The 144,179-nt window shown below is 38.4% G+C and overlaps 1 non-coding gene across 1 annotated transcript; it reads left to right on the plus strand.

Annotated features, from left to right (window-relative positions):
• The first annotated feature begins 79,608 nt into the window (after window positions 1-79,608).
• Window positions 79,609-79,834, plus strand: LOC149152639 (small nucleolar RNA U3). The gene has a single exon (XR_016263882.1). It is a non-coding gene; the product is annotated as a small nucleolar RNA U3 (small nucleolar RNA).
• Window positions 79,835-144,179: the final 64,345 nt, after the last annotated feature.

Genomic DNA, 144,179 nt, shown 5'->3' on the forward strand with positions numbered 1-144,179 from the left:
TGGTGTCCTTGGATTCCTATAGGAAGAACCTCTGAGCCTTCTTGATGCTTATTACAGGGTGTTTTGGACTCCCTTACGTGGGTGGAACCACTGTGTGTTGTTTGAGGGTGGAGAGGTCACTCTTTGGATTCCCTTGTTGGTTTAAGGGTGGAGATGTTGCTTTTTGAATCCCCTTGTCTTCTTAGGGTGGAGGCAGTTGGCTTCTGGATTCCTTGTGTTTTATTATATGTTGTCTGGTTGGTGGGTGGAGGAGAGAGGTCCTCTGGAGTCCATGTTTCACCTGGCAGTTGGACGTATCTCTAAAGCAAGCCCCTTAGTCTATGGAATCTAGCTCGGGGATGACAATTGCAAGTTGTTTTGGCTGTAGTTTTCTATGGTTGGGTGGAGAATCCTTGAACCAGACCCAGTTGCCCAAGATATTCCAAGATAAGTGTTTTTGTATTATTGTGTTAATGAATGTGTGCCTATACGTCTAGTTTGTAGTGGTGTTGCTACTCAGATGAAAACATACTACAAATACTGGAACGAAATTGTGTTTAGCAATAGGAACAACAAATTTGTAATACATTATGTTCATGGTAAATTTTAGGGGTGAATTTTATCCCAAGAGCGAAATTTAAGGGGTTTTTCATTTTAGAGGGGTGAAATTTTTATAAAACACCCATTTCATATATTTAGCCCAACTTTTATTTAATTTTTTTTTTTTTTCATGTTAGCCCAAAAAAAAGGGGTGGATAAACTATGAAAAACTCATTTGACCTGATTCGCCAAGTTTGGGAGGATATATTCCATTACAATTGCTTGATTTTCTGCTTTGCAATGGTAAATGCGTTTGCAATCACTCATTTTCTGGTTTGGGAGGTTGTATTTGGTCCCAATAAATAAAAATATAAATAAAGTGGAGCTATGGTAAATAAATAAAACCTCTTTTTATAGATACTCCAAAGGTATGGTAAATAAATAAAAATATAAATAAACTAGAGGTATGGTAAATAAATAAAACCTCTTTTTATATTTAGTCCATAACCCTCTTTCTATTTAAGAAGGCTAAAAAAAGAGGTTTTATTTAAGTGAATCCTATGGGCCAAATACCATGGGCCAAATTATTATTAATACCATGCAAAAAAAATTATAAACCCTAATAATAGTATTAATAAAAATAAAGACGGCACATGGTATTGATCCATGGTATTCACCTAGAATGTAGCCTATTTAAGGGGGGGAATTAAACCAGCATAGATCCATGTTTAGATCAGAGGGATCAGATATCGTGATATGCAAAATAGCATAAGGCAAAAAAATATTTGATCCCTCTCAAGGCTTGGTAGATCAAGAGTAAAAATGGATCTTGTAATTTAATGTCACTTAAACATTTTAACTTGGCTAAAATAAAAAATAAAATAAAAATCAATTATTAATTTTTATAATTTACTAATAGTAGTTTTTAAGCTCCAAGTTTATGATAACCCATGGTATTGACCCGTGGTAATACCATGGTATTCATGTGAGCATAGACTATTTAAAGGGGAAATTCTATTAGCTTAGATCCATCTTAATTCCGAGCCTACCAAGTGTTGAGAGGGATAAATAGATTTCATCCCTCTAAGAGTGGTAGATGTGGAGTTAAGATGGATATAGGTTGGTTTTTATGATAATGAAGATATTAAATAGACTTCGGAAATTATATTGTAAAAAACATCTTAAGGTGAATGATTAAAGCTACATTTAGTCACTTTACAAAATTTAGTAAAAAATACCAATATCTCCATTAATATTGGGTTTTCTAATTTAACAAAAAAAAAAATCAAAACAATGAAATCTTATATCTCTTTGCGCATCACCCTTGCAAAAGAGAGATAGTCACTGCCTAGATTTCCCACCATTTTTCAAACGTTCTTAGTTACATTTAGTCACTTCACAGAATTTAGTAAAAAATACCAATATCTCCATTAATATTGGTTTTTCTGATTTAGAAAAAAAAATCAAAATAGTGAAATCTTATCTCTCTTTCCGCATCACTCCCACCATTTTTCAAACGTTCTTAGCTACATTTAGTCACTTCACAAAATTTAGTAAAAAATACCAATATCTCCATTAGTATTGGTTTTTCTGATTTAGAAAAAAAAATCAAAACAGTGAAATCTTATCTCTCTTTCCGCATCACCCTCGCAGAAGAGAGATAACCCTCGCATAAGAGAGATAGTCACTGCCTAGATTTCCCACCATTTTTCAAATGTTCTCAATATGATATCTTCATGAAAAAGTTAAGGTACTGATGTTGGATTAACTGTTTGAAAAATGTGCTGGTTTGTACAACCTTTCATCTTCTTTGTTATTCTTAGTTTGTCGTAATGATATCTAGGGGTTGGGCCACTACACCATATTGTCCTAAAAGGTGGAGATTGTGCACCAAAAAGGAAATTAATCCACATGTTACAATGTTGTTAAAAAATGAAAGACTTATGAAGGTAGTGAATTATGCTAATTAGAAATTTAGATTGGGAGAGACGTAATTAAATTTTATTCTTTAATTGAAGATTTCCAATTAAAATAATAATAAATCTACATTTATATATTTATATATTGATTGGAAGGCTTCTGGTCACTTCTTTCCATTAGATTCCCTTTAGACCTTTGGGATACCTACTACTTTCTTATATTATATAGTTGGGGCTCGCTACTTGTTGGCCTGTTGGGGTAAACAAACTTGATGTTTTTTTTGTTTTTCTTTGTTTTTGTTTTATCTCGTAGTTGGAGTCTATAGAATAAGAAAGAAATTTGATATCTTGACAAAAGTGATAGCTTGAAAAAAGTGGTAGATAAAAGATTAATCTCTCGTACCTTGACAGAACTGATGGTCAAGATCAACACCTACATGAACTTTGTTGTGGAATATTATCAAAACTAATAGAAGGATATGAAAGAGTGTACTATAAGAACCTTGACAAACATGACCACTAAAACTTGCAACATTGTTTGTAGGAAGAGAAAATTATGTTTCTTTTTTCCAAACATGTATGTTAGTATATTACAGTTTAATGAATATGTTTTCCTATTATCATATATGGTTTCATACTTTAACAAAACATTCGCCAAGACTTCACAATGTTTTATTATTCAGTGAAAGATTTGCTAAGATCTTACAAGATTTTATAATTCAATGAAAGATTCACCATGACTTTACAAGATAATATAATCAGGTGAGAGATTCGCCAAAAAGAATATATACATATTATATTATTGATAAAATCACCTCCCATTTTTCCTATGTATCATGGGGATTTGCCCATTTATTATACATATAAATTTAGGGTGGTTCTTAAAATTTTCCCTGATTATGGTATGTAGTAATTGTTATGAAATATTTCTTATGCTGACAACACCCATATTAAGTAACAAACTCCAATATTAAATCTCATAAATGGCTTAGGAGTTAGCGTCGACCATTATTATCTAAGCCAAATAAATATTTTATTAATAGAATGAAAATTATAATAGATACAACCCATTGATGGAGTCTGTATATGAACATCTCATTGGATGATTGCTTGTGTAAGAGATACAAGTGGTGATCCATCTTGGGAAAGTCGACGATGACGTTGAGGATGATATCCTCTTTTAATTGTTGTAGCCCAAACTTTCCTTGAGAGATGTAAGAAACCTTGCATTTTGAGCAGTCCTGGAAGCCTTCGACAAGTCCCAGAGGCCCACTGGGAGCAATCTCAGTACTATTGGCTATGGCACTGCAAGCTTAAAGATATGCCTTAGCCTGCAGATCAGTGAGGGTTGTCGATCTTCTCAAATTCTTTTTGGCATTTAAAAACTCGAGTGGGTTAGGGAGGAGTTTCTCTCACCTAAACTCAATAGGGTAGTGCTTGTAAAGGCTTGCAATTCATAAGGGCCATGCAGAGCTATTGGCCTGGATTATAATGGCGGGAAAATATCTACAACCAAGTATGAAAGGAGCCCATACTCATTGGTGATACCAAGGAGTTACTTGCAGGCTTAATTTATCATCAAACCCTAACAGTCGATGCCACTGATTAGAAGGAACGACCTAGGTGTGGCATGCCCTTATTGGCTCCTAAGATTCTTCCTTACCACAATTTGGCACAAGAGTTTTTTTGATATTGACGACATCTTGGACTATCCCTCATGGACCAATCAAAGATAGCATGGGTGAAGGGAGGCCCACCCATTCTCGACTATGATGCCCCTTCCCTGTGATGTCAATGGAAAGGTGGTGGGGTGGCATAATATATCTTAGACCATTAGATCAAGCGGTGGAGATGTGGTCTATTGGATACAAGGTTGGAACTTGGAGTTGTAGCCTTGATTATGCATGCCCTGACAAGGGATGACAGGCGTGCAAGTCATGGTGGCACAAACTGTAGATATGGATTCTGAGGGGAGAGATCCATCTAATCGATGGATGTGCAATCCCCATAGATTGTGACGTGGGGGTAGGTACCACAAAAGTTTAATGGTAGGGTATGTAGACATGGGATGATAAATCATGGATGAAATGATGTTAAGTATACATAAATAAATGATTATCTATGCACCTACGATATAAGAGTAACAATTATCTCTCTCTCTCTATATACACACACACACACACACACACACACACACACACACACACACACACACACACACACACACATATATATATATATATATATATATATATATATATATATATATATATATATATATATATATATATATATATATATATATATATATAAAACAAAAAAACAGAAAAGATATAATTGACTATATTGAAATCAATACCACACTCATCTAACAGAAGTAGAGGGGTTGGATCTTCAATGACACCCATTCCCACTCAGAGGGAGTAGTGGGAATGAGTTGTTACAAAGTGGTATCAGAGCATCAAAGTTCAACAATTGGGCTAGATGGGATCTATCATGGGTAATTGATGATTTTTAGAAACTTCCTAAGTGAAATGTTTAGGCTTTTTAAGTCGGTCTATTGTTTAGCTGGTGGGTGGAGGAGAGAGGTCATATGGAGTCCATTTTTTAGCTGGAAGCTCGCAGTATCTCTAAAGAAAGACCCTTAGTCTCTAGAATATGGCTCGAGGGTGACAAATGCAAGTGGTTTTGGCTGTAGTTTTCTATGATTGGGTGGAGAGTCCTTGACCCAGACTAGGTGCCCAGGATATTCCAAGATAATTGTTTTTCTATTGTTGTTCGAAATGTTTGCCTATACTTCTAATATGTAATGGTGTTGTTACCGGGATGAAAACATACTATAAATAATTGAAATAAATTGTGTTTAACAATAGGAAAAACAAAGTTATATACATTCTAAAATGTGGTAATTGTTATGAAATATTGCTTGTGTGAGCAACACAAGTATTAAGTAACAAAGTCTAATATTAAATCTCAAAAATGGCACAGGAGTCAGAGTCGACCATTATTATCTAAACCAGATAAATATTTTATTAATAGAATCACAATTACAATAGATACAACCCATTGATCGAGTCTGTATATGCATGTATCATTGGATGAATGCTTACATAAGAGATACAAGTTGTGACCCAACTTGGGAAAGTTGGTGATGATGTTGAGGATGATATCCTCTTTTAATCATTGTAGCCCAAACTTTCCTTGAGAGATGTAAGAACCCTTGCATTTTGAGCAGTCCTGGAAGCCTTCGACAAGTCCCGGAGGCCCATTGGTAGTAGTCTCAGTACTACTAGCTATGACACTACAAGCTTGAGGATACGCCTTGGCCTATAGATCAACGAGGGGTGCCAATCTTCTTAGATTACTTTTGGTATTTAACAACTCCAGTGGGTTAAAGAGGAGTTTCTCTCACCTAATGTCAATAGGGTAGTGTTTGTAAAGGCTTTCAATTCATAAGGGTCACATAGATTCATTGGCCTGGATTCTAATGGTGGCAAAACCTCTACAACCAAGACTGTATGGAAGGAGCCCATACTCGTCGGCGATACCAAGGAGTTATTTGTAGGCATCATCAAACCCTACACAATCGATGCCACTGATTAGAAGGAATGAACTAGGCATGGCATTTTGGGTTGTGTTATATTCTTTCCATGACTGGCCGATGTAGTTAACCGAGGGTTAGAAGGGGGGCAGAGCCCCCCATTTGTTGTGCCGATTGCGTAGCAGGGGGAAGTCACAGGGGGTTTGAGGGGTGCAAGCAACCTCACTCGCACATGGTTTTGGACGTGATGGTTTTTGATCCATGTTATTGGATGCTTCGGCATATATAAATATGTATTGTAACATTGAAAGGAACATAATGAAAAATCAAGCTAGTAGTCCTTGTTTTGGGATCCAGGGGAAAATCTCTGTGTATATATGTTTTATGTGTTATGCTCTTGAATTGTTTATTCTTTATGTTTTAGAATTCATATGCAGGTAATTTTTGTACGGGGTTAAAACCTACATTTGGTATTAGAGTTGTTTTGGATTCAAGGGAACGCCTTTGTTGCTGAGGGGTTTCACTCGGGCCTATGGTAGACCCTGTTCAGTGGGAGATCTGTGAGATCAATTCTAGTGGTGAAAGAAGGTGGTGAGCAGTGGAAAGATAGAGATCAAGTAATTTAGTTGCCAAAGTTTTGAGTTGTGGAAACTCAAGATGGAGGATCTGTTGGTGGATAAAGATAAGTGGATTGCGGTAGATCTGGGTACTAAACCAACGAGAGTGTCTGATGAAGAATGGAAGAAGTTGGATCGAAAGGTAAAGAGCACAATACGATTGTGTGTCTCAGATTCAGTATTTTTGAATGTATCAGGGGAAGCTACGGCGAAGGATTTGTGGGACAAGTTAGGGAATTTTTACCAATCTAAGTCTCTAGCGAATAAACTGTTCCTACGAAAAAAGTTGTATAGCTTGAGGATGAAAGATGGAGACTCGGTGGCAAAGCATCTGAACGCATTTAATACTATGGTAAGTCAGTTATTATCTGTTGATATTAAAATTTCATACTAAGATAAGTGCATCATTTTTTGTGTTCTCTATTAGATTCGTGGGATAGTCTGGTTATTGTAATAGGTAGAAATGCAACTGTCTTGTAGTTTGACGAAATAGTTTCATCCTTGCTGACGGAGGAGATGAGACGGAAAAATATGGAGAGCCAAAATTATGATGCCTTGTCTATATGAGGATGGTCCCAGAACAAAAACAAAAGTAAGTCATCGAGTGGGAGATCTAAATCTAGAGGGAGATCTAAATCTCCAGGAAAACCTATAAAGGTGGTGTGATAGAAATGCTGAAAGAAAGGGCACTACAAAAAGGACTGTAAATCTAAAGCTGGTAATAAAGGAAAGGGATTTGATGATGCTCCTTCTACAGAGGCGAAAACCACCTCAGATGGAGGTGGGGACATGTACTTGGCTTCTTCAAGTACACATGTAGATCATGAGGTATGGTTCATTAACTCAAGTGCATCCTTTCACTTCACTCCCCATACAGAGCAGTTCTGCGAGTATGAGAAATATTATGGTGGTGATGTCTTCTTTGGGGATGATAGGAAGGCTAGAATTGTTGGTCGTGGAAAAGTAAAGTTGAAGTTGCAAGGTGGAAAGGTTAGAACACTTTTGGGTGTTCTGCATATTCCTACATTGGCCAGAAATCTGATTTCCGTAAGCAAGCTGGATGATGCAAGTGTAAAAATAGTGTTCGAGAAGGATACCTACAAGATGGCTCGGGGGGCACTGGTATTGATCTGGGGAGTTCAAATTGGAACTCTGTACAAGCTGCAAGGTAGCACTTTGCTGATGGGTGCAACAGTTCTGTGGTTCCTGAAAGTGGAGCAGAAAATCTAGTGGTCTTTGGAGAAGACCATGCTATGGCATCAAATGCTTGGACATATTGGAGAGAAGGGCCTTCGAATACTTCATGGTAAAGGTATGGTAGAAGGTATGAGTAATAGCTCTCTGGATTTTGATTTCTGTGAAAATTGTTTGTATGGGAAGCAAAATCGGGTGAGTTTCCCCTCTAGTGGTAAAAGGGCGAAACAAATATTAGAACTTGTGCACAATGATGTGTTTGGACCTGTGAAGGTTCCATCATTGGGTAAGTCTGTGTACTATGTATCATTTATAGATGACTTCTCAAGGAATATATGGATATATTTCCTTAAGAAGAAATATGAAGTCTTTGACAGGTTTAAAGAATTTAAGGCTCTGGTGGAAAACCAGATAGAGAAGAAGATAAAGGTGTTGAGGACAGATAATGGTGGAGAGTTTTGCAGTAAGGAATTTGAAGAATTCTATAAGAAGTGTGGTATAACATGGTAGAAGACTACTCCATACACACCTGAGAAAAATGGAGTTGCAGAAAGAATGAACAAGATGTTGATGGAAAGGGCAAGAAGCATGCTCAGTGGTGCTGGGTTAGGATAGGAATTTTGGGTAGAGGTGGTGGAGACAGCATGTTACCTGGTCAACAGATCACCTTCATCAGTGTTGGAGGATAAGACTCCATAAGAAGTATGGACTGGTAAGAAACCCTCTCTTTCGCATCTGAAGGTATTTGGATGTGATGCATATGTACATGTTCCAAAGGATAAAAGAACCAAGTTGGAGAGTGAATCTGAAAAGTGCATCTTTATTGGGTATAAGGATGGTTTAAAGGGTTATAGGCTTTGGAACCTAATAAGAAGGAAGGTTGTGTACAACCGAGATGTGGTGTTCAGAGAGGTGAAATATGTTATTAAACATGAAGTCCAACCAAAGGAACTTGAGAAGATATAGTTTGAGCTTAAGGAGGAGGAATCAGACTCTACAACAGAGGATGAATCAGAAGATGAAGAGCCACAAACTCCGGCTGTGAGAAGATCAGTTCGAGAAAGAAGGCAGTCGGAAAGGTATAGTCCATCTTCTTTCTGTTCAAATTTTTATTTATCTGTTACTGATGATGATCCAAAAACTGTGAAGGAAGTAGTAGATTTAGAGGATGACAAACTTTGGAAAGAGGCCATGGTTGATGAAATGGCATCTTTGCACAAAAATGAGGCATGTGATTTGGTGGAGTTGTCGACTGGAAGGAAACCCATTGGCAGCAAATGGGTGTTCAAGAAGAAGAAAAATGCAGAAGGAAAGGTGGAGAAATACAAAGCTTGGTTGGTAGAAAAAGGTTATTCTCAGGTGCCAAGAATTGATTTTGGTGATATTTTTTCTCTTGTTGCCAAGGTAGCTTCTATCAAATTACTTCTATCTGTTGCTACTGCTTTTGATTTTGAGGTAGAACAGATGGATGTGAAGACAACGTTTCTTTGCGGGGATCTGGAAGAGGAGATCTACAAGTGGGTATGTTTTTAACCTATTTTGAGGTGCAGTCAATTGGATGAGTAAGAAACAATTTGTAGTGGCACTATCAACTATAGAGGCAAAATACATGGCAACCACTCATGCAAGCAAGGAAGCAGTTTGGTTGCAGAGATTGTGTTCAAATATGGGGTTAGTACATGGAGATATAAGAATAGATTGTGACAGCCAAAGTGCAATTTTCTTGGCAAAGAACCCTGCATATCATTCAAAGACAAAGTACATTGATGTTCAGTATCACTTTGTGAGGGATATGATAGAAGACAAAAAGGTGTTGCTGGTAAAGGTGGACACTTTGAAGAATATTGCAGATTCATTGACAAAATATATGAGTTTTGAGAAGTTCTCTTGGTGTAGAGAAACAATGGGCATTGTAGGGTTGGATAAATGACTAAGCTCTCCTATGCCCCCCTGTGGAAAGAAAACAACAAGTAGGAGAATGTTGGGTTGTGTTATATTCTTTCCATGACTAGGCGACATAGTTTACTAGGGGATTAGAAGGTGGGTGGAGCCCCCCATTCATTGTGTCGATTACGTAGCAGAGGGGGGTCATAGGGGGTTTGAGGGGTGTAGGTAACCCCACTCTATGGGGTCTGGGGCAGCGCCCCAAAAAATTTTGTTTTTGGACTTGAGCAGACCTACCTATGGTTATGTGCATGATTTTTTGCACATGGTTTTGGACGTGATGGTTTTTGGTCCATGGTTTTGGACGCGATGGCTTTCGGTCCATGGTATTGGATGCTTCAGCATGTATAAATATGTATTATAACATTGAAAGGAAAATAATGAAAAATCAAGCTAGTAGTCCCGGTTTTGGGATCTAGGGGAAAATATCTATGTATATATGTTTTATGTGTTATTCTCTCGCATTATTTATTTTCTATGTTATAGGATTCATATGCAGGTAATTTCTGTATGGGGTTAAAACCTACATGTTATGCCCTTATTGGCTCCTAAGATTCTGCGTTGTCATGATTTGGCACGAGAATTAATTTGACTAGGATGACATCTTGGAATGTCCCTCATGGACCAATCGAAGACAATGTGGGTGAAGGGAGGCCCACCCATTCTCCATTACGACACCCCTTCCTTGTGATGTCAACCAAAAGGTGGTGGGGAGGTGCAATATCTCCTAGAACATTAGATTAGGCGGGGAAGATGTGGTCTATTGGATACAAGGTTGGAACTTAGAGCTATAACCCCGATTGTGCTGACCCCAACAAAGGTTGATGGGCGTGCAAGTCATGGCAGCACAAACCATAGATCGAGATTCTGAGGGAAGAGATCCATTTGATCGATCCCCACAGATGGTGATGTGGGGGTAGGGACTGCAAAGTTTAAAGGTAGGGTATGTAACCATGGGATGATAAATCATGGACTAAATGATGTTAAGTATACATAAATAAATGATTATCTCTACACCTATAATATACGAGTGACACTTATATATATATCTATATATATATATATATATATATATATATATATATATATATATATATATATATATATATATATATATATATATATATATATATAACGGAAAAGATATGAATGACTGTATTGAAATCAATACCCCACTCATATAACATAAGCGAAGGGGTTGGATCTTCAATGACACCCTTTCCCACTCGAAGGGAGTAGTGGGAGGGGGTTGTTACAAAGTGGTATCATAGCATCCAAGTTCAACACTTGGGCTAGATGGGATCTATCATGGGTAATTGATGATTTTTAGAAACTTTCTAAGTGAAATGTTTAGGTTGTTTAAGCCAGTATAATAAATTAATAACAACCCAAAAGGGATACCAATCACCTTCTGACCTATTGGAGCAACATGAAGATTAATAGTTGGTGCAGTTGAATAAGGTCACCAACTGTGATGAACTATGGATTTTGCAAGCGCATAGATTGTAGGAGAATGGTTGTTGTTTTGTTGTGATTAAGGGTTGTGGCAGCTCTGCGAAATTAGGAGTTTGTGTCAATTAAATGTTATTTTGTGGGCTTGAATGACGATTAATGTATATAGAACTATTAATATCATAAGGAGGTTAATGTGGTTGTTCTGACATGGCAGGGTCACCTTGCAAACTTCGTGAGCATCATATTTGTGGTTATGATTGTAATTATTTATTTATTTATTTGCAATCTCTAATGGAGGGTGTGACTGAAAACACAACACAACACAAGGAACCTATATCAGGGGTAAGATAGAATGTGGACTGGGATGGTGCATTATAGTTTGGATCAATCACAACATGAAATTGAGGGGGTCCAAGCGCGCTCAGAGGAAAGAGTAGTTGACGAAGGGGGAGGGAATCACTCTCTAGATTGGATGGACACCTTGAGGAGCTTGAGGGCTGAGGTTAGGAGTTTCAAATTTGATAATGATAGGATGGTAAGATATTAGGAAAGGAAGGCTAAGATAAATGTAGTCATACTGCAAATTCTCTTAGACTTGCAAAGGCAGAGGCAATCTGAGATGGGGGCCAGTCATAGAGTAAGGAAAATCCCTCATGGGTCAGAAGATAATACCAATGGGGAAAATAGTGGTAGGTTCAAAAAGAGACATAGGCATGGAAGTGCAGAAATTGTGCTAGGAAATGAGCCATTAAGCACCCCAAGGGGAGGAACCAACACTCATGTACATCATGCTAGTGAACCATCTAGTTCGACCACTAAGCGGCACCACCATCATCACTTAGGTGGAAAAGAAAAGGATTACATGCCTGAGGGGTTCAAGAAAGCAAATCCATTGAAATTTAATGGGGAAATGAAGAGGCTAGAAGAGGAAGAAGCTTGGTTGTTGGGCATGAGGAAATTTTTAAATATTCATGACTATTTTGAGAACATGAAAGCTTGGATTTCCACCTAAAATTTGAGGGGAAAAGCAGACATATGGTGGGAAGAACTGAAGAATGTTGGAGAAGTAGATGAGAAGGAGTTGACCTGGAAAAAATTTGAGAAACTCTTTAGAGAGAAATACATGTATGAGCATTATTATGATCTCAAGTGAAAGGAGTTTTATGAACTCAAGATGGGACAATTGTTAGATGATGAATGTGCCACTAATTCTTGGAGTTACTAAGGTATCTGACATATCTTAGAGATTAGAAGGACAAGGTCCATAGGTTCATCAATGGACTACCTATGGCATTCAGGGACAAAATTGAGTTGTTGGAGCCCCATACCTTAAAAGATGCCATCAAGAAGTTAAAACATTATTATTAACAAGAAAAACACAAAGCATAAATTAAGAGAAACTGGCAGCCAAGGAGAAGTGTTGGAAACAAGAAGAATTGACCTAAAAAGAACTTAGAAAGGAGGAAAGATAAGCACCCATCCCTTGTAAACCAATTTCAAAAGATGTCTAACTTTTCTATTAGGGAGAATGTGCAGCAACTAGTAGTAGAGGAGGCTATGTTTGAGGGCTAATAACCATTAAGGTGTTGGACTTGTGGCAAAAACCACAAGAAAATGGATTTCACAAATCAACAAGACATTGGGCCAAAGATTTATAATGCTCAAGAATCTCACACAGTGGTTGAGGTAGCTCAAAATGTACCTAGAATTTATGCAGTAGTGGACAAATGCCAGGTAGATCACCTGACATCCATCATTGAGATGGAAGGTAAGTTGCATGATCAAATTATCTCCATTTTAATTTATTTAGGTTCTAATTATAGTTACATTAGCCTAGGGCTTGTGAAAAATGCAATATAGGTAGGGAATTGCATGAAGAACCATGGTTGGTTCAATTAGCCACTAGAACCAAGAGGAATATCAGTCATTGGGTAAGGTCATGTGCCTTTGAGCTCAGTTGCATGCCCACAATTGCACACTTGAATGTGTTTCCATTAGGTGCATTTAGTGTATTACTAGGCATGGACTGGTTATACATGCACAAGACCATGGTGGATTGTTTTGAGAAAGGGATCGAGTGCTTAGATGAGTAGGGAGACAAAAAGGTTTTGCATGGAAAAAGGAAGCCTACATTAGTGAGGAAATATATATGCTACACAACTCAAATGCAACAGTAGGAAATGACGCACCTTATTTGTAATACAAATTACTTGTGATGCAAGAGATAGTAGTGACCTTGAAAAGAATGAAATAGATTGCTGAGAAGGTACCTAGTTCAACAAAGCATGCAAATGTTTTCCCACTAGAGATCCTTGGATTACCACCCCATAGGGAGATAGGCTTCTCTATTGAATTGGTACTTGGATCGACACAAACATCAAAGGCTCCATATAGGATGAGTACCTCGGAGTTGGTGGAGATAAATTTGCAATTAAAAGAGATGCTTGACAAAGGTTACATAATGCTGAGTGTGTCTCCATGGGGAGCACCTGTACTATTTGTGAAGAAGAAGGATGGAACCCTTTGGTTGTATATTGATTATAGATAACTAAAGAAGGTAACCATAAAGAAAAAGTACCCATTGCCAAGAATTGATGACCTTTTCAATCAATTGAGAGGGGAAATTGTCTTTTACAAACTTGACTTCAAGTCGGGATACCATCAAGTAAGGATCAAGGAAGAGGATATTCATAAAACTGCCTTCAAGACTAGGTATGGACATTACAAGTTTGCAGTGGTGTCTTTCAGACTCACTAAGGTTCATACCATGTTCATGTGCTTAATGAATAGTATGTTGTGTACCTATTTGGAAAAGTTTGTCATTGTATTTTTGGATGAAATATTGGTGTACTTCAAGACAAGGGAGGAGCATGAGAAACATTTCACTGCATTATTACAATTACTAAGGGAACACAAGCTCTATGAAAATCTTGGAATGTGTGATTTCTTCCAATCATAGATACATTATTTGGGGCACAATGTCGTCAAGTAGGGGATCTCAGTTTATCCTGAAAATATTAAGGCCATAATGGAGTGGTCAACTCCAAGGAATGTGGAATAGGTTAGGTCATTCATGGGATTGGCAGGTTATTACAAGAGATTTATTAGGAACTTCTCCAAGATAGGCCATCCTATCACATCCTTGTAGAGGAAGGGGAAGAAGTTTGAATGGATTGCCCAATGTGCAGAAAGATTCGAGAAATTTAAGTAGCTACTCACCAACACACCAATGTTGAGAATTGTGGATCCTGACAAGGACTTCGTTTTGTGCACAAATGCATTCAAAGGACTTAGAGGGGTCTTGATGCAGGAAGGTTAGGTAGTATGCTACAAATTCAGGAAGTTAAATGAACATGAGGTGAATTATGCAACTCATGACTTGGATTTAGTGACTATTATTCATGAATTGAATATGTGGAGGCACTACCTCCTTGTCAGAAGATTCATACTCATGAGAAACCATAGTGGTATTAAATATTTATTTGGACAACCTAAGTTAAATTCTAGGTAGGCAAGATGGTTGGCAATGCTTAGTGACTTTGACTTTAAAATTAAGTACATAAAGGGAAAAGAGAATAAGGTGGTTGATGCTCTTAGTATAATAGTTCAAGCGAGCCACTTGGCAACAATGAATTTTTATACAACATGCCTGGTAGAAAGGGTAAAAAATTTGGACTACAAGATCAACAATATTAGCAAGTGAAGGAAAGACTACTACAAGGTAGTAAGGATGAAGAATATCACCTCACAAATGGAGGCCTGGTTAGATTTAAAAACAGGATCTATATCACGTCACAAATCTCAACCTAGTTAGATTAAAAAACAAGATCTATGTGCCTAACCATGAGGAAACGAAAAGGATGATAATGGAATAATTTCATGTTAAGCCTTATTTGGGTCATCCAGGGTATCACAAGATGCTTACGACTATTAAAAGTATCATTATTGGCCGAAATTGAAGAAGTAAGTGCCTAATTTTGTAGCAAGATGCATGGAATGTCAGTAGGTAAAGGTTGAGTGCAAGCACCCTACAGGACTGTTACAATCTATTCCCACTCCAAAATGGAAATGGGAGGTAATCTCCATGGATTTCATTATAGGACTGCATAAAATGGCTAGGTAGCATGATGCAAGCATTGTAATATTGGATAAGTTGAACAAGGTAGCTCATTTTGTGGCAGTAAAGTCTACCAATTATGCTAATGAGGTAGCACAAATATTCATAAAGTAGGTTATGAGGTTGCATTATGTTCCTAGGAAACTTATATTAGATAGAGATGCGAAGTTCACTTCCCATTTTTAGAAGGAACTATTTGCAGCTTTGGGAACATAGTTGGCATTTAGAACCGCCTACCATCCACAAACATATGGAAAAACAAAGAGGATAAATAAGATCCTTGAAGATATGTTGAGGGTGTATGTAATGAACTAGCCCAAGAGGTGGGAAGAGTAGCTACCACTTGTATATTTTTGTTACAATAATGGATACCAAGAATCCATAAAAATGAGTCCATTTGAAGCTTTGTTGGGAGAAATTGCAACACTCATGTCAGCTGCAGTAATCCAGTAAATAGGGTCATGATTGGGCCTGATATGCTAAAGGAAATAGAGCAACAAGTGCAGCTCATCAAACAAAATATGAAGGTGGCACAAGACAGGTAGAAAATCTACGCAGATGAACATAAGGTACACAAATAGTTCCAAGTTAGTGAGCATGTGTATCTGAGGATTAAAACGAAGAAAATATCTCTAAGGATGGGGACATGTGCCAATTTGGCACCACGATATTATGGATCCTTCGAGATCCTTGAAAAGATAAAACCAATGGCACATAAGTTGGCCTTACCCCGATCAATCAAAGTTCATAATGTTTTCCATGTTTCTTTTCTTAAAAGATATGTGTAGGATTCTAATCACGTGATTGATTGGTCTATTCCATAGGTGGAACCATAGGGATAGTTCCAACCAGATCCAATGTGTAGCCTACAAAGGAGGAACCTCATGCTCTGAAATTGAGCCATAGAAAAATTCAAAATGTAATGGAAACACTTTGGGCCAGAGGAAGCCACTTGGGAAATGGTTAACTCCATGAAGGAAGCATACCCATTTATGTTTGTTCAATGAGGAAAACATGCATATAATGTAAATATTTTACATAGTTGTGTATATAAATCTCCATAAATCAATATGTAGTTGTATTTTGTCTCAGTTGTTTCCTATGGGAAAAAGAACACTGAGGGCCATGTTCCCTCAAGGGGTAGGGGATTCCAACAACCCCAACAATAGTTCTCATGTAACACACATTGTAAATGTATCATAGAAATAAAACTAAATGGGTTGATTCAAAGGGACACATATTCCATGGTTGGGGAGGTTGCTTGCTTAAGATTGCCATGGGTTTCTTGTGTAATAAATCTAAACAGTTTTTGGATAACCATTACAACATTTGGTTGGTGAAGTCTTAGTGGAGTCTTAATGGAAAAATCGTGAAATTAATATGGGATGAAAAGAGGTATGCAAGCCATGCTACCTTGAGATACACTCACAAGACAAGAATTTAATGCATCTTCATAAAAAGGACAGGGGGGGGGATCGACCCTGTGCAATAAAAAAAATAGTAGAAAAGAAGGATTTTGAGAGAGAGAGAAGGTTAGGAAAAAAAGAGAGAATGGAGAATGAAATTCAAGCATGAGATAGAAGATGAGCATGAGTGGGGGAAGAAGAAGAGAATGAACTGGTTTTAGTTGGAAGTATGGGTGAACAAATGGTTTCTCCTCGGTGAGGAGTAATGCCTCTGGGGTCCTTGTAAAGCCAAGGGGTGGATATGGTTTTCTCTGGATTCTCGTAGTGGTGTGGGTGGAGGATTGTGTCCTTGGGTTCCTAGAGGGAGAAACTATAAACCTTCTTGTCACTTATTGCAGTGTGTTCTAGACTCACTTATGTGGGTGGAAACATTGTGTGTTGTTTGAGGGTGGAGACATCACTCTTTGGATTCCCTTATTGGTTTAAGGGTGGAGAGGCTTCTCTCTAGATCCCCTTGTCTTCTTAGAGTGGAGGTAATTTTCCTCTAGATTCCCTATGTTTTATTATCTGCTATGTGGATGGTGGGAGGAGGAGAGAGGTCCTCTGGAGTCCTTGTTTCAGCTGGAAATTGGCAGTATCTCTGAAGAAAGCCCCTCGATTTCTGGAATTTGGCTCATGGGTGACAAATGCAAGTGGTTTTGGTTGTAGTTGTCTACGGTTGGGTGGAGAGTCCTTGTTCTAGACTCAATTCCCTAGGATATTCTAAGATAAGTGTTTTTCTATCGTTGTGTTAATGAATGTGTGCCTATACCTCTAGTTTGTAATGGTGTTTATACAGTGATGAAATGGTACTACAAATACTGCAAGGAAATTGTGTTTAACAATATGAATAATAGATGTGTAATACATTCTGGAATGTAGTAATTGTTATGAAATATTACTTGTGCTAACAAAACACATATTAAATAACAAAGTCTAATATTAAATCTAAAATATGGCTCAAGATTCAGAGTCGACCATTATTATCTAAACTAGATAAATATTTTATTAATAGAATTAAAATTACAATAGATACATCTTGTTGTCTGTATATGCACGTCTCATTGGACAACTTCTTACATAAGAGATTCAAGTGGTGCCCTAGCTTAGGAAATCTAGTGATGACGTTGAGGATGATATCCTCTTCTAAGCATTGTAACTTGGACTTTCCTTGAGAGATTCAAGTAGCCTTGGATTTTGAGAAGTCTTGGAAGCCTTCGACAAGTCCCGAAGACCCACTGACTGCAGTCTCAGTGTTGTTGTCTATGGCATTTCAAACTTGAGGATATGCCTTGTCTTGTAGATTAGTGAGGGGTGTCAACCTCCTTAATTTGGTTTTGGTATTTAACAACTCCAATGGTTTAGGGAGGAGTTACTTTGACCTTGGCGTAGGAGGGCAGTGCATGTAAAGGCTTGAAATTCATAAAGGCCACACAAAGCCATTGGTTTGGATCGTAATGGTGGAAGAAGCTCTGCAACCAAGTATGGAAGGATCCCATACTCATTGGCAATACTAAGGAGTTACTTCTAGGATTAATTTATCACCAAACCCTATGTAGCCAATTCCACTGATTGGAAGGAAAGACCTAGGTGTGACATGCCCTTATTGGCTCCCATAATTCTACCTTACCATGATTAAGCACAGTAGTGCGTTTAACCAAGATGACATCTTGTACCATCCATCATGGACTAATTAGATACAACATGGGTGAAGGGAGGCCCACCCATTCTTTGTTGTGACACCCCTTCCTCGTGATGTCAGCGGAAAGGTGGCAGGGAGGTACAATATCTCCTAGATCGTTGGATTAGGCGGTGGAGACGTGGTTCATTGGATACAAGGTTGGAACCTAGAGTCGTAACGCTATTTGCGCTAGCCTCGACAGGGGTAAATAGGCGTGCATGTCATTTTGGCACAAACCGTAGATCGATATGTCGAGGAAAGAGATCTATCCAATCGATGGATTTGAAACCCCCATGGATGGTGATGTGGAGGTAGGGACTAAAACATTTAAAGGTGGGGTATGTAACCATGGAATGATAAATCATGGATGAAGTGATGTTAAGTATACATACATAAATGATTATCTCTGCACTTATGGTATAATAGTAACAATTGAGGTAAGTAACCATGGGATGATAAATCATGGACTAAATGATGTTAAGTATACATAAATAAATTATTATCTCCAAACCTATGGTATAAGAGTAACAATTGTGTATATATATAATTGACTATATTTAAATTAGTACCGCACTCTAACAAAATCAGAGGGGTTGGATCTTCAATGACACCCTATCCCAGTGGGAGGGAGTAATGGGAGGGGGATGTTTCACTTTATTCTAACTTCTTTTATTTTATTAATTTCTCTTAACTTCATTTATTTATCATTTTCCTCTAATTTCCATTATTTATTATTATTCTTCTAACCTTTCTAATTTTTTATGTCATACTCTAGCTAACATACAAAATGGATTTTTTTGGCCAGAATCCAACAATACAATTTTGAGTAAGATTGTGATTTATTATTATTTAAAATGCACTTTGAATTCATAAATGGATTCAACATCCACACTCAAACTTTGTGAATTAAATAATTTAAAATTATGATTCTTAAAAATCTCTATCGTGTTTTGGACTAAGCTAACAAAAAAAAGTGCCCAAAAAGGAACATTTCATCTATTAATTATAATATGAATTTTTTTAATATTTTCTTCTAACTTCTTTTACCTTTTTGTTTGTTTGTCAAGTTGTCTGTGTTCTCTATGGATTGCATCAAGCTTAACCTGTGGCTTGAGAAATCATGACCTAGGGGCATCTAAGCCATCAAAATCACTAGGGGATCACACTTGGCCTGGGCCACACTAGCCCTTAACATGGGTGGATTTTTACCCGCAATTTTTTGAATTGGTGACCTTCACATCATAGAGTGACTTAACAGTACACCCCATCACCGTCTATTCTACACCTTGTGGTTTTCTAATTTCCTTTATTTTATTATTTTTTAAAATTCCTTTATTTATTAGTTTTCTCTAACTTCCCTTATTTATTTATGTTTGCATTGAGATCCCTTTTATGCCATGTTGGTGGGATGCTCATCATGCATGAGTTTGTGTTGTACTGATAGGAGTCTTTTGATTGAGAGTTCGTGTAGTGGAACATCTCTTGGCACCACTCCTGTGTGACGGCATTTTCCTTGTATGATAGCGAAATCATCTCAATGTACATCATCACTATTGACATTATTTAATGCAGTGGCCCACACCATATTGACACAGAGGCCCGGAGACGTAGTCCCTCGTGGACGAATTCTGTTATCAATGTCTTGTTATTTCATGTGTTGACGATTATCATGTTCCCGTTCTTTACAGTATGCAAATGTATTCATTAATGTTCTTTAAAAATGCAATTTAACACACCACAAAAGTAAAAGGTCTTGGAAAGGTCCTTCGTCACACCTGGACCTGGATCAAGTGGTATCGGAGCGGTCTTTGCATTGATGTGAATTGTAGCATGAACAATGGAACGTGTAGCGACAAAGGATGAAAAAGCGATGTACGAGACCATGCTCAAAATTTCCAAAAGGGTGGAAATAATGTATGAAACTCTACAGAAAGAGATAGATGAAAATGAGCGATTGCAACTTCAGTTGCAAGCCATGGAAGAGGCCCTAGAAGAACTGAAGCACAACAAGCAGAATCCTCAAACAGAGAACGTTGAATTGAAGATGCGTCTACATGAGGAGAAAGAGGAAAATAAGTTTTCTATGATAGCTGCAAGAAAAGGATGAGGCCTTGGAAAAGTTGTAGCCTGACCCATGTGAGGTAAAATGTAATTCCATGAATTCATGTATGTGTCCTGATGATGATTTTGCTGTTTTTGAAAATCATACCATAGGAATTGGCTCCAAACTATTGAAGAAAATGGGGTATGAAGGGAAAGGCTTGGGCGTTAATGGCTAAGGCATTGTCAACCCCATCAAAGTAGAAGAATTGCCCTGTCGAACAAGACTTGGGTATGTCATAAAACAATTTGGGGAATGCACCATGATAACTAGCAAGCCACCAACAACAAATATTAAGAGGCCCTCATCAGTTATTTCCAAATCGACAGAGGTAAAAGATGTTTATTTACTTTCGGTTTCGTTGCCACATAGTATGATTTCTGTTGGAGATGTGGAGATCCCAATTACAAGGACAAACATGAAGCTTCTTACAAGGATGAGGCATGAGGAGGAGAAAGAACTTGGTGTTAAAAACCAAGGCATAACTCGACCATTGGAGGTTATACAGAGACCTCAATTTTCAGGCTCGAGATACACCAAAGGAGAATGCTCGAAGGTGTCAAATTCTTCCGAGACATCATCGAAATTGTCGAGGAAAGAGAATGTTGGGAACACATCCCATCATCCCATGGCAGTTTCCATTGCAAGGAAAGAGCTGAGGCAAGCTCTCATCACCATACTTACACCAGAAATAACAAGGAAAGGTATAACCACTCTCGACATTCGAATTTTCATGTTAATCATAATCATGTTTGTAATAATGAACGTAAAACATGGAATCAAAAAACATGTGCCTTTTGTGGATTACATAACCATACATTTTCTAAGTGTTGGAAAAGAATGACAACACACAAAAGGATGAGGTGTGAAAGGTCCTCTCAACACCAAGTAAAGAAACATGTTAAGTAGGTCTAGAGGAAGAAAACCTATTACAGTCATTGCAATAGAAGTGGCCATCAAAGAGCCACTTGTTGGAGGCTTCATCTAGAATAAGGCCTTAAAGACAAAGTGTCGGTGCATGAACCAGGTGAAAGGATTGTTCGACAAGAAAAACCACCATAGGGAGGCAACCCATTCACATTGATAAGTGAAAAATGGTTTCTAGACATGTTGTCATTTCGTGGTCGTGCTTTTGTAAATCATTTGTTGAATTTTAAAATGTAAAAGTGATGATGTGTCTTCCATCACTTGTTCAGCAACAATGATATCTGGTCTTATTTTGAGTTGCATGTTAAACTGTGAAAGTGATTTCATGTTTCCATCACTTGTCGAAAGAAAAAATAGTGTTGGCCTTATCTTTGTAAATCATGTGTTGTAGTGATGACGTGTTTTCCATCACTTGTTGAAGCAACAATGATAGGTTGGCCTTGTTGTCATAGCTAGGGTATTGCAACCCTCTTGATGTAAACTTGACCATCGAGTATGTGTTATAAACTTGTGGCAAGTGTAGGACGCTTGGGTCATTAGTTGGCCATGAAAGTCAAGCATGTAAATTACAAAACAATGTACTATAGGTTGCAGAGATTGCAGGTGTCAGCTCATCGCTTAAGGCTCCAAAGGAGAGGGAAGTGAGACCTTTTCAGGATGCTTGTGATGCAGACAAGGTAGAGAAAAGTTGCAGATTATTTTTCATGCTTTTTGAGGACCAAAAGCTCCTTAGTGGGGAGGATTGATCTAGGTGGCTCCAGAGACACACACAGGACAAAGAGGACTCAGGAAAGCTAAAAAATTGAAGTGTTTGGATTATGCTCGAACCAAAAACAGTCCGTATATCTCGTCATCTTGATCATGGCAGTGTGAATGGTTTGTCAAACTGAGTTCGTATGCGAAAGTTAGAAGCAATCAAAGTTGGGTTGACTTTTACTAACTGGGCAAGCCTAAGGAGGCCACAATTTCAACTTTCTTCGTGGACGGAATCCAGCCAACTTTGGCCAGATTCCGGGAAAAATTGTTGCCTCGTTAAAATGACTCGTTCGGTCCAAAAATGAATTTCCAAGAAAATGTGCATTTTTTTATTAAAACAAAAAAATATAAGAAAAAAAGGGGTGGGGGCCACCAACCCTGCCAGCCCCCAACCTTCATAACCATATCATATAATAAATTTGGTGGAGGGGCAGGTCACGACCCCTAGCTCCTCCCATGGAACTATCATCACAATAATGGAAACAGGGGTGGGCGGCCATGACTCCGCCACCCCACACAACGGAACTCCCAACGACATTAAACATGGAGTGGGTGGTGGGCCAGCCCTTGGGGCATAGACCCAACCACACCCAAAAAAAACCACCACCATAAGTATATGACGCTAGTAGGAGGTGGGTACAGTGGGCGGGCCTGACCCAACCCATAAACTTAATTAAGGGGTTGTGTAAACCAAAAAAAAATTCGATGTATAAAAATGGAGGAGGCGGGGTTTGACCTCCCGACCTCCTCCCTATTAAGCAAATCTCCAACTAACATGCCATAATAGATTTAGTGGGAAATTTGTCACCCATTTTATACTTAAAAGCAGTTTTTTTAGTGTGCCCAGGAGGGGGAGGTAGTGCACGCAGTTCAAGGCAACATTTTGCAGGAGGGACGAATTTTCACTTTGTCAGAATATGACAAATTTTATATGGTTTCAGCGCTTCTCGACACCATGAATGCAATTTCATTGTATGTTTCTCCATTAGAGTTCTACATTTTTCAGCCATTTTTCAATATGCAGGTGGAACCATGACCGCTGCAAAAACAGGGAATGGAACCATGATCTTTGAAATTTTCTTGAGGAGGTAATTTTTCTCCATGTCGGAATATAGCCAAGTTTACAGTCGTTTTTCATGGTTTTTCGTATCGCAATGGCGAGGTCAGATTTTCCTTTCGAGTTGTAGATTTCCAGTCCACCCATGGAGCAGAATCTTTGAGGAGCCTAGTGGGAATGTAAAAGATTCTTTGAGCCCCAGATTCTCAATTTCTCAGAATTCAGAAATTCGACAGTCGATTTTTCACTATTCAATGCCACACATCTGATCGTGCGTTCAAATTTCTCATTTTCTCATTTCATTTAGAACCACTATTCTAAGTGGAGTGTAGGTGTCAACATTCATGTGCGAGCAGTCATTTTCATGCGATTGATGCCACGAGATTGATGGTCTGAATAGCTTCAGCAGTTTGACATTCGCTTCTTCAGATGGCCCTTGGTTGTGAGGTATATGTAATGTGTTCATGTACTTCTTTTGCTATGCATCGTGCTGCATAGATCCTTGTTGATGCTTGTAGTGGGATCTTGTTTATTACTTTTTTTCATGATTCCTGCTTGATGTGATGCAGAATCATCTATGTGATCTACTTGTGTCATGATTCGTCATGTTATGTTTTGAGATCCCTTTGTTGTATGTTGATGGGATACTCATGTTTTCGTCATGTATCTTTGCATTGAGATCTGTTTTATGCCATGTTGGCAGGATGCTCATCATGCATGAGTTTGTGTCATACTGATAGGAGTCTTTTGACTGAGAGTTCATGTAGTGGAACAAATCTTGGCACCACTCCTGTGTGAGGAAATTTTACTTGTGTGATAGCGACATCATCTCTTTGTACATCATCACTATTGACAACACTTAATGCAGTGGCCTACACCATCTTGACACGAGGGCCCAGAGAGGTAGTCCCTCCTGGACAAACTCCGTTATCAACGTCTTGTTATTTCATGTGCTGACGATTGTCATGTTCCTGTTCTTTACAGTATGTAGATGTATTCATTAATGTTCTTTTAAAAATGCAATTTAACACATCACAAAAGTAAAAGGTCTTGGAAGGGTCCTTCATCACACCCAGACCTAGATCATACTCTGGCTAACATACAAAATGGCTTTTTTTGGCCATAATGCAACAATACAATTTTGAGTAAGATTGTGATTTCTTATTATTTAAAATGCACTTTGAATTCATAAATGGATTCAATGCCCACACTCGTTGTGAATTAAATAATTTAAAATTATGATTCTTAAACATCTGTATCGTTTTTTGGACTAAGTTAACCAAAAAAAGTGCCCAAAAAAGGAACATTTCGTCTATTAATTATAATATGCATTTTTTTAATATTTTCTTCTAACTTCTTTTACCTTTTTTTGTTTTTCAAGTTGTCCGATTTCTCTATGGATTACATCAAGCTTAACCTGTGGCTTGAGAAATCATGACCCAGGGGCATCTAAGCCATCAAAATCACTGGGGAATCACACTTGGCCTAGGCCACACTAGCTCTTAACATGGCTGGATTTTTACCCACAAATTTTTGAACTGGTGACCTTCACATCATAGAGTGACTTAATAGTACACCCCATCACCATCTATTCTACACCTTCTGGGTTTCTAACTTCCTTTATTTTATTATTTTTAAAATTCCTTTATTTATTAGTTTTCTCTAACTTCCCTTATTTATCATTTTCATACAAACTTATTTATTTTATTATTTTATTTCAATTCCCTTCATTTATTATTTTCTTCCCTTAATTGTCACTTGATCTCAATTCTATGCTTTTCCACATGGAGGTTTATCTTGAATATAATTTTTCTTAATTTGTGAATTGACTCTTTTTATCTCATTCTCACTTCCACCTTAAGAGATTTTATAACTCTATATCTTTTTATTTTATTTTTTATTATTTTCAATTTAGAATATTCTCCCCACATATTTTAGGATAGCTAAAATAATTTATCAAAATATAATTTTTTGATTTAATTTTTCTAAATTTTGATTTAAATCCAACCCCAAAAATCCACTTTTCCTAGTTTTTCTAATTTTTAAATAAAATTTTACTCTAAACTCACTTTCAATGTACTCATTAACTTATGTGCTTAGTCCCATTATCTTGACATTAGATTTACTTTTCTATTTCTTAATATGAAGGGTGCAAATTTGATTGCGTGCCACCACACTTTCCCTTCAAGTATCATTTTCCTTCTTGAAACTAAGGGTGCCAAGTTGATTATGCCCTTCAAGAACTCTTCCCACAGTTCCAAGGATCCGACAACGCTTTCCCTGTAAGTATCCTTATGTTTCTCAATACCAAGGATTCCAAGTTTGTTGTTCCCTTTAAGAACTCTTCACATAGTTCCAACGGTTCCATAATACTTGCCCTTCAAGTATCTTTCAGTTTCCTGAGACCGACGGTGCCAAACGGATTATTCCTTTCAAGAAATCTTCCTGCAGTTCCAAGAGTGCCAAAATTCTTTCCCTTAAAGTATATTTGACTAATTAAAGGGACCATAGGTATGACAATGGAGATAACCATTAACTCTTAGGTTTCCCCTTGTTGTGAGACTAATGATGACTAAGGATCAAGGTGCCCACCTTAATGTGCACCCCTTAATGAAACCTCAAATTCAAGGTAAGATTGAATGTCTTGGCCTCATAATAAAGGTAAAATAAGGCAATACATTCACCCCCCCATTAAATTAAACTTCATCCCAAATTTTCAAAACAAGAAGAAAACAACTGTCATAACTCATTACCTCCTCCTTAGAAATGGCAGTAGGACTCTATTTCTCTGCTTTAATCCTAAACCATACAATTTATAATTTTTAGTTTGTTATAATTCACTTGTCATTTTTTTGTGATGTATGCAATGACTCAATAACTACCAAGAGAAGTGTCTACTATCATTTATGTAGGTAGATATATGAAACTTGTTGAGTAGTTGTTACATCCCCTAGTTAATATTTTTTTCCATTGTAGATAAATTGTAACTAATTAAAGGCTGAGGAAAAGGGACACATATTATATATTTCTTGAGGAGGGAGATTATTGGAGGAATGATTTGTTTTAATATCAGTCTTGGTTGGTTGAGTGGGTTGGATGAATAATAAATTTAACTAAAAATAAGAGGATAGGTTGAGGTGTCCTCTGGCTCCAACAACAAGTAAGAAGAGGACATAAATTTAAAGACAAGCATGGGTTGCGCTATCTTAGTGTGTGGTTGACTGCCGTGGAACTGGGAAGGAAACATACATTTAGTCCACTTGGAAGCACACACATCCCCACATGATGCACATATGTATACGTAACGAGGAACAAAATATCTCATTCTATCATGTGTAGAGACAGTGGAAGGGGAGAACACATTTTGACTACCTTCTCATGCATATACATAACAGAGGAGAGGAAGCAATAACAACACTGTAAGAAATATTCCTGCAAGGGTGGAGGTGATAAAACTAAGAGAGTAGAGATCATATTTGGTAGAAAGAAATCTCTAGAGATATAGAAACCAACTGAAGAACCCTCACAGAGGCTTGTTGGTAACAACATTATAGAGTAGTGACTTTCCTATAAGGTTGAAGAACCCATTGGAAGCTTGTGGATTGATGAACCTACTAGATTGGGAAGAGCCACTTAGATGCTTGTGAGGGTTGTTGAACCACTAGTAGTTGCCTTAGGGCTGAAGCTCTAGTGTTCGACTCACTGATGAACCACCTAGAGAGGTGACCTCTTTTCCCATTAGTAGCTTATCCACTAACGAGCTTTCCCTTGATGTGGACTCCCTTCTCGTGAAAGTGAGTTGGGACTCTTTGTACCATGATATCTTAGCATGGGTGTTATTTATGTCTAAAAATATTGAGCGAAAGGTTTTGTAGTTTGTGGATGAAGGTAGAGTGGTCTTGTGGCATCCTATTTTAGTTATAATATTAATTAAGTTTCCCCTAAAAAGCCGAATAAGCACTGGAATTCGACTCGGAGGTGACAACTATAGGTAACTATGGTTGTAGATTTTCTTTGGTTGGGTGGAGACTTAGAGTCCCACTCTCAGTTTCCAGATCTCTTATAAGATAAGTATATAGCCATTTTATGTGTTTGTGTGTATTGTGTCTCTGTGTATTATGTTAAAACAATAATATGTTAATGATGGGGGTGTTGTATGTATGAGCAAGAATGCCATTATTGTATTTACATACTTTATGGAATGCTTCATTTTCCTGGGGAATTTATGCATAGAAAAAATCTCAAATGTATTCCTTCAGGAATGGTTATTCATGTAATCTTCCTAAGTCTATAGGTTGGTCTATGTGTCATGTGTATGAAGTGGTTTACAACCTTTGCTAATTAATTAATTGACTGTAAGAAAAATAATGAGATGAGTGGGTCCTAGTTTCTAAGTCTTAGTCTTGAGTGGATGGAATTAATATAGCAGGCATTAAAGGGACACTCCCTTGAAAAACACTAGTTTCAAGCTATTTTTTACAATGATTAAGCAGGGCTAAGCCTTGATGACCTATGTATTGGGAGCTAAGTCTCAATACAAACATTTTATTAGAACCACCTTGACTAAGCTTGTAGGATGGGATTGCTTCTCAAACCATTCCTAGTGTAAGCATTGTGGGTTGAAGTTCAAGACCCAGAGGAGTTAGAAGGCTAGAGCCCCCATAATCCATATGATTGGGTGCATCAACCAAATGCTTGGGCAAGATAAGTTTAGGTCATCGATGAAGTGTGTCCATGGATGTTGTATGACCCTAGAGGCTCTTCCTCATAGGTTCCTCCATGGGGATTTTGAATGCAACATGGTATAAATTTGTTGGTGAGAGTGCTTTTGAGGTGATGTGGCCTTCGAGCAGGGCAGGGGGGAGTGCACACCTGCAATAACTCTCTCATAGCATATATGTCTCACAGATTGGGTCACACTCATTGTCTAGTGGGGTATTATGTGACCAAAATGAATGGGTCAATAGTTATGGCAATATCATAATGTGGCAAAGATAGGTCTATTGGGATTTCTGCATGGGGGCCAAACAAGTGCCACATGGCAGGTTGGTGAGGTCTCACTAATTAAATGGATAATACCTGGATGGACATATCTTTGGATCTAGGAGTCAGATTAGAGTAAAATTTATATCTTCGAAATCAGTTTGGCGAGAAAAATGCGATGGTATTTGTTTTGAGTTTCTCAAGAGTAGAAGAAAATGTAAAAAATTGGACCCCATTTCCATAACTGGACCATGGAGATTGGGTTAGCATAGTAAATGCCTCTTTCTACCCTTAGTTAGGGTTGGGGATAGTAGGGGGTATGTTATGGAGTGGCATCAAAGCTTCAAGTTTCAACACTTGGAATGGAAGGGCTCTATCGTAGAATTGACAAGAAAAGGTTTGATAGTGGACTTTGGGAGATATGGTGAGGCCTTAAAGCCTTGTACTGAGCATCATGAACTGGTTGTTTTTGTATTGGTTATATTTTTCGCTCAGTGTATTTTATTGTGATATTTGCAAGTAGCATAATATTGATGATTTGTATGTGTTTTTGATACTCATGCATTAACTAAAGTGTAATGTTACAACTAGCTTTATACCAACAAAGGGTGGTACATTATAAAACCAACAAACCAAGGAAAGAATAGTAAAATGGGGTAGTACAGCTCTAATCAATCACAACATGGACATGAAGAGGAAATATCAGTTAAATAATGAGGATGGGTAGACTCTCCTGATTGGATGGGCACGTTGATAAGCATGAGATTAGAAATAAGGATTTGTAAAGTAGACAAGGAGAGGCTTGTCAAAGTGTAAGAAAAGAAAGCTGAAGTCAATGCAGTCATACTACAAATCCTATCAGACTTACAAATACATAGGAAACATGAGTTGGGGACCAACCATAGAGACAGGAAAAGCCCATTAGAGAAAGAAGAAAGAACCAACAGGAAAATTAGAGCATATCTAGAAAGAGCCACCATTTTTCTAGTGAAAACACCATGAAAGGAGGCACTCTGTTAAGTAACCCAAAAGGGAACTCAAGGACCCATGAGCAGTAGTATGATGATACTCAAAGAATGCCAAATCATCATCACTACCATCATCATCATGGGAGAACAAGGGAAAAAGAATATATACCATAAGAGTTTAAAAAGGCTAAGCCTTCTACCTTTCATGGAGATATGAGAAAATTAGAGGATGTCGAAGCTTGGATGCTAGGAATGAAGAAATTTTTTCTGAATCCTCGATTATTCAGTAAACATGAAAGCAAAGGTAGCCACTTTCATCCTAAGAGGCAAGGTTGAATATGGTGGGAAGATATGAAAAGTGTAAAGGGAATAAGGGAAGAAGAATTTTCTTGGAAGGAGTTTTATGTGTATTTCAGGAGAAAGTATCTCTCTTAGAGATACTTCAATAGCAGGGCAAAGGAGTTCTATGAGCTCAGATTAGGGGAAATGAAAGATGATGAGTACACCATAAAATTATTATAATTTCTAAGGTATGTTCCATACCTTAAGGAAGAGAAATCAAAGATTTATACGCATGTCAATAGACTACCACAACCTTTCAAGGATAGAATCGAGTTTGATTAGCCCAAGTCACTGGAGGACCTAATTTGGAAATTGAATAACTGTTATGAGTAGTCTTGGCATAGGCCTAAATATAAATCATTTTGGAAATTCAAGGGCATTGCCAAGTTTAAAGGGAAAATGCAAAAGGAAACTAAGGGAGCAAGTGCAACACCAATTAACATAGAAAACTAGTAGAAGTCCAACACTGCTAGAAGAGGCCATTTTACTAAAGATTAAGCCAAAATTTATGAGAAGGGTCCATATAAGTGTTTGAATTATGGAGGAAATAACTTAAGGAAATATTTCTCACAACACAAGCATGTTGGCCCGAGCTGGTACAATGCATAGGAGGTAGAGATAATCAAGGCACATAGCTCAAAGTATGCCTATAATTTACGTAGCAGTGGATAATCTCAAATATGATCGTCAATCACCGATTAAATAGATGGATGGTATGAATTATGACCAAAACATTTCAATTTTAATTGACCCTGGTTCAAATTTTAGTTACATCAACCCCATTGTTGTTAAGAAATGTGCACTAAATAAGGAAGCACACAATGAGTCTTGGCTAGTTAAAATAGCCACAAGGACAAAAATGTGAAAATTCCCGAATCTAACACATCAGAAACCCCTACTGTAATTATTGGTTTACAATCTCCTACTTGTTCTTTACATTAACAAGTTATTTAATTGCATAAACATCGAAGTAAACACTACTGCAACCTTCACAAATATACAGATCATGCACTGAAATAAACTGAGACAATAAAACAGGGGAAACCGTTATTTTTGGAAAATCGTCCCCGGAAAAACCCAATTCGGGAAAACCAGTGAAACATATAGAGTGTTTGTATTATTAAGCAAATTTTGTGAATACAACTAAGGTGCCAGAAATTGCTCACCCAACAAATAATATCCTCGGCAGTAGTACCTTTATCCAGAGATAGATATTCTGAAAAATCAGCAATTGGATGATTAGACCCAATAAAGACTCCAATTGTTCCCTATGTTGGACAGTGAAAGTTGCTCCAAACATTGCTCAGGAACTGCGTCACTCCTCCAGGAGTTGCGTTACCCTCTCCTGGCTCAGAATATGCTAATTAGCTCTGATTCTTCCACACAGAATCTCCCCAGTGTTGCCTCTAAATCCCTTTATGGCTTCTGTGCCAGGCTATACGGCTTCTGTGTTAGCCTCTACAGATTTTGCATCAGTCTCTACGACCCTCTACATCCTCTACGTCAGCTCCTATGACCTCTGCGTCAACCCTTCTAGGGCTTGCATTGTCTCTCCCAGCACTTCACTACCTCTTGCCTATGTATTATTTAGCCTCAGATGGAGAACCCTTGCTGAACTACTCCTCACTGCAACTGACCACTAACTTGATTTCCTCAGCAAACCTTGCCCCAGAAAATTGAATTCTTGATCTCTCTTGGTGTGTATCCAATTGACCCTCAAGCCTCCTCTTATACTTTTCCTGTTGACGATTCAATGACCGAGATTAAGCTCATAATCATTGACTAATATTAGAATTGGCTTGATCCTCGTCACTTAGAACTTTATCACCCATATTTTATTAATACACATTAATATATTTATTTTCCTAAGTTTAGACTTAGGAACTCATTAAAAATATTAATTATTTTAATAAATCTTCATCTAGGTGGAATTTCTCCAAATGGGTCTTGGAGATTTCATATCCCTTAGCCTCTCCACCAAATTCCATGACTAGAGAACATCCTCTATTACCCAAAATCAACACTCCCTCTTAGTGAGGAATGTGCTCTAGTAATGCTTCACCATTGAAGCATCATGCTGATCTTCCACATCGATCCTCTGTGTTGATGCTTGGCCTGTTGCCCCACATCCACTACACTGCTACTTCTTATACTGCTGCCCACAAAACTACCACTACCACTGCTACATCTGTACTACATCTCCCTCTCAAAATGTTGCCTCATGCTACCCATAGCACTGCCACTCCTAACTGTTGCTTTGCAACTCAGTTACTGAGAAGTAAGTAACTGACTTCACCCGAACACTGACATCCTGGTTAGTCTGGAAGCCTCATGATGTTGAAGCTACCTCTACTACTATCCTTTTCTCCCTTTGTAGGTTTTAACCCTGTACAGAAATTACCTGCATATGAATTCTAAAACACAGAAAATAAACAATGCGAGAGCATAACACATAAAGCACATATACACATAGATTTTCCCCTAGATCCCAAAACTGTGACTACTAGCTTTCCTTTTTGTTATGTTCATTTCAATGTTACAATACATATTTATACATGCCGAAGAATCCAATACCATGGACCGAAAACCATCGTGTCCAAAACCATGGACTGAAAACCATCGCGTCCAAAACCATGTGCGAAAAACATGCACAAAACCATAGATAGGTCCACCCAACCTAATATAGGGTCCAACAAACAAAATTTTTGGGAGCACTACCCTGAACCCCATAGAGGGGGGTTACCTGCACCCCTCAAACCCCCTGTGACCCCCCCACTATGTAATTCGTACAACGAAGGGGGCATTTTGGGCCCACTCTAACCTCCCAGTTAACTATGTGGGCTAGTTTTCGAAAGAATATAACACAACCTAACACCCTCTACTACCACTATGATACTGCAACCTCTTTTGTGCCTTTCGCACTATTGTAACCTCCACTACACTGCTATAGACTTCTGCACTCTAGCACTGCCTTACCTCTCCATCACACCTTGCTCTACCGAACACTTGTCATCATGTTACTATTGTTAAGGGCACTTGTAGCCATATGTGATCCAAGAGTTTGGGCACCTCAAGGATCCTGCCCCAACATGTAGTCCTCTTGACTATAACTCCATGTCTCCCCACCTCTTCTCTAGAGGCACATGAGCACTCATTGCATAATCTTCACCAGTCTCGACATCCTTCTTTGCCTTTGCTAGAGAAGCCTTAGAGTCAGAAGCTTCTCCCTTTCCTTTCTTTCAAGGGAAATGAGAGGCATAATGTCCTAGCTCCCCACAGTTGAAGCACTTAACCTTGTAGATGTCTTTCTTCTTCCTCTTCTGTAGCCCCTGTTGTCCCGCAGATGTGAGAGCTGCATCCTCCTCCTCCTCCTTCTTGATTCGAACTCCCTTACCACTACTTCCCGCCTTGGTCAATCTCCTGAGCTCTTCTTGTCGAAGAGCTGCCCACATCTCCTCCCAACTAGGAAGAGTTGCTCTACCGAAAAACTTTGGACAAATGTCTCCCACTCCTCAGAGACTGCATTCAGAGCAATCTTGACCATGAACTCTGGATCTGGTGTAGACCCCATGGAACTAAGTTGGTTGTGAATTCCTTGCAACCTGAGAAGGAATGGATCTATCTCCTCTCCTTTTTGCATCTAATATGAACTCACTTGATTCTCCAATAACATCTTCCACTGCGCGGAAGAGCCCTGGTATAAGGTGGTAAACGTCTACCACATCTTCCTTGTTGCGTTCTTCTTATAAATATGTGGTATTACATGATCCTTGACCCCATCTAGAATCATGCATTTCACCTTCGCCTTGGCCTCCTCATACTTCTCATTTGCATTAGGGTCAACTGGGACAACTATTACTCTCAAGGCATAGTCCTTGATGTGATGTTTATCTAGGATTGCTAGGATCCTGACCTTCCAAATGACAAAATTGGAAGCCCCATCCAATCTGTTCTGATCCCTCAATCCGTTCACTTCCATCTCTTCTCCTCTTCTCTAGACTCCCTCTGAGTCCTGATTTCCCTCTAGGAAATCCTTTGTTCAACTTTTGAATGACTCCTCTCTAATCATCCTTTTCTGCTGCAACCTGGACCTAGCTTTCTTGGATAGAAATCTGTCGAGGTAGTGCTTCCCTCTACCTTGGTTCAGTCTCCTTAGACAATGTTGTACAATAACATAAATAACATCCCACCAGCTCCCCAAATCAAAATCCACACAACTCCCTTAACCTCGGAAACTCAAGGAATATGCGCCCTTCAGGCTCTGCACAATCTCTATGTGGGTTGAATCTTCTTCTCCCTACCAACTGTGCCAATCCTTCCTGGCCGAGAAAGATGATTTGGCTCTACGTGAGCCTGATATTCTTTCGTCTGCCATTGCGCTAGGCTTGATTGCTGATGCAACTATTGCATGGGCTCCTCCCAGCTACTAGGTTTTCCTCTCTTGGCTCAGAATGTTGATGCAGGCACTGTGTGAACCTCTATGTCACACTCTCTGCACTGCATCACTTATCCTCTTGCCTCTTTAGCTCTAGAAAAATGTTATCTCAGGACAACTGCTTCTCTACTACAAATTCTCAGATTTCTCGGCTGGTGTCTTCAGTCATCTATGATCTGAAATCGCTCCAATACAATGTGAAAATTCTTGAATCTAACATATCAGGAACCCCTACTACAATTACTAGTTTACAATATCCTACTTGTTCTTTACATTAACAAGTTATTTAATTACATAAAAATCGAAGTAAACACTATTGAAACCTTCACAAATATACAGATCATGCACTGAAATAAACCGAGACAATCACAGAAGGGACACCATTATTTTTGGAAAATCGTCCCTGGAAAAAACCCAATTTGAGAAAACCTGTGCAACATATAGAGGCTTTGTATTATTAAGAAGATTTCGTGAATACAACTAAGGTGCCAAAATTTTCTCACCCAAAAAAGAATATCCTCGGCAGTAGTACCTCTATCTGGAGATAGATATTCCAGAAAATCAACGACCAGATGATCAAACCCTGTAATGACTTCGGTTGTTCCCTATGTTGGACAATGAAAGTTGCTCCAAACACTATTCAGGAACTGTGTCACCCTCTCCCAGCTCAGAATATGCTGATCGGCTCCCATTCTGCCCCACAGATTCTCCATAGTGCTACCTCTGAATCCCTCTACAACTTCCACGCTAGCTTCCACAGCTTCTATGTTAGCCTATATGGCTTCTATGTTAGCCTCTACGACTTTTGTGTCAGCGTCTATGGCCCTCCACATTTTCTATGTCAACTCCTACAACCTCTGTGTCAGCACTTCTAGGGCCTGCATTGTCTCTCCCTGTACTTCACTACCTCTCTTCTATGTATTCTTCAGCCTTGGATGGAAATCTCTTTCTGAACTTCCCCTCACTACAACTGATCACTAACTTGATTTCCTCACCAAACCTTGCCCCAAAAAATTTAATTCTTGATCACTCTTGGTGTGTCTCCCACTAACCATCAAGCCTCCTCTTATATTTTTCCCATTGACAATTCAAAAATCGAGATTAAGTCCCTAATCAATGGCTAAGATTATAACTGGCTTGATCCTCATCACTTAGAACTTTCTCACCCATATTTTATTACTACACATTAATATTTTTATTTTCCTAAGTTTAGACTTAGGAACTCAATAAAAATATTAATTATTTTAATAACTCTTAATCCAGGTGGAATTTCTCCAAAATATTTCTAGGTCTTGGATATCTCATGTGCCTTAGCCTATCCACCAAATTTCATGGATAGAGCACATTCGATGCTACCCAAAATAAATACTCCCTCTTAGCGAGGAATGTGATCTAGCAATGCGTCACCATAAAATCATCACACTGATCTTCTGCATTGGTCCTCTGTGCTGATGCTTGGCCTACTGCTGCACATCCACTGCACTGCTACTTCATGTACTACTGCCCATGACACTACTACATTTGTACTACAATTCCCTCTCAAAATGCTACCTCATGATGCCCATAGCACTGCCATTGTTAACTGTCGATCTGAAAATCAGTTACCGAGAAGTAAGTAACTGAATTCACCCAAATGATGACATCCTGGTTAGTATGGAAGCCTAATGATGCTAAAACTACCTCTTCTGCTATCCTGTGCTCCCTCTACTGCCACTACACTGCTGCAACCTCTTTTGTGCCTCTTGCGTTGCTGCAACCTCCACTGTGATGCTATATACTTTTGTACTCTAGCACTGTGTTGCTACTCCATCACACCTTTCGCCACCTGACACCTCTCATCATGCTACTGTCGTTAAGGGCTCCCATAGCCATATGTGATCCAAGAGTTTGGGCACATCATGGATCTTGTTGTAGCATGTAGTCCTCTTGACCACAACTCCATGTCTCCCCACCTCTTCTCTAGAGGCGCATGAGCACTCATGGCACAATCATCATCAGTCTTGACACCCTTCTCCGCCTTTGCTGCAAAAGCATTAGAGTTAGAAGCTTCTCCCTTGCCTTTCTTTATGGGGCACTGAGAGGAATAATGTCCAAGTTCCCCACAGTTGAAGCACTTGACGTTGGAGATGTCTTTCCTCTTCCTCTTTTGTAGCCCCTGCTATCTCGTAGATGTGAGAGCTACATCCTCCTCCTCCTCCTTCTTGATTCAAACTACCTTACCACTAATTCTCACCTTGGTAAATCTCTGAGCTCTTCTTGTTGATGAGCTTCCCACATCTCCTCCCAACTGGGTAGAGTTTCTCTGCCCAAAATGCTTTGGACAAACATCTCCCACTCCTGAGAGACTGCATTCAGGGTAGTCCTGACCATGAACTTTGGATTCGGTGTAGACCCCATGGAAGTAATATGATCACGAATTCCTTGCAACTTGAGAAGGAATGGATTTATCTTGTCTCCTTTTTGCATCTAATATGAACTCAACTAATTCTCCAATAACATATTCCATGACACAGAAGAGCCCTGGTATAAGGTGGTCAACGTCTACCACATCTCCCTTGTTGTGTTCTTCTCAACAATATGTGGTATTACATGATCTTTGACCCCATATAGGATCATGCATTTCACCTTCGCCTGGGCCTCCTCATTCTTCTCATTTGCATCAGGGTCAACTTGGACAACTACTACTCTCAAGGCATAGTCCTTGATATGATTTATCTAGGATTGCTAGGATCCTGGCCTTTGAGATGACAAAATTGGAATCCCTGTCCAATCTGTCATGATCCCTCAATCTGTTTACTACCATCTCTTCTTCTCTTCTCTAGACTCCCTCTAAGTCCTGATTTCCCTCTAGGAAATCCTCTGACCAACTGTCAAATCACTCAACTCCAATCCTCCTTTGTCGTTGCAACCCAAATCTAGATTTCTCGGATAAAAAGATATCGAGGTAGTGCTTCCCTCTACCTTAGTTCAGTATCCTTAGACACTATTCTACACCAACAAAAACAACATCCCACCAACTCCCTAAATCAAAATATACACAACTCCCTTAACCTCAGCAACTCCAAGAATCCGAGCCCTTTAGGCTCTACGCAATCTCTGCGTGGGTGGAATTTTCTCCTCCTGGTCAACTGCGTCAATCCATCCTGGCTGAGAAAGATGATGTGGCTCTGTGTGAGCCTAATCTTCCCTCCTATTCCTCTGCACTGGCCTTAATGGATGATGCAACTAGTGCGTGGGCTCCTCCCAGCTACTGCGTCTTCCTCTCCTAGCTCAGAATGCTGATGTAGGCACTGCGTGAAACTCCGCATCACACTCTCTACATTGTGTCACTTCTCCTCCTGCCTCTTCAACTTTGGAACAACGCTGTATCTTGAGACAACTTCTTCCTTGCTGCAAATTCTCATATTTCTCGGCTAGTGTATTCAATCTTCTATGATTTGCAATCTCTCTGATACCATGTGAAAATTCCTGAATCTAACACATCAGAAACCCCTACTGCACTTAGTGGTTTACAACACCCTACTTGTTCTTTACATTAACAAGTTATTTAATTGCATAAACATCGAAGTAAACACTACTACATCCTTCATAAATATACAGATCATGCACTGAAGTAAAATGAGACAATAACACAAGGGACACAATTATTTTTGGATAATCGTCCTCGGAAAAACCCAATTCGAGAAAACCAGTGTAGCATATAGAGGGTTTGTATTATTAAGAAGATTGCATGAATACAAACAGGGTTCCAGAAATGGCTCACCCAATAGAGAATATCCTTGATAGTAGTACCTCTATCCTGAGATAGATATTCTAGAAAATCAACAACCAGATGATCAAACCCCACAACAACTCCGGCTGTTCCCTATGCTGGATAGTGAAAGTTGCTCTAAACACTACTCAGGAACTATGTCACTCCTCCAGGAGATGCGTCACCCTCTCCTGGCTTAGAATCTACTGATCAGCTCCTAGTTTTCCCCACAAAATCTCCCCATCGTTGCCTCTCAAGCCCTCTATGGCTTCTGCATTAGCCTCTATGGCCCTCTACATCCTCTACGTCGGCTTCTACGGCCTCTGCGTCAGCCGTTCTAGGGCCTGCGTTGTCTCTCCCAACACTTCACTGCCTCTCTGGTATGTATTCTTTAGCCTCAGATGGAAATCCCTTACTGAACTTCCCCTCACTGCAACTGATCACTAACTCGATTTCCTCAACAAACCTCGCCCCAGAAAATCGAATTATTGATCTCTCTTGGTGTGTCTCCAACTAACCCTCAAGCCTCCTCTTATAATTTTCATATTGATGATTCAATAGCCAAGATTAAATCCCTAATCAATGGATAATATTAGAATTGGCTTGATCCTCTCCACTTAGAACTTTCTCACCCATATTTTATTAATACACATTAATATTTTTATTTTCCGAAGTTTAGAGTTCGGAACTCATTAAAAATATTAATTATTTTAATAACCCTTCATCCGGGTGGAATTTTTCCAAATAATTTCTGGGTCTTGGATATCTCATGTGCCTTAGCCTCTCCACTAAATTTCATGGCTAGAGCACATCTGATGCTACCCAAAAGCAACAAAAAACAAGAGTGAAGTATTGAGTGAGGATTTGTCCAATCAAATTAAATGGGATGTAAATGGTTGCAAATATCAACGTCCTACCATTGGGAGCATACAATGTATTGTTGAGCATATACTAGTTATATGTGCATTGAACCAAGGTATATTGTTTTGGGAAGACCATTGAATGTCTGGATGAAGTTGGAGAGCATAGAGTATTATATGGAAAGTTTAAACCTACCTTTGTGAGACTAATTTCATCCAGTAAGCCAAGAGAATTTATAGAAAAGGATGCCTTTTATTTGTTGTGTAAATATCCAGCAATATTGAAGCTAATCATAGTGCTAACGATGATGACAACAACATCCTGAGGAAATACCCTATTTTACAACAACTTTTAATTGTATTCCTTGAAGAAATTCCCAGTTTTCCTCCTCATCAAGAAGTAGTATTTTCCATCGAATTAGTGCCAACAATATCTCCAACATCCAAAGTTTCGTATAGAATAAGCACCCCAAAATTAGTTGAGTTGAAGCTATAGCTCAAGGAGATGTTGGACAAGGGCTACATAAGGCCAAATGTGTCTCTGTGGGGAGGACTAGTTATGTTTGTTAAGAAGGATGACACAATCGGGTTGAGAATTGACTACAGGCAACTAAACAAGGTGACCATCAAGAATAGGTATCCATTATGATGGATTGATGATCTATTCGATTAGTTAAGAGGAGCAGTAGTATTCTTCAAAATTGATCTAAGATCCAACTATCATCAAGTGGACATAAAGGATGAGGATATCCTTAAAGCCACCTTTAGAACAAGATATGGTCTTTATGAATTCGTGGTAGTGCCCTTTGGGCTTACCAATGCACCTGCAACTTTTATTTGTGTCATGAACAACATGTTGCACCCTTATTTGGATAAGTTTGTCATAGTCTATGAAATTTTGGCCTATTGAAAGACTAAGGAGGAGCATGAAGGAAATCTAGTTGTAGTACTACAATTGCTAAGAGCACATAAAATTTATGCAAATATTAATAAATGTAATTTCTTTCAATCACAAATTCATTACTTGGGACACATTGTCTCAAGGGAGGGAGTAGTAGTTGATCCAGAGAAGGTTAAGGACATCATGGAATGACCAACACCTAAGAATCTGGCTAGAGTTAGGTCCTTCATGGGACTTGAAAGATATCACAAGATTTTCATTAAGAACTTCTCTAGGATTTCCCACCCGATTACTGTTCTTCAAAATAAAGGCAAGAGGTTTGAATGGACAATTGATTGTGTTGCGAGTTTTGATCAACTAATAGAACTATTAGCCAATGCACTAGTACTAAGAATAACAGATTCTTAAAAGGATTTCATTGTATGCATGGATTCCTATAAGAAATGACTTACTGGAGTCTTGATGCAGGAAGGCTAAGTGGTTTGTTACGAATCACGAAATTTAAGTGAACATGAGCAGAATTATTTAACTCATGATATGCAATTGGCTACCATCGTTCATGCCCTAAAAATGTGGAGACACTACCTCCCCGGTAGAAAATTTATTGTAATGATTGATCACAGAGGCTTGAAATATTTGTTTGACAAGCCTAAATTAAATGACTGACAAGCTTGATGGGTGGCCACACTCAACAAGTTTGATTTTGAGGTCAAATAAATTGAAGGCAAGGAGAAGAAAGTGGATGACGCACTTAGTGGAAGAGTGCAAATACATGGTATAGTAGCCATAAGTTCTTATGGGATGGATCTTGAAGTAAAGATTAAAAAACGTTGGGCAACAAGATGAAAAGTATTAACAATTCAAGAAGAAGCTATAACAAGGATCTCAAGGTAATGAAGGTAAGGAACATTGCCTCACAGAAAATCGGTTGATTAAATTCAAAAACGAAATCTATGTCCCAAGTGGTAGTGACTTGAAGAGACTCATATTAAAAGAGTTTAATGTGAAGCCATATTATTTCCACCTTGGATATCTAAAGACTATAGCAGACATCCAAAAAAATTATTAGCAGCCAAATTTGAAAAGAGAGGTATCTAATTTTATCTCCAAATGCATAGAGTGCCAACAAGTGAAAGTTGAGTGCAAGTACCCAAATTGATCATTGTAGCCTATTCCCATTCCAAAATGGAAATGGGAAGTGATTTTGATGGAATTCATTACAGGGATGCCAAGGATTCTGAAGAAACATGATGCAATCATGGTAGTGGTTGATAAGTTGAGCAAGATGTCTCACTTTGTGGCTGTTAAATATACAAATTCAGCCAGTCGGGTGGCTTAAGTTTTCATAAAGAAGATTGTGAGACTACATGGAGTTCACAAGAAAATAATCTCGAATAAAGATGCCAAGTTTTTTTCAAGTTTTTAGAAAGATTTAATTGTAGGCTTGGGAACATAGTTGTCTTTTAGCACAACATATCATCCTCAGACAAATGGTAAAATAGAGAGAACGAGAAAAATTCTTGAAAAATGCTAATAATGTATGTAATGCACCAACCTAAGAAGTGGTAAGAGTACCTTCCAGTTGTGGAATTTTCATACAACAATAGGTATCAAGAGTTGCTAAGAATGAGGCCATTTTAAGCACTTTATGGGAGGAGTTGTAACACTCCTATTAGTGGGGGAGATCTAGTGAATATGTTCCTTATTAGGCATGATATGTTGAAAGAAATGGAGTAGGAAATGCAAACCATAAGAAGAAATTTAAAAGTGGCAAGGACATGAATAAGATAAATGCGGACCGACATAGAGTTCATAAGGAGTTTCAAGTTGGGGAACATGTTTTCTTGCGAGTTGGACCTAATAAGAGCTCCTTCAAGTTTGGGCATGTGCCATGTTGGCACCACGGTTTTTTGGGCCTTTTGAAGTACTTGAAAGGTAGAAGCAATGGTCTATAGGCTGTCTTTTCCTCCATCAATTAAAGTGCATGATGTTTTCTATATTTCATTTCTTAAAAGATATGTGCAGGATGTTAATCATGTAATTGGTTGGTCTGTGTTATAGGTAGAACTAGAGGGAGAGTTCCAATCAGAACCTTGATGGATCCTGGATCAAAGGTAGTTCATGCTCCATAATTGAGAAATAGAGAAAGTCAAAGTGTAGTGGACGCACTTTATGCTCAAGGAAGCCACGTGGGAAATGGATCACCATATGTGGGCAACATATCCTCTCTTATTTTTTGAGTAGAAGCAAATGTAAAAATAATGTAAATGTTGTATAGAGTTATGCATATAAATCTCCATAATCCACAATGCTTGGTCTAAATAATTTTTTGTTGTATATGGTTATTAAACATCGAGGAAGGTGGTCCCCCCAATGGGGGTTACTGTGACATCCCTTGGTTAATATTTTTTTCCATTGTAAATAAATTGTAATTAATTAAAGGCTAAGATAAAGAGGCAAAGGTTCTAGATTGCTTTAGGAGGGAGATTTCTTAAGGAATGGGTTTCTTTAAATATCGGTCCTGGTTGGTTGAGTGGTATGAATGAACAATAAATTGATTTCAAGGAAGAGGATAGGTCTAGGTGTCCTCTAGTTCAAACAACAATAAATAAAAGGACAAAATTTTAAAGATAGGCATGAGCTGTATTGTCCAAGGATGTGGTTGACTGGTGTGGAACTAGGAAGGAGACATACAATTAGTCCATTTTAAAGCACACACATCCCCACATGATGCACATAAAAATATGAAACAAAAAATAAAATATCTCATTTTCTCATATGCAAAGACAATGGAAGGGGAGAAAAAATTCTGATTACCCTCTTGTGCATAGGCACAAGAAGCAGAGGAAAGGAAGCAATGAGAACATTGTAAGAAACATTCCTCCACGGGTGGAGGTGAAAACGCAAAGAGCCATGATCATATTTGGTAGAAATCAAGCTTCTAAGAGATATAAAATAGTTCAAGAACTCTCATAGAGGCTTGCTGGATAAAATAATTATAGAGAGTAGTGGCTTGCCTATAAGGTTGAAGAACCCACAAGAAGATTGTGGATTGATAAACCTACTGGATTGGGAAGAGCCACTTAGGTGCTTGTGAGGATTGTTGAAACAGAAAGAGTTTTATTGGGGCAAAAGCTATAATGATTGACTTACTAATAAACCACCTAGAGAGGTGACCTCTTTGTTCAACAATGTCTTATCTATCGATGAACCTTCCATTGCTCTTCTCTTGAAAGTGGGTTGATACTCTTTGTACCATGGTATCCTAGAATGGATGTTATTTATGTATGATAAGATTGAGTGAAAGCTTGTGTAGCTAGTGGATGAAGGTAGAGTGGCCTTGTGGGATCATGTTTCATATGTAATATTGGTGAAGCTTCCCCTTAAAAGCACTCCACCTCAAGCACTGGAATCTGGCTTGAGGGTGACAAATACAAGTAACTATGGATGTAGATTTTCTATTGGTGGGTGGGGAGTTACAGTCCCAGTCTTAGTTGCCAAATCTCTTATAAGATAAGTATATACCCATGTTTTGCGTTTGGGCCTATTATTTCTCTATTTATTGTGTTGAAACAATATTATGTTAATGATGAGGGTGTTGTTGCCTGTATGAGAAATAATGCCACTATTGTATGTATAGGCTTTATGGAATCCTTCATTTACCTATGGAATTTCTATGTATAAATTCTCTCGAATATATTCCTTGAGGGATGGTTATTAGTGCGATGTTCCTAAGTCTACAGGTTGGTCTATGTGACATGTGTGTGAAGAGGTGGACAACCGCTCCTAATTAATTAATTGACTGTAAGAAAAATAATGAGACCATTGGGTCCTAGTTTCTAATTCATAGTCTCGTATGGATGGAATTCATGTGTGTGTGTGTGTGTGTATTTTTAGGATGGGATAGAGATGGCCATATGTGTATGTGTGTGTGTATGTAGCAGGCGCTAAAGGGAGAGTCCCTTGAAAACCACCAATTTTAAGTTATTGTTCATAATGATCAAGTAGGGTTGAGCCTTGATGCCTCAAGTCTTGGGTACTAAGTCTCAATAGACCCATTCATGTAGGACCAACATGACTAAGCTGGTAGGCTTGAATTGGTTCTCAAACCATTCCTAGTATGTGTTACAGGCTGAAGTTTGGGACTCAAAGCAGTTAGAAGGACCAAGCCCCCATAATCCACGTGATCGGGCACATCTACCAAACACTTAGGAAAAAGAAATTTGGGCCATCTATGAAGTGTGTCCATGGCCATTAGATGACCCTAGAGGTTCTTCCTCATAGGTTCCTCCTTGGGTGTTTCAAATGGAGAATGGTATAAATTTACCAGGGAGAGTGTTTATGGGGTGATATGGCCTTCGAGAGGGGGGGTGTGGGGGTGTTTCACCCATAATACCTCCCACGCAGTGTCTATGTGTCAGGTATTGGTTCACACCCCTGTCCAGTGAGGTATTTCATGATTGAAATGAATGAGTTGGGAAATATGGTAATACTACCATGTGGTAGAGAGGGATCAGTTGGGATTTTTGCGTGGGGACCACACAAGTGCCACATGATAGGATGGTGAGGTGGGACTAATTAAATGGATAATATTTGGATGGTCGTATCTTTGGATCCAAGAGTTAGATTGAAGTAAAATTTATATCGTCAAAATCGTCTGGATGAGATGAATGCGATGGTATCATCCATTTTGAGTTTATTGAGAGTAAAAGAAAGAAAAAAAATTGGACCCCATTTCCATAACTAGACCATGGAGATTGGATCATTATATTAATTGCCTCTCTCTACCCTTATTCATGGCTAGGAATAGTAGGGGGTATGTTACAACAACCTACTTCACTCTTCTAGTAGTATATATACAATATATGCATTGACTTAATTTCATTAACCTACATTTGGTTATGACATACACAATTGAAGACAATGCAAACTATCCACATCATTAAGGTATAACATTGATAAAAAAATTCCCATTAAGCATTATGCATTTATATCTTAATGCTTCTATGGCCCCTGCACAACATCTAGAGTACCTTCTATATTAACCTCAAGTTTTAGAGTATTCTCCTTTAATATGTCGTTGTTATCAAAAAGAGGGTAACATTCCCTAAAAATCATTCTTGGAATAACTTGGTTGACAATATTTTCTTAGTTAACATTTTGACCATGTAAACTATGTATGGCCATGTTTGACTGCAATTTACTATGGTTTCCCATGAAACACTATAGATGACCATGTTTGTCAAAATTTGCCAATGATTACCATGGTTAACTAAGGTTGCCCGTGATTCCCTATGGTTTTCTATGGTTGATTATGATTAAGTATGGTTAACTAGGGAAGAACATTATTAATTATATAACACCATGTTGACTTAGGGTGACTATGATTGAACATTGTTGACTATGTGTGACCATTGGTGACTATGGTTGACCATGGATGAAAATGGTTGACTATGTTTGAATGAGTGAACATCATTGAATATAGTTTTATATGGTTGGATTTCTTCACATTATGACATTGGTGAATAGTTATGTTTGATTATGACATCAAAATATATTCATCACATGAAAATGTTAGTTTTTTTTCGACACATGGTAAAATCAAGATATATCCATCACATTGAGATGTTGTTTTATGGTCATAAGATGGTAACATCACATATTCTTTGTCACATGATCATGTTGGGTTATGGTTCTCACATTATAAAGTTGGATTTTTTTTGTCACATTGTGACATCAAGCTATGTTCATCACATCATGACACAGAGTTATATTCGTTACATTGCAATGGTAAGTTATGGACATGTCAATTTGATGTTGATTTTCATTCATCACATTGTGATATTGATTTTTGTTCATTGCAATATGACATCATTTTTTTCATAACATTGCAACATATTCTTTTTATTTGTTAGATTGCAACATCGATCTTTGTTCTTCACATTGTGATTTCAATTTTTGTTTGCCACATAATGATGTTGATTTTCGTTCATTGTAATATGACAATGATTTTTGTTTCTCACATCACAATGTCAATTTTTGTTTGTCAATATGTGATGCTAACTTTTGTTCGTCGCATTATGATGTCAATTTTTGTTCATCACATTGTGATGCCAAATTTTAATTGCCATGTTATGACATCTATTTTTGTTCATTAGATTGTAATGTCCATATTTTTTTGATTTAGTCATTCCTCATTACATGAGGTCTACCTTCTACCTCATGTATTTACCCTAACCAATTATTTACTTGTTTTTGTAGTTGATTTAGGCTTTGTAATTGCTGAATGTTTATTTGATGATTTTACTCCTATAATTTTGTTATGTTTTCATTGTTGTAAAATGACATCATGAATGTTCTAGTGGAGGGATATGTTCATAAAATATTTGGTGTTGGAGAAGGGTCACCTTAGGTTGTGACATATTGTGACATTTATCCTGGTAGAAGTTTGTCAAATCATTGTGTTTACCAATGGTTATTTCACAATGTCATGTTCCTAAATGGTTTTGTTAGTTTGTTTACTAAAAAAAAATCATATAAATATGTTTACCATGATTGACTTATGTTTACACACCTTGCATCATTTATTAATTTGTAACAATCCTTAGGGTTATCTTTGAGGGATATGTCCCTAAATGGTCATGATACATTGTGATATTCATCTTGGTTTGAGTATAAAGAAATTTTATGTTCCTCATTAGTTATGGTAGTTTGGAAAGACAAAGGGACATTAAAGAGTGAAAGTCCAAGTTGTTCCTTTTCAAATTCATAATTTAACTAGTTAGATTTTAATATTATGTTGTAAAGAGATAATTTAATCGAAGTAATAGGAGATCAGCTGTAGAAATTATGGTGTAGAATTGCAACTGATCATGAAATTTTAATCTAAATCACTAGAAACAATCCTGCTCTATTGCTCTGCGGAATTCAATTCACAATTTAGAACATCAGTCACAAACATGTAATGAGAAATAGCACACATGCACATAATATTTTTTCCAATGGAAAGAAATATTCTAAAAACCCATTTACTTGTTTGCATTAATATGATGAATGGAGATGTATTACAATTTATTGCTCAATCTGAGGTCAACCTACAAGTGAATAACTTATCTCTCTGCTCACTAAGAAGCTTTGATCTAGAATTAACCAAATTTTTCCTCTGCTTGAGTCCGTATTTCCTTTTGCAACTCCTGAGGAAATTAGGCCCCCATTATTTAGGAATTTCCTCCAAGATGATTGTGAAATTTCCAAGGTTGATCATCTGACTTCATGCATCACTTGTACACTCGAGACTAGTCTACAACTGATGTTACATGACCTTGGAATGCCCACCAAAGCTGGGGAACTTGAATTATCTACATGCACTAGCTATTTTGGGTTGATTGATCAGCTAAATGGATGATCAATGAGTTATACTGAAGCCCCACTACACAACTGACCTTCCACTAGTTCCTCGAATATTTAGAACTAGTTTAACTAAAAACAACTAGAAATAAGTGAACTTGATTGCTACAAATTAGTCATCACACATGCTTAAATGAACTCTAACTCCTTTAAATTGAACTTACTGAGCTAACCGGGTGACAAGATCCATGTCACAGAAGTTAATTGCGTCCAAGTCATTTGTTGATGTGGAAATTCAAATTTTCTCAATTTGACTGAGGAAAAATCAAATTAAGACTTTCTTGTTACATTTTTCAACGCTCCCTCTTAGTAAGAAAGGGATTATCAACCACCCCTAGCTTGCACCAGTGGAACTCAAACTTCCCTCTTGACAAGGCCTTTTTCAAAATGTCAGCATCTTGTTCCTTTGTTGGGATGTATTATAACATCATTATCCACCTTTACACATAGTCCCATAAATGGTGATACTAGATATCTATATGCTTGGATTGATTGTGGAATATAGGATTCTCAGAGAACTTGATGCAATTTTTATTATCCCAATAGATCATAGTTGGATCCATCATCTAACCAAACAGTCCCACAAGTATCTTTCTCATCCATATCACCTCACATTCTACTTGACTTGTAGCCATGTATTCTTCCTCTGTCGAGCTAAGCACCACGAATCTTTGCTTCCTCTTGTACTAGGAAATAACTGTGTACCCAAAACTAAAAATTCCACCTGATGTGCTCTTTCAGTCAGATGGACTTCACACTTAATCTGAATTTATGAAGCCACACAACTTCACTCCCTCTATCCTTTTGTACCATAGTCCAAACTAGGTAGTTCCTTTGAGGTACTTTAAAACATGCTTAGCTAGCTTCCACAATAATTTTGTTGCCCATATTTGGTCTTGTGTTCACAAGATACACCAATGAACCCACTAGCTACCGATAAATGGTAGCATCCACTTCCTCACTTTAAGTGGCATCCTCCTTCCTCCAGTTTGTCGCTAGAGGTGTCTCCATGGGTTTACAACTCTCGATGCAAAATATTTGTAGTATTTCATTTGCATACTTGCCTCGAGACAAAAATATTTCCTCATCACCTTGCCATATTTCCAACCTGAGGAAGTAGTGTATGAGACCCATGTCCTTCATTTCAAATTCCCTTGCAAGGTCTGCCTTGCAAGATCTTATCAACTATTCATCACCAGTTAAAATTAAATCATCAACATATAAGACAATAATAAGAAATTTACCTTCTACCAAGATGTGATATAAATTTTCATCCGCTTCACTTTTGGTGAAGTCCAAACTAGTGAGATAGTTATTTAGCCTGACGTACCAAGCACGGGGTGCTTGTTTGAGACCATACAATGCTTGATTTAGTATACACACATAAGAATCTTGATAAAATATCTCAAAACATTGTGATTGCTTGATGTACACCTCCTCATCAATAACCCCATTGAGAAACATTGTTTTTACATCATTTTGGTGGATCTTCCACCCTAGCTACGTAGCTAGAGAAAGAATTTCTCTAGTGGATGAATACCTTTCTACAGGAGAAAAGGTCTCCCTATAGTCAATTCCCTCAACTTGAGAAAATCCTTTAGCCATAAATATAGCCTTATACTTCTCCATGCTTACGTCTTCTGCATGCTTAACCTTGAAGATACATCTCAACTAATTTATCTATCAGCCTTGGGATCACTTCCCAAACACTATTATTTACAATGGATTCGTATTCCTGCACCATTGCATCAACCCATACACGTTTTTGTACTGCTTCCTCAAAAAAGGATGGATCAGTCTCTACAAGCTCAGTCATTATATCCATGTAGCCAGTGTACCTCTCAGGTGACATCCTTTGCCTGCATAAATTTGAAGGAGCTCCCACATTCTCCCTTGCATCCTACACAAGTCTATCAACTTCCCTAGTTATTTTCCTAACTTCTCTGGATGGTTCTTCTTGAGTGGATGTCTCCACTCTCTTCTTCTCAATTTATGGCTACTCCACAACTTCATGAGGCTCCTCCTTTGGAGCTAGAAACTCCTCTTCTAGTGGGATCTAAAGCTTCCTCTCAAGAGGGCACCACATCGCTTTCTCCTCATCAACTTTACATCCCTTTGCACAACTAATATTCTAAGGGAAGGTAAGTACAAACAGTAATTGTGAGGAGTTTCTGTGTAGCCCAAAAATAACCCCAACTCTGTTTTTGGCTGAAGATTCTTCCTTGATTATTTGGAGACATGGTAGTAGATAGAGGCTCCAAATATCCTGAAGTGTGACACATATGAATTTCTCCCCAAGAAGGCCTCCTCTAGTGTAATCATACCAAGAATCTGATGAGGACTTTGGTTCTACAAATAGACTAATTTGTTTCATGCCTCAGCCCACAAAATGCAAAGGTAGGCCTTGGTCATGTAACATAAATCTCACTGCTCCCACAATGCTCTGGTTCTTCCTCTCAGCTACCCCATTCTATTGTGGGTTGTGGGGTGTTGTCATATCTCTTCAAATTCCTTCTTTCACATAGAAAATCTTGAATTCATTTGAACCATACTCTCCTCCATTATCACTCCTCAGAGCCTTCACCTTCTTGTTGGTTTCTTTCTCAACTAGTGCCTTGAATTCTATGAACTTGTAGAATGTCTAATCTTTCTTCCGCATAAAGAATATTTGGCAATTCCTTGAGAAGTCGTCAATAAAAATGACAAAACATTTGTGTATCGCAGTGGAGGTTGTTGAGAAAGGTCTATAAACATCAAAGTGGATCCTTTCCAAGACTGCATGTGCTTTATTTTCCTAATCATGGAAAGTGGATTTTACATACTTCCCCAAGGTACATCCTTTTCATACATCTTGCTACTCAAGTGCTCCTTTAGGGAGACCAATGGTTATTTGTTGCATAATATTCAAGGTGCCATGATGAAAACGACCAAGTATTCTATGCCAAAGTTCACCAACATCGTGACTTTGCATTTTCTTTGCATTACTGTTTAATGTAGCACAATCTTCCACATCTATCTTATATACGTTATTCACTCGAACCCCAGTCTGCTTCACCTGTACGTGTCTATGTGTCTTAGGAATGATTTCCCTTTGCTGAATATCACATCATAACCACATTCTTCCAAAGATGCAACAAAGATGATATTTTTCTTTAGGCCTGGAAGGAACATGACATCCTTGAGTTTGAGAGGGGATCTTAACTCCCTCTGAAATGTGACTATACCAACCCCGGTCATGTTGTACCTTTCGTTGCCCCCCTACTCGATGTGCATCTAGAGATTTTTCTCTTCCATGTCACTAAAGAAAATCTCTAAACCATGTCATGTTGAAAGATGCAAGTGGGTCCAAGTACAAATGCTCCCCATCACTGTGCTAGCCATGCATGTGTTAAGGGTGAAGTCAAGCTCGAACTCTGAATCCAAAGCTTCGCCTGCTACTCCTCCTGAGGTATTCTTGCTCAAATTTTTGTGTGGACACTTCGTGGCATAGTGCTTGAATTCATGGCAATTGAAGCATTTAAGTCTAGACAAGTCTTTCTTCTTGCCTCCTTGGCTGGATTCTAGTTTGGTTTGAGATTTATTCCCTTTTTCCCTTCTTCCCCTTTCCAACCAGTGCAAATTTTTCTTCATCCTTTCCCTTGAATGAACTCCCATATTTGGTATTTGGCCTCATCTCCACTTGTACAAATTAGACCATAAGCATTATCAATTCGGTAATTTCTCCTTCCCGTTCACCAAGTCTTGGTAGCTATGCCAACTTTTGGGAAGGCCTAGAAGAGCTAGGCTTACCAAGTCATCTTTTGAAATATTAACACCAACCCCACCAAGTTCATCAAAAACTTGTGTAAATATTCAAATATTGTAGGATGGTGTCATACTTTTCCATCTTTATATTTCGAAGTTTATCCTTGAGCACCAGTTCTTGTGGTCACTGTTGTTCTCGAAAACAAATGTCAGTGCTTTCCACATTGAAAAAGGAGTTTCTTTCCCATGGATATTTTAGACAATGTGGTTCGTACTCCCTCCAAGATTATTCTCCTCACCTTGGACACATCTTTCTTCCATTGGGATAGGTTTTGTGCATTATATGCTTGTGATTTAACAATCCATTGTCATCCAAAACTATCTCCATGCAATCCTTCCATGCAATGGAATTTGAACTGCCTTCCAAGCCATACTCTAATCTCATCGCACTTAAGGTCATCTTCCCAACTCGGAAGAGATCTTGCTACACTAAATAGAAAAAATGATCCTCCTGAGAAACAACTAGAAATTCATGTTCTAATGTGAATCTTTCTATGATACCATGTAGAAATTATGGTGTAGAATTGCAAATTCTCATGAAATTTTAATCTAAATCACAAGACGCAATCGTACTTTATTACTTCGCGGAATTCAATTCACAATTTAGAACCTCAATCACAAACATGCAATGAGAAATAACACACATGCATACAATATTTTTTCTAGGGGAAAGGAATATCCTAAAAACCCCTTTACCTGCTTGCATTAATATGATGAATAGAGATGTATTACAATTTCTTACTCAATCTAAGCTCATCCTACAAGTGAATAACCTATCTCGCTGCTCATTGAGAAGGTCTCACCCATAGTTAGTCAATTTATTCTTCTTCTTGAGCCCCTATTTCCTTGTACGATTCTTGAGGAAATGAGGCCCCTATTATTTGGGAATTTCCTCCAAAATTCTTGTGCAATTCTCGAGGTTGTTCATTTGACTGCATACAACACATGTACACTCAAGACTAGTCTACAACTGATGTTACACGGCCTTGGAATCTCCACCACAGCTCAAGAACTCGAACTATGTATCTACATGCACTAGATATTTGGGGCTGATTGATCAATTGACTGGATGATATTTGAGTTATACTGAAGTCCCATTGCACAACTGACCTTCCACTAGTTCCTCCAATAGTTAGAACTAGTTTAATTGAAAACCACTGGAAATAACCGACCTTGATTGCTACAAATTAGCAATCACACATGCTTAACTGAACTCTAATTCCTCTAAGTCGAATATATTGAGCTAACAGAGTGACAATAGCCATGTATCATACGTTAAATGCATCCAAGTTGTCTGCTGATGTGGAAATTTGAATTTTCTCAATTTGACCAAGGAAAAACCAAATTGAGACTTTCTCGCTGCATTTTTCAACATCAACTTGAATGAAATGAAACACCACATTTTAAGACTATTAAAGGTTCTATTTGGTATGTATATTTCTATATTCTATGAAATTGTAAAAACATTTTATAAAAGGCATTATAAAAATAATTCAATAAATTTTCTTCTTTTTGTCCGTAAGGGTACAAATAATAATATTTGAATGTCCATAATGCTAATAATTGTATTTGAATATCCATGATAAATGTTAATAGCAAATTTGAATATACATAATAATAATGTTTGAATGTCCATAATGTTAATAATTATATAGATTAATATTTAAATGTTCATAATAATATTTAAACATCTATAGTGACTATAATTATGAATATTCATAATTCACATTTCCATAAAATTGTAATTTTTTTTGGTAAAAAATATAGTAAAAATATTTCATTTTTTTCTTTTTTGTCAATAATATTACGAATAATAATATTTAAATATCTATAATGTTAATAATAATATTTAAATATCAAATAAAATTAATAATTAGATTTGAATATCCATTATAAATATTAATAATAATATTTAACTTTTTAAATGCCCAAAAATATATTTGAATATTCATAATGTTAATAATTATGCACATTAGAATTTGAATGTACATAGTGTACATTTCCATATTTTATGAAATTGAAAAATATTTAAAACACACACACACACACACACACACACACACATATGTATATATATATATTATTTTTTAAATATTTTTCAATTTCATAAAATATGGAAATGTACACTATGCACATCAAATACCAAAATAATACTTGAGTGCCCGTGTTATTATTAATAATATATTAGTATCCATAATATTAATAATTATATATGAATATTTATAGTAAATGTTAATAATATTATTTGAATGTCAAAAATCTTAGAAATAAAAATATTTTAATGAAGAGTAAATAATATTATGTTCATAGGGGCTTTAATGACAAATCAAGGGCATAAAAGTACAAAAAAAATGAAGTAATATATTGAGCATATGATAAGGGGTAAAGGGTTTTTATATGTTATATATCACTATGTGTATTATAAGGTATTGTTTATACAATACATTGGCCACACATAGGGAAAAAAAAAAGGTGGGATGGAGAAATAGAGATTGACGAGTATCATGGGAGTATCGAGAGTGGGAGGGAGTCTGGAAATTACTTCCCTAGTCTGATTGCGAATTTGATTCCAAGCAAGTTAGTGGGATCTTTCACCAGAAGGCTCTTTGATTTCAAGAGTTTAGAGGACAAGAGCCATGATAAATTGTTGGAAGAGGACCTCGATGACCTCAAGATGGATGATAATGGAAACTCATTGTTGAAAAAGGAGCAAGAGGAGGAAAAGGTGAAACTTTGGTGGTTAGGAGAAAGAAGTCGTTATTTACCAAATATACTTCGCTTTCAGATCTCACTGAAGAGGACATAAATACTTACATAACTATTAGGTAAGTTGTTACAAACTCTTAACAATGTCTTTACTATAAAAGTTTTGGGTGCCTTTGAAGTTTACATTTGCCTACCGGTCATTCCAGTTTTGAAACCTAGAAATATTTTAGTAGCTAATGGTTTATATTTTGCTATTATAAAATATTTTCCATTGTTTGGAATTTTATATGGAAATGATATCATTTTTTAAAAGCTTATGTGGTTGATCCTATGAAAAAAATATGTGTCAATGTTGATGGAAAAATGGATCCAAAATTAATGAGTGTTTGTGCTCTCTAGCAACAAAATTTATGTAACTTGTTTTGATTCCATAAAGAGAAAATATTGACTCATCTCTCCATTTCTAGAGTTCATCATTGAGCTTCAAAAGTTATCCTCCACATCCAAAAAAAGCTCTGGGCTCAAGAATGTCTCACTAGGTTCTCCTCTTCCACGAGTACGCTGGATTTGGATGTTAGGATGGATGTTGCGAGGGGTTCATTACAAATCCCTTAGCTAGCCTCTCGACTAAGGGAACTCTACTGACCACACTACCAAGTTCTACATCAGGGAATTTACTCTGATTTTCAAAATTGCATAATCTTCAGTTACTCAAATCAAGACATAGTACTCTATCTTCATCATGTTTCTATACATTCCATCTTACACATTGTCTGATGCTTTTCTCATTGGGTGAACCCTTATATATATACATATGTTTTCTGTCTTCCTCCATTGTCAATGTCCTGGATATATTAAATTTTTAGGGGGCACAATGGGAACTACCTTTATTTTGATATTTTTAGTGATGGTATTTTGGAGCCCCATTGACTTTTCTTTGGTCATTAGTACCTTGAAATCCATTGACTTTTCTTTGGTCATCAATGGACATTATTAAATACTAAGAACACAAATTGAAATGATAATTGGTTATATCTCAATTATATCTCAATCACAATGACCCATATTCATACAATCCAAATACTAAACACCATTAACACAATAGTTGAACCATAGTAGGGCTCAAATAAAATTTGTGATTGATTGACAGAATAGGGCTCAAACACCACTTGTGATCAGCTCATGGTATAGGATCAAAAACTACTTAATCTCGCCTTAATGTACCATCTTACAAATAAAATTATTATATTCTAACAATTAATATACTAGAGGAAATTCACAATAATTATCCCTTGACATTCATAAAAAGAGATGAAACTATAAACTATATTTAATATATGTAACTGAAAAAGGAAAATAGGTTATGAAACTACATATAATAAAATAAAATGGAATTGATGTCAATGTATTAATGACTCCATTTTTAATGAAATATTCTGTCATATGACGCATGAATAAATTAAGAACATGGTTTCAAGATTCTGTTATGATATCTTCCCCTAAACCTTGGATGTTAAGAGTGATGTATCTCATCAATCCAAGGCTTCCCGCACAATTTGACAGTCAACTCCATCAAACCCAAATACTCATCAAATGATATTGGAAAGCAGTGAAATCATCCCCTCACAATGATTTATGACTTAAATCAAGATCCAACCTTTGTCTCTCCACTCTTCTTCTCACCAAAGCATGCGTTGATAATAGCCTTGAATGATTGACATTTTTTTATCAAGATTTTGTATCTACACTACTTGTATTTCTATTGACTAGCAAGTTAGCTCCCTCTCTACATTCCCTCCCAGAATAATATAGCTAGACATCTTGATGGTTCTGGAGAACTCTTACAGTGAGTTAGCTCCTTGTTTTCCCTTCTCATTCTCAGACATCAGACTCAAGAGTATAATATCCTAAGGAAAATTTTTCCCTTAGGGTTCTAATTTTGATTAAGGTTTTTCCAAATAAATCAGAAAGGACTAGGTAAAAATAATAGACATTCATATAAGAGTGGATATAATTCTATGCATGCATGAATATAAAATTTCTATTAGCCATATGATTGTTCAACAATATCAAATTGAACTAGGGTTGACTACCCAATAAGATAATAATCCATTAATATAATCCAATATTTGTCGTCAATATTCAATATTCTAATTGTATCCCACTCTTATTTAATTCTATATTACTAAACTACTTAACAACCCACTGAGAGCTAGAGCTCTGCAACCTCACGGATGTACAGGCCCCTGCCGCCGCCATCTCTGAAACTTACAGGAACAACCCAGGCTTTGCAAGGCCAGAGGCCGGTCTACGAGTGACACACCTCGATGGCTGCGCCTGCAGGAGGGGAAGGCTCTGCCTCCCCTCCCTCGAATGATACCTTCAGCGGAATAGAAAAAAATGCGCCGCCGCCCCCTCCTGAAACCAATCGCGAGAAAAAGAATAGGAAAACTCATGAGTACGAAATCCCTGCAGACAAGGTGGCAGCCACGGATTCGGACACAGAACAGGCTCCAGAAGGCTCTGCGTCACAGCCAAAGGCTACTTCGGCTACCTGCATTCCCAAATCGACAGAGCGCATCAAGATCGAACTGCCCAGTCACAGGATCAATGGAGAAATACAGTACATGCAAGACCACGCTCTGATAGGCAAATTCTTGGGATTCTGGCCGACAGAACGTGCCCTGAATGGCTGGATAGCATCCAAATGGAAACCCAAGGGACAGGTGACACTGCAATTAGGACCAAAGGGCTTTTTTACAGCCATATTTAACTGTCTGGAAGATAAGACCAAGGTATTCGAAGGCGGCCCTTATTTTTTCAACTCCTCTGGGCTTTATCTCACAGAATGGAAGCCCCGTTTTGACCCAAACAAGGAGGACTTCAGCTGGGCTCCGGTTTGGATCAGAATGTATGGTCTACCAGTGGAATATTGGAAGGAGGACACACTTACAGACATTGGCAACAGACTAGGAACCTTCATCAAAGTAGCGGAAGAGACAAAGAAGCGCAAGTTTACCTCATATGCCAGGATCTGCGTCAAAATGCACCTGACCAAGACTTTAGCGGAATCGGTAAGTCTCCTTCACGAAGACTTTGAATGGGAACAAACTTTAGATTATGAGCATATTCCCTTTCGTTGCCGTAAGTGTCATGCCCATGGGCATTTATTTAGAGACTGCCCTCTAAATCAATCCTCCAAAGCTCATCCTTCTGAACCTCAAACAGATGCTGAAGGCTTCATCTCAATACCCAACCGCCGTAGACATCCTAAAAAGCATCAAGGAACCCATGAAACCCCCTTCCGTATTGACGCCAAGAACATGTTCTCGCCTCTTGCCAACCAGTATCCACACAACAGCGAGACTCTGCACTCCAACCCCCAACCCTCTTCCTCCCAGGCTCCCATTGCAAATACTTCAGCAGCTAAAATCAGCTCTGAGCGCTCATCCCGATCTCTTCCAGAAGATAGCCCTAAGGATGATTCAATGCCTGCTGACCCTTTGGAAGGTAAAGGGAAAGCTCATATAGATTCTAAGCATCTGGAATCTGATATGGACATGGATGCAGCTATAGCTCTAAGTCTACATACCTTAACCGAAGAGGAGGAACAGAATACACCCAGCAACATGGATCAGGATCCGGAGAACATTATCATAGAAGGCATAGACATTTTAAAACTTGAAACAGCTTGTAAGCAAAAAGAATACAACTCCATTCCTCCATGGCAAATTGAACGACTGGAAGGAGTCTTAACCAAAGTTCAGCACAACAAACATCTAGGTATACAAGGTGGAAGTCCATGGGACGCAAAGAAGATTCTCAAAGAAAACAAAAAGAGAGGGCGCAAGACGGACTTGCAAAGAACCATTGCTGTAGGAGAATTGCTTGTGGAATCAGGGCGATTCCCTAAGCTGACAAGGTTCTACAAACCCGCATCACATTTACCATGAAGCTAGTCTCATGGAATGTAAGAGGACTAAACAGTCCCTCAAAAAGTAGGATGATCAAAAACTTGATTCAGAAAGAAAAACTGTCGCTAGTTTTTCTTCAAGAAACAAAAAAAAGCACAATAGATATGGACAAGGTCAGAAACAAAATATGGGCAGGCAGTAATCTAATGTCAGTCGGGGCTTCAGGTGCATCAGGAGGATTAGCAATATTATGGAACCCAAAAATCCTTAATCTTTACGACTTCCATGCTGCACACTTTCTCATACAGGCTTCCTTTCATCTCATAGGAACTCAGATTCATGGTCAACTAACCAATGTTTATTTCCCGCAAAATAATCAACACAAATTGGATCTGTTGGAAACACTGTCCAGGTTGAATGAAAATCGACAATTCCCGCTATGGATAAGCGGGGGGGACTTCAACATCATCAAATCGCTGGAGGAAAAAACAGGGGGAAGATCACGGCTGGAATCAGATAGCAAAGGATTCAAAGACTTCATTCAGGACAATCATTTAATGGATATTCCTACTTCCAATGGCATTTTTACCTGGACCAACAAGCGCAGCGGGGTCAATCACATTGCCTCTAGACTTGACCGATTTCTCCTTTCAGATAATGCAATCCACTTAGGCGGCGACTTCAACACGTCAATACTACCACACGGAGGATCTGATCACTGGCCCATAATGCTCCAGTGGTCGAGGCCGGGAGCAAAATGTAATCGACCCTTCCGCTTCGAGGCTTTTTGGCTTACTAACACAAAATTCCGCCAGATCGTGGAGGACGCCTGGAAAGCTTACAGACCTCCAGAAGGGGCCAAAATGTTTCAATTCCAACAAAAACTGAAAAACCTTAAACAGGCTCTCAAAAATTGGAACAAGACTCAATTCGGCAACATACAGGAAGATCGACAAAGATTGGAACAACAAATGGAGAATCTCCAGCAAACTATTATTGAAGAAGGACGCACAGAGGAACAGACACAGCAAGAGCAGATCCTTTGGCAAAAATTAGAAGAAAGAAGAAAACAAGAAGAAATACTATGGCAACAGAAATCTCGAATCACCTGGCTAAAAGATGGGGAAAAAAACACAAATTTTTTTCATAGAACTGCTGTACAGAGACGAATGCACAACAACATCACCTTCATCAACAATCAGCAGGGCGAAAGAGTAGAAAACCATGAAGACATGGAGAAAGAGTTAACACAATACTTCCAAAATATTCTCAAAGAGCCAGAAGGAAACAGAGATGCAGAGATCAAAGCCATCACTCAGCACATTCCTAGAATCATCACTGAGGAGCACAACAATAAACTACTACAGCCGACATCCCTAAAGGAAATTGAGGAAGCTATGAACCAGCTCAAAGATGGCAAAGCCCCAGGGCCGGACGGGTTCACAGCAAACTTCTACCATGCATTCTGGGATCTACTTAAAGAAGAAGTTTGGGAGCTAGTGGAAGAATCGCGAAGCATGCACTGGATCCTCCCAGCTCTCAATACCACCTTTATAGCACTTGTTCCAAAATGTGCAGAACCAAGCAAGCCTGAAAGCTTCAGACCAATTGCATTATGCAATGTCATATATAAGCTTATATCAAAAGTCATTGCAAACCGACTCAAACCGCTGCTACCCTTGCTCATCTCCCCGGAACAAACAGGATATGTTGAGGGACGGCAAATTATGGACGGGATCGTTCTCTCTAATGAAGTGATTCACTCTCTCAAGATTCTCAACAAACCAGGTATGCTCCTCAAGTTAGATTTATCAAAAGCTTTTGACAAGCTTAGTTGGAACTATATTCAAAAAATGCTCATCGCTTTTGGCTTCAGTCATACTTGGACACGATGGGTCTACAACTTAATCTCCTCCCCAAGCTTTTCAGTTTTGTTAAACGGTTCTCCTTCACAACCTTTTCGGCCATCAAGGGGCATTAGGCAAGGGGATCCATTGTCGCCTTTTCTCTTTGTTCTTATGGCAGAGGGGCTAGGCAGATTGTTGAAGGCAGCTATATCCACTCAAATGCTAAAAGGAATCACAGTCCATGGCTCTCCTCCTCACTCCCATCAACAATTTGTTGATGATACCCTGCTTTTTGGCCATCCATCCTCCAAGGAAGCCTCAGTTTTTAAGTCTCTGCTCTCTATCTTCTCCAACGCCTCGGGAACCTCCATCAACTCTTTGAAATCACATCTGTTTTTCTTCAATACACCCCTCTCCACTCAAAGAAATATTGCTAGAATTCTGCAGTTTAAAATTTCTAAACTTCCGTCAACTTATCTTGGAGCCCCTCTCGTTGCGGCAGCCATCAACCACTCCTCCTGGAAGTCACTTATAGACAAATTTGAATCAAAACTCTCACTCTGGACGTATCGAGCTCTCAACACAGCAAGTAGGCTCATATTAATCAAGTCGGTTCTCCAAGCCTTGCCGATATATCTCTTTTCTCTTTTAGCTGCACCTAAATGGGTCCTCAAATCAATCCGTAATCTCCAGCGCAATTTTCTCTGGGGCTCTTCGGGTCTCAACAGAAAGTGGGCACTGGTCAAATGGTCTGAAGTATGCAAACCCAAATCAGAAGGGGGACTAGGACTTAGAGACCCGATGCATAGCAATGAAATCATGGGAGCCCGCCTGTGGTGGAATTGGCTCACCAAGCCAAATGCCCTATGGGCCAAATTGTGGCAAGCCAAGTACGCACCAGGTAGCCAATGGAATGATCTAATTAGAATTAACTCCACTATACAAGGTTCTCCCATATGGAATGCCGCTAAACCACACAGCAAATTTATACAAGAACATTGCTTTTGGGAGGTGCACTCTGGAAACTCAGCAAAATTCTGGGAGGACTCGTGGCAGCAGCTTCCCCCACTGAATACAATCTTTCACAAGCCTCTATTGCAAGAGAAAATGCAACAAACAGGACTCACACAAGTTAATCAGTTTTGGCAGCATTCTGAAAGCATGGACTTCAGAACCTGGAAAAAGGCCAGCCTTTGGCAAGATAATTGGCAAAGCGAAACTTATGAAGAAATAGAGGAAGAACTCTCATACAGGAAAATCAGATTCTCTCCTCAACTTGATAGACTTCGATGGGGACATAAACACAAAGGCACATTCACAACTCAAGAAGCCCATCAGCTCAGACATAATGGAAACCAACCATTCAAGGACCCGATATGGGAAAAGATCTGGAGACCAGAAATATGGCCCAAAATTTCCACATTTCTATGGCTACTCAGCAAACGAAGAATATTAACGTGGGATAATCTGACAAAACGAGGTTTTGTAGGGCCATCTAGATGTCCGAACTGTAATACTGCCTCTGAAACGATAGGACATCTTATGGAGACCTGCTTGCTAGCCAAGACAATCTGGGGAAAAGTAGAGAGCTGTCACATGAAAACAGATGTCAAGACAGAAGATATAACAGAAAATTTAAGGAAATGGAACCCCTCTCCCTACAAAAGCCCGCTACTAAATCACCTGTGGAGACTCCTACCAGGCTTCATTTACTGGCTTCTCTGGAAAGAACGGAATCACAGAATCTTTAATAACGCTTCTCGGTCATTGGAAGCCTTATGGACTATCCTCACTAATCAGTTGCAAGAAACTCTGTCCCTCAAAGCATGGTCAGATACGGACATGCCAACCACTCCATTAGAAAGCAAGATCCTGAAGGCTTGGAACATAAAGCTCTCAATGATCCAAAAAGATGATGTCAGATCCACCATCAGCAGCTCCTCTCCCTCCAGCTGGTCCCCCCCTGGGTTTGAGTCCTACAAGATGAATTTTGATGGGGCGGCCAAAGGAAATCCTGGTCTGGCAGGTTATGGAGGACTCTTTCGTAACCACGCAGGGGAAATAATCCAGATCTTCTATGGAGCTTTAGGTAAAGATACCAATAATGTAGCCGAACTAGAAGCTTTATGGAAAGGAGTATGCATTGCAGAACAGCACAACTATTTCCCTTTGGAAATAGAAGGGGATTCTTTAATTCTAATCAACGCTGCCCAAAGACTCCAAGCCGGATCACCGGCAGCCAAGGTGGCAGTGAGCTGGAGACTATTAAGCAGATTAGAATCATTGGAGGAGAAACTACACACCACTCAAAGTATAGAGTTCAAGCATGTAAGAAGGACAGCGAATAAGGTGGCAGACATATTAGCCAACAAAGGAGCCTCACAAGCCATCTCATATTTCACGGGCTCTCTGAACAACTCCAAAGATAATAAGCTCAATCATGACTGTATATCACAAGCGAAGAAGGATCTCAGTGACCCGGATGCGGGTGATTAAGACAAGCAAGAGTGGCACGGGCCATCACGTGGCCGGGTGTCAAGACCTCAAGGTGGGACGGTACCACGTTGCAAGAAATTCAAGGGGAGTAAATAAGGCGGAGGCTGGCAAGGGGATGGCATTAATGCCAGTCCTCTCGGCTCGAGGGAAGCAGGTAAGCATGCGAGGGAGGAAGGAGGTTAAGTGGAAGAGTATGGCGGGTTTGCAGGTTACAAGCGCGTCTGGTTCTGTGACCCTCCTCTGTGCTCGCCGCAAGGTGAAAGCAGAGCCGAGGTGGGAACCTGGCAAAGGTGAGACGGCGGAGAGCACAGGGAAAACGACGGTGAGTTCTCTGTTGAACGTTTGGTTGACATTCCTTGCTGTTAGCGAGGTGAATTTGCAGGGTCATTGGGTACGCCAGATGCATTTGCTTTGTCACTGGGTTGGTAAGGTCTGTGAGGAAGATTTAGGAATTAGGAGTGCGTTCTGGCAAGGGGCACTGGTCGCTCGCTCGTGGAACGAGCCCTCAGGACTGGTTCTGGTTCCTGAGCGAGATTGGAGGCCGCATTCGGACCTGCCACTGGGAGCAGCGTTGATTTGGGCGACTATCCAGAGCATTGACGGTGACAGCATGCCGCGAGACAGGCCGCGAATGGGTAGCAGGAGAGGAGGAATTCAGGGACGCGCTCCGCCGAGAGATGACCATCACTCCCCCTCTTCCTCAATTGAGGTCACCTCCCATCCTCGTTGGTTTCAGGACAGCAACGACGAAGTGGGAGGGCAGAGGGAGAGTAGCCCAGCTGAGGGAGACAGTCGCAGGGAGCTTCCAATTCTCAGGTATCGCCTCCCCTGTCCGCATGTTAATTCCTCTCTGATTGTGACAATTGAAGTTGAACATGATTTGGAGCCTCAGCAACAAAAGCAGCAACAAAAGCAGCACAACAGCAGGGATGAATCCCCTATTACCTGCCTGCCCATGGGTGGAGAGAGCGGAGGAGTTCAGCCTGTGCTTGTACCGGGGATGGGATGGTCTGTTCCGTATACTGCAGGAGAGAGGAAACTGGAAAGACCAGGCCTCCATATGAATCCAGACGCAGGCCCCTCGGTTCCCGTAAACCTTCATCCGCCGGATTTGAGCAAAGGAAAACAGAAAATGGAGGACTTAGATTTCAATTTGGATTATGTTGCTGATTCCCTGGTGCATGCGGCTCCCTGGCCAGGTCCAAGGGAACTTGCCAGAAATGACAGTCCTCACAAAATCATCCAGCTCTCGGATTCTGAGAACACGCTTCACTTCGGATGCCGAATTAAAGAGCAGCTCCAGTCTACGAATGAAGAATGATGTTGCTATGGTATTTTTGGATTTTTGTCTCAATTTCCATATGTCGGCCTTCCTGTCCAAGTGTCCAATGTATGTGTTCAGTGTTATATGTCTGTGTCCAAGTGTCAATATGTTTATGTGTTTCTTCTGTTCAGTCCAGCCATGGACAGTTTATCAGTGTCATGTAATAGAGCTCGCGGGTGCTGCAATGTGGGCAAGGCCAAAGAGACTGAGAAATCTTAAACCTTGCCCTATGTAATCTTTTTGTATATATGTTTTACACAGTTAATAGAAGTAGTCATATTCAGAAAAAAAAAAAAAAACAACCCACTGATTAATTATCTATATTATTACCACTCACTTCTACTTACAATAACTAGTCCATCTTGTTGCTACAAAATACTTGACTGTGTCATGAAAATGATTTGTTTTACTATTGTGGAACCCCAATTATAGTATCATAGTATGTACCATTACTCAGTTATTGTTTTCTTCAAATGGATCATAGGAAACTCTGACAACTTTTCCAAGAAGCCTTTACAACAATCACTATCTAGGAATATTCACATTGTTGTCACACAAACATTCAAGATGAGAATAGTCACTTGATCATGAAGTCTAATACGTGCTTATTGCAGATTTTTGGACATCTTTTGGACCAAGGTCAAGCATTTATGAGCCAGTTGACAGCCAAATATGAGGGAACAAGGCTGAGGATTTGTAGGAAGGGTGTCTCTTGCACTAAATGGCCCCTTCCTCGAGTTCTCCACCATTAGCTTGGAGTTCAGCAGCCCACCGAAGATGATCCCCAAGGGCAGCCGAGCAGCTTTTATGAAGTGGTTGATTACTTGCAGTTTTGAGCAGCCAAGCCCTTCGAGTTAAGGAGGGTTGTTGGAGGTCCTCATGGTGATAAGTAGGAAGGCTTCTAGCCTTTGTAGTTTAGCTCTTGAACAATTTTATTTTCGCACTTTAGTGCTGCTCTGCCTTTCAACTCATTTTCGAGCTTTTGCTGTAAACCTTTTTGTGACATGGTTTTTTTTTAGTAATGGAGATCAGTTTCACTTGCATCAGCTTTGAGCTTCTTTTAGGAGGCTGTAGCTCTTGGGGTTGGGCCCAACCCAAGTTCCATTACCTCCTTTTGTGTACTTTTATATGTTTTTGCTGCATTCCTAGAATAATTTCTGCTACTTAGATTAACATATTGCTTTATTATTTAGGTTCCTTTTGATGATTGAAATACATTTTCAGGATTTAGGTTGTTTTGATAGTCTGGTAAAGGAAAAGGCCTACAAAAAGGCCACCAAGAAATCCTTGATCTCATCTCTCCCTCCTTGGGACCATGAGCTGAGACCAAGGCATACTTGCTGCCACAAAACACTGTTTTTCCTTTCCATGCAATCGCAAGTGTTAGATTTTTAGTTAGGGAAGTTGATACCAGTTGTGATGACATGCTTAGATCTATTCTTGCTCAGTTTTCATAGTTGTCTTACATGATTTTTTGCCAATAAACTTCTGTCCACCATGATTTCTGGTTTTTAGGTCAGAATAGGTCAAAGTAAATCGATCTTTGATGTTTTTAGTCTTTATTTGATTAGTTTGGAGAAATAGTGTGCAGATCACATGTAATCCATCATTGCCTATCCTTCCTTCCTCACACCACCTGCTCCAACACCATATTCCGGATTCCTTCCCTTCATTCACCACACTCTGCCAGTTTGACCTAATTTCTTCATTTTTGTGCAACATTGGTCCCTCCATCCTTGAACAAATCCAACCATCTTCATCACTCCCTAGCCTCATTTACTAGGTCCTAGACCTCTTCATAGCCTCATCCAACCTCCATTTCCACTTTCCCACCGGTTTTCCTCCATCAACCCTCAAAAATCCTCTCTTGGCTCTTCCTGTAGAACATCCTGGAGAATCACTGCAGACTTCCTGTAGAAGATCACGTGGGCAGTTTCTTGAGATCTGATCACTGTGAAACTCTCTGGAAGGGTGCTAGGGACCCCCTAGGCCCTCTTCTCACTTTCCCAACCTCCTGCAAGTGCCCAGTCCATTTCCTTTCGCCAATCAACCTTTGCATAGTACAACATAGTGAAGGCACATGCATAATAATTCTGCAAGATTACTCAAAAATACAAAAATATGTTTTTTTCCAGATTTTACTTCAGAAGTAGCTTAGACACATGCATTTTACCTTTCCAAGAGTCAATGGCATCCATTTCAGTAGCTTTCATCTCTTTTCTTGCACTAGTAGGGTTAGTTGGTAAAACTAGGGTTTGTGTTTCCTTTCAGCTTTTAGTTTCTTTCTGCAAATAGATTAGCCTCTTTAGAGTTAGCTTTCATCCATCACAATTAAAAGATTCTTCTGAGAGCTCATAGAAGTTGGCTTAAGCTCCTAGCAGACTTGTGCCAGCTGATCAAGTGACAGCCTGTGGTAAGAGCTAGTACTTGTGCATATAGCACCGCCGCTTCCAAGTTTGTTACGAACTACCGGGTTGATAAAAGTAAAGAATGGAGTCCTAGGAGTTGCAACATTATTGCTACAATACTGGAGCCCACCATCTTTTTGGCACTGTTACCAGGGAAGTGTCAGAGTATTTGTGATTGCTGCTTTTCTTCTATTTTCTACTACAACCTTCTGCTCAGTAATTTATTTCAGCAAGCGTAGAGTAGTTGTTTCATTTCCATTCTGTAATTTCATTTCCAAAAAAGTAGATTAGACATTTCCTGCTTTCCTAGACTAGAATTTCAATTTGTGCAAGCGTAGATTAGCATTTCCATTCTGCAATTTCAATTTCGCAAGCGTAAATTAGTATTTAAATTCTGCAAGTGTAGCTTAGCATTTCCTTTCTGCAATTTCATTTCAGTAGCATAGATTAGTCCTTTCCTACTTTCATTTCAATTTTTCATTTTCATTCCAGCAAGATAGATTTTAGTTAGTTTCAGTTCAATCCATTTCAGTTTTGCAGGTACAAGCAAAAAAAGTAAAAATCGACCAAAAATATTTCATTTCATGCCTCGTAGGAACAAATACCATACAGGAAAATTCTTACCCAACACCTCCACCACATCACTCAATCACCCTTCTCTCTTCTTCGGTGGCAGTGATCCAGAAGAACCTATAGGTGAACCTCCAACAATATATGAAGACCCTATAATAGAATAAGAGCAAGAAAATGTTCCTCTTGAGACCATGGCTGAACACAAGAACAATATAGGGAATGAGGAAAGAATACAAGGTGCCTTTCCCATCCAAGAGACAAATGGGGACACAAAAATGAAAATCATAAGTCCCTCATCCTTACCTCACTTCCATGGATTGACCACTGAAGACCCTGATACCTTCTTGTTTGAGTTTGCTGTCCTTTTTCAAACTTATGACTATGCAAAAGACGAGAAAAAGTTGAAACTCTTTCCCTCTACCCTCAAGGATGCAACACTACGCTGGTTCATGGGGTTACCTGGAAACAGTATCACAACTTGGGCTCAAATGTAGCAAGCATTTAACAACAAATAATGGGACTACTATAGGTCAAAGGAAATGAAGGGAGAAATATTTTGAATGACCATGGGAAGTGATGAGTCTCTAGAAGACTATGAAGAAAGGTTCCAACTCAGTTATAAAAGGGCCAGGTGCACACCTGACCCCGAATCTTTGAAGTTGGTTCTGCTCCGAGGAGTCCTTGAAGAGCTTCTAGATACCCTCCATTTGCTAGTTGGAGGAGACATCTAACAACTACCTTATGAGGACATAAAGACTGTGTTTAGAAACCATTCTAGGGTAGCCCGAAAAAGAGGTAGGGGGAATCCACTTTCAGCTAAACCTTCTCCAAACATGAGTTTACAAATCAGATGGAAGACCTTAAAAGTGAGGTGAGACAGACCATTGCCATGCAACTGGATACTTTTCGAATCCAACAGAAGAAAGAGGAAGCTGAGAGGGCTTTGGCCATCTTTTGTCCCAGATGCACAAGGAAGAATCCTAAGAACGAGTGTCCATTACACTCAGTAGAGGTATGCTTCGTTTGTGAGGAAGACCACCCTACAAACCAGTGCCCAACCTTACCCGGATTTAAAGTTGTGTACCAAGGGGCTGAAGGAGCCACTGAACCACTCTACTTCTTCAACCAAAGGAGGCCACATGGATCCAAACCTTACTAGCAGGGGATGCAAGGGACATCCCAAACATATTACAACTCCAATCAATCCACTCCCATACCTTCTTGGGGTCCCCCCGTTCATCCTTCCTGGTCCGCATCCCCTCCTTGGTCATATCCACCTCAATACCATACTCAACCTGCTACTCATTCATTTCATTCTTATGTTCAACCACAACCTCAGTGGAATGCACCGCAATAGGGGTGGAGGCCCTAGTACAACTCTCCTCCCACCATTTTGCCTCCACCACCTACTCAACCACAGCCATTACCTCCTGCTCCTCCAAGACAACCCTAGATGCCTTCTCAACCGAACCTGAACCCCAATAACAGACAGGCCCAGCAGGTATATACTAGAGAGACAACATGCCCTACCTACCCAGTGGAGATTCAAGAGATCAACCTATGGTTTGGGAAGGTCCTCCTAGATAGCCAACCTCATCCTAAGGAGGATGAAGCCAAAAAATAGGAAAGTGAACCCAAATCCATTCCACCCTTTCCTGAGAGACTAAATGGATACACGCAACCAAATCCGGAAGAGACTGAACTTTTGGGAGAACTTAAACAGCTGTGTGTAAAAATACCACTTCTCCAGGCCATCAAAGATGTACCAATCTACAACAAATTGATCAAAGAGAAGTATTTCAGGCACCCAAGCAGGTGCAAGAGAGGTGCCCCAACTATCAATGTCATAGGACAACTGTCTGATCTAATGTTGGGACAAGTAATCTGTCCAAAATATTTGGACCCTGGGAGTCCTGTAGTGGATGTCCACATCAACGGCACCATAATCCCCCACACCCTGGTTGATCTAGGGGTTGCCATTAATGTGATGACCAGGGATACTATGCTCAAACTTAACCTTCAAGGTTCCCTGAGAAAGACCTCGACAATACTACAGTTAGTAGACCACTCCATCGTGACTCCCGAAGGGATTGTGGAAGATGTCCTGGTCTCTGTTGATTCTTGGGAGTACTTGCGGACTTTTTGGTCCTTCAACCAAAGGCAAAACTCACTAGATACCCCCTCATTTTGGGAATGCCTTGGTTAGCTATTGTAGATGCTTACATCAATTGTCGAGCTGGGAGCATGACCATTAAGAATGGGCCAATGTCCAAACAGCTAGTCCTATATCCTCCTGCCCAACCTTTGCTCGAACATGACTTACCTCTCTGGTTGGAGGAGGAAGATGAGGATGAAGTCTACTCTGCACTTGTCTGCACTGTGGAAGCCACTAGGGGGATCCTCAAACTAAGGATGACCTTATTGAGAATTTAATCCAAAATCCACCTCCCAGTGTGCTTTAGGGGATCTCTCTGTGGCTGATCTAACCTCTTCCCAAGTTAAGAATGTGGAATTTGGCCCTGAAATAACCTTAAAGATAAACTCTTCTCTATATCCCTCTCAAGAGAAGGAGCTGTGTAGCTTGTTGAACCGCTATTTGGATGCTTTTTCTTAGAGCTATAAGGAGATGAAAGGAGTCCACCCTTCAGTCTGTACCCATCACATTTACATCAAAGAGGATTGTAAACTAGTCAAGCAGCCTTAGAGGAGAACGAATCTATCCCTTAAAGACATTGTTAAAGAAGAATTGCAAAAGTTATTGGACGCAGGATTCATCTACCCCATCTTTGATAGTGAGTGGGGTTCTCCTCTGGTGCTTATGCCCAAGAAAAATGGGAAGTCAAGAATCTCTGTAGATTATCGAGAACTTAACAAATCCACCAAGAAGGACCATTTCCCTCTTCCTTCTGTAGATCAAGTGTTAGATGGGCTGGCAGGGAAGAATTTTTTTCTTTCCTAGATGCGTTCAGCGGGTATAATTAGATCCAAATCAGCTCAGAAGACCAAGATAAGACCACTTTCACTTGTCCATGGGGTACTTTTGCCTACCGGGTCCTTCCCTTTGGGTTATGCAACACTCCTGCCACTTTCTAGAGAGCTGTACTAAGCATATTCGTTGAGCTGGTTCATGATTCGGTGGAAATCTACATGGATGACTTTACTCCTTATGGGTCCAACTTCCAAGAAGCATTTACTAACCTGGGAAAAGTTTTAACCAATTGTGTTGAAATGAACCTGTCCCTCAGTCCTAAAACATGTGAGTTCCTGATGACTGAAGGGACCGTGCTAGATCATACAATTTCTTAGCAAGGCTTACAGGTGGATCCCAACAAGATTGGTATCATCCAAAGGGTTCCACCTCCTCAAAAGGTAAGGGATGTTCAAAGTTTCTTAGGCCTAGCGGGATATTATAGAAGGTTCATTAAAGATTTCAGTAAGTTAGCCTCTCTATTGTTTAGTCTTTTGGGGAAAGATGTTGATTTTATGTGGACTAAAAATTGTCAAGAGGCTCTGGATGTGTTGAAGGATAAGCTGGTAACTTCCCTAATCTTGACAGGTCCAAACTGGACCCTACCTCTCCACATTCACACAGATGCCTCGAACAAAGCCATAGGAGAAGCCTTAGGACAAATTGAAGAGAAGCTACCATATGCCATATATTTCATCAGTAAAAACCTGTCCAAGGCAGAATTAAACTATACTGTAACCGAGAAAGAGCTCCTACCTGTAATCCATTCCCTAAACAAGTTCAAAAACTACACCACTGGTTATTAGATATTCGTACACACTGATCATGCTGCAATTAGGTATTTGATGAATAAACCTGATGTAAATGCTCGTATCACTAGATGGTTACTTTTATTGCAGTAATTTGATTTGATCATTATTGACAAGCCAAGTAAGGAAAATATTGTTGCTGATTTTCTGTTTAGACTAGATTTTCTTGTAGGAGAAGAAGGGGTGGTGGATGATCAACTGCCAGATGAACACCTGTTTGTTATTTCAGTACTCTCGCCATGGTTTGCTAATATAGCAAATTACTTGGTTTCAGCACAATTCCCTCCTTACCTATCCTCAAAAGAGAAGAGAAAGATCGTGAGGAAAAGCACCCCATTCACTTGGATTGGGGGCAACCTATTCAAACTTGGCCCAGATTAGATTTTGAGGTGTTGTTTCAGGGAGGAGGAAGTTTTTGACATCCTCCAGACCTGTCATGATGGACCCTGTGGAGGCCACTTTGCAACAAAAAGAACCGCTTTCAAAATTCTACAGGTAGGCTACTATTGGCCCACTCTTCATCAAGATGTCAGAAGATACATCAGCCAATGCGGCTGATGTCAAAGGATGGGGAAAACGACTCCAAGGGATGAAATTCCCCTCCAACCTCAGGTGAATTTTGAGCCATTTGAGAAGTGGGGCATGGAATTTGTAGGTCCTATCAACCCTCTTTCAAGAAAAAAGTCTTACATCATTGTGTGCATAGACTACCTGACAAAGTGGGCAGAAACAAAGGCAATCAAGGCAGCAATAGAAGAAAAAGTGGTTGAGTTTTTGAGGGAAAATATCTTCTATAAATTTGGCTACCCAAGAGAATTAGTCATAGATCAAGGAAGCCAGTTCACCTCTAATCTGATTGAAGACCTACTTTCTCATCACAAGAGTAAGCACATAACTTCCACCCCTTATCATCCACAAGCAAATGGGCAGGTGGAAGTCACTAATAGTGCTTTGGAAGAGATCTTGACTAAAGTGGTGAGCAGCGGCAGAAAGGATTGGGCAGATCGCTTGGTTGAGGCCACCTAGGCCTACAACACTACTTGGAAAATTACAACAGGTTTCACACATTATGAGCTGGTCTACAGGAAGAAGGCTTTGTTGTCCATAGAATTTGAATACAACACATTGAGATTGGCATCTCAGCTAGACCTAGATCTCAGCCATGCGCAACAGAAAAGACTACTTTAGCTGAATGGACTGGATGAACAAAGAATGCAGGCCCTCCTCCACTCAGAGGTAGTACAACTTCAAAGAAAAATATGGCATGACCGACACCTTAAGGAGAAGCAATTTCAACCAGGAGATTGGGCATTGTTATATGATTCAAGATATAATGATTTCAAAGGGAAGCTGAGGACAAGATGGCTGGGACCATATACAGTGGAGAAATGTAATGACAATGGTTCAGTCTTTATCAAGACCATTGATGAAGAAGCCATCCCCATGCTCGTTAATGGGCATCGTTTGAGGATCTACAGGAAGCCCCTTTCTAAGCAGGAGTTCATTGAAACTCTAAATAAATCAACGCTGGTAGTGGAGCAGGTCCCTGTTCCCGCCCCATCCATATTCTGAGCACCAAAAAAAAAGGAGGGAAAAACAGAAAAGGAATGAAAATATCCTTGGGTGAAAACCTCTTAGAGGAGCCCGCGACAGACAGTGAGGGTGAAAACCTCTTGGAGGCACCCCAGCTGTCTCTCTCAAAAAAAAAAAAAAAGAAAAAAAAAAAAAAAAACTTGACTTATGTTGAACAATTTGCAGGTTGCGGGAAGGACATTGCAGGTTAGGAGGATCACACAAAACAAGGACAGAGGTCAGCACCAAGCTACAAGCATCCCTCACAAACAATTCCTCCATGACCACTTCCCTTTCCTAAGATTTGATCTCATTTGGGCCAGGATTTGACCTTCTACAGGAAGTTCTGTGTCTTCTACAGAAAGATCATGTAGAACCCACAAACAAGCAAAATTGATCTCAGAAGAGAATCAGAAGGTTGGGGATCTGCCTAAGAGACCTTCCAACACCCCTGTTTCCATCCATCACCATATGTCACCCTTTTTCATCTCTTTACACCTCCGTTGCACTGATCCTATTATTTGTTCCTGCACGGTCACACCAAAAAAACCCTGTTTTCTTCATACCGCTAGTAAGAACTTCTAGTGACAAATTAGGCAGTACTATCTGGCTCACCATACCTATCAATCTCCATCTGGATGCCTCATTAGCTGAACCCCTCCTCGGTAATATAGCCATGCTCATTCTAGCATTGCATTCCAGGAGGAGAAGCAGCTACAGGACATCCTACAGGAATCCTGTAGCAGCTGATCCCTCTGGAAGACATACTCTGGAGACAGGGACGGCCAAAAACGACAAAGGAGACATGCAAAGGGCTCTCCTTGAATGTGGAAATATCAGCAGCAGCCAAAGCTAAGCAATACCTATACATATAACATCAATGAATGAAGGAATGGGTTCCAAAACCTATGCATGAAGTAGCAGCAAATGAAGGAGTGGTTCCAAAACCCGAAGTCTGCATAACGCGACCATGACGACACAGGTAAGTGCATAAACTCATTCGTCAATTGAATAAAATATATTTTAAAAGCTGCATGGCTATGGGAATGGTTCGGATTGAGTGGAATTGGTTGCCAGTCAACTGGCCACCCTCAGCCAGTTACATATCCTCGCGGGATCCAAACGAGCCCCTTTACATTCAAAATTATCAACGAAATGTGCAGTCAGCACGTGTGGAGCGTCCATTCTGGGAGAAATCGTTGGGACTGGTAGTGGTGGCGGCGGATAATGACAAAAAGGAGGTGATGGTGGTCAGAAACACACAGAGAAATTATGGCTGTGACATCAGATCAATTGTCCAGTCTAGCCACCTCATCCCCTCACCACAAATCACGCCACAGTTAAAAGATGCCCAGCTGAAACTTACACCACCTTCTGTTCATCTTGCACTTGTAACGTCCTCGACTAGAGTACATGTCCTCCGCTTCCAAAAACTGTTAACCAGACATCCTCCATTGGTTTTCCTGCTTGTTTTCGAAAATCTCCCATGTAACGGGCTCGCTCAGTAGAACAGTGACATTCTACAGGAACCGGGGGCCTTCTACAGGAAGGGTTCTACAGGAAAACCTGCATAGCTTTCCGGAGTAGGAGAACCTGGGATTTTTCGTCAAATTTGGAGCTCCAAATGAGGTAGGCCCAAAAAACTCCTCTATGTGTGATGTGTTTGTGCAAGGTGGTGAATTGAACGGCATCAGATTGGAAAATTAGAGAAAAAATCTGCATGTGTATTGGAAGTAAAATGTTTGCCTGCGTATTGCACTGAGTTTCCCAGTTTTCTGCATCAAAATTTTCCTCCATGTTTCCTTTTTGAATTATCCTGTAGGGAAGATATATGTAGCCGTGGGGACCAACCTGTATGTGTAATTTTTTTTTTGAATTTGCATATATGTCTATGTGCTGAGAAGAAAACTTGATCCTTGTGCTCTGTCTGTAAAAATCAAATTCTTCTTTTCATAAGTAGACAGTCGAGTTCTGGGTGACAGCAGTCTTAAAACCAAAGAATTTTTGCTAGTTGATATTGGACACTCGAGAAATTCCTTATTGGCTTTAGGGGAAACCATAAAAGGTATTTCCTTTTCTGCTTAAAGCATAAAATGAGCACTCTCACCATGCCAGGAGGATTCATAAGGAAAGAACCATCAGACTCTAGCAAATTTCATGAGCATCCTGAGGTGGTGGACCTTTTCACCCAAGCAAATTGGATATCCTTCTTTGACAAAATTCAGGGTCATGATGATGAGATAACTGAGGAGTTTTTAATGTCCCTGAGACCACAGTAAAAAACACATGCTACAGTTCATTTTATGGGTTTGACCCTAGAACTCACTCTTGAGCTCATCAGTGCAGTTACTGGTCTACCATTGGGGCTCCCTTGCAGAAAAGAAGAGAGATCATTGGGCCAAGTTGCCAAGAAGTCATTCTTTCTACCCACGGAGCATCCTGTAGAAGACAAAAACAGGGTTAGAAGAACCAGCTTGCCTCCTCTCTGGAGTGAAGTCAGTTTCGAAATTATGAAGTACATCACATGTGAAGGAAGGTTTAGCATCATCTATGGATATCATTTCAGGTTGCTGTGTGAACTAAGGCATGGGATTGATTTGCCTCTAGCCAAAAAAATGAGCATTCCCTATTTTATTCTTCAATCACTAATTGAATGTGGTACAAAATTAAATGAAGGGATCCCAGATCAATTGTCCCATCATGGGTTCATCAAACTATTGGTGGAAGATGCTTTGCACACCTACACTGTCCCCATATCTTGGGAGACCTTCCAAAACATGTCCAGGGATGAAAATATCAGAATTATGGCCAAAGACATCACCTCATCCAGTAGTGAGATGGGAGAACACACTGAGGAAGGTGAAAAAACCAATGGTGAAGGAACACAGGACATTCAAGCACAAAAAGGACAGAAAGAAAAAGGGGAAATGGGCCAGAATGCTAAGCCTAAAACATAACAGAAAAAACATCATGGGAAAAGAGGATGCAGAGTAGAACAGAGAAGGCTGAAAAATCCCAAATGAAGGCTACCATAGCCAAAGTAGGCACACAGAAACAAAAGGAAAAGACACACCCTGAAATCTCCGCAACACAAACAGAAACAGTTGACACAGGGATTTCTACAGGAAGCAGGGAAAAATAATAGCAAGAGGAGAAATCACCTGAGATATTGGCAAGGGAGGCAGCAGCTGTGTTTGCTACCTTAAGCACATCTCCAAAACAAAAAGGGAAAAGAAAGAGGCAAACCTCCATGTACTTTAAAGGAAGGAGGAGCACACAGATAAAAGTGGGCAAACCCAAGCCACAGTCAAAAGAGCCAATTGTCATTCAGGACACAACAACTAAACCAAAAGAAGAGTCTCCTTCAAACATGTCTATCACCTATGAATGAGGAAGCCCAAAAACCTCCACCTATAGAGAGAGAATTAGGACGATGGACTCAAATACAACTCTACAGGAAGCCGAGACGTCTCTACAGGAAACTCTGGCTAAGTTAAAAGAGACTGAGAAATTGGAGGAAAAGACAACCAAATCATCACAAGGAGAGGGAAAGACTGAGGAGATACTAGAACCAAGCCCTCAGCCTAGCTTGGGCTCATACTACAACCTATTAGAGGGTGGGAAAATCATCCCACAAAAATTTGTTGTGCCACTCTTCCTTGCATTAGAACAAGAGAGGATCAGAACACACACATGGATGAAAATTTCCAAATCTAAGGGAATTGAGGACATAGGCCACATGGAAGAGAAATTAAAAGAGTTAAGAGGAGAACTGGCCATGGTTAGTCATGTAGAAAGCTACAAAAGAGCCGAGCTATAGGAGGAGAATGAGTTGCTAAGAAAAAGTTGCAGCTACAGGGAAGTCATAAGGAAGATAGGCCCTCCATTTTGGGAGAACAACAGTAGCAAGAAGGGCCTCTGGTAGACAAGGAAGCAACTAATGAACAACATAAAGGAGACAAGCTGCAGGCTGAGGTTGAGGTGCTAACAAAACTGCTACAGGAAAAGGACTCATAGGCAGCAGAGGAAATACAGTCCCTAAATCAACAGGTGCAAGAGAAAGAGGCCCAACTAGCCTGCATGGCTAGCTGGGTAGTAGAAGCCTTACAATGTAGGCAACCTGCTAAGTCATATGCCTTATATCTTAAAGATCAATGGTTGTAATTCCAAATTAACACCTTGGCCCAAAGGGTCACCATTCCATTTGATAATTACCATCAATTCATGGCTTTGTGTGATAGCAGCTTAGCAGAAGATAAATCCAAGTTATCAGAATTATATTTACACAACTTGGCCCTTCCAAACATGAATCTGTGGGACCCCAATGCTGCATTAGGAGATGTGAAACTCATGTCCATGGCCTTTTGGTTAAACCATGAGGAAAAGAGGGCAGTAAAAATTCGGAATGTTATGGACAGGGAGCTATGGGAGCCACTCATGATCAGAGCAGAACCAGAAAATCCCTTAGCTGTAGTGTATGCCCATCAGCAACTTGCCAACGACCCCCAGGTTCACTTAGATTGCATTAAAAGACAAGCTCATGCCATTGCTCACTTTGAGGACATGGAAAGACTGTTGGGGGATAACTACATTCATGCTTGCACAAGGAGATGGAACACACTGTCCCATAGTCTGAAAATCAGAGAATACCACTCCCCAACAAGGATGAGGGAGGCCTTGGCAACAGTACCGCTCTATAAATAGTCAATGCAAAATCTGCAGGCCAACTGGATCAACCTAAAGTTTAGTCCTCCATTGCTTTTAGGACTGCTGGAAGGGGTCAAAGAAGAAGAAGAGCATAGGCAATGGGAGGAAGTAGAGAGAAAAGAAAGGTTTCATGACCAAGAAGAGGGCATCACCTTGGAGGCTTGGGATGTTAGAGAGGCAGTCAAAGCAATCAAAGATGATGAGATGGATTAGTTGCTCAGAGGATGAGCAACACATTTAGCAGGGGGTGATGATGAGCCCCAAAAATGGGTAACTTGTTAGGCTCATTTTGCCTATTATTCTAAATTAATCCACCATTCTTCATAGTTTATGTATGCTTTTGAGTATATTTATGATAATTGAATGAATTACAATAGTCACTTGACCATGAAGTCTAATACGTGCTTATTGCAGATTTTTGGACATATTTTGGACCAAGGTCAAGCATTTATGAGCTAGTTGACAGCCAAATACAAGGGAAAAAGGCTGAAGATTTGTAAGAAGGGTGTCTCCTACACTAAATGGCCCCTTCCTCGAGTTCTCCACCATCGGCTCGGAGTTCAGTAACCCACCGAAGATGATTCCCAAGGGCAACCGAGCAACTTTTGTGAAGTGGCTGATTACTTGCAGTTTTGAGCAGCCAAGCCCCTTGAGTTAAGGAGGGTTGTTGGAGGTCCTTGTGGTGATAAGTAGGAAGGCTTCTAGCTTTTGTAGTTTAGCTCTTGAACAGTTGTATATTTTCACTTTAGTGCTGCTCTGCCTTTCAACTCATTTTTGAGCTTTTGTTGTAAACCTTTTTGTGACATGGTTATTTTTTGAGTAATGGAGATCAGTTTCACTTTGCATTAGATCTGAGCTTCTTTTAGGAGGCTGTAGCTCTTGGGGTTGGGCCCAACCCAAGTGCCAGTACCTCCTTTTGTGTACTTTTATATGTTTTTGCTGCATTCCTAGAATAATTTCTGCTACTTAGATTAACATATTTCTTTGTTATTTAGGTTGCTTTTGATGATTGAAATAGCTTTTCATGCTTCAGGTTATTTTGATAGTTTGGTAAAGGAAAATACCTACAAAAAGGCCACCAAGAAATCCTTGATCTCATCTCTCCCTCCTTGGGACCATGAGCTGAGACCAAGGCATACTTGTTGCCACAAAAACACTGTTTTGCCTTTCCATGCAATCACAAGTCTTAGATTTTTAGTTAGGGAAGTTGATATCAGTTGTGATGACATGCTTAGATCTATTCTTGCTCAGTTTTCATAGTTGTCTTACATGATTTTCTGCCAATAAACTTCTGTCCACCATGATTTCTGGTTTTTAGGTCAAAATAGGTCAAAGTAGATTGATATCTAATGTTTCTAGTCTTTCTTCAATTAGTTTGGAGAAATAGTGTGCAGATCACCTGTAATCCATCCCTGCCTATCCTTCCTTCCTCACACCACCTACTTCAACCCCATATTCCTTCCCTTCATTCACCACACTCTGCCAGTTTGACCTAATTTCTTCATTTTTGTGCAACATTGGTCCCTCCATCCTTGAACAAATCCAACCGTCTTCATCGTTCCCTGGCCTCATTTACCAGGTCTTAGACCTCTTCACAACCTCATCTAACCTCCATTTCCACTTTCCCACCAGTTTTCCTCCATCAACCCTCAAAAATCCTCTCTCGGCTCTTCCTGTAGAACATCTTGTAGAACCCCTGCAAACTTCCTATAGAAGATCACGTGGGCAGTTTCTCGAGATATGATCACTATGAAACTCTTTGGAAGGGTGCTAGGGACCCCTTAGGCCCTCTTCTCACCTTACCAACCTCCTGCAAGTGCCCGCTCCATTTCCTTTCGTCAATCAACCTCTGCACAATATAAAACTATTAAGGCACATGCATAATAATTATGCAAAATTACTCAAAAATACAAAAATATGTTTTTTCCAGATTTTACTTTAGAAGTAGCTTAGACACATGAATTTTACCTTTTCAAGAGTCAATCACATCCATTTTAGCATCTTTCATCTCTTTTCTTGCACTAGTAGGGTTAGTCGATAAAACTAGGGTTTGCTAGGGTTTACGTTTCCTTTCAGCTTTTAGTTTCTTTTTGCAAATAGATTAGCCTCCTTAGAGTTAGCTTTTGTCCATCACAGTTAAAAGCTTCTTCTGAAAGCTCATAGAATTTGGATTAAGCTCCTAGCGGACTTGTGCCAGCTGATCAAGTGACAGCCTGCAGCAAGAGCTAGTACTTGTGCATATAGCACCGTCGCTTCCAAGTTTGTTACGAACTACCGAGTTGACAAAAGCAAAGAAGGGAGTCCCAGGAGTTGCAGCATTATTGCTACAATACTGGAGGCCGACACAATACTGTGGTCATTTCTACCCTAAAAACTTAGCTTCGTTAAAATAAACCTAAATGCATTTACCATTCCAATAATCCTAACTATGTCCAACTTGAGTTCCGTAGAGAGGGTCTGTAGTCTTGTAGTTGTGGCCTTGTGGTCTCTTGATAGAATGATCAATGAATCTTGCTACTAGAATCTGCATTCTTGTTGCCTTTATATTTGAGTCCTCTTATTGAAATCTTATTGGTGAAGGATATGTCCCATCGAATTTTACCAAGTGGGTTTTGTTGTCTCCAAAAATGGAGTACCTATCAAATTTTGCATTGAGAAAAAATTCTTGGGAATTTCTCAAGTTTGATGTTTTGAATCATGAATCAATTCACACCTTTGAAGTGAAATTGGTGGGATATTCAAATGTGTGGCCTAAATTATGGAGGCTTGTTTTATTTACAATGAAATTTGCAATAGATCAGCCATATTTTGACCATTGTTTCTATTGATAAGAATTATGGTGCATACTTGTGTTGGGAGCCCCTATTATTTTTCCAATGAAACCTACAACAAACTATAGTTTTGACATTCTTGTGACCCTTAGATGCCTCAAGATATGTGTAAAGTTTCCTTGATGGTGAGATGCTTCTAACTTACCATGACAATGAGAGCCATGAATATGGAGATAGTAAATCAGACCTTGAACTATGCAAATATAATTCTATGAATGATCTTGAAATAAAGAAGGAAGTGGAGAAATAAGTGCATATTGGAACTACAAAATATAATATTATGGAAGAGGAAATTACCAAAATATCACAAGTGAAGGGGTTTTGGCACCAACATAAGAAATTCGCCTTGAACTTGCAATAGCTTGCCCTTGACCTAAGTTTATAGATGAATGGAATGCTTGAGACCATACCTTGTCATGACAAAAATAATGATTATCTTGAGATGTGGAAACCATGACGATCCGACAAAAATGGTTACCCATTGGATTTTATTTCCCTTGATTTTCATTGATCAAACAAGACCCCCTAAAATGTACTCCTTGTGGTTTCCAAATTTTAGAGAAATGAGATGAATCTTAGACTATTTGAATGGATAGATTGAGAAAAATTATGATTGTCCTGTAGGTGTCCTGGTGAAGATTTGGATAGCTTGCCATCTTTTGGGGTTGTGTTACAAAATTTTGAAGGAAAATATCAACATATTTGTTTTGTTTAAAATGGTAGTATGAGATGACCTTACTTAAACAGGATCTGTTCTATAGGTTGTACGTCAAAGTTTGCGTAGATTCCTATTCAGACAAGCACAAAAATCCAGAAGATGAATGATGGCTCTCAGGCCAGAGCACGAATGCTGTGATGGTTGGGGGTTTCCAATCCTATCCTTCTCCCAATGAACATCCCATCTGTGACATTTCCAGTTCCACACGGTGAAGGCCCAAGAGCGTTTTAATGGATTTACCCAACTTTGAAGTTATGTGTGATTTACGATTTAATTTGGAGGAGCGCAGGATGAAAAACTAAGGTTACATGCTATTATAGAGGTTGTTCTCCATGGAAGGACACAAAGGAGGGAGGTCCACTCCCTCTTACAAGCAGGTTGTGGCCAGCAGGGGCAAAAAACCAATGGAAAATGTTAGAGATCCTTCAGAAGGAAGGAGAGGAAACAAAGAAGAGGAACAGGATGAAACTAAGTCAAGGGAGCATAATGGCACAAAGGAAAATGAGGAAGAAGACAGAGAGAAAGGAACAAAAGACAAAGCACACATGGGACCTTGTAAACCCAAAGCAGTGGTCACCCCCAGAGTCATTTTAAATGATCCTGCGTTGCAGGCGCACAGGGACCACATGCAGACATATGCAATAATTTGTAAATTCATGGGTTTATGGCCCACTAAAAAAGCCTTACAAATGTGGATTAAATACCACTGGAAACGAAAAGGCAGAATTAACCTACATCTTGGGTCTAAGGGTTTCTTAATTGTGGTATTTGCAAATATTGAAGATAAGGACAGAGTGTTTGAAGGAGGGCCCTACTTTTATGCTATAGTAGGCCTCTATATGCAACCATGGATTATGAACTTTGTTCCAGAACGTGAAACTCTTACATCGGTCCTAGTTTGGGTAAGACTCTACTCTCTACGTGTTGATTACTAGGAAACAGAATCCTTATCTGCCATAGGAAATAAGTTAGGATGTTTTGTCAAAGCTTTTGAGGCCACTAGAAGGGGAAAGTATACTTCCTTTGCTAGAATATGTGTGGAGATGGATCTATCTGGAGCTCTGCCAGATGAGGTTATCTTGGAGTTATTTGATGAAGAATGGGTACAAACAATAGATTATCAACAGATTCCATTTAGGTGTCGCAAATGCCATGAGCATGGGCACATGTTTAGAGACTTCCCTCTCAGTAAAATAGAGAATAAAAGAAAAACTGACACAATGAAGGATTTCAAAAGCTTCCACAAGGTGGCACATAAAGGAAAAGGAGGAAAAAGAGGGCCAAAGACATATAAATCAGAAGGGCAACAAGCTAGTGAGAATAGGTTTCAAGTCCTCGAAGAGAACGAAGGTATAACAAAAACAGATCAGGCAAAGGTAGGAATCCTAGTGGTGGAGGGGAAAGAAGAAAATAGTGAACAAACACAAGATGATAACAAATAGAAAGAAACTATGATGAGTGATGCAGAATTGGAGATGGACCATGATATGACCCAGAGTGAGATGGAAATGGAGGACCATGAACTACAAGAAATTCTTGAAAAAGAGAACCTAGATTTGGAAAGTTTCTTGAATCAAGAAACCAGAGAAGGATAGACCCGTTACCTCCAGAGGAGTTCAATAGAGTTCAACAACTGTTTATATGGAAAACCCAGAATAAAGGGGTGGAGAGACAAAGAAACAATGATAGGTAGGGCAGCGAAGGAGTGAAAACGATGAAAATCACAGTAGGGCTAGCACCCAGAAACCCAGGAAAGAAAAGAGGCAGAAAAAAGCAGAATGAGCTATTGATGGAATGTGGAAAGCTAATGATAGATTCAGGTAAGATGAAAGACCTATCCAGTTACTCCTTTACCAATCTTTAATTATGAAGTTCACTTCTTGGAATATCAGGGGTCTAGGTAGTAAAAGAAAACAAAGATTACTGAGTAACAGAATGAAACAAGCAGCTCCGGATGTGATCTTCATCCAGGAAACCAAGTGTTCCATTTAGAAAATAAAATATATCCATAGTATATGGCTCAATAGGTTTGAGTTTCTGGAAGTCAAAGCAGAGAATACAGCAGGAGGTATACTCACTCTTTGGAACCCACAAAAAATTAGCATAATAGATGCTGAGGCATCTAGGGATTATTTATCTATGGTCATTCAACCTATGGGAGACAAGGAAACCTACCTGGTTACGAATGTGTATGGCCCTCAAAGAATGGATGATAAACTTAGATTTCTAAATTCACTGGAGAATCTCAGAGACAGATATGCAGGAATACCCTGGATCTTGGGGGGCGATTTCAACATGATCAAATCAATTTCGGAGAAAAAAGGGAGAACCAAAGTTCTAGGCAAAGACTCTTCAACATTTCAAACCTTTATTGATAAGATGAAGCTAGTGGACATTGTAACGAGTAACGGTATCTTTACTTGGAACAATAAAAGAGGAGGAGAGTCTTGGGTGGCCTCAAAATTAGACAGATTCATAATATCATAGGACCTTATGCTCAATGACAAGAAAATGGTAGTAAGAGTTCTCCCCTTTGGAGGCTCAGATCACTGGCTGGTTCAACTGGAGGTTCAGGGCATTGGTAACCCTAGGAAGAGTCCTTTTCAATTTGAGAACATTTGGCTTTCCCACCCAGATTTCATTAGTAATGTAGCCAAATGGTGGTCAGAAGATTTAAACATTTAGGGCACCAGAATGTTCCTTCTTCAGAAGAGAGTAAAACACATGAAACTCTGGCTTAAAGATTGGAACGAGAATGTATATGGCAATATTTTTGAGGAGAAAAAAATCTGTTGAAGGTAAAATGCAGGAACTCAACCAGGCCCTTATCATGAAGGGCTTCGATAAAGTTAGAAGTGATCAAATCACCAAATATCATCAAAACTGGGAGAATTTATGTAAACAAGAGGAAATATTTTGGAGACAAAAATCTAGAGTTCAGTGGCTAAAAGAAGGAGAACGTAATACTAGATTTTTCCACAAATCCACCATGGCGAATAGAGCTCATAATAGGATTTCTTTGATCAAGGATGGAGGAGGAAATATTCTCAATTCTCATGAAGAAATAGAAGTAGTTCTAGTTCAGCAATTTCGAAGTATAGCACAAGCAACCTGTTATGATAGAGAACACTCCATTAGGGACTTCACTAAACATATACCCAGGCTAGTATCTAGAGAGGATAATTTCAACCTTTACAGGCCAGTGACTGAAGAGGAGGTTAGTGGGGTACTCAAAGAAATGCAGAATGGTAAGGTGCTAGGCCCAGATGGTTTCAATGTTGTTTTCTTCAAAGCTTGCTGGAATATTGTGAAATAGGATATTCTGAATGTAGTAGAAGACTCCAGAATGAATAGAACTATTTTGAAGGCCTTGAATACCTCTTTTATAGCCCTGATTCCTAAACAGGAGTTGGCTCAAAACCCTGATAGGTTCAGACCAATAGCTTTGTGTAATGTGGTTTACAAGATAATATCAAAAGTTGTAGCCAATAGACTCAAGCCCCTCCTTCCTACCCTAGTTTTTGTGGAACAATCTGGATACGTGGAAGGAAGTTAATAACATCATTCAAGCACATGAAGTTGTGCACTCTCTAACTAGCAAGAGAAAGGCTGGAATGATCATGTAGTTGGACATAGCCAAAGCTTATGATAAGCTGAATTGGACCTATATCAGGAAAGTTCTTATTGCTTTTGAGTTTGATCACAATTGTGTGAGATGGATCCTAGCTCTGGTTACTTCTTCTAACTTTTCAATTCTGGTCAATGGTTCTCCCTCGGAGACTTTTATTCCTTCTAGAGGCCTTAGGCAGGGTGACCGACTCTCTCCCTTTCTCTTCATCCTCATGATGGAAGGACTAGGTCAGTCTATCAAGCATGCAAAAGAAGTTGGCAAAATCAAAGGTCTCCAACTCTCTGATAATGGACAGGCCTTAACTCTTCAAAAATTTGTTGATGATACCATGCTACAAGGAATCCCCATAGTCAAAGAAGCTCTTGTGTATAAACAAATCCTCAGTGATTTTGCCATGGCTTCGGGTATGGAAGTTATCTCTCCAAATCTAAGGTTTTTTTCTTCAATACTAATATTGCTATTCAGAGGAACATATCTAGAATTTTGGGCTTTCAAAGAGATTTTGTCCCCTAAAAATATCTGAGAGATCCTCTAACCACTAAACCATTACACAAGAGCATCTGGGAGCCAGTGATTAATAAATTGCATCATAAAACTAGGAAATGGGCTATGAGATCCTTAAACTTGGCTGGTAGGTTGGTGCTTACAAAGGCTATACTTCAATCAATCCCAGTCTTTATGCTTTTAGCTCTCCCAGGTCCTAAAGGAGTCCTTCATCAATTAAGAAACATACAAAGAGACTTTCTTTGGGGCAAGGGGGAAGAAAGGAAGAAATGGGCCTTAGTAGTCTGGGAAAAAATCTGCAAACCCAAAAACAACGGGGGTCTTGGATTGGAGGATCCTGAGATTCTTAGCAAGGTTTTAGGGGCAAAATTATGGTGGCACTGGATAAAAGAATTAGAGGTTCAATGGGCTTTTATTTTGAAAGAAAAATATGCTAGCTCATGGAAATATAATGACCATATAAGGATGGATGGTAATATAAAGGGATCATACATTTGGAATAAAGCTTGGGAAAACAGGGGCTTAGTTTAAGATAATAGCTTTTGGGAAATTAGAGAGGGAGACTTAGCTTTATTTTGGGAGGACAAATGGCAACAAGAACCTATTCTGTTAAAAGAGGATTTGGAGGACCTCAAAGCAGAGGCAGATACTAAGGGGCTTTTCAAGGTTAAGGATTTTTGGGATCAAAATAACAGTATAGGGAAATGGAGAAATTGGAGGAAGTTTGATTTCAGAGATGAAAACCCCCTGAAAGCTAAGGCTAAGAAACTTATGAAATTGTTAGAACAAAGGAAAGTTCTAGTATCAAGGGGGCATGACCAACTGAGATGGGGCAACAACAATGAGGGTACCTTTAATCTCAAGGAAGAAAAACTCATACTCCTTGAACTAGATTCCCATGCTCTGGATAGGATTTGGCAAAATCTATGGAGACATCAAGGTTGGATGAACATTAAACTCTTCATGTGGCTGGTTCTACATGGGAAAATTCTGACCTGGGATAACATTCAGAAGAGGGGTGTCCTGGGGCCTTCCAGATGATAGCTTTATGAAGCTCAAGAGGAAGTATTGAGCACCTTCTCAACAACTTCATTTTCAATTCTAGGTTATGGGATTCTTTTGCTTCCATCTTCCAACAGTCTGACATGGAAAATGGGAGTATTACCAATACCCTTATCAACTGGAGAAGAAACTTTTCAAATAATGAAGTTCTTGGTTCATCTTGGGCCCTTACACCAAGCTTCATTATTTGGAATGTTTGGAAAGAAAGGAACAATAGAATCTTCAAGAATGTTAAGAAACCTTCCCATTGCCTTTATGAGCTGATCCTTAAATAGCTTAAGGAGACGGTTGGAACTATAGTTTGAAATCTCCCTATGAATCCACCTTCAGTAACAGATTTGAGGATTCTTTGTTAGCTAGAGATGTAGGAACTTATTCCTCAGGGCTTGGATAGGAAAGTTTTAATTTTGGATCCTAAGCTAGATTTCTAACATCCTCCCCCTAAGGGTTTTCTGAAATTCAACATTAATGGTGCTTCAAAAGGTAATCCGGGCACGGTCGACCATGGAGGGGTGTTAAAGGATGAAAAAGAAAGTATTTTTTTCATCTTCTATTGCCATTTAGGAAGAGCCACCAACAACATGGTGAAAGTAATGGTTATGGATCAATTTCTAGAGTTCATGGTTCAGGATAACTGCTGAAATGTGATCATTGAAGCTGATTCAGAGTTAATCATTAACTTGGTCAAGAGAATCAGCTGGGGTATGAAGCTGGAGAAAGCCTCAACAAACTAGAGGCTGATCTAGGTCTTTCAACAGATTCACAGTCACCTCCAGAGCCTGAGAACAATCAGTTTCATACATGTGCGAAGAATGGCCAATAAACTGGCAGATTTTCTAGCCAATCAAGGAGTGATCTGCACAGATAATAGGGTGGCAACGAACTGGCAAGAGCTACCTCAGAATAGATTAAAAGCGAAGTGTCAAGACCAAGTAGATGAAGATAAGACAGTGTTTCTGAAAAGAGCCATGGAGGCGGGGTATAGATGACTAGCAGTTTTTTGTTTAGCGGTTTGCTCATAGTCGGGTCTTTTGAGGGTTTGCTCACAGTCGAGTCTTTTGAGAGTTGTTTAGCGGTTTTCTCACAGTCGGGTCAACCTTCACTTCCTGGGTTAATTTGTTCACTAAAGTTTCCAGTTGCAAACAGCGCAGCTAATTTGGTTTTTTGGATAACAGGTAGGATGGTGGTTGCTTCAGGTCACATCGGTTCAAGAAGGGTAGATGCAGTGAGCGGTCAAGAGCCGGGAACTCTCAGAGATTGTGAAACCAAGGGTTTTTCCTCTTTGTTCGCATTACCGTGGACTGAGCAGTTTTCCGGTGATCGCAGCCCTAGCAAGCGGGAAGCGGTTTTTCCATCTTGGGAGCGATTCCATTCAGTGTGCTCCACGTGGCGGTGGGGTCGGGAGGAATACCGCCCTTATCGCAGGCTATTGTTCGTGAATGTAAGCGAGTGCAATTTGATCCTCAACCGTCAGATCTTGCAAGGTAGATCTATGAATGAGATTGATCGAACATGTTGGTGGGTCCCTATGGTAAATGTCGTGATGCTTAGCATAGCGATATTTTCCATAGCCGTTGGATCGAGTGGGGAGATTCGACTATTGAGATTAAAGTAGCAAGTTAGGAAGATGGCAGGAAGTAATTTGTTCTTGGCAGGAAGAGGCTTATCTCTCATTCCACTAATTCGTGGGTTAGGGAGTTGTGCAGATTTGAAAACTTTTTAATTTGGCACTTTAGTTCCTCTTCGGGTCCAAATCCAGTTTCTTGTATTTTTCTTTAAAGAGTTGTAAGGTTTGGTTGTAGGGGTAGGGCTTTTTCCTTGGGCTTGATTACAGGTCTTGCTGGGTTCTCTCCTTGGTCCACGGTCCATCGAGAATGTTGTATTTTATGTACTTTATTTGTTTATTAATGAAATAGAAGGTCTGACTCTTGCATTAGCAAAAATAAAATGGTAGTATGAGATTAGAAATAAGATATAACCTCTTGATAGCCTCTAACATCCAAGTCCTCCTCCAAAACCTAAACAAAGGGAATAAATCATGATTTGAAAGTGTTTTTCTTGTACAGATCCTAACAAAATTTGTGTGATACTTAGGGAGTTAATAATTGTGGATTCCCATGAATTATTATTTATTATGATTGGAAGTGTTAATTTTAAGATAAAACATCCATTGCATAGGAAAATTTTGAGACTTCCATTGTTTCAATGACTCAATTACCAATTGGCGACATTAATGAAATATGCCAACGATCTATGGTGAAAGAAGGCCTAAAAGAGGGAAGTGTTACATCTTGAATAATAACATTTTATTTTTGAATGAATCACTTTCACAGCTAGATTTGTAATCACGGGCTTGGTGCATATTTCATAAATGATAGAGCAAAGAATATAGTCCAGTAATGTGGATTTTTGGGTATCTTGGTAGATTTTTTCTTTCATAGTAGCTTTTAAAATCATATAGTGATAAGACCAAACTTAATCTTGTGTCCAAGCCCTTGATAATAGCTTCTACAAGTTTAATTTTAGCATTAAAATGATGATACATGTGGTAGACTTATGACATCTTTATTGAGGTGGCTTAGGGAATATTCTAGATCCAAATGGGGCTAAAATTTCAGGTTGTTATGTGAATTTTGCAGTATATTTTGAAGATCCCTAAGACCATGAGGTACCCTAAAGTGATTTTTAGCAAAGTATTATAAATTTGATGGCCTCTTTCTAGTAGAAAACATAGTGTTGTATGGAAGTTTGGAAGCAATGGAAACCTTTAAGCATCTACATTCAACTAATTGTGTGAATTAAATGAATTTCAAACTAGCGAATAGTAAAATATACAACAATATGGTTTTGACCTCTTTAGGATACAAAAAGTAATGTAAATAAGGCCAAAATTGAGGTAGATCTAGGGCCTAAGCCTACCTATAATTTTGTCAGTGTTTGAATCAATAAATCAGCTCTAAAATATGTTTTAGTACTCAATTTTATTGCAGGTTTTAGGCCTATTTGAGGAATCACCGATAGTACATTTTGAATCAAGGTGTTTCATACCAATAATAATATTTCTTCATCCTTTTTGGAGATTTGAATTGAAAGTGCATACCTTTCTTCCTTGCTCTTTGTTTTATAATAAACTAATATGTGTGTGGAATTTTACTTACTTTTTCATTTATTTATGTGCAAAAACAAATGGTGCTGAGTAATAATTTGGTTTATAAAATTGCTACTAGTGAAGAGAAATATGTCATTGGCATGGTCAAGTGTAAAAAAGGTTATACATTTGTTGGAATCCGTGATGAAATCATTGGATACCATTTTGATTTTATCTAAGATGGATAGACTTTAAATCCAAATCAATAGAAAAATGGAAAGTTGATACAACACTTTTAGGCATCAAGAGGAAAGTAAACACATTTAATGTGCAAACAGAGGATTCAAATGTAGTGGAAAGAATGCCAATCTTTGAAAACATTGAAGAGAACGTGGAGGGACCAATACATAAATAACCAAGAGCTGAAGATGTGTCTTTGTCTATGTAACAAGTCATAACTGTTGATCCTAGTGTATTGGCATCTTGGGAACAAAAAAAAAAGTTTAATGGAATAGTTTGTCAATGAGAAACTTATTCTCAAATTATATTTAGAAAAGGGAAAACCTAAAATAAATATCCACTGTGAAATTTGTGTCATTGATTATGGAACAGGTGAAGTATCCTTGGCAATGCAAACAAAGGCCCATCAATAATGCCTTTCAATGTTTGGAGGTAGTGAAATTCCTTCATATAACAAAGTAGAATAGACAACAATGGTTGGAGGTCGATTTCAGATTGATCAAGCAATCAAAATTCTAGATGATTTAAACAAGAGACAAGAGCCTAATTCGTTCAAGGTGGTGGAAGCAACACTATGTAGACTATAAGGACATGGAAAAAGTGAGAGTGGAATGTGCATGATACAATAAATAAAATTTTTTAGTGTCGGCAAGGGGTAACATTGTTAGTTCTCGAAATGAACACATGAAATCAAATAAGTGCAATACTACTACAAATGAGGCTTCACAGGAGGAGATTAGGTTGAGTAGAAATGTCAGAAGATCAAGGAAGCCTACCAATGATAAGTCCCAACAATGTTTGACTAATTTCTTGGTCCCATAATCACCGTTAGTATTACCTGGGGGTTATACAAGTGAAAATCCTTCTACTTAAAGTGTGTTTATTACAAGTGTTTAAATTAAACTTGAATATGAATTTGTACATTATTTTATTTATATTATTTCAAATTTATTTATTTTTTATTGTGTTGCCATATTATTAGAGGTCAATTATCTCCCTCGTTACTACAATGTTGTGGGTATTGGTATTCTTATATTAATATAAATGGGGAGAGATTAGAAACAAAGGTCCTAAAGGATGATCAAAGGGGTGGAAAAGCATGGGCCATAAAGATTCATACCAAGATCATGCTACATTATGAGGGTATTGAATGTCATATTGATGGTACATATAGGCATATTCATTTCCAGAGGGATTCTAAAAAAGGGATCCCATTTAATTCGTTAACATGCAATTTTTGTAAGATGGTTCTAGAATGCAATGACTTCAGGATCTGATTGTATCATGAATCAAGATGCACAAATAAAAGATGTCAATTAGGTACAAGAAATGGGAGACGCCTTGAACTATTTGACTCAAAATGAACTCAAAAAGGTTGCAAGGGTCACAAATTCTAACCATAGATCAACAATGTGAGCTCTTTGGTGAGAGAGGACAAAGGTTGAATCGAAAGAAAGGAAGGATGCCTTTAGGTTTTGCAAGGATGTGTGCGAGGCACATAGGGAAGGAAAATTACAAGGTAAATATGTAGTTTGGGAATTTTTCAAGGATATCTTTCGTAAATTGATGCATGCAAAAGCGGGGAGAAGTTATAGTACATCCAAAAAATCCCTTCATGAGATGATCAAGTTATGGGAGGTGGTATATTACAGAGCTTTATTAGCTTGAATCTGGATGGTCCTTCAATATCTATGACTTTAAGGTAAGTTAGAAAGTCATTGGCATATATCCCAGGGGAACACAAGCACATTTTTTAGGCAATCAAATTTTTTTATGCTTCTTTTAAATCCAAACATGGTATAGATGGTCCAATTCATGTATGCCTTGCCGAAAATGAAACAATTGTGAAAGAATATGTTAGGTGGGTAGAAAAAAAGTGATACACTAGTCAGGTTTTATGGTATGAAAGAAGAACATTAATGGAAATGACATTTATTGGTGAGAGTTGGTGAGGGAGTTGTAGGCTATGATATTATAACATATTCTTTTAAGAATAATGTTTTTAGCCCTTATGCACGTGTCATTAGTGAAAACCATTTACATTAAAATATTCCTCAATTGGTTGTGGTTGTTCATCCAACATGCAATAGTTTTAATGTAAATTTTCTTTACCAATAATGGGAAAAGCTAGAATCTATGTGGAAGAAACATGTGGAAAAACATTTGGGACCTATTATTGGTAATTCCTTGGATGGGGATAACAGAAGAACAAAACTTATGTTGAAGTATTATTCTTCAACATCAAGTATTCAATATCAAATTCCTTAGGAAGGCTGGAGGCTAACTAGGTTGTACAATTGTTGCAATGTAACAGGATTGCATGACCAAGATTACATCCACAATGACAAAAATCTCGTGAATCCTTTGTTTAGCGGACGACGAGAATTGGTTTTAGGAAATGAGTACATAAATTTTGGTCATGTCATAATGGTTTATCACACTTTTAAAGTGGATGATCAAAAGCTTAAGGGTGAATATATATTTATAGAGTATGGATCGAGAAGATTGGGGTTATGCATAATGCATTTCTTCAGGGCATGTTCATAAGTGTTTGAAAGAGTTAAGAAGTAAACCAAGTGGAAAGTTAGAAAGGACACTAGCTACAGGGACTTATCTAATGCTTGTTGTTGACTATATTGAAATATTTATGTCTCATAGTTTGATTCTTTTGGAAAGAGTGTGAAATGATTCATGAGTTCATCATTTTTTCACATTATGATTATGTTGGGTACAAAAACAATATCATACTAATGTCAACGTAAATTTCATAAACAAAGAGGCATATCAAGATGTGAAAATTTCTTTTCGTTTTGTAGTTTTGTTGAGGAGATTTTTTTCAAGATCAATACTTTAACTTTCCATGTGTTTTGCACCTAACTAGGTTACATATATGTGAGAAATTCTTTAGCAAATTTGGTGGGATGGTTGGAGTAGAGAGGGACTATGATTTCACTGACTTGCTTCATGTTGATAGAAACCTTAATAGAGTTTCTAAATAAGAATAAAATCCCAAAGGGCTTCATTTTAATAAAACTCAAAAGAAGAAAGAAATTATTTGGAATAGATTGCACAAGAAACAATATAGAACATTGACACATTATCATAATATGATTCAATATCCACAAACAATAAGATTATAGAAGCCCTTAAGATTGGATTGAGGATGCACAATACATTTTATCAACTCTTGGAGTGCAACCAAAAAATTACACTCAATCTCTTTGGTGGGTTAAACCATGGACAAAGGATCAAAGTTATCCAACATTCCAAATTGTGGATGAAGCAGTTGATGATTCTCCTCCGAGTTGTTCCAACTCTATATTCAAATCTTTGTCTTCATTGGTACACAATGAAAGTGAATTGAAAATAATGGAAATTGAGTGGAGGCATGGTTTGGATGAAATTTTATATTCCATTAATGAAAATGTAAGCGAAACTATAGAACTAGTGGTGGATCTTGATGGTAAGGATATGTTCAAAGAATGTTTGGTTATCCAGTTGAATGGAAATATAACATTATCCAAAGATAGGTTGATAAAAGTGATAAATGGGGTATACTTTAGGCAAGATGAGAAGGCTCCCCAAAAGGGTGTTTCAATTGGATTTGGAATTGGATCATATTGTGGGGTGTTGTTTGAAAGCAACTCAATTCCCCCCACTGAATGTACTACAAGAAAAAGTGTTCCTCAAAGTTAAAAACAAGGTGTTTCTTATGGGATTTGGTACATTGGAAGGGTTCAAAGAATGAGGAATAAGGATGGTAATAGGGTGTTTGATTACCATAATGAAATCAACCTTTTGGATAGACTAGAAGGCACCAAGCTTTAATTATGTTGATATAGTAGAATGAAGGGGAAGAAAATGTATAACTATGATTTGACAAATATGATTTTGTACAATTTGAATCTATTATAGAAATTCCTAAATTATCATACAATGCTAGGAATGATACATACAAATTAAAATAAATTGATTGCAATTTTTTTTCTCCATATTTTGTTAAGAATTGGAACAAGGTTAATTTTAAAAACATTCTACTTTCACTTTCCTTATGTATTTCCATATGTTAGATCACTTGTAAATAATTATTGGTTGTAATTTTGTTGACTCTTTGTATGAATCTAACATTAATTTTGTAATTTTTGGCTTCATGTCTACTGAATAGTTTGAAAGGTGAATGTTCAAGATAACTCAACCTCAGTTTTACTACCTACCTTTTGGTGTAAGTTTCTTTCACTAGCCATTAATATTTTTTTTGTTGTGTTTCATTCAAACATTAATTTGGTATTTCCTCCATAAAACAAATATAATTACATACCTATATAACTATATTTATCCCTTACCTCAACACATATATACAATTTGGAGATAAGGATATCCCTTAACTCAACACTTATGTTGGATGCCTTCTACTGTGGTTCCTTTGAAGTTGGTCCATTTAATCATGAAAAAAAAGGAGAGTTGGTTATCTTTTCATGAATATTTTTTGCAGATAAGTATGTGTTGTAGCTGCTACAACAATCCCTCCAAAATTTCAAACTCTTCAAAATTTCGGAGCCCCTTTACCTTTTCAATAGCTTCCACCCATCCTTAGAGTCTACTCGAAAGCCTAAAAAACTAGAAGAGTCACAAAGGAACCTAAGTCTCTCTCATGATCCAAGTCAAGTCCTTAACCAAGTCTAAGTCACCCAGTCGCAACACCATGATGCGACAAATTCCTCTCTTGCGACTCATGAGACCTTTCCAAAAAGTGGAGTTGCATAGGTCGTGAAGGATAACCTAATGAGATGTGTGACCTATGTGACCTATACAACCATGCGACCAGTAAGTCATTGAGTCGTAGAGGTGGTAGAGGTCACAATGCCAAGTCATGCAACCTATGCGACTTAGCGACCCTTGGGCCCGCAAAGGTTGCAAAGGTCACAAAGGTCACAAAGGTCACACACTTCCTCCACTTAGGCCATGAAAACTATACAAACCCCACATGTGCGATCGAAACTATATATATCAGCCTCAACCACTCATTTAGTAACACTTATTTGGTCACACGAAAAGCAAGGAAGCTCTGCAACATATTGACATGCGCAACTTCTACAGGTAGGTGACCTTTCTGCTTACCGAACAATCATGTTTTTCTTCCAGGTGTCATATTCCTTTGCTTCGACTCTGTAGTTTTCCATCCGGAGGGGTTTTATCCATAACCTAACCCTTTTTTCTTTGTAAATTCTCTCTTACTGTCTATGAAGTTTGGTGAACCTCCTCAACATTCTCTCATGCCCATTCTTGGCCCTTAGCTAACCTTATTTCCCCACAAGCTAAGCCATTTTCCCTTGGGGAGTTCCAGTGACCCTTTTGAAGCTGCATTCATCTCCTCAGATCACCCAAAATGCAAGTTGCACGACCTAAGGCAATGATAGGAAAAACCATGTGACTTATGCGAACTTCGACCCTTGCAACACTAAGACCTGCGACCTCTATGGCCTACATCATCTCGACCTACGACCTATACGACTTATGCCCTGAGGCTTAAATCACTTAGTTGATAGGTCACACCCTACTTCAAATGACCCGTGCGAACTCCTCCCCTTGCAACTTTCCAAAAAAAACCCCTTCGAGTCTCCGAAAACTGAATTTTTTTTTTAGCACTCTATTTTATTCTCATGCCATCTCTCTCATCATGGGACTGCTTGTTCGATATGTCAAGTGATGTGGATCTCAATTTCATCTCCATATCATATTTCAAAGACAAGATGGAACCTCCTACTACAAAGTCTACTCGTAAGAGCTTTGGGAGCAGTTCACTAGAACTCCATTAGTACGAGGAACCCCCTATCTATGGGGAAATGTTCTACAATATTAATAAAATCATGAGGCTCCCTTGGTATGACATTTATGAGGAGTTCACAAAGCAGAATTGATGAGCCCCAGAAATGGGTAACTATATGGGCCCATTCTGCCTATTATTTTCATTTAATCCACCATTCTCCATAGTTTTGTGCATGTTTTTGAATATATTTATGTCAACTGAGTGAATGGGGATAGTCACTTTACCACAAAGTATAATGAGTGTTTATTGCAGATTTTTGGACCAAGACCAGGAATTTATGAGTAGATTGGTAGCCAAACTCGAAGAAACAGGGCTGAGGAGTTACAGGAGGGGTGTCTCTTGCATTAAATGACCCCTTCCTCGAGTTCTCTATCAACATCTTGGAGTACAATAGCCCACAAATGATGATTCCAAGGGGCAGCTGAGCAGGTCTAGTGAAGTTGCTGTTATTTTGCAGTTTTAGGCAGCCAAGTTCCTAAAGTTTAGGAGGACTGTTGGGAGTCCTCAATTGTATAAATAAGAAGGATTCAAGCCTCATTAGGTTAGCCATTTGATAGTCTATTTTCGCACTTTAGTGCAAGCCTTGTACTCAGCTCATTTTCAAGCTCTTTTTGCAGACAACTTTGTGATGTAACAATTATTTTTTGATCAATGAAGTTGAATCCAGCTTTGAACCAGCACTGATCTTTCCTAGGGGGTTATAGCTCTTGGGGTTGGGCCCAACCCAAGTGCCCAACACCTCCTTTGTGTATTTATATGTTTTTTCTTGTATTCATGAAATAATTTCTGTTGTTTAGGTTAAATCTTGTTTTATTGCTTAGGTTGTTTTTGATGATTAGAATAGTTGTTCTTGTTTCAGGTTCATTAGATAGTTTGCTACAATAATAGAAAAAGATCCACAAAAAGGCTACCATGTAGGCCTTGATCTCCTTTCTCCCTCCTTGGGACCATGAATTGAGATCAAGGCACTCTTTCTGCCACCAAAACACTGTTTTTGCTTTCCAATGCAATTTCTAGTGTGAGATTTCGAGTTGGAGAAGTTGATATCAGTTGTATTTACATGTTTAGATCTATTCTTGTTCAGTTTTCATGGCTTTCTTGCATAACTTCCTGTCTATAAAGTTATGTTCAACACTTTTCTGGTTTTAGGTCAGAATTAGGTTAAAATAGGTAAAACTCTATTTTTTAGTTCTTGCTTGGGACAATTTTGAAAAGTAAGTGTGTAGCTCACTTGTAGAACACTCCAGCTTATCATTCTTCCATCACACAACCTGCTCCAGCCTATCTATCAATATTTCCTCCACTCATTTGCCATACTTTTCTAAACTGCCCTAACTTCTGCGTTCTTGTGCAAAATTGCTTCCTTGACCTTTGAACAAATCCAACCATCTATTTCATGTCTGATCTTCATTGACAGAGTCCTAGACCTTTTTGACACGTCCATCTAGCCTTCATTTCCCTTTTCTCACTGTTTCCCACCTTCAAACCTCCAAAAATCACTTTCAGCCTCCTCCTATAGAACCTCCTGTAGAACTTCCTATAGATCCCCTGCAGCCTCCTGTAGAAGTTCATGCGAGCGATTTTTCGAAGTCTGATCACAATGGAAGTCTTGAGAAGGGTACTAGAGACTCCTTAGTTCCTCTCCACACCTTCTCAACCTCTTCCAAAAGCCAACTCCATGTCCCTTCGCCACCAAAACTTTGCACAATCACAACTAGTTAAAACACAAGCATAATAATTTTGCATAAAATTGCTCAAAAGTACAAAAAGATGATTTATTCTCATTTTCCTTCAGAAGTAGCTTGAATACATGAATTTTACCTTTTCAATAGTCAATGGAATCCATCACAGTAGTTTCCATCTCTTTTCTTGCAAAAGTAGGGTTAGTGGGTAAAACTAGGGTTTGCTAGGGTTTGTGTTTCCTTTCAGTTTTCATCTTCTTTATGCAAATAGACTGGCCTCTTTCAAGTTAGATTTATTCCATCACAGTTAAAATATTCTTGTAAGAAATCATAGAAGTTGGCTTAAGCTCCTAGCAAACTTGTGCCAGCTGATCAAGTGACAGCCTGCAGTAAGAGCTAGTACTTGTGCATACAACACCATCGGTTCCAAGTTTGTTACGAACTACTGGGTTGATAAAAGTAAAGTAGGGAGTCCCAGGAGTTGCAACATCATTTCTACAATACTAGAGCTCACCAAGAATATACCAAAGAACCATGAGGACTTCCCAATTTACCTAAACGTTAAGAAGTCTAAGCTCCACAAGGTAGCATCACACCCTCCAGTTTTCTTGTGTGCTAAAATAATTGATTGGATCATTCAAAGCATAGACATGGATTCATGGTCAATAAGGGACCATACTAGCACACTTCTCCCAAAAATCACCTCCACAGATATTATTACTTACTACGGGCTTCGTGAGAAAGAGGAAACGTTCGACACCTGGTGGCTCTCTAGATTTGTGACTCCTACTAAAGACATCCTTAGAGAATGGTGGTAGGACCTATTCAAGTTCCAGGTTAGGACAAACGAAATTTACAAGACAGATGGACTGAGGAAGGTCTATCAATTGATCACTGCCATGATGAACCATCTGTATGGGAGAGAAGATTGTGATGTGTTCCATGGTATATGGGTCCCCATCATTTACGCTCTCACCACCCATGGAACATTTTTTAACTGGTCCAACATTCTCGTGTCAACCTTGAGGACGAATATAATTGAAACAAAGTAGATAGAGCTAGATCAACCACTAGAGTGTTATATGGCCTCATACCTTCTAGATGCAGTTTGTGTAAGGTGCGAGTTCAATAATTGGAGCCACAATTAGAACACGTCAGTGGCCAACCTAGTACACCATCATTACAAGATCTTTTGGCATACCGGATATAAGGGTATGATTGATGTTATTTATGAGTCATTTATTGCCCCATTATATTAGTGATGATTCAGGGAAGAACCACCTTGTATGTCGAAGAGGGCCATGGAAACCATTGTCAAGGTGGTGCATTGGTTCTCGATTTAGGAGGGTACATTTATTAGAGTTTTCGGTTCCTATAAGGCCCCGCATCCTCTTCCCAGGTTTGCCACAGATAATGTGCTCTTGGATTTAAGACCTCTATGGTTTATTATTTTTGAATAAGTTACCGGAGAATCCACAGTAAGAACCATTTTCTGCCAATGTTTCAAATCCCAACTGGGATCCAAAGATAATGTGCTCTTGCAGGAAGTGTGTTACTAGATGATGTAGGGTTTCTTGAAAATACTAATTTAAGGAACTAAGAAACCATGTCCAACCTTCTCTCTTGTCATCGGGGCCTATGTGGTAGAAAACTTCAGGAAAGTGGAGGTGAAAGCTGAGGCCTTAAAGGGGAGTCGCTTTGTGACCTTGAACTATTGCACATATGACCCTGAGAAGTTTGTGGCTGCCCACTGCAAGAGAGATAATTTTCACTGGTCATATTCACATTCCAGGCAAGATCATGAAGATGGAGTCAGGAACTAATATAATTCCACCAGGGAACTTAGCCCTAGTGAGCAACAGGCAAGAGACGAGGAGCTCCTCGAACACTCCTAGGGAAGAGGAATAAAGGAAAAAGAAGTTGGAGGAAAAGCATCAGGAAGAGCAGAGAGCTAGGGAAGAAGAAGAGAAGAAGAAGTGGGAACAAGAGATAAAGGAAAAAGAAGAAATGTTAAAGCAGACCAAGGAACTCCTAAAGTAATAGGAGAAATCTGAGCAAGAGAATAAGTGGTTAGAGGCAAAAAAAAGGAAGAGGGAAGAAGAGGAAATGAGAAACAAGGAGCAGGGAGAAACCAATAAAATAGTTGAGTTGGACCAAAAACAAATTGTAAGAACTCCATTAGATGTTCCTCCTTCTACTCCCCTCACTGGAGGACATCTTACCTTGTAAGAGCTGGACATCCCTGAAGAAGAAGAAGAAGAGGTACTGGATCTCACCAATCTCACCTTTGACCAAGCTAGACTCAAGATGAGGTAGGATAGAAGTAAACGTTATGCTAGAAACCCTGCAGAACCCCTATTAGTCACCACAACTAAAGAGATTGTTTCTGACACCACAATTAATCTTGAGATGATTGTCTTTGCTAGAACTACATTTGTAACCGCAACTGAGCATAATGTGGCTAGGATGAGCAAAAAAATCGTGGAGCTCCAAAACAGGCTTTACGCATCAGAGAAGAAGGCCACTAGGGTAGAACAAGATAGAAAGAGGGAAGAGGAAGAAAATGCAGCCCTTCACTTAGTACATTCCAGTACAATGGAACTATAGGAAATGATCAAAGATGAGGCTGAGACGCTTAGTGAAGCCATGGAGATGGTTTATGAAGAGATGTCAAAACTACATCACATAGTGGCACCAATATTGGCCATACAAACCCATACAAAAGAGAGGATTTCTATGCTGAAATTATTCTTTACCACTCTAGATAGTATACATGAGTGGTCTGTCAAGTACCCGAGGGCACCAACGGTAGTCCCAAAGAAGGATTGGATCACCATGCAAAATGCCAAATTCTAGCTATGCATCAAGATCTAGTCAAAGGAAAAACTGGCCAAAGATGTAGATATAGTGTTGGCTTCATATAGACACATTTTCAGCAGTCTAGAATCAATGATTGAGGTCCATGGAGTCCCTTCCATCGGAGAAGTAGGGAATGTGAGAAAGTAGGAAGAAATCTCATAGGAAGTTTAGGCATTTGTTGACACATATACGAAGACTGCCCACATAGATAACCTACATATTACAAAGGAGAATATGATAGGCTACTTGGTTGAACCAGTAAGGATGTGAACAAAGATGGTAACCTTTGGAAATCAAGTGAATGCCAAAAGGACCACTCTCATACTAGATGCCCTTGAATATATGCACAAACATGATGATGAACTACCACAGATCACTCCCATCGCGGCCAAATACAAGATTTATTGCACTTACCTAATGAAGCAACTCCACCTAGACATTCCCAAACTTTCTATTATTAAGTTGATAGAGTAGATTTTTCTCATTTTGTGATTTTGGCAAATTAAGATAGGATAGGAAAATTTTGGAATGTGAAGAGTCATAAGGAAGTATAAAGGTCACAAGGTAGTTGAAAGGTGATGAGGAAGCTGAAGAGTGAGGGGTAGGCCAAAGGTCACCCTCATATTATAAATACACCCTCATGACACAATGTTTGGGACTTTTGGCCGAGGACTTATTTTTGGACAATATTGTTTGAGAGAACTTATGGTCTTCTAATATATGCAAGGAATAATTTTTATTTTCCACTATTGGATTGGACAAATATTTTGTGCTGTGGTGTCATGGGTATTATTTGGTTTATGGATTAGATGTTCTTGATAGTTCTTTGATACACAGTCTATTCATGTGCTGTCTTGCGCTACAAACTTTGTTTTGCTACGCATGGATGGTACATGACTTGCTAACTCTATGCTTCTGTTGGTGAATTGCTTCATTGTTATTGGTGTAATTTTATCATAGATTATGTGTTTACTTATGCTTATAGATGCTTGGTTATTGTGAACTATTTTATAGTTTTTGAGCACTTTCTTTATAGAGACATGATCTTATCATAATTCTCCTAATGATTACTTTACATAAGGTTTATGTTATCTCTAATATTGCTATTAATGGTGCTCATGTTATAAACATTTGTCGGTTATTTCCTTTTATTTATTGAGGTTCATGTGTTCAATTGAGTCTGTATCCCACCTCTGTCTGAAGTGAACTCAACCCATCTGAATGAAATTCGAGCCTACATACCGAATGGGATCCCTAAATTAAATGGTCTAGGGTGTAGATGGGATCCTACACTAGGGAGATCCCCTTTACTGTTGGCAGAGAATTTCGTCCTGTCAACAGATTTGGTGCTAGAAGGAGGGCCTGATGGTAGGTACCAATACACACCCTCACACCAAAACTTCCCATAGAGATAGTAACCAACCCTATCCCCACATCCCTCCTGAAATACCATACCTTCCCTCTTTTGGTCCACCTTTCATGAAGCTCAAGCAGGGGATTCCTAGCCTCCCCCACTTGAAGATGCACCGGAAGGACAAGAAATTCCTCTCTTTGAAGTCACAAATGAGCATTTGAGGGGCATGCACTCTATTACTTGTCATTTCACCAGGGGTTTAAAGTGCATTCCTACCATTAACTCCCTATACAACCTGAGCACCTCCATGTCTCATCACACACGTCAAGGCATCTTGGTTAATTCCATGTCACAGTTAATCGAGCTAGCACTAGATGACTATGCAAAAGTTGTTGAAAGGTTCTCAATAGAGAGGTTGTAAAGTCCCCTAACATCTGAAGAAGAAGACCCTAGGAGTACAATCACCAGGGGAAACAACCAACCACGATGAGGAGGAACATAGGAAAACAATCAATCACCCCCATAAGATACCCCTGTGAACAACCAACCTATAAGAGAGAATACTGAAGGGCCCATGGGACAAGGGCCTGGGGATAATCTTAGGGACCCCATTAAATTCTTCAATAATGAGCAGCTTATTAGATTTCATGTGAACTTGAGGAACTTAAGGAATGCAAGAAACTCTTGGGACCTAAGGCACCTCAGATTTCCCCAGGGAAATGGCAAGCACCTTCCCAACACTAGCGGGGGGTTAGGCACTGAAAGCGAGTCGAAGGGGAATCCTAATCACCCCCTTTTTCCTCACCTATCAAGAGGCAACTGTCATTAGCCTATGGCTTGGATGGCTCAATCCCCATTAGGCATATGAGGCCAACTCCACGACATGCCTCGCCACCCCAAGAAGCACCTCCTGAAATTCGACCCTGAGAAGGGAACCTCTGTTGATGATCACATCAGAAATTTCTCCCTAACCTTGCAAAGGATGAGAGTGCAACATGATGATGTGACTTGTGGCCTATTCCCTGACAGTTTCGAAAATAAGTCCACTACCTGGTATCGATCACTGCCTGTAGCTTCGATTCAAACATGGGAAGAATTCCAGAAAACCTTCCTTGATAAGTTTTTGGAAGATAATATGCCTTCTATGCTCCTAACCGAGCTCAGTACGTTAAAATGCCATAAGAAGGAAAAGGTGAAAGATTTCAACCAACGATTCACTACCATTTTGAATAATTTCCCGATGGACGTGGCTCTTGATGATTCCATCACCATTGATTATTACACCAGAGCCCTTCCGTGGGACATCGTTGTTTTCATCAAATGCGAGGCTAAACCCACCTTAGTAGAGAACTTTGCAAAAAATTTAGAAGTTGAGAAGGATTTTTTGTCTATAGGTGCCCTCGAACATGATTCACAAGATGAGACTAAACCGTTTGCTAAGAAAAATCAAGCCTCGACCAGGCTTGTCAATAAAGACAAATATTCCTTTTATTTCGAAGGGTTCGCCAAATATTTAAAGAAATTGATGAATGAGGTTTTTGATTTGAAAAGGAATACTAGTGATCCCTCCTTAGGAGGAAAACCCACCAAGCCTTTCTTTCAAATGATAATTAATCCACTCGCTAAATCACCTCAGGGATCTAGTATGAATTTCAATGTGGAAGAGTTAGGAAAAGACAATTTTTGCACTTTCCACTAGGCCTCTCATTCCAAAAAGACCTACCCTTAGTGGCTCAACAACATGACTGCCGTAGTAACCCATGACTTGGAAGATCAAGCCATAAGAGAGTGTGAGGAGGAATCCAACATCCATAAGAGGAAACCATGCCTCCTGGTAATGATACTCCTTCCATTGTTCTAACATTCAAAGTCATCCATAGAGGAGAGGTTCAAACCATTCAAGAATCCATTGTAGGAGACACCCCTCCCCTGAAGCCTCCAAAAAATTATGGCCTTAGGAATAAGGGGTCAATGTCAGACTTCACCCTAGAAGAAAATAAAATTGTTTTTTAAGAAGGATCCTTCCACCTAACAACACCATCCAGCCATCCACCCCTCCCCCTAAGGAGGCGCCTGGCCAAAGCCTGAATGGTCACTCGGTGGGTGGTAAAGGAAACACCTCTGCACCTAAAGGCTTAACCAAGCCCAGTACATCTAAAACCACCTCATCCCCGCAAATCTCTCTAGAAGACACTTCATCCATGGACTTGGAGTATAATATTATTGAGGACATGAAGAAGATGCGATCCAACATCTCATTGTATGAGCTTGCCAAGTTGACCAGCCAATGCGAGTTGATTGCCAAAACCTTCGCCGCCTCTTTTGCAACATCAAAGTCAACCTCGTTAGCTAAGACTAACTCCTCAGGCCAAGCGATTGTAAATTCCGCAAACACAAACTCGAGAGATTAAACTCCCCCATTCCTTCTAACCTTTGAAATATTCAACTACAATGTGCATAATTTTCTCGTCGACTCCAGTGCATCAACCAACTTCATGCCTTGGTCAGTATGAAAGAAACTAAACATCCAACCCAAGAAAATAGATGTGAAGATCATTCAACTGGATAGATCCCAAGTCCTTTCTATCAGCGAATTGAATAACGTGATAATCAAGTTGTCTTCTGATTCTCGGGTGCATCAATGCATTGACATAATTGTGGTCGACATCTTGGAAGCCTATGGGCTACCCCTTAATAGGGACTAGTCCTATAACTCCAAGGATACTTTTCCACATACTGGTCCCACTTGTGATTTCTATATAAACGAAAGAACAATCAAATTAGGGTTAACAACGAGCCTTGCATGAAACACACTTTCACCGATCTCGAAGTCTCCAATGAGTCGATCAGCGTCGCTCTGGAAGAGCTAGGGGTGTGATTTCTTGGGAAAATGATGGGTTGTTACCAGTCCAAACCATCCACCATTCCCCTTGGTACTCAGCTAGAGCTCCCATCACACGCCCTGACCAACGAAAATGAGATCTCCAGTCTAAATCTATATAAAGGAAAGAACAATCAAATTAGGGTCAACAATGAGCTTTGCATGAAACACACCATCATTGATCTCAAAGGCTCCAATGATTCGATCAACTTCTCTCAGGAAGAGCTAGGGGTGTGATTTCTTGAGACAATGATGGGTTGTTACCAGTCCAAACCATCCACCATACCCCCTAGTACTCAACGAGAGCTCCCATCACACACGCTGACCAATGAAAATGGGATTTTCACTCTAAATCTGTGCACTCCTGACTCACCCATTCTTAATGATCAAATATGGAAACCATATTATGATGGGTCCAAGACTCATGATGGGGCCGAAGTAGGCTATATCCTCATGGATCCAAAAAGGAGCAAATTTTTAATTTCTTACAGATTGGATTTCCAATGCACCAACAACACCGTAGAGTACGAGGCACTGATCCTCGACCTAAAGAAAGTTGTAGATCTGAAAGCTAAGTGTTTGAAGTTGATCAACAACTCTGAAATCATTACAAGACATGCACAAAACACAATTCATTGTTTATCACCACACCTAAATTGGACGGGTGCTAAAGGTCAACGGGTCGTGATAGGAAGGATAAGATCGAGCTGAAACGGTTTGTCTGTCAGAATCCGCCAATGCCAATGGGAGAACCGTTAGGATGAGTGATTCACGGAGCTGCTGCATCCCTGTTCGATGCATGCATCGGTAGCTTCTGCCCTGTTATTCTCCGGTCCACTATAGCCTCGTTGTTCTAAAAAGCTTCGTTCTGGTCTTTTTACTACGATGCCGTCTTTCCCGAGTTCTACCAGCAAGAGGTATGATTCCTGATCAGTTCTTTTAAAGCTTTTAATATTATTTTTGTTCCTAGATTCAATAATGTTGCTACTGATATTATGGAAAATTCAGCAACAAGATTTACACCCCTTAGGGATGGTTTTTCAATTGAAATTGTTTATAAACAAGCTATCCCTGATAATGTAACTAACTTATGCATTTTCAATGATGATCAACAAATACTGGAGTTCATGATGAAAGATGAAGTGTTTAAAGACACATATATCAAGGAGGAAGAACATGAAAGATCCTTGCAGGAAAAGGCTAACTCACGTAAGGGAAACCCCATAATTAAAGGAGTGGTCATGATAGAAAATTTATTTGATATACAAAACCACTTTTGGGGCTTGCCAAACAACAAGGCACAAATTTCCAACCTTTCACATGAACAAATCAACCATGGGACTGAATCCAACCCCAAATTCGTCAACATAGGGTTGGGATGTTCATCCAATGAAAGACAATCTCTCATCAGCTTGTTCAAGAGGTACCACGACATTCTTGCTTGGACATATTTTGATCTAGAGACTTATGATACACAGATCATTCAACATGTCATTCACAAATTTATTTCAAGTTTTTCCCAAATTGTTAATATGTTGCAGAACATGATTAAGAAAGATCCAGTATTCAAGTGGAACCAAGAAGAAAAGGAGGCTTTGAATTGTATCAAGAAAGATATTGCTGAGGCCCATTCCCTCTTTAGCCCCGACTTCAGCAGAGATTCATCTTATACAATTTCACCTCAGATGCATCCCTAGCCGGTGTGCTCAAACAGAATGATAGCAACAATGATGAATGTCATATATCTTTCATGAGTGCAAGAATGTAAGGCATAAAAATTAATGACCCTGACATATATAAGAAGGCATATGCAATCTACAAAGAAGTGAAACATTTCAGGCCGTACAATCTCAAGAACCACATCACAATGATGGTTCTGCACCCTTCTGTTAGGTCACTCTCCATCCAAAAAGAGTTGGAAAAGAGGAGAGCCAACTGGATGACTTCCCTCTAGGAATATGATTTGGAGTTCAATCCCCTGCACACAGTGAAAGGGAATGGGCTATGTAAACTAACCTCTGAAACTATAGACCAATGAGGCGAGGAGTTAGAGGGTTGGGAGCATGAGATCAAAATGTATCAGAATGAACTATTAATCTCACATGAACCCTTACCATGGTACTATAACCTGAAGCAATACTTAGGGCAAGGGACCCTACCACCTACCTTGTTTGTAAAGCAGAAGATGCAAATAAGGCTCAAAGATGCTTCATATCAAATGGTTTAAGGTAACCCATTTCAAAAACACCACTTTGGCGTGCTACTGAGATGTTTGGAATATAAAGAAGCCCAACAGGCATTGAAGGAGTTGCATGATGGACTGGTAGGGGGACACTATGCTGGTGACACCACTGCCCACAAGATTATGCGAGAAATATTCTACTGGCCCATGCTCTTAAAATATTCGCATGCTTATGCTTGAAAGTGCCCCATCTGTCAAAAGCACACAAAAAGTTAGGCTTGGACATATTACCCTCTCCAACCCATAGATGTGAAAGAACCTTTCCAATAATGGGGGTTGGATGTCATTGGGGAAATCATGCCAAACTAATCAAAGCAACAAAAGTATATACTCATGGCCATCGACTATTTCACTAGGTGGGTCGAAGAAATTCCGTTACAGAAAATCAACGATGAGGAGCTAATATCTTTTGTCAATCAATATATCATGGCCAGGTTTTGTGTCCCAACCTCACTTGTGTTTGATAATGCTACATATTTTTTGACTTTAAGACTATATGGTTTTTCTTTGGAAAACAATATTGTTTTAAAACATTCATCCAACTACTATCCTCAGGGGAATGGCCTAGAAAAATCTACCTCATCCACATTCTCAAGAAAACCTTGCTATCCCACCAGAGAAATTGGCATAATTCCCTCAGTATTGCCTTGTGTGCCGACCAGGTTACGCCTAAACCATCCCTCGGAACATAACCTTACTTTTTGGTTTATGGGAAAGAAGCCATCATGCCATCAAACCTCTACCTCTCCACCCTCCAATTGTTGCAAGAAAACCTCATCCGCATCCTCAAGAAAACCTTGCTATCCCACTAGAGAAATTGGCTCAATTCCCTCAACAATTCCTTGTGGGCCGACCAGGTTACGCCTAAAGCATCCCTGGGAACATCGCCCTACTTTTTGTTTATAGGAAAGAAGCCATCCTGTCATCGAACCTCTACCTCTCCACCCTCCAATTGTCACAAGAATCACAAGGCTCCCCTTTCCCTACCATTAAAAACTGTAGACACACTCCTTAGATTGGAAGAGGAAAGACAAAAGATCAAGGAGAAGTTTGTTGTTCACCAAAACTAAATTAAGAGGTGGTTTGACAAGAAATCCTCAAGAACCCACGAATTCAATGTAGGGGACCTGGTTCTTAAGTGGGATAGAGCCCATGAGGAGAAGGGAAAACACACCAAGTTCCCTTTTGACCTTTCTTTTTCATTAGTTTGTATTTTCAGTTTTTTTTTGAATTTTATTTTGCCTTGAATGAAGAGTTTGGGATGTTGGCCTAAGGTTGAAGTATCCCTGCACTCTGGCCTAGATGGTTGCTCTTTGGAATCAAATTTTGACCGAACCTTAAGCCGTGAAAAAAACAGATTACTGAAACTTACTGTAGTTGGGAACTCGATGTCATCTGTGGTCCCCTATCTTGCACTGGTCTATCCCAGCTGCTAACTTGGCCTGAATTGTGTGATGTTCTAGCTCACCCATTGGTTCGAAGATGGGGGAATGTGAAGAAATTTTTTGAGAATATACATATTTTGGAAAAACAATAAGGTCCCTGAAAAAATAGAAAAAACCTCTTTGCAAGTTAAATAAGTTAGGATCCCTCATCTGCCCAAGCTTACATAACTACATCAATAAGTGCAAATAAGAACAGATGAATAAGTGCGAATGAGTACATCAATTAAGTAATAAGGGATAAAGCACTGAGAAAGCCTTCGTGCAGAAAGATGTGAAACAACGACTCTGTCTGGGTACTATCCAGGCTCACTGGCAGTAGAGGAATGTTTGTGATTTCTAGGTAGTGATTCCATTGGCATATTATTCAGGATCACTAGGAGAAAAGTAACACTGGAGTACTATAACTATTATACTGAAAATACTTAAAGATCATATCATTAATTCGCCTCACATCCCCTTGAACAAACATGAACTGATATCATTTTTCTTGTGTTAAAAGCTGAATTTTAGCAACCTGGGAAATCTAACTAATGTTAAGGATAGAGCTAGAATCATCAGCGAGACCTGCAACTCTATGCGGAAACACTCTTCGAGGTCTACCTTAAGCCAGGCCATAAGACGTCTCGAGATCCTGAAGTCCTAATAGTGAATCGCCAATTGTTGTAGCCACTGCAACCACCCCTCCAAAATTTCCAACTCTTCAAAATTTCAGAACTCCTTTACCTTTTAAATACATTCCACCCATACTTAGAGTCTGCTTCGACGCTCGAAAAATAGAAGAGTCACAAAGGAGCCTAAGTCTCTCTCGTGAGCCAAGTCATGTCCTTAACCGAGTCCAAGTTGCCCAGTTACAGCACCATGATGTGACCAATTCCTCTCTTGTGACTCATTCGACCCATGTGACCTTACTGAAAAGTGGAGTCGCATAGGTCGCAATGGATAACCTAATGAGATGCATGACCTTCACGACCTATGTGACCAGTAAGTCATTAAGTCGCAAAGGTCATAGAGGTCTCAACGTTTAGTCATGCGACTCATGTGACCTAGCGACCCTTGGGGTTGCAATGGTCACAAAGGTTGCAAAGTTCGCACATGGCCCCCACTCAAGCCATGTGACCTATGTGACCCCCACACGTGCAACTGAAAATATATATATTAGCCTCGACCGCTCATTTAGTAATGCTTCTTAGGTTGCACGAAAAGTAGGGAGGTTCTATGACTTGGTGATGTGCACAGCTTCTACAGGTAGGTGACCTTTCTGCTTCCCCAACAATCATGTTTTTCTTCTAGGTGTCATCTTCCTTAGCCCCCACTCTGCAGATTACCAACCAGAGTAGTTTTATCCACAACCTAACCCTTTTTTCTTTCTAAATCCTCTCTTACTGTCTGTGAAGTCTAGTGAACCTCCACAAGCTTCTATCATGCCCATTCCTGCCCCTTAGCTAACCTTCTTCTCCCCTAGGGAGTTCCATAGACCCCTCTGAAGCCACATTCATCTCCTAGGATCACGCAAAATATAGGTCGCATGGCTTAAGTCCGCGATAGGAAAACCATGTGACCTATGTGACCTACGTGACCCTGTGACCTCTGTCATGTGCAACCTCTATGACCTGCGACCTATGTGGCTTGCACCCTAAAGCTTAACTCACTCAATCACTAGGTCGCACCCTACTCCGCACAACCCCTGCGACCTCCTCCCCCTTGAGACTTGCCAAAAAATCCCTCTCCTAGTCTCTAAAAACTACAGTTTGTATTCTTAGCACTTTGTTTTATTCTCATGCTATCTCTCTCATTATGGGACTGTTTGTTCAATATGCTAGGTGATGTGGATCATGATTGTATCCTTATCTCCTCTTTTAAAGATGAGATGTCACCTCCTTCTACGAAGTCTGCCTGTAAGAAATTTGGGAGCAGTTCATAGGAACGCCATCAGGACAAGGAACCCCTTATCAGGGACATGACTTGCAATATTAGTGAAAGCATGAGGCTCTCTTGGTATGACATTTATGAGGAGTTCGCCAAGCTAGACATACTAGAGACCCAGGAGGACTTCTTGCTATACCTAAAGTTTAAGAGGTACAATATCCACAAGGTACAAGATCCACAAGGTAGGATCACGCCCTCTAGCTTTCCCATGTGTTGAAACAATTGATTGGATCATTCAAAGAACATATACAAATTCATGGATAGTAAGTGACCATACTGGTACACTACTCGTAGAAATCACCTCCATAGATATTACTACTTCCTACAGGATTCCTGAGAAAGAAGAAACTTTCAGTACCCAGTGGCTCTCTGGCTTTGTGACTCCTATTAAGGAAACCCTTAGAGAATGGTGACAGGACCCACCCAAGTTCTGCTTTAGGGAAGACTAAGTTTACAAGATGGATGGATTGAGAAAGGTCTATCAACTAATCGCCACCATGATGAACCGTTTTTATGGGAGAGCAGATTGTGATGTGTTCTATGATACATGGGTCCCTGTCATGTACACTGTCGCTACCCATGGAACAATTTTTAACTAGGACAACATTCTCTTGTCCTTAAGGACAAATATAATTGTAACAAAGTATCTAGAGCTAGATTAGCCACCAGAGTTCTATATGGCCTTATACCTTCTAGATGCAGTTTGTGCAAGATGTCAGTTCGACAACTGGAGCTACAATTGGAACACATCTACAGCCAATCCAGTATACCATCATTACAAGATCTTTTGGGACACCAGCTATAAGGGTATTATTGATGTTATTTCTGAGTCATTTATTGCCCCATTATATAAGTGACTATTTGGGGAAGAACCACCTTATATGTCAAAGAGGGCCATGGAAACCATTGTCAAGGTGGAACATTGGTTCCCGATTTAGGAGGGTACATTTATTAGAGTTATCGGTCATATAAGGCCCCACATGCTCTTCCTAGGTTTTCCATAGATAACGTGCTCTTATGGGAAGTGTGTTACTAGATGACGTTGGGTTTCTTGAAAATACTAAGCAAAGGAAAGAAGAAACCATGGCCAACCTTCTCTCTTGTCATTGGGGCCTATGTGGTAAAAAACTTCAAGAAAGTGGAGGCAGAAGCTGAGACTTTAAAGGGAAGTTGCTTCGTGACCTTGAACTATCATACATATGACCTTGAGAAGGTTGTAGCTGCCCACTGCAAGAGAGCTAATTTTAACTAGTCATATTCACGTTCTAGGCAAGATCAGTCAGGAACTGGTATAATTCCACCAGGGAACTCAGCCCCAGTGAGCAATAGGAAAGAGACGAGGAGCTCCTCGAACACTCCTAGGAGAATGCTAGCTTACGAGAGAGGTCATCCACCTTGAAGAAGAAGCAAGAGAAATAGAAGGCAACTGGAAAACTCAAGAAGTAGAAGGAGAAAGAGGTAGAAGATGTCCTGAGTGACCTAGAAAAGGGGGAAGATGATGAGACATTGGAAAAAAGGAATGCAACCTTGGAAAAGAAGAAATAAGAGATCAAGAGGGAAAGGGAGGAGGATCTCAAACAATCGGAAGAGTCAGGTACTAGGACTAGCTCAAGAAGAAGAGGTGACATGAAGAGGAAGAAAGGAAGAAGCAATTGGAGGAAAAGAAGTAGGAAGAGAAGAGAGTGAGGGAAGAGGAAGAAAGGAAAAATAAATTGAAAGAAAAGTAGTGGGAAGAGAAGAGAACTAGGGAAGAAGAAGAGAAGAAGAAGCAAGAACAAGAGCTAAAGGAACGAGAATAAAAGTTCAAGTAGACTGAGGAACTCAAGAAAAAATAAGAGGAAGTTGAGAAAGAGAAGAAACAATTAGAGGAATAATAGAGAAAGAGAGAAGAATAAGAAGGGAGAAATAAGGAGAAGGGAGAAACTAGTAAAACAATTGAAAAAGACCTAAAACAAATCGAACTAGCACCACCAGATATTTCTCCTTCTACTCCCCTCACCTGAGGACATCATCCCTTGCGAGAGTTGGCATCCCTGAAGAAGAAGAAGAAGAGGTATTGGATCTCACCAAGCTCACCTTTGACCAAGTTAGCCTCAAGATCAGGTAAGAGAGAAGGAAATGTTATGCTAGAAACCTTATAGAACCCCTGTTGGTCACCACAGCTAAATAAATTGTTCTTGACACCACAATTAATCCTGAGATGATCTCCTCAACTGGAACTGAATTTGTGATCGCGACTAAGAATAATGTGTCTAGGATGAGAAAACAAATCATGGAGCTCCAAAATAGGCTTTACACATTAGAGTAGAAGGACGTTAGGGAAGAACAAGACAAAAGGATGGCAGAGGAAGAAAATGTAGCCCTCTGCTTAGTACATGCCAGTATAATGGAACTACAGGCACCAATCATAGATGAGGCCGAGATTCTTAGTGAAGCCATGGACATGGTGTATGAAGAGATGTCAAAACTACATCACATGGCGACAAGGCTCTTGGACATACAAACTTGTACAAAAGAGATTGTTGCTATGTTAAAAGAAGTTGTTAACGCTCTAGATAATATACACGAGTGGTCCTTCAAGTACTCAGGGGAATTGGCAGTAGTCCCAAAGAAGGATTAGATCACCATGAAAATTTCCAAATTCCAGCTGCACATGAAGATCCAGTCAAAGGAAAAATTGACCAAAGATGTAGATAGAGTGTTGGCTTCATATAGACACCTTTTTAGTAGTCTAGAATCAATGATCAAGGCCCATTGAGTCCCATCCATCGGAGAAGTCGGGCATGTGAGAAAGTAGGAAGGCATCTCACAAGAAGTCTAGGCATTCGTTGACACATATAAATAGGTCACTCGTGCAGATAACCTACCCATTACAAAGGATAATATCACACGCTATGTGGTTGAGCTAGTAAGGATGTATACAAAGCTGTTAACCTTGGGAAATCAAGTGAATGCAAGAAGGACCACTCTCATACTAGATTCCCTTGAATGCCTACACAAAAAGATGCAGAACAACCATAGATCACCCCCATCACCGCCGAATACAATCTTTGGTGCACTTACCTAATGGAGCAACTCTACCTAGACATTCCTGAAATTTCTATTGTTAAGTTGATATAGTAGATTTTTCTCATTTTGTGATTTTCCAAAATTAAAATAGGATAGGACAATTTTGGACTATGGAGAGTCATAAGGACGTCTAAAGGTCACAAGGTAGTTGAAAGGTGATGAGGCAACCCAAGAGTTAGGGGCAGGCCAAGGTCACCGTCATCTTATAAATACACCCTCATGACACATTGTTTGGGGATTTTAGCAGAGGACTTATTTTGGGACAAGATTGTTTGAGAGAACTTACGCTCTTCTAATATATGCTAGGAGTAATTGTTATTTTCCACTATTCGATTGCACAAATATTTTATGTTGTGGTGCCATGGGTATTATTTGCTTTATGGATCATATGTTCCTGAGAGTTCTCTAATACATAGTGTATTCATGTGTTGTCTTGTGCTACAAACTTGTTTTGCTACGCATGGATGGTACATGACTTGCTAACTCTATGCTTTTGTTGGTGAATTGCTTCATTGTTATTGGTGTAATATTATCATAGATTGTGTGTTTACTTATGCTTATAGATGCTTGATTATTGTGAACTATTTTATAGTTGTTGAGAATTTTCTTTATATAGACACGGTCTTATCTGAATTATGCTAAATATTACTTTACATAAGGGTTATGTTATCTCTAATATTACTATTCATGGTGCTCATGTTATAAACATTTGTCGGTTATTTCCTTGTATTTATTGAGGTTCATTCTCTCAATTGAGTCTGTATCCCACCTCTATCCAAAGTGAACTCAACCAAACTGAATGATAGCTAGGTCTACATACCAGACATGATCCCTAAATTAAACGTGTAGAGTCTAGTTGGGATCCTACATTGGGGAGATACCCTTTATTGTTGGCGGCGAATTTTGGATTGTCAACAGCATGTTGTTCTTCTCACTAAATGTTAATGTTTTCCTTGAATTTTTAGATTAATGGTTCACTTGCTAGAAAGGCTATCAAGCAAATGATGGCACGAGGTTCAATTAGGATGGTTTTTGCTCACTCAAGTCAACAAATTTAAACCAGATAAACTAACATATGAAGTGCATTTTATTTTGAATGTTTGTCTAGTTGTTAGATTTCCTAATTTTTAAATTGGACATATAAAATAGAGTATGTAGTTCAAATGTGCCATCAGAGTCTTTTTGGAAGTATTTATGTGTTTTCCATATGCATGGGGCCTTCTACAAGAGTTAAATTTCAGTTGGGTATTATTGAGAATTGAGTCCTCAATCATCTTTTGGGACTTTCCTTTCACTAAACAACATTAACATTAATTAGTATTTGTAGAGGCTTTTGGACAAGTGATGGTAGTTGGTTTTCAAATCATTTGCAACTTTACTTTATTGAGATATGTGCTTCTAGTAGATTGCAAGGGTGATGGAACTTTTCTTCCTAATTTTCACCTATATCGATATATATGTGCTTGACAGGCCTTGAATGTGTGCGTATGATGTTGGCATTATGGCATAGCTGTGGTGCTATGGTACAAGTGTTGTCCTTGATGGCAACTCACTTTGGTGACAGATCTCAGATCAGGTTCTCAGGATGAAGGAAATCTTGTATACGCAGGTTCATCTAAACAAAGTTGCGTATACACACGGGTTTAATGTTCTGAAGGCGCATATGCGTATACACGCACTTTCATGCAAGAGAAAGCATGTATATGTTGAAAAACTCACCCTTGGTCCATGGTAGTTAGTTCTTGGAAATTGAACCTATGGTTTTGGACCATGGTATCTTGACAGACGTGTTGATCCCAAGTATTGAGTTGATGGTATTTCGTTACTAAGGTTTTGGTTCGTGGTATTGTGAAGGGCCTAGGGCTATAAAAGGAGAAGAAGATCATTAGGCAAGGACATCATTTGAATTATTGAACATTTGATATCATGCTAGATCTGGAATATTGGTGATTGGGTTATGGTGCAGGTCTAGATCTAAATGAAGGAGGAACCTGAGCGCAAGAAGGATAAGGTCTATTGATGGATCAAGATCTCAAGGCTTGAAAATTGGTATTTCTGTATGATTTTGATCTGTTATATGTGGCACACTCTTGATCTATAAATCTGGGTTAACTAATGACTGAATGTTTAAAAGTATAAATTATCCTTTATAGATCTGTACGCAGGTTCAGTGAAGTGCAGGTGCATATACACGCTATTTTTGTGAGACAAAAATGCGTATACGCAGGTTGGTCATGGTACAGAGGCGTATACACACAGATTGCTGAATAGTGAAGTAGCGTACACATCTTGATTTATGTTCTAGCTGCTTCTGTTTTATTGCTGTAGTGTTCTGGGTTCAGAATTGGTGTTTGATTATAGTTACTGTGCTCTAGGTACAACAGTCAGTGAAGTATTTATTTGATTCAGTTTTGTCCGGTGAAAAAGGAGTTTGGTTGATGCAAAAATTCTTGATGTTTGATTGATGATATCTGTGGATCCATTCTGAAAATTTATGAAACGTGGTCCCTGGAATCAAAGAGAAGGTTGCAGCCTTCTACAGGTAGGAGCCTGCGTACTAGTATCTCAAGCTAGTACAAGAACTAAGGGGGTTGGAGCTCCCTTCCAGGAAAGCTAGAGAAAAAGAGATAGTTGTAGCTCTCTACAGGTTGAAGCCTGCGTACTGGTAAATACTGCACCAGTACAGAACTTTGTAAAGAGAAGTTTCTAATTAAAAAGAAGATAGAGACGATTTGCAATAGGGGGTTTTCACCCACATTGGGTTTCCTCCTTATATCTTGTGTTCTTGTGTGTGACTGTCTTCTACTCTGTTTCACTGTTCTGGTACTGTTTAATTGCTTCTGATTCACAGTTTAATAACTGACATCTGAAAGATAAATCAAATTATAAGTCTGTTTTATATACGCAATTTTCCTTATCTGTAGTTGCGTATATACACGGTTTTTATTAACTGAAGTAGCATATATTATCTGGAGTTGAAAAGAAACATTTGACTTGATAACACTGATTCACCCCCCCTCTCAGTATTATTTCCAACAATTGGTATCAGAGCAGGTTATTCTGAAGAAGCTTGATCGCTTGAAGGAAGATCTTTCATCATGAGCAACTACGAGAAGGAAGCATCAATCAGGCCACTGGTCTTTGATGGGACAAACTTTGTATATTGGAAGGTAAGAGTTACTGTCTAGCTTCAATCTTTGGGTACAGAAGTCTGGGATATCATAGATACAGGGTATACTTTTCTAGCAGCAACTCCTACAGATTCGGCTGAGAATAAGAAATATGAAACAAATGCAAAGGCGGTCAATACTCTATTGGGATGTCTATCACAATCAGAATTTGTCAACGTTATGCAGTATAAATCCGTGAAAGAAATATTGGACAAGATTGTTCTGAGCTATGAAGGAGGTGATCACATAAAAAGAGAAAAACTTCAAACCCTCAAATTCAGTACGAAAATTTCAGAATGTATAATGATGAAAGTGTGGCTAACTATTTTCTTCGTGTAGATGAGATTGTTAATTGTATGAAAAATTTGGGTGAAGAAGTAAAAGAGGCTGTTGTGGTTGAAAAAGTTATAAGATCTTTATCCCCTAGGTTTGAATCTAAAGTTTCTGCAATTGAAGAAAAGGAGAATCTTCAAAACCTTAAAATGTCAACATTGCATGGAATTCTAACTGCTTATGAAATGAGGAAAGGAGGACCTTCAGACAGGAGAGAAGCTGCTTTCAAGGCTTCTGGCAAAGGAGACTACTATGAGTCAGGACACGTATCAGAAGAAGAAGAAGAATCAAATTTTTTCAAAAATCTTCAACGGGGTATGGACGATTCCGAGGTAAGTTACCTTTCAAGTGCTTTGCTTGTGGAAGAGTAGGTCATTATGCTGCCAAATGTCCTCATAAGGATAAGATTGACAAGGGAAAGGAACCTGTTAGATGGAACAAGAAACAGAATCCAAATAAGAAAGGCTATTATACTCATGAAGATAGTGACTAACTTTCAAATAGTGACGAAGATGAACGAGGTAATGAGTATAAACTTGTAATGGCTTTTGAAGATGATGACTACATGGATGCTATAGATGTAGAAGGTTTTTATGAAGAGATGTATTATCTCAAAACTTGCTTAGAAGAGAAAAATGAAATTATTGATTCTCTGCAATATCAACTAGCTGAAAGGGAAAAACATCTTGAAAAATTAGAATGTGAGATTGTTGGTCTTAGAAAGGAGATTGAGAAAATGAAAGCTATTAATCTTAAATTTGTTAAAGGATCTGAAACTCTGGATGAGATCATCAATGTGCAGCGTTCCCCACTAATCAAGACAGGTCTGGGATATAATGGAGAAACATCTCAAGCATCCACTTCCAAAAGTTATCTTGATGCAGCAAGGAGGAGTGAGCAAAGGCCTAATAGAAATCACCAGGTAAATCAGGGACCGTTTACCTCAAGAACGAACAAAGACTATCAAGAAAATTGGGGGCAAGCTACCTTAAGGACAAACAGAAGCTACAATCAGCCACAGGTAAAATCTTCCCAATTTGCTTCAAGAATGGATGTCAGTAGAAATTACAATCGGTTGGATGATAGATTTGATAATCGCAGGAGTTTCTTCAATGGCCAATGCTTCTCTTGCCATAACTTTGGTCACAAAGCAGCCCAATGTGTTTCCTATAAGACAATCATGACTAGAGAAGCTCAAAAACAAAGGGATATGACTGGAATCACGAAAAGGACTTATAACAACTTTTCGGCCCTTGAAAATGAAGTTGAATGTTATATTTGTAATAGCTTTGGTCATGAAGATTCTGAATGCAGGAGAAGGTTTTGGAAGACAACTCAGAAGGAACAAACCTCAAGTGCTAGAACATGGAGAATGAAGGAACCACAACCAGAAAGATGTGGGATAGCTTTTTATGCAAAAGGACGGGAAAATCTATGGTATATCGACAGCGGATGTTCGAAGCATATGACAGGGATAAAGAAAAACTTGAATCATATACTGCATTAGAAAAGGGAAAGAAGGTTTCTTTTGGAAACGATACCCCTGCAGCCATAAAAGGAAAAGGCACTGCTCAGTTGAAAGAAAAGGTCAAGGTTGGAAATGTTTTGTATGTTGATGGCTTGAAGCATAATCTACTGAGTGTCAATCAGATGTGCGATCAAGGAATAGAGGTAATATTTCGATCAAATGGACGTAGTGTTCGTGATCTCGATACAGGAAAAACAGTGATCAAAGGAAGAAGAACTCCAAATAATCTATACATATTTGAAGAAGGACAACAACAATGCTATTTGAGCAAGGATGATGAACATTGGTTATGGCACAGGAGGTTGGGGCATCTAAGCTTTTCACAAATAAGGAAAGCATGCAAATACCAGGCAATTCGTGGTCTTCCAGATATCAAAATTCCAGACAATACCATATGCAAATCATGTCAGTTTGGTAAGCAAACTAGAACTAACTTTCCTGAGAAGGAAGGATCAGCTAGCAGGCCTCTTGAGCTAGTCCATACAGATGTATGTGGTCCATTTAGGACAAGGTCACCTCGAGGAGAAGAATACATGATATTATTCATTGATGACTTCTCTAGGTTTGTTTGGTTAGGACTGATGAAGCATAAAGACGAAGCATTTGAAAAATTCAAATCCTTCAAAGCCTTGGCTGAAAATGGATCAGATTACAAAATTAAGTGCCTCAGATCTGACAGAGGAGGGGAGTTTACCTCAAATGAATTTTTCGATTTCTGTGAGGAACATGGAATAAGAAGGGAATTCTCTACAGCAAGGACTCCTCAACAAAATGGAGTGGTGGAAAGGATGAATAGAACAGTCCAACAAATGGCTCGTGCTATGCTTGATGAGTCTGGGACTCCCGCAACCTTCTGGGGTGAAGCTGCATATGTTGTTGTTGTTATTCTCAATAAAATAAATGTCCGAGTGAACAACACTCAAACTCCTCATGAGCTTTGGTATGGTGAGACTCCTTCGGTAAAGCATTTCAAAAATTTTGGAAGCAAATGCTATATTAAGAATACTGATGAACAGCTTGGCAAACTTGAACCTAGAGCAGGTGATGGCATTCTCCTTGGTTATTCTCCCTATAGCAAAGCATATAAGTGTTACAATAAAAGACTTGGAAGAATTGTTGAAAACATTGATGTAGTGGTTGATGAAAAAGGATACATCCCTAGGCAAGTAAATCATGAAAATATCAAAAGGATGTAGACTACTCTCCAAATCAGACAGATGATGAAGAAGAACCTCAAGAGGCACCAGAGGAACAGATAAGGATAGAAGAGAAGACTCCATCCAGGTACGATCGGAAGAATCATCCAGAATCTCAAATTTTGGGGCAGAAACAAGCAGGTGTACAAACAAGAAGAACAATTGCAGAAGCTTCAAGCTATTTGGCATTACTCTCCTCCACTGAACACAAAATGTAAGAGAGGCATGCAAAGATGAATGTTGGTTCAAAGCTATGGATGAAGAACTTGAGTAGATCGAAAAGAACAACACTTGGGAGTTGGTTCCTAGACCAAAAGATAAGAATGTCATAGGGACAAAATGGATCTTCAAAAATAAGTTGAATGAAAATGGGGAAGTAATTAGAAACAAGGCCAGACTTGTTTGTAAAGGGTATGCCCAACAAGAAGGAATATATTTTGAAGAAACCTTTGCTCCTGTTGCAAGACTTGAGGCCATCCGAATGTTCCTTGCTCTCTCAAGCTTTCAAAAGTTCAAAGTATTTCAAATGGATGTGAAATCAGATTTTCTGAATGGAGACTTAGAAGAAGAAGCATACATTGAGCAGCCAGATGGTTTCATTCTTGGGAATGATCCAAATCTTGTATGCAGACTGAAAAAGGCTCTCTATGGTCTTAAACAGGCTCCAAGGTCTTGGTACTACCGGTTGGACAAATACCTTCATCAACAAGGTTTTTCAAAAGGATCAGCAGATAGCAATCTTTATATAAAAATTGAAAATGACAAATTGCTAATACTTGTTGTGTATGTAGATGATATTATTTTTGGCAGTAATGAAGAAGCTATGAGTTAAAGCTTTGCCTTGGTGATGCAGAAAGAATTCGAAATGTCTTTGCTTGGAGAACTGACATACTTTCTTGGATTGCAAATCCAACAAAACAGAGGCGGTATCTTCTTGTCTCAAACCAAGTACCTCAAGCAGATTTTGAAGAAGTATGGCATGGAAGATTCGAAACCAGTATGTACCCCTATGGTTACAGGATGCAGTCTCAGTGCGAATGATGAATCAGCAGTAGTTCACCAACCAACCTACAGATCTATGATTGGAAGTCTTGTTTATTTGATAGGTACCCGACCAGATATCATATGCAGTGGGAATGGTTGGAAGATTTCAGGAAAATCCAAAGGAAACTCATCTTCAAGCAGTAAAGAGAATCTTCAAGTATCTTCAAGGAACTCAAAACTATGGCTTATGGTATCCTAGAGATACATATCTCACTCTTCATGCCTATACAGATGCAGATTTGGCTGGAAGCATAGATGACAAAAAAAGCACAAGTGGTGGTGCATTCTTTATGGGGTTCAGATTGGTATCTTGGTTCAGCAAGAAACAGAGTTCGATTGCTTTATCTACAGCTGAAGCGGTATATGTGGCTGCTGCATCTTGTTGCACACAACTCCTTTGGATGATTCAAACTTTGCAGGACTTTCAAATCACTTGTACTCCACCTGTCTCTATCTTATGTGATAATACAATTGCAATAAGCATTTCAAAGAATCCTATCATGCATTCAAAGACCAAGCACATACCTATCAAATATCATTTTCTTCGGGAACAAGTGCTTGAGCAAAAAGTTAAGTTGGAGTATGTTTCTTCTAAGGAACAAGTTGCTGATATACTTACCAAACCACTACTTAGGGAGACTTTTGAATACCTCAGACAGAAGCTGGGAGTAGTTGATGCTTCATCTTGCTGCTGAATCTTGTCTATTTCAAAGAAAATCTGTGTACGCGAGTTGGATAAGGGGTATCTGCGTACATACACCAATTTATGCAGGTGCAGTCGCATATATGGAGTTTATGAAGGATATCAACAGGAACAAACTCTGGTTGCAGAGAGTCTGATGTGGGTCTGTCAGAGTTCATCTGGCACAAATTCAGGGGGAGTAGATAATCTTCTAATAATGCATTGTTGGCATTACCTTAGAAGCTCTTGGTTCAAGTACTCAAGTTGTTCAGGTCGATCAGCTACAGGAAGGAGAACAGAAGGAGATCATGGTTGCTGCTATTGTCAGATGCTGCTGATAGTAGTTATTAGTGATTTGCATAATCTTGATATTCTGTCTCTATGTCATGTATATCTTCCCTTTATCAAGGTCATGTAACGACCTATTTTGGTTTCCCCACTATGCCTGGGATGATTGATGCAATGTAATTGGTTGTCATTCTTCTAATGTATCCCCACTTGGTTGGGTGGATGATCCCAACTTGGTTGGGTGATGGATGTATGTATCGAGTACTTTGGTGATAGGAAGGTCATTTAGGATATGTAAGTCATGGTTTCTTTTACAGAACATCTTTTTGCAGGTCTTTCCTACCGTCAGGGGGAGCATGTTCAGCATAGCAGAGCAGAGATATCAGCATGTACTCAGGGGGAGCACAACCCTTTGCCCTTGATGCCAAAGCGGGAGAATGAGGATCTTGGGTTGCCATCAAGTCCAAAGGGGGAGATTGTTTGCATTATGGCACAGGTGTGGCGCTATGGTACAAGTGTTGTCCTTGATGGAAACTCACTTTGGTGACAGATCTCAGTTCAGGTTCTCAGGATGAAGAAACCTTGTATACACAAGCTCATCTAAAAAAAGTCACGTATACACGTGGGTTTAATGTTCTGAAGGCGCGTATGCATATACACGCACTTTCATGCAAGAGAAAATGCGTATATGTTGAAAAAATCACCCTTGGTCCATGGCAGTTAGTTTTTGGAAATTGAACCTATGGTTTTGGACCATGGTATCTTGACAGACGTGTTGATCCCAAGTATTGAGTTGATGGTATTTCGTTACTATGGTTTTGGTCTGTGGTATTGTGAAGGGACTAAGGCTATAAAAGGAGAAGGAAATCATTAGGCAAGGACATCATCTGAATTATTGAACATCTGATATCATGCTAGATCTGGAATATTGGTGATTGGGTTATGGTGCAGGTCTAGATCTGAATGAAGGAGGAACCTGAGCGCAAGAAGGATAAGGTCTATTGATGGATCAAGATCTCAAGGCTTGAACATTGGTATTTATGTATGATTTTGATCTGTTATATGTGGCGCACTCTTGATCTATAAATCTGGGTTAACTAATGACTGAATGTTTAAAAGTATAAATTATCCTTTATAGATCTGTACGTAGGTTTAGTGAAGTGCAGGTGCCTATACACGCTGTTTTTGTGAGACAAAAATGCATATATGCAGGTTGGTCATGGTACAGAGGCGTATACACGCAGATTGCTGAATAGTGAAGTAGCGCACATATCTTGATTTATGTTCTAGTTGCTTCTGTTTTATTGCTGCAGTGTTCTGGGTTCAAAATTGGTGTTTGATTACAATTACTGTGCTCTGGGTACAGTAGTCAGTGAAGTGTTTATTTGATTCAGTTTTTTCTAGTGAAAAAGGAGTTTGGTTGATGCAGAAATTCTTGATGTTTGATTGATGATATCTGTGGATCCAGTCTAAAAATTTATGAAACGTGGTCCCTGAAAGCAAAGAGAAGGTTGCAGCCTTCTGCAGGTAGGAGCCTGCGTACTAGTATCTCAAGCTAGTACAAGAACTAAGGGGGTTGGAGATCCCTTCCAGGAAGGCTGGAGAACGAGAGAGAGTTGTAGCTCTCTGCAGGTTGAAGCCTGCGTACTGGTAAAGACTGCACCAGTACAGAACTTTGTAAAGAGAAGTTTCTAATTAAAAAGAAGATAGAGACTATTTGCAGCAGGGGGTTTTCACCCACATTGGGTTTCCTCCTTATATCTTGTGTTCTTGTGTGTGACTGTCTTCTGCTCTGTTTCACTTTTTTGGTACTATTTAATTGCTTCTGATTCACGGTTTAATAACTGACATCTGAAAGATAAATCAAATTATAAGTTGCTTTATATACGCATTTTCCCTTATCTGTAGTTGCGTATATACGCAGTTTTTGTTAACTGAAGTAGCGTATATTATCTAGAGTTGAAAAAGAAATATTTGACTTAATAATACTGATTCACTCCCCCTCTCAGTATTATTTCCAACATATGATCTAAGGGGTATTTCAAGGTGAATGGTATCTTATTTTTTTCAACTTTTGGCTTGACAAGAACTTATGATAGAGTGAATGGTATGAAAATTTTAATTGATTTTAGTTTTCCAAAGAAAGAATGCATAAGTTTATATTTCATAGTTTGGAAAAGGAAATTAAATAACAAAGTTCTTATAGCATGCTATATCACCTCCAAAAACGAAAAGTAGGCCACTTTCTAGCTAATTTTCACAAAATTTCATATAAAATATACCAATGATCTCTCTCGAGAACACAGTTAGAAGAAAAAAAAAAATTGATGAGGTATGCAGGTTGTAAATGGGAGAATAAAATAAGTAAAAACCAAAGAAGAAGATTTGGTTATGGATGCAAACATCGCATTGGATCTCTATTTACAATGCTTGTTAGTTAATGAAGCAGAGGTATGTGAAGGGGCTCTCTTTTTGAGAAAAATATAGCACATAGAATTTTCCATTCAAATTAATATGAATTTGATTCTCCTATTCTATTCTAGTGGTAGTTAAAATTTTTCTCTATTAATGTAGGGCCTTTAACATATATCCTAAACTAGATTTTTAGATTTTCTTGATATAAAATGTGTTGTTAAGATACCTTTCAAGGTGAACACCTATTTGACAGCTTTCAAATTGCAGTAGAAAAATATATTCCATGTTAGGAAGTTGCTTCTATATCAGTTGGAGTATCATTTTTGAATTAATGGTATTCTTTTAGATGCAATGGGTTATAACTTATACTTGATACTTATATGTTTTTTTACATGAGGATATGAGTTTATTTTTCATGGTTGACAATTATTGTTATGTCACTCAGAGTTTCATTTGTGAATTAATAGTTGATCTCTTATACACTATGGGTTATACTTGGTACCTCTTATATCTATTTTTAGTTTAGGATGTGAAGTTTGAAAACCTTGAACTCACATTAGTTATTTTGTATTTGATCAGTTACCACTACACTGTGGAAGATTCCATGCTAGCAGAGAATGTTGAGAAAGGGAATGATGACGATTGTTTCATAAGTAGTGTAGTGTCCTACACAAACTTCTCGGAACTTATTATGGATGAAAGAAATGGTTTTACAACACACATATATGAGCTCTCATAATGCTTTCTTCACAAGGTTGGAAATACATGTTGTGTTATAATATGTATGACGTGAATATTTTGAAATGGCTTGTTCACATATTGTTTGGAATTTCGGTTTTATTTATTAGCATATTATAGTTGATTGATGGTGCTTTTTTTTTTCCTTTTTTTTTGAATGTAGGAATGGATGGAGCAATGGGAAAAAAAATATTACATCATTGCAATTGCAGGGGCTAATAATGGGAACTCTTTGGTTGTAATGTCCAAAGGTGAGTTGTTGGCGCATGTAGTTTCTATGAACTTATGAAGTTTGTTATGTTCGTGAATAACTTAACATGTACAATTCAATGAATCAAGATAGAATTATAGTAATCTACTTATACCATTTACCTAACTTTTTTAAATATTGTGTCATTTTTACTTGTAAATCTAGAGAACTTTTGAGATTATTTACATATTCTTCTTGTTTTGTAGCAAGCCACATTATCACCACCACACATATTTAATCTTATATAAATTATTAATTTTGAATTGGAAATACCTAGAGATGCTATCATTTCCCTGCATTCTTATTTGGGGTGGGAGTAAATGCACTGGGAATTCCATTTATACGTCTACACAGATGGAAACCCAGATCACACATACTTGTAGTTGAGATAAAAGTTTGGTTAAATTAGCATACATTATGTTTTTAATCTTCCCATCATGTTATGAATTCTTCACATTTTGCTTGATTACTTTGAGACTATTGATTATTATCATATTCATATTGACAAGAATGCATCTACTCTTATTGTTGGGATACATGGGATAAAATAGTGCCCCTGTGTATGTTTCGATAGTTTGTAAATTGTAAGGGATAATTAGGTCGTTTTGTATATGGAATTCAGTAATCATATATCGAACTCAGTTATTTTGGAGAATGCTTTTAGAGCGACATGTGCAGTTTTGTATATCAGATTTATGATTTTAGTTATCACTTCCAAATATATTTTATCTTGAGTACTTGTTGCTAAAATTGGAAAAATTTCCTTTTATTTTTTCATCTTATATGTTTAAAAAACCTAAACATGCAAGTATAAAAAAGGGATCAAGGTATCAAATATTTTTACTCTACTAAAACCATCCAAGTTTAATGTTCGTTATCTCTTACTTCCTCGACTATATTTTTTGTTTCTTTTGAAAATCTGTACATATCAATTCCTGAACAAGGGTTGGATGGCATTAACATATGAAAGAGTTAGTTTTATGTTTCTTATAAATAATTTTGAAACCGTGTAGAATTTGAGATATACCTATTGTTTTCCAAGTCAATCATGTCTATACAAAACTAGGCTATTCTCTTCCTCATTTCACATTTATCCATTGTAAGGAATTCATGCATCATCAACCAGGAGTAAACATTTGTAAAAGAGTAGGATATGACAATCTAGTTTCTAGATTGATGGAAACTTTATAGTTACACAACATGAAACATGTTTAGGTTGATCATTGTTTTAAGGCTTTTGGTCTTGTTTTGTCATCTATGAGTGTGTTGAAGCCCCGAAAATTGGGTCAACAACAAGGGGGATACCCGCCCGGTCCGGACCTTGGTTGGCAGCTCCTTATCCGTTTGGTATAGCGGGTCCGAGTGGGGATAATGGGACCAGTTTCCCAATCTATAGGTGTGTGTGTGTAGAATTGGATATTGCTAATCTAACAGTTCCTATCTAAGCTATTTAAATTCAAACTTTTAATCTAATTTTATGCTATTGTAATCTAAAACAAACACATCTAATCTATGCTAACCCAGGATTTAACTTGTTTATTATGCAATCTAAAGAGATTTCGAATAACAACTGGTAATAAAGATCATTCAGGAATTATAAGAAAGGAAATCAATTAAGATGAACTGCTTTGGATAAAAAGTTAGGCAAAACAGTTATGAACAGTATATCACATAATAAGCTATTCATACATTAAACATAAATAAATAGCTATCACCGTACAAAAGTGCCAAATGATAACTCAAGCATCCATGTAATAACATATAAACAACTAAAAAACTGTATATCACTTTCACATATAAGCAGAAATGGTCAAGAGATAAAAGTACCATTTATGACTGGTCCTACTCATAAGCTTCAAGTAATAATGATTTATTGCTCCTTGCTCTAACATCTACTAAGAGTACAGAAGTACAACATCAGTAGCAGATATCAAACACAAACATCAACAAATCCTGACCCATTCATTCACCAAAACCTCTTCTGAGGGTGCAAAAGTGCATGTTCTGAGGACAAGTTTTTGATAAATTTCTGGACCCTTCTCTAAATGCATGAGAAGGGTTTAAATACTACTAACTACATAACTTAATTACATAGATTCAGGGTACGGTTTAAATGACCGCCCTTTTTCTAAGCAAAACTATCTTTAAAAATTAAATCTAATCTCTAACTATTTCTGCATTTGCTCCTTAATGTTGTGATCATTCAACATTTGCCCGAGTAGAGTCGGCTGACTGTTCTTCCGGTTTTGATTGTGCTAAGCAAACAGAAATGGCAAGAGCTAGCACCATTTTTCAACAAACTAGAAGATATTTTTAAGAATTATCCTTTAGTTAGGAGAATTTACTGTGTATGCTCAGTAACGATCCAAATTCTGCTTGGTTAATCCTCTAATTGCTCCTGCCTTTGCTTTCTTGTATTTCCGGGCTTATAAATGACTAAGCAGTTAAGGAATTTGCTTTTTGAACAAATTTTTTAGCGAATCGCGCATCAAAAACTGCCTCCGTTCTTTGATCCGGGCTTTTCTGATGCGTTTTTTGCCTTTAACGCCCTTTCCTTCACCGGGTATAAACTTCAATCGTTTTGTAAACATACTGCTTTCATGAGCTTTCTGGCCTTGTTTGTTAAATTATCCGTTGATATCAGCATTTTTCAATCACTCTTTCAACCATGGCTCTAACTGTTAGATCTATAATGGATAGTCTAGCGGCGCTCTGGAATTTTGTGGCTCTATTGCGTACGACATCAGTTCATGAGGGCATTTCTTTTCTATCTCCGAGCATTAGAGCTTTGCCTTTTTCCTTAATCCTTTCCTGCAGATTGCTTCATATCTTTTCCTGTTTTATTCCTGCAGTTTGCACATAAGGAAAGAGTAATGACAATAAAAATTGATAAGAAAGCTCTGAACTCTATGAATGTACAAAAACATGCCACCTGACATGAACTAACTTTTTGAAGAACACAAAACTGTCTTTAATTAACACTTGGCGTACATTCATTAATTTTCATTAAAGTGTATATCCAATTTTTTGGTTTATGGACAACTTTTCTTGAATGTTGAGCCGGGGAAAATTTGCGATGGAAATTTCTGCGACTAGCATCGCATCATCACATTATTGCGTGTTATCACATTTTTATCAAAATGTGTTATCGTAGGGTTTCCTAATCAGGTTTATCGCAGAATCACAGATTGCTGTATCGCGCGATCGCAAGATCACCAATCGCAGTATTGCGTTATCGCAAGATCGCAAGTTCTTATATTTCGTTAAATGATCATGTGTTGTTTATGCGATGTTGTGAGATGCGATGTCACATATCGACCATCAGCGATTTCTTAAGGTTTTTGTTTAATGAGCATTTCTTAATGGATGCGATGCGATGTATTTCGCATCGCATTTTCGCAGTTTTTCATTGTGCTCACAAGGAAATGTCTTATATTCTTCGGGCAATGCGATATTTCTTTAAGGAGTATAATACATGAGCTTTTATTAAATTTTTTGAATTTTCACTAAGGGTCCCCACTTACTTAGTGTTATCGCTAATACTATATAAGTAGGGGGGTTGTTGGTGGCCACAAGAATTGGCGATTCACTTGGAAGAACCAGTTATCTCTGCTTTTCCATTGAATTTTTCAAACTTCCAAAACAGAAAAATTTTCAGAAATTTAAACTTTATTATGGACAGATAGAGTACATTATGCCTTATTCTGTCAATGATATTTTGTTTCAACCTCTTTCTCTTAATTATTTGCTTCCTCATGCTAGTCCTTGTATTTACATCAGCCCTTACTTGGTTTTATAAAGATAAAATAAAGTCTCTTTTGTAAACTAGTTTTAAATATGCTCATTTGTCGTAGGTAGAGCCTCTGCTGCCAGCAGGCGTTTATAGCCTCGAAAGAGTTACCTATTACCCAATCAATGATCCTTTATCCTACTTAAGGTAACCTACAACTTTCAAAGAAAAAATCGATATTTACACTTATTGCTTTGTTTTTTTTTTTTTTTTAAAGAACAATGTTTTGGTTTGGTAGCCAAATTATGACACAGTCATTCACTTGATTTATAGCTTTGCTGAACAAGCTGGCTCGTGATGAGACCCCTTGTCTTTTGATTGCAACAATCTTGAGTCATTGCCCTGTTGTGGTGGACAGTATTGGCAAAGTTAGCAAGTTATAATATCTGTGATCATGATAAGCCGACTCGTGATGAGACCTCTTATTCTTCAAGATATAGTGTATCCTTGGATTTTTCCTCTGAACGCTGCGATTTTCCTTAGCAAGGAGGAAGTCACTGTTTCCTTAAGATAGCTCCGGACGACAATAATAGAGTTTTTGAAAACAACTGTTCTATAGAGAATATTTATTTTTGTTATTGATACCTTGCATTGTGCTGATATAAAACAATTTCTTCGCTAAAGGTCGCTTTTATTAAATTTTTTGAAGTTGAAACTAGTATCATATCCAGGCTAAAGTTTTTTAACTGTATCTGTTAATAATAAAGATCAGATTTCCAAAAAAAATTCTATTTATACAAGCGAAAAGCTCAAAATCTAAAAGAGAATTGATATCTTTTTCGTAAATACCTATAGTAACCACTTTCAATTGGTTTTATTAATAAAAAGAAAAAACTATTTTACAGAAATGGAAGAATAATATTTTAAGGAAAATATATTTTGAGAATTTGTCCATTAACAGGCAAAGGATCCTTCTTACCTGCTAAATCCTGTAAGACAAATGTTGATGGACCTATGACTTCAACAATCTGAAAAGGACCAAGCCACATCCTTTGGAATTTTGTATGTTTTCCCTTTTCTTCATGAGCCTTATCCCACTTTAGAACTAAATCTCCCATCTGAAAATCTTTTCTAGTCATTATGTTTGACTCAAAAGAGGATTTTATTAGCGCTTGATGATGAGCATGTGTTTTCTTAGCTTGTTCTCATTGTTCTTCTAATTTAATTATTTCCATTTGTCTTAGTTGTAAGAAAGAAGTAGGTACTTCATCTATGTATTGTACTAAAGACAAAGAGGGAATGACTAAGTGAGTTGGAAGAACCACTTCTTTCCCATAAACTAAATTAAAGGGAGAAGTACCGATTGAAGCTTTTTGCGTTATTCTATCTGCCCATAAAGCATATACTAAAGCTTTGTGCCAATTCTTTTGGTTCTGGTCAACTATTCTTTTAATAATCCTGATTAGGTTTTTATTGGTTGACTCAGCTAACCCATTACCTTGTGGATAGTAATTGGCTAAATATTTAAGTTTGAATCCTCTTTTAAGTGCAAACCCAGTCATTGCATTTCCAGAAAAGTATGATGCATTATCAAACATTAAAGTGGTTGGAAATCCAAACCTAGTGATTATAAATTGATCTATGAATTCAATAATATTTTCAGAATTAGCCCTCTTGAGAGGAACTGCTTCTACCCATTTAGTAAAATAATTTGTTGTCGTGAGGATGTATCTATGCTGTTTGGAAGAATGAGGAATGATCTCACCTATTATGTCCAAGCCCCATTGACTGAAAGGTTGCTCGATGTTTACCGGCTGAAGTGGCAGGGATGACTTCTTTTGTCTTCCAACAATAGTTTGGCAGATTTGACATTTTCTCACGTAAATGTGCGAGTCTTTGAATAGCATGGGCCAGTAATATCCTGTGCATACGATTTTATGTGCAGTAGCGTCTCCAGCATAGTGTCCGCCTGCTGGCCCCTCGTGAAGTTCCTGCAAAACTTTTTCAGCTTTAGTTTTTTCAAGACACCTAAGAAGAACATAATCATAATTTTTTCTAAAAAGAATATCATTTATGAGATGATATTGTTTAGCTTTCAATGTTATAGCTCTTTTCTTAGTATGATCGAGGTGTGAAGGAGCATATCCATTCTTAAGATAATAAACGATATCGGCATATAATGATTCTGGATCATTTAAGCTTACCTCACACATTTGTACCTCTTCAGATGGAATTTCAGAAATTTGCGATGCTCCGGCCAACATTTTGCAGAAGCCTCGACCTCTTACAATGTTTGCTGGTTTGATCTTAAGGTCGTATTCTTGTAAAGCAGTGACCCAGTTGGCTCTTTTCTCACCCACATCCTTCTAAACTAGAAGATTCCTTACCGTTGGAAACGATACTATGATCTTAGTATGGGTTTTAAGCAAGAAAGGTCTGAAGTATTTGACCGCTTTGAAAACAGCATAGGCCTCTTTCTCCACGTCTGAATAATTGAGTTCAACACCCTGTAAATTTGAGCTAAAAAACGCAATTGGAGCTTCCGCTTTTTCTTGATTCACTTGAGTTAGAATCGCAGCATATGATTTATCTGAGGAAAATGTGTATAGAATAAAAGATTCTGAAAAATTCGGGGTTTCTAAAGATGGAGCATTAGCAATAGCTTGCTTGATTAGATTGAATGTTTCATATTCATCTTGACCCCATTTAAAATTTGAATTCTTTTTAATCATGTTCTGTAAAGGAGACACGATTCGTGAAAAATCTGGAACAAATCTCTTTACAAAATTGATTTGACCAAGGAAAGATTGCATGGCTTTTTTGTTATGAGGTAGGGATATTTCAGAAATTTCTTTGATTATGTCGGGATCAATGTGAATATCGGATTTTGACACTATGAATCCTAGAAGTTTCCCTTCACTTAATGTGAAAAAAGATTTCTTTGGGTTAAGTGAAATTCCATACCTTAAACATCGTTGAAAGATTTGTTTCAGATCTTTGAGATGGTCACTTCGCTTCTTGGAGTACACTATTATATCATCCAAATAAATTACTACAGATTTATTGACTAAACCTTTGAATGCGATGTCCATAGCTCTCTGGAATGTAGCGCCAACATTAATCAAACCAAATGGCATCTTTCGATATGTGTATGTTCCCCATTTAGTTCTGAATGTGGTTTTCAACTGATCATCAGGATGTACCAACACCTGATTGTATCCTGAAAATCCATCCAAGAAAGACATTAGTTCTGAGCCTGCTACTGCCTGTAATATCTGCTCCATAGGTGGAAGAGGAAAATTGTCTTTTTGACAGGTTTTGTTAAGGTCCCGAAAGTCAATGCAGATCCTAATGTCTCCGTTTTTCTTTCTAATGGGTACCATATTGGAGACCCATTTGGAATGTCTGACGGGAAAGATTATTCTGGCTTTTAATAATTTATTGAGCTCAATTTTTATTTGATTTTCTAAATTGGGATGAATCTTTCTCAGCTTTTGTTGGACAGGTTTTTCGTTATCGATCATAGGAATAGTATGCTGAATGATAGAAGTGTCGTATGTTTTCAGCTCATCATAATTCCAGGAAAAAACATTTTTATATTGTCTTAAAAGACGAATATAGGCTAGTTTCTCTTCAGGTACTAGGCCGAGGCCTAGATTAATGTTTTGTGGTTTAGCATCGGTCCCTAGGTTTACTAATTCGTAGTTCAAGGTTGAACTGTAGAATTTTGAATTGGTAGACCTTTTAAACCGATCTTTCAAATCGTACAAATATTCTAACTTGACCACCGATTTAGGTATAGCATTATTAGTGCCATTTTATTGTAATTGTCGATCATGATGGTCTTCATCAAGTATTTGATTGGAGTAGGATCGTTCAGAAGTGAGGAAATTTAAAATATCGGGATCATCATTGAATATTCTCCAATTTGTAATGTTGTCAGGAATGGACAGTCTAAAGATTAATTCTATTGAGAATCTATCTGGGCTAAAATCTTCAGGAGGAATAAGTTTAGAGGCTACGTTAGCCAAAAGGTCTGCACTTGCGTTTTGGAGTCTGGGGATTGAAGAAATATTAAACGCTATGAAATGCTCAGTCAGATCTTGTACTAAAGATTGATAGTGTTTTAAATGAACTGATAGGAAATGTATAGTGTTACGTACCTGCTTGACGAAAATCTCAGAGTCTCCAAATACTTGAAGATACTTGACATCCAACCCGATTGCTTTGTATAGGCCTTGAACCAAAGCCTCATATTCTGTTGTATTGTTTGTGCAATCGAATTCGAGTCTGCACGTAAGCATGATCTTATCTCCTTCTGGACTAATTAGAATGCATCCTGCTCCTGCTCCTTCGTTAGATTTAGAGCCATCAAAAAATAATTTCCAAAAAAAAGATGTATTTACAGGTTTATCTAAAAAATCAAAACACTTTGAACTATCAGTTTGAGAAAAATTTTCGACTTGGGACAAAATAGAATTTTCTAAGTAGGGTGACGTATGAGCATTGAAATTGCCAAGGAAAGAATCTACCGAGTAATTACCGATGATACTGCTGTTATATGCTGCTGGTTCATTTTCTCCCTCTAATTCCGTTACTATGTACTTCTGGTGTAGGTCTCGTTCAACTTTTATTTGATTCGGTTTACCATTGTATGGCAGCCATAAGTGCGACCAATCGGTTGCGAAGTATCCATGGAGTTTCTGTGACCAATCCCTGCTAAGGATTAAGCCATAGAATTCTGGGATGTCAGCAACTAGGATGTCAATAACCTGACATACCTCTGGGTTGGATGACAATCTTATGGTTACTTGATTTAGTTCACTAATCACTTCAACTTGAGATCGATCAAGCTGAACTATGCGCACTGCGGATTTTTGTGGTTGAACATTTAACTTGGCACATATTGATTTGGGTAAAATATTCGATGAAGCACCAGAATCTACCAAACAATTGTGCACATTTTTATTGAAAATTTCATAAGTAAGGAGAAATGGGGGAGTGTGAGATCTTGATCTTCCTCCAATTAAGGCGATGTCATTTGGATCAATTTTGCTGACCGCATTAGTTGGAGGTCTTCCCATGTTATGGGAAGCTTGAGAAAGTACAGCGGCAGGCAGAGGTGCAGCTGTTACAGCATGTAATTCTTTCATTAGTATCTTCTGTTGATGTTTCAACTTGCTCAGTTTGTAAAGAGTGATTTTAGCCCTAGTCTTCTTCAAATCATCAATGATATTGTACTCCATTTCATCCGACACTATCAGTGTTTTGGATGGAGTCATTTCATATGCTTGGACTGGGCTATTTTGGGTCGCTTTAGATGTCAATTTCTTTGTTGCGACTTTATCCTTTGTTGCAAAGCTTGCGCTCTTCTACTTAGGGGTAGTTTGGGGAGGATCAAGCTAATTTTTGCTTCGTGTGCTAACTGGAAATACTTCTTGATCTTCTTCTTGTGGGAGGATGGAATCCCACATTCCTTGTAATTCCACAACTTCTTCGTCATCGGTCTTCCCTTCAGTGGCACTTTCTTCCTCTTCCTCTTCCTCGGATTCAGCATTTGAGATGGTATTGGGTGGTTTTGCATCTGTTGAAGGGCCTCTTTTAAAAGCTCTGTAGAGCTTTTTTGAAGAAGTTTCTGCTACTTGCTTTTTTATGTCGACCATCTCATTGGACATGGTCTTTAAAACTTTCTGCAATCCTTCTAAATCAAAAGGATCTTTTGCTTGTTTCTTCTTGGAGTCTTCCTTGAAGGTGACTTTTTTAGACTTACGTTCCTCTATCGTGGATCTCTTTTCCAGGGCTATTATGCATTTCTCTATTGCTATCGCCTCTTTCATGTTGTCAACTAAGGTTATTTTATTTGCCCTGTCCATGAAGATTTCTATGTTTGATGGTAGAGCAGTGATATACCATTCACATCGTACTTCTTCGCTGGGCTGGGAAGCAGTGGGAATTTTGTTGAGAATTTTATTGAACCGTAAATTGAAATCCTTGATAGGATCTTTAGCTTCGGCTTTAAGATTGGATAGGTCATTGATTAACGTTGCTGTTGATCTATCATCACCAAACTTGGTTAGGAATTGATTCTGGAAGATATCCCAACTTGTGATAGACCCGGAGGGTAATGAAAAGTACCATGACTCGGCTGCCCCTTGCAGTGTATAGGGAAAAAGCCGAATAACAACATCTTCATTAGTAACTCCATTAAGATTAATGGAAAGCATGAACTTGTTTATGTGCTCTTCTGCTAGCATGCCTGCTTCAGGATTGAATTTGGGTAGCCATTTCTCAGGGTGGGCCAGTATTTGACTCAAGGGTGCAGGCATTAAGACTGCCCCAGGGTTGTTCTATGGAGACTGGGCCATCGTTGAGCTGCTAACAAAGGAAAGTGCAGAGGATGATCCATGTGGCTGGGAGGATGAGGATACTATGATCGTAGATGATTGAAGAGGGGTTGTGGGGGTTCAAGTGGACGAATGGACAATGGTATGATGTGGAGGTGTGGATGGTTGACTTCGCGGTGAAGTAGTTGAAATGGATGATGTAGACGAAAGAGTCTCACTATCAGACTCTTGCGGTGATTTCCTCGCTCTTTTCCTGGTGGGAAGAGGTAATTCGGTTGGCTGGATGCCAAATTTTTCACTCTTTAACCTGGTCAGGGGATGAGCAAGATTGTACTGCGAAGTCACACTTCCTTGAGATTTATCAGACCTCTGAGGAGAAATGAAAAATTGCTGAAGTTTGTGAATCAAGGATTCGACCTCAGGAGGTTCAATGGTAGATTGGTTTGATGTATCAAGGTGTGTAGTAGTGGTTGACACTCAAGAGACTTCTGACTCTGGATTTAAATGTACTGGGGAAGTCGGGGGAGATGATGAGGGCAATTTACTCTCCGAATGGTATTTAGATTTTGATTTACTTTCCGTTCATAGTTCAGGCCCTCCTTCTAGCGCCAAATATGTTGAAGCCCCAAAAATCAGGTTGACAACAAGGGGGATACCCGCCCGGTCTGGACCTTGGTTGGCAGCTCCTTATCCGTTTGGTATAGCGGGTCCGACTGGGGATAATGGGACCAGTTTCCCAATCTATAGGTGTGTGTGTGTACAATTGGATATTGCTAATATAATAGTTCCTATCTAAGCTATTTAAATTCAAACATTTAATCTAATTTTATGCTATTGTAATCTAAAACAAACACATCTAATCTATGCTAACCCGAGATTTAACTTATTTATTATGTGATCTAAAGAGATTTCGAATAACAACTGGTAATAAAGATGATTCAACAATTATAAGAAAGGAAATCAATTAAGATGAACTGCTTTGCATAAATAGTTAGGAAAAACAGTTATGAACATTATATCGCATAATAAGCTATTCATACATTAAACATAAATAAATTTCTATCACCGTACAAAAGTACCAAATGATAACTCAATCATCCATGTAATAAAATATAAATAACTAAAAAACTGTATATCACTTTCACATATAAGCAGAAATGGTCAAGAGATAAAAGTACCATTTATGACTGGTCCTACTCATAAGCTTTAAGTAATAATGATTTATTGCTCCTTGCTCTAACATCTACTAAGAGTACAGAAGTGCAACATCAGTAGCAGATATCAAACACAAACATCAACAAATCTTGACCCATTCATTCACCAAAACCTTCTCTGAGGGTGCAAAAGTGCATGTTCTGAGGACAAGTTTTTGATAAATTTCTGGACCCTTCTCTAAATGCATGAGAAGGGTTTAAATACTACTAACTACATAACTTAATTACATAGATTTAGGGTACGGCTTAAATGACTGCCCTTTTTCTAAGCAAAACTATCTCTAAAAATTAATTCTAATCTCTAACTATTTCTGCATTTGCTCCTTAATGTTGCAATCATTCAACATTTGCCTGGGTAGAGTCGGCTGGCTGTTCTTCCGCTTTTGATTGAGCTAAGCAAATAGAAATGGCAAGAGCTGGCACCATTTTTCAACAAACTAGAAGATATTTTTAAGAATTATCCTTTAGTTAGGAGAATTTACGGTGTATGCTCAGTAACGATCCAAATTCTACTTGGTTAATCCTCAAATTGCTCCTGCCTTTGCTTTCTTGTATTTTCGGGCTTATAAATGACTAAGCAGTTAAGGAATTTGCTTTTTGAACAAATTTTTTAGCAATCGCGCATCAGAAACTGCCTCCGTTCTTTGATCCGGGCTTTTCTGATGCGTTTTTCGCCTTTAACGCCCTTTCCTTCACCGGGTATAAGCTTCAATCATTTTGCAAACATACTGCTTTCATGAGCTTTCTGGCCTTGTTTGTTAAATTATCCGTTGATATTAGCATTTTTCAACCACTCTTTCAACCATGGCTCTGACTGTTAGATCTATAATGGATAGTCTAGCGGCACTATGGAATTTTGCGGCTCTGTTGTTTGCGGCATCCATTCATGAGGGCATTTCTTTTCTGTCTCCGAGCATTAGAGCTTTGCCTTTTTCCTTAATCGTTTCCTGCAGATTGCTTCATATCTTTTCCTGTTTTATTCCTGCAGTTTGCACATAAGGAAAGAGTAATGACAATAAAAATTGATAAGAAAGCTCTGAACTCTATGGATGTACAAAAACATGCCACCTGATGTGAACTAACTTTTCGAAAAACACAAAACTGTCTTTAATTAACACTTGGCGTACGTTCATTAACTTTCATTAAAGTGTATATCCAATTTTTTGGTTTATGGACAACTATTCTTGAATGTTGAGCCAGGGAAAATTTGCGATGGAAATTTCTGCGACTAGCATCGCATCATCACATCATTGCGTGTTATCGCATTTTCATGCTATCGCATTTTTATCAAAATGTGTTATCGCAGGGTTTCCTAATCACGTTTATCACAGAATCACAGATTGCTGTATCGCGCAATCGCAAGATCGCCGATTGCAGTATCGCGTTATCGCAAGATCACAAGTTCTTATATTTCGTTAAATGATCATGTGATGTTTATGCGATGTTGCGATATGCGATGTCGCATATCGGCCATCGGCGATTTCTTAAGGTTTTTGTTTAATGAGCGTTTCTTAATGGATGCGATGCAATGTATTTCGCATCGCATTTTCGTAGTTTTTCATTGTGCTCACAAGGAAATGTCTTATATTCTTCGTGCGATTTGATATTTCTTTAAGGAGTATAATACATGAGTTTTTATTAAATTTTTTGAATTTTCACGAAGGGTCCCCACTTACTTAGTGTTATCGCTAATACTATATAAGTAGGGCATTGTTGGTGGCCACAACAGAGTGGAGGGTTTGTTGTTTACTTTGGGGATACAAGACCATGTGAAAATATTATAAAAGATGAATGGGATTCACACTCATCCATGAAGCCACTTTTTAGGATAAATATGAAAGCCACGCCAGGGAAAAACTTCATAGTACTATTTTAGAGGCAATAGAAGTGGGTTAGAAAATGGGCGCTCGACATGTTATTCTTGCACATTTAAGCAATCAGTCTCCAAAGTTAGTTGTTACATATGTGATTAATAAGACACCTTGATTGATTATTTGTTTTATTTTTGGGTTTTTTACCCTCTTAAGAAAAGAGGATAATTTTTTTATGCTAATTATATAGCAACAATACATAGATCTTTTGGATTCTTTATTTTTTGAAAATTTTCATTATATACCATGTTCATTACTCCTGTAGGTAATGGGAATTGGTATTTAAAAAAGACGAAGCATGTTGTTGGCCTATGATGGCATGGTAGCTTGTAGCTATCATTTTATTTTATTTCCTGGATTACCACAATGCTCGGTTGGTCTATTTGCTGAAGAGAATAACAACATAGCACACCAGTGTTCAAACACAAACTTAAACCAATCAAAAATATCTTTCAAAACTTCTAGCAGAGGACCAGGTAAATCACTAGAAGTAGTTTGGGATCCATCATAAAATGAAAGGTTTAAGGTGATCAACTATGCATTTACATGTTTTTTTGGAGGAAATTTTTGGGAAAAAATTAGGGAACTCAAATTCCTATAAAATTTATTCAATAACATTGTAGGAAGACAATAGGTGAAGCTCAGTGTGAGAAAAATGTTTTGATAAAATAATAATTATGATTTGTTAGCCTAATTTATGTGATTTACATAGAAAAATGCAGAAAATAGTATCATAAGCTTGCAATGTATTGGCATATAATATGTAGTTAAGACTTTTATCATGTTTTACTTGATGAAGCCATTTTCAAATGGTACTAATAAATGGTTTGGTTTTGTTCAAGGGATATTTACTCGTGTGTGAAGATTGTATTGTTTCCCAACAATTAATTGGATTCAGACAGTTTAGTCTCCTCTTTGCCATAAATATTCTTTGCTTCTAGTGTGGTTCAACAACCCCAAATATTTTTGTTAAACTCTTTTTCCAAATTCCGTAGATCAAATGGATTCATTATGAAGGAAGGAAAACAAATGAGTAGTAATACTAAGAATGTGCCAATTTATAAAACACAACTCATCTAGGCAACGAGGCAAGTCTTACATGTCATTAGCCTCACACCTTATTTTAATAGAGGTTGAAGATCATCTTCATGGTATTAATATCCCAAAACCACCCTATTTTGGGTAGTTTGAGGGTGAACAAAATGTTCATGAATACCTTAGTTATTGTGTTTTTATAAAGTGTAATGAAACAATATTTGTTTTAGAAATCAACATTAAATGTAAATAAGTTGATTTTTATAGATGTTCCACCTAATAAGGAGCCATTAGATTGGAAGAATAGAATCAAAATAGTTGTGGGTGTTGCTAAAGAGTCAGAATTCTTATATGACAAAGCCAACCCACCATTGATATATTGGGATTTGAAATGCTCCAATATATTATTGGATGAAGGGTTTCATTCTAAGTTATCTGATTTTGGATTAGCAAATATTGAGTTGGTTGGAGATAAAACTCATGTTTCCACTTCTATGATGGGAACATATGGATATTGTGCACCAGAGTACGCTATGATTGGTTAATTGACAATAAAATCAAATGTATACATTTTTGGGTTTGTTTTGTTATAATTAATAACAGGTAGGAAAGCCATTGACAATTCTAGGTTGATAGCGGAGCACAATCTTGTTGCTTGGGTATGTACTTCTTCTTACCCTTTATTTTATTTCATGAGTTGCATGGATGAATTACTGGAGGATTTAAAACAAAAATGGATATTTACTAAAATTTGTTTAACATTAGACAAAGGCATTGTTTTCTATGTGTTTGTTTGATATGAAACACACTTAGATTATTGGTTTTCTTTAAACATTGTGTAGGCCTAGAACTATTTCTTTAGCTCTCATTACCTTTTGGCAGAACCCTTCAATTTATTTAAGCTTGATTTTTTATAATGTATCTCTTAGCCATAAGCATTAAGTGCCTTAGTACATTTCAGCCATTTTAGGCACATCCATTATTTATAGATCAAGGGAAGTTTTCACAAATGGTTGACTCACTGCTTCAAGAACACTATCCTATGAGGGTTTTATATCAATATCTTGTTATGGCAATAATTTGTGTCCAAGAAAATTCCACAATGCGTCCCCTAATTGCAGATGTAGTGACTCTCTTACTTACCTTGCATCCTAGACATATTGTCTTTATACACATCCAATCGTAAATTCTCACTTTGCTCCTACCACACCTTCTCAAGCAAGAAGGGATAATGAAAAGAAGTTAACTAGTAATGAATATGAAAAGTAAAGGATAAAGAAAATTAACATCTTGGTGTTCATTCTCCATCTATATATTCAAAGGGTTCTCCAGATCAAAATCCAACAACCATTGAAACTAAAACATGGTTTGAGAGGGGTGAAAATAAAAGTGGAAACACTTAAGGTGTCATGAACGTACTTGGTTGATGGCCTTGTGAGTTGTTTCTGAAATCATTGTATATTTTACTTCTTGTCACGTGTGAGTGTTTGCATCTTCTGCATTTGAATAAGAAACAATTCATTCCTTGAATATATTCTTGTTTTGATCACAAAATGACATTATTCCTGGTTGACAAGTTCCTTTTTACTCCCTACAAATTCATAAGAATTGAATTGCTTAGAAGTCGAATTTGAGTAAAGTCGTAGATTAAAGAAAGATTTTGAGTTGATTTAGTTTTTGTGGTTTGGAAGAAGTTATTGTCTGGGTAGGTTATTGTGTCATTGGAAATAAATTTTGAATTTGTTGATATGTAAGAACTTTTTATAACTCTATAGGGTGTGTCTATTGTGGCCATTTAATTATTGCAGGTCCCTTGCCACTATTGATGTAAAAATATTGAGCTTCACATCCTTGGTTGTACAAATTTCTTTCTGTGAGGAAGGTAGCTCTTTGCATGTACATTTGATCATTCTAGAGGATTGCATTTTGTTTTTGGCATTATTTACCTTCAATACATGATATCAGATTCAATCCTTACATTTTGAGACCCCTGAATTTCATTTAAATAAATATTTTATGTATTTTTATCATCTCTTTTTTTCGTTTTCCCATTGTGGGTCTAATTGCTTTCCATTGTAGGAGTTTGTGATGGCTATTTATGAACTTGTTTGAAGTACTGGAATCTGGTTCAGGAATATCTGAACTGGATTACTGATTGAAAACTATTTAGACTTTGACATTTATCATATAATGTTGACACTTAAAAGGTTGCATATTAACATTAATCCTATGTTTCCATTGTTATATGATACCTATAAAGTGAATGTATACCATTTTTTTCCATGTAACCAAGCGAGTGTAGACTATTTATTATTCTTTATCCTTAATACTTATTTTCCAGTTATATGAGTGGTATGCACTATGGATACAATAGGTGAGTTTTGGAGTGTAGATTTGAATTTTTGTGAATGGATTTAAAAAGGGATGACTAATTCCTACTCTAATTGTTTTCCTTTTGATGTCCCATTATTAGTAACAACATGTTCAAATGAATCTCAGTGGAATAAGGTAGTTGTTTCTTTCTATTGAATGACAAAAAAAATACACACTTTTTCCTAAATCATAATATAACATATGATGTTTTGTATAGTAGTATCATGTACTAGAGAGTTGGGTGGTTGTCTCATGTATGTGAAATTATATTCAAGTTGTCATTGAGATAGTGTTCATTCCTGTGGCATTCATATTCAATTGTTTGTAGAGTTGATTAAGAACAACTACTCTGACTTATATGATTGTTTTATGCAGTGGTGATTTTGTAAAAAATAACTAATTTCTATTAAGTTTCATGTATATGTAAGGGATAGGTATTAACCATTTCTTAAGTTGTATAGATGACTGATCATGTAATATGTTTGTGCAATGACATATTCCACATTTTTGTGTGTGTTGGTCTTATCGTCCACATAATGAAATGCATGATTTGATTTTTGGCAACACTATTTTGGCATGTTTTTCCTTTGATTTTGTTGAATATGTTGTGTATGGTTTTGTGAATAGTAGGAAAAAAATTCCTGTCAGCTTTACTTCTTGTGTATATGAGATGTAGCTAAGAAATTTTCCCTCAAGGCTACACATTTCCAAAATTAGAAATCACCCAAGTTTCCAAGTGGTCTCTTCATTTAAATAATGTTGGTTTATTTCCTAGAACATTAGATCATGAGTCTGTTGCATCAAATCAAGCTACAACCACACATTTTTGGAAAAATAATGTTTGAGTAATGCCATAAATTCAATGACAATCAATTTCCCATCAATTAATTATATTGTGAATGAGGAGAGGAATGATGGTGTGAAGTGTCATGAACATACATTAAAAATTATAGTGCATTTATTAACTTAATACAATAGATTTGTATAATTATTGGCCATTAAATATAGGGTTCTTACATTTCTTAAATAATCCATAGTATTGGAAATATGAACACTAAACCAAGCTCACTAGTATTGACCAAATAGAGGCACTCATTCATCCTTGTTAGAAAAGAAGCCATGAACTAACTTGCTTGAGAACACAATTTTTTAATTAATTCCACAAAAGTGTCAATTTTTATGAGATAGATAGGCTATAGTCACATCATCTACAGATCAACATTAGATCACACTTTCACATTGAAAAATGAGTAATACATGATAAAGGATTGAAGAAGTAAGGGTAATAATTGAAGGCGGAGTGTAACTTCCATTAGTTTATTCTCCATGTGAATTCCATTAGTCACTAGAATTTCCTATAGTTTTCATTTTATATGTTATTGGAGTGTGATTTCACATTCAATACATGCTAGAGATTTTGCATTAGTTTATAAGTGAATTAGGAAAATTACAACATAAAATACAATACTTAATCAAGCACACATGCTTATGGATACGAGACAATTGTTTGACTTAGCAACTTGGATCCCATTAAAACCTTTTTTTTGGTAAATAAAAGAAAAGATTTATCTTATTGAGAATTTACAAAGGATAAAATCACATCATTGTAGAAAGCAGACAATATTTCATCTAGTTTAGTATTCCTATACCATAGTTTGTATATACAACATTTTCCAAAAAGAAATAAAAAACTGCTCTTGTCCATTGCTTGTAATTTGTAAATACTACAAAAAGAAAGGTTGTTACTTATAAATAAGGGTGGTTTCTCATGCTAGTCATAATTCACCATGAATGCATGAGTGTAGAGATATTCTTAGATATGCATTGCAATATAGGAAGATTCTTAGATATGCATTGCAATAACTAACAAGGAGGTTGCTCTATGTATTCCTCTACAAAGACCCAAATATGTTGTAATAAGTTCCCTTGCTTGAGAAGTAATGAGTGAATGATTAATTGAGCGATGTGGGTATAACCCATCGCTTTATATGGATTTGAGATTTGGGGCCCCAACCCTGGTTGTAGATAGTGGCCTTGCATCCAGAGTGTCTATACTTGTGCTTGAACACCTTATTTGTTGTAAACTTCTTCATAAATATTCATCAATTGATTTTTCATCATCATATAAAACAATTTATATGTCATTTTATATACATGCACATAATAAATCTTCCTAAAACATGGTTGATATTTGTGTGCCTTAGGCCATTAAATGGCACAAATCACAGTGAGATGTGATTGAGTGTGGGTTGAGTAATTTCATTATGGGAGAACTAATATGCATCTACAATGTATATCAAAAGAATAAAGGTGCATTGTAAAATGCATGTGGAGTCACAAGAGAGGCATAATGTCACTATACTAGGGATATAAATATAAAGGGGTATAAAAAATGTTAATGAAAAATGGATACCTACAGTATCTAGTGAAAGTAGGGGTTTTTTAACTTGGGAAGGTGTATTGGTTTCATATTGGTAGGGTGTTAAATGAATTTATTTTTAGAGGTATTTTCCAATATGTAGTCAAATTAAGGGTATTTTTTAGTATTCCATGAATGCACATGTTATGTCAAAGGTTCATTGACTGAAGCCTTCGTGATTATGTTTTTTTTCACTCCATAATTTTTTTGGTGTGGGAAGAAGTACAATTTATAATTTCTAATTGACGGGTTAAAAACAAAAATGTTTTTTTCATTTTAAAAAATATTTATGATTTAACTATTATAATTTATTATTGTAACTTGAGGTTACAATTTATAATATTAAGTTAAACAAATGTAATAAATTTGTATTCCAACTTAAAAAACTTTATTAATGTGTTGTAATAATGGATAAAATCTATAGTTTGTTGAGAAATCTAGGGGAAACTAGATTAGGTGATTTCTCTTACTTTGATAATTGCTTGTGATGTATTTTTTACTTAACCTTATTAACTTCTCTTTTATTTTATTATAATTAGTGTTCTTATCGTCAAACAACTACCAAACAATAAATAACAATAAGATAAAAGGGCGCAAGATATAGGCTATCATCCTGGGCCAAAACCTCTTCTCTTGAGAGGGAAACCCATAAGAATTATTCTCTTCTTATAGACCTTCAAATGAAAAATTCCAAGGCCTATGACCCTTGACCAAGGTCCCTCAAAGACCAAATCAAACTTCTCCTTTGAATAACTTTCTTCTAGAAAAGTTAACCCAAGTCAAACCAGCTTCACAACTATTGCAACTCTCTTCTTTAACCTCAACTTTGGAACCGCAATTATGACTACTTTTACTAAAACCATAGATCACCGGTGTCACTAGAATATGGGTGAAATTTCCTCTTTTCTCCTTTGGTTGGACAAAAAATTCTTCTTCAATAATTCAGTGTACCAAATTTATCTTCTTTGTATCCTAAATTCGACTTATATATGGTGACTATACTTTGGCTCTGTTGTAACAAATTCTCTCCCTAGTCTATTCACATGTGTGAAAGGAATTATCCCTAAAACAACCATCAAAGATTCAATTTTATTTATTTTTTTATTCTCTTTGCTTCACTGGATGTACTCATGCTTCTTCTACATTTCAACAAAATTTCTTGATGCCTTTTACAAAATGAGGTTGAGTCATTTATATATAGGATTCTTGCCACAACTTGTAGGCCAACTTATCACTATTCCTAGACCAACTTGTTTCTTGCACGGACAAGGTCTTAGAGGGTATTTGACTCTAATTTTGACTCAAATAAATTTTTCTTCACAATATACAATATTCCTAAAAGGGTCTTTCATACATAAAAATGAATCTATTGATTTGTTGAATTAATGACAAGCCCTAAAAGCACTCAATGGGTGCTTGACCAATAAATTAAATAACCTTGAGCATGAAACCCATGCCTCAAGAATGGAAATAACAATTTTATTTTTCTCTTTACATCAAATTCATACAGTCATGATTACATATTTCATAATGAAGACCGAGCCTAGTTATGAATTTCAACACTCCCTCTTAACTAGGGAGGTATTCATAATCCATACAAGGTACTTGGACATTCTCAAAATGAGGACATTCTCAAAATGAAGAATTTTCATAAGAGGAGTCATATTGGTAAGCCATCTCATAAGATACTTCCTTAGCTTATGCCATAATATCTCATTATACCAACCAACATTTCCACATAGCAAGGCCTTAAATAACATCTCTATCTCTCCATAATATGAGAGCATAATGCTAGCGAGACCAGTGACTAATAGACACCATCATCATTGTCTCTAAAGGTACATACCCCACCCAGGTGTTCAAAGGGTATTTCCTTTTAGGACAATTCCTCATCTTAGAATAACACATCCTCAAGGAATTTCCTCTTCGACTACTCTTTCCTATTGGATGCCCTACCACACCCTCAATGAGTATCAAATTCAATCTCACATGTTTAGCCAATCCTCCCTTCTTTCTTCAAAACATCAAGATAAGAATGATGTGTTTGTATCTCCCTCTCAACTAGGGAGGATATGCTCATTCCTATAAAGGAATATACTCAATCTGCTTCTTAACCAGGGATTTGTTTCCAGCAACAACTCT

This window comes from Pinus tabuliformis, chromosome 9, assembly GCF_031772625.1.
Source record: "Pinus tabuliformis cultivar Carrire ecotype Pingquan chromosome 9, CPIR1, whole genome shotgun sequence".
NCBI lineage: Eukaryota > Viridiplantae > Streptophyta > Pinopsida > Pinales > Pinaceae > Pinus > Pinus tabuliformis.